At 30.4% G+C, this 132,011-nt stretch overlaps 5 protein-coding genes across 8 annotated transcripts; 1 reads left to right on the forward strand and 4 right to left on the reverse strand.

Annotated features, from left to right (window-relative positions):
* Positions 1-21,437: 21,437 nt before the first annotated feature.
* LOC111039615 (centaurin-gamma-1A-like) lies at positions 21,438-49,279 on the reverse strand. The gene is made up of 2 exons (XM_022323198.1): positions 48,693-49,279; positions 21,438-22,229 (listed from the first exon to the last, which is right to left on the reverse strand). Exons 1-2 carry the CDS (start codon positions 48,877-48,879, stop codon positions 22,096-22,098), a joined length of 321 nt encoding a protein of 106 aa, XP_022178890.1. The 5' UTR covers positions 48,880-49,279; the 3' UTR covers positions 21,438-22,095.
* Positions 49,280-53,427: 4,148 nt separating this feature from the next.
* On the reverse strand, positions 53,428-79,672 carry LOC111039613. The gene is made up of 6 exons (XM_022323197.1): positions 79,193-79,672; positions 61,336-61,497; positions 60,814-60,984; positions 58,259-58,477; positions 57,870-58,045; positions 53,428-55,661 (listed from the first exon to the last, which is right to left on the reverse strand). The coding sequence occupies exons 1-6, from the start codon at positions 79,293-79,295 to the stop codon at positions 55,440-55,442; spliced, it is 1,053 nt and encodes a 350-aa protein (XP_022178889.1). The 5' UTR covers positions 79,296-79,672; the 3' UTR covers positions 53,428-55,439.
* Positions 79,673-95,945: 16,273 nt separating this feature from the next.
* LOC111039611 (probable phosphoserine aminotransferase) lies at positions 95,946-103,229 on the reverse strand. Its single transcript, XM_022323194.1, has 9 exons — positions 102,816-103,229; positions 102,653-102,726; positions 100,847-100,974; positions 97,376-97,491; positions 97,152-97,313; positions 96,794-96,888; positions 96,508-96,677; positions 96,184-96,441; positions 95,946-96,099 (listed from the first exon to the last, which is right to left on the reverse strand). Exons 2-9 carry the CDS (start codon positions 102,716-102,718, stop codon positions 95,985-95,987), a joined length of 1,110 nt encoding a protein of 369 aa, XP_022178886.1. The 5' UTR covers positions 102,719-102,726; positions 102,816-103,229; the 3' UTR covers positions 95,946-95,984.
* Positions 103,230-106,268: 3,039 nt separating this feature from the next.
* Positions 106,269-114,413, reverse strand: LOC111039612 (probable phosphoserine aminotransferase). 2 transcript variants are annotated; one of them, XM_022323196.1, is made up of 3 exons: positions 114,164-114,413; positions 108,078-108,151; positions 106,269-106,430 (listed from the first exon to the last, which is right to left on the reverse strand). In XM_022323196.1, the coding sequence occupies exons 2-3, from the start codon at positions 108,141-108,143 to the stop codon at positions 106,299-106,301; spliced, it is 198 nt and encodes a 65-aa protein (XP_022178888.1). In that variant the 5' UTR covers positions 108,144-108,151; positions 114,164-114,413; the 3' UTR covers positions 106,269-106,298. The 2 variants fall into 2 exon arrangements, with proteins under 2 accessions (XP_022178888.1, XP_022178887.1); XM_022323195.1 differs by lacking the exon at positions 114,164-114,413 and adding an exon at positions 108,241-108,689 and having other exon boundaries at positions 106,270-106,430.
* A 7,145-nt stretch (positions 114,414-121,558) lies between these two features.
* Positions 121,559-128,752, forward strand: LOC111039610 (pyruvate kinase-like). Of its 3 annotated transcripts, none has more exons than XM_022323193.1 (10): positions 121,559-121,971; positions 124,813-124,930; positions 124,992-125,215; positions 125,280-125,466; positions 125,533-125,742; positions 125,814-125,995; positions 126,621-126,866; positions 126,934-127,156; positions 127,262-127,418; positions 128,676-128,752. In XM_022323193.1, the coding sequence occupies exons 2-10, from the start codon at positions 124,813-124,815 to the stop codon at positions 128,686-128,688; spliced, it is 1,560 nt and encodes a 519-aa protein (XP_022178885.1). In that variant the 5' UTR covers positions 121,559-121,971; the 3' UTR covers positions 128,689-128,752. The 3 variants fall into 3 exon arrangements, with proteins under 3 accessions (XP_022178885.1, XP_022178883.1, XP_022178884.1); XM_022323191.1 differs by lacking the exon at positions 121,559-121,971 and adding an exon at positions 122,174-122,564; XM_022323192.1 differs by lacking the exon at positions 121,559-121,971 and adding an exon at positions 123,458-123,493.
* The last annotated feature ends 3,259 nt before the right edge of the window (positions 128,753-132,011 follow it).

A 132,011-nucleotide genomic window follows, 5' to 3' on the forward strand; every position in this document is an offset into this window, starting at 1 on the left:
ACTCAGTTGATTATACACGTGTATTATAATACACGTCGATCACACGTATGCATATAGATAGTATAAATAACAACGAAAAAATATTATATTATATAAATTGATGGATATAAAACTAAAATACAAAATACGTATGAAAAGCGATGACCAAGAAAAAAAGCAAAAACATTGCTTTTTCATACTGCACAGATTTAAAACCATTTTCCTAAAATCACGCTGGGTGTAATGAACCTACTATTTACGTAGGTAGGTAACCTTACGGTTACAGGTAAGTGTCTATAAACATATTGTATTAGGTATAGCTGTAGATCGAATATTATAATTATAATTTTAATTGTTATTCGTAGATTATTCAATTATTAGTTAGGTACCAGATTTCCGTTTCTCAGCGATTACCAACGATTTAGACCTCTTCACCCGGAGCGACCGGCGTTTGAGTGATCTCAGAAACGACTCGTGCACTCTGAGCACCGTGCCCCGGCTCGAAGGCGGTCCCATTTCGGTCTTGGGTTCCGACGACGACGGTGTCGTGGTCACCCATTTCGTAGCGGCACTTAACATCGTCACAGCGACACGTGATGCGTGCCAAGCGCACGATTGCGATTTTAAACTGTACACAGAACAGAAGACCAGACTCGTGTAATAATTCGGCGATAAATGTGTAAGAAATAAATAAATAAAATATGTTTAAACTCTAACGTCACTAAGGTTCGGAAACTTTTTGGCGGCGACAACCACGAATACGTCGCAAACGACGACGACGACGACGACGACGACGACGACGACAACGAACAGTGAACAGCGAACAACGAACAGCGAACGTCTGTCGTGGCGACGCGAACACGACGGAGTGTGGCGGGAGCGAGTCAGACCGCTGTCATGTGGCCGCGAGTAGGGTCACGGATTCTCTTACGGTGCGCGCGCGTTTGTTTACCGGGCGGCGCGCGGCGGCGGCGATACCAGGCAACAGATGTTCCGATCGGAGTAGAGGCGCATGCGTGGCCGTCGCGTATATCGTTGCCGGTTTTCGAGAGAAAAACGGAAGGAAGAATGATGGACACGCGTGCGTGCGTGCGCAACACTTTTGCACAAAAGCCTCTTTATATTCTGTTTTAGACAAAATAAAAATATATTTTAATTTAATTGAGTAATGAACCCTGGGAAAAAGAAAAAAAAATCCCCCGACACTTTTGTCGTTAACGATATACGCGGGACCCAAACACCGAAACATACGGAGGAAAAAATGACGCGATTCTTTTCATTAAAAGGCACTAAATCAACCCCTATTTTTATCAAACCAAATGCGAAATCCCCTCTGAGCGGTCCAAAAACGAAATGAAAAAAATGTCGCGGAAGTCGGTCGCAACGTGTTTACCTACCTATACCTATATATACATGCATTTCGGAACTGGACTCGTGCATGGAATATAACAATATAATCTCACCGATTGTGTACATATTACATAATATATTATATATAGATGCCATGGATTTTTTGAGGGACTTGTTTTAAAAAAAAAATGCTCACAATTCGCACGCACTACTATCCAAAACACTCGCCGTATGACGTTTTTTACAACAACAAAACCCTAAGACAAGGAAACTAATATTTTCCACCGCCGCTGTGATTATTATTATTAAATCAGTCGTTTTTAGCAGCATATTGAACGCGTATTTATGTCGGTTATTTCTCTATTATTCATCGCATAATAAAATATATATACAGGCGTTGTGTGGGGACTGGGGACGTCTCTCTGTGCCACATGATTACCAGCCTATATTCGTACAATACAACACAATATTGAATATACCTAGATATAAGCGTTTACTTTCTAAACATTTGGACGAGAACCGTCGAATATATTATAATATTCACTAGAGTACCAGACATAATACACGTCACGATCGGCTTCAAACAAATTACAATAATAGCTAATAAGGATTAAAAGTTTGATTCGCACACTATATTATATGATATTGTTGTCATCGACAAACGAAAAAAATACCCTATGCAGAGTTAAATTTAAAAATTTTGAACAAAAATATAATAATAACAACCAATAAACTGATATGTCGTAAACTGCAGAACCGTGTGAGTATATAATATATTGATGGTAAAAGTAGGTGCCTCATAATATACAATATACCTGTATTTGCACTTACCTGTTTAGTTAGGTTATATGCATGGTCGAAATAAATTACGAGTTTATTATATTATTAATTCACTGTATTATTTTTTTTCTATGGTAAAATAGAAGTGATCAACCTGTAAAAATAATAATATGACGAAATAATGATCATGTACTATTGGTACAAATTCGGACACGACCTCAAGAATACATAAACATTTTTAAAACATAATTCCATTAATATATTTCATATACCTACAATCGTCTACGAAATACACGTACCTACTTATGTTATTGATTAACGATGTTGACGCATAGTGTACTCCTATAGGGGCATGTAGATTTACAACCATTCCGATACGAGGTGGAACACGATACTTATTTGATTTAACGAAATAACAATAAAAAAAAAAAAAACATAACGAAACGGATACAACCTTGTTATATATCAACGGGAGATCGTGTGGATCAAGATAATAAATGAATACTCAATAACTAAAAAATTTGATTTGAAAAATATTGTAACAAACTGATCTGCACGAGTATAAATCTGGATCAGAATCTTTTGCAATACTATTCCTATACTCTGTTAGACCAAGAGCCAAGAATATCTATACATAATGTATTTATATGTATACCTATAATCAGTACGTGGGGCTTACACTTTTTTATAATTACCTGACATTAAGGGTTTTTTAAAGTAATTTTGATTTTTTTTTTCAGTCATCGACATGACGATGGAATCACTCGAGATTTAAGAGGAAATGGTAGAGGTTGACGATGCTACACTCCTCTACCAATCTCAACTCTATCTGCAATTTTATAATGAATAATTTATTATCGGCTCAATATTCTGCAGTAAAACAAAATCCCCTAATCGCAATACGCACAATAATATATGGTTATGCGGTAAATGCATTAAAGCACCGACTTGTGTGATCGGTGATCAATATAAAATAATATTTTCAATCACAGTTTTATTACAACGCACAACGTATTTTAAACATCAAACACACTTTAACATTATCGCATCGATGACGATGATGACACGTGAGGCAATATTCACTCGTATGGTGGAAGTATTAGCCCGCAAAGTTTGCAGGTCACCGCGCATTCGAGTATTTACCATGCACATTCATATAAATGTTGTAAATAAGCGTATATATAGACAGGTCAACAATGCTCTCGCATGTGATAATAATAACAGAAAAGACTGATTTGCTCTCCGTGGGCCGAGCGGCATTTATTCAATTTATTTTTACATTTTTTTTTGTACCTACACATTTTGTCGGTTGAACTGGAAAAAACCACGGGTCCAGCGGCTATACTCGGACCCCGATACAATAATACTGTATTTGTATAATATAATATACAATATAACGCAGAGACGTAAATCAAAAAGATAGACAATCCTATACAGAGGCCGCACAATATAATAAAATATTATATTTTATACGGGAATTTGACACGGCGGGCACGTCGTTTCGATTCGGACAGATGTTATTTAAAACGAGAAAAACTCCTCTGTAGCCCGCGGTGGTGCACGCGACAACATAATAATAATAATATATAAATATTACATAACGCAGTGCATCAACGGTCGCGAAAAAGTGTTAAGCGCGAATATATATGATATATTAGCTGATTCCGTGCGCTTTGTTGCCCGTTTAAAAAGCTAACTCTATATATAATATGAGATTCGATAGTGATAATGCGATCAGTATATGAGTACTATTTATATAAATTATATGTTTTATTTTTATTTTGATTGCGGACACGCCGATGATGAGCGGCTATAAGTGCAACTTGGCCACCCTGGTAGGCAATGTGCGAAAATTCAATTGTATGCATACTTATACCTGACCTGCCCGATGAACCACTGCAGGCAACCGATAAGCAAAAAAAAAAATACCAATTTCTATTAAATATATTTAATTCGTAAATCTTTAAGTCCCTGTTTGAACAACTCTCCGGACCTATCGGGTTCAATTTTGAATCTAAACCATCCAGTGCGTTACCCAAACGCATACAAAAAAATTCATTCAAATCGGTCCAGCCGTTTAGGAGGAGTTCAGTGACACACGGACGTACAGTAGAATTATACACATAAAGATACATGGAGTACGCGGTGTGTACCTACGTATATATATGGTATATCCCGTAATATAATTATTACGCATAATTTACGACACACACACACGCGCGCGCGGTGTAAATATTACGAGGAAAAACCACCCACAAAAAAATAAAAGCGGCCACGTACTGCACAATATACCTACGTGACGTTATGCAAATTCGAAAAGGTCGCCATAAAAATCGACTGAACAGAGGCCTCCTCGCCGGTGCATTTTTTATTTATTCACGTCGTATGTGCGTGTGGCGATCGACAAGGTTACATCATATATACATATATATATATATATACGTGTGGCATATCATAAATGTTTACGACCGGCGAAAGTAATTAGCGGGAATCGCCCTCCACCACCAACCCTCTCGCCCACCCACACCCCCCTCGACGACATTGGTGCGGCTACCTCGTACGTTGTTATTGTGATACACGCATCACGAGCTCTACAAAATATTATAACGCTAATATTATCGGCCTTTGGACACAATATCGAACGAAAGGTGCCAATGTCTAGTTCCTTTTCATAGTGTTCTGCAGCGGATTACAACATTATCGCAATAAAATTATAATAAATTGTGTCCGTAAACGCCACGGGAATAATGCGGCGAGTCCGGTGTGTACATCTATATGTATAACAATTATTAATACAATTATAAGAACAATTCTACTTATTGCCGTGTACAAACTTACGATCCAACAGTGCATTATATACTACGTAAGTCAGTTCGAATGGCGTGTTGATAATGTAACGTTGTTAAGATTGAGTTAGGTTAGTGTATTATAGACCAGCCGAACGAGGGTCGATTCAGTTTGTTTTAACGATTTTATTTCATTTTATATTTTCGCAAAAAAAGAACGAATACACGTACGACATTTTCGAATTGTTTCCACGCGCGCATTTTGTCTAATACGATTCAAATTACAATGAGGACGATCGTTGTAGCCACTTATAATAAAATCTTAAAAAAAAAAATGATCGTTATAGGTTGCAGACAAACACACAAACAAATGCATGCACTCAATAGTTATATAGGTACGCTACAGACATTGTGTCATGAATCGATAAATGTATTTATAATGGAAACATCAAACAATGAACCACAGGAATTTTTACGAGGTAGCTAAATAAATGAAAAACATTTATCTCTGTCTCGCATACATTAAAAGTTCCGCAGAGTAAAATCCAGAATGTACAATTATGCATATATGATGTTACGCAGGATAGTTATATAGTATCAAGTATTTGTCGAACGCATGTCCGTATCAAACTATTATTTATACTAAGATATAAACTATTATTATATTATCCTATTATTGCGGGTTTTAATATAAGCTATATTATTATTTTAATGTGTAGGTATCATAATATTCCGTTGTACAGCGACGTCGGCAGTCGACGGTTTTCCTACGCGACGCGTTTCACGAGAGGCGTATAATACAGTTACTATACCTACTCTCGAGGTAATTTTTTAAGAGATTTGACTCGAGGAGCGCATACATTACAATATTATGTTTATGTATATTGTTCTCACATTGTGTAGATATTCTAGGAAAAAAAATATACAAAAATCATTATAATAATAATAATAATACAATACAATAACGCGTGTGCCCTTCGATATAATAATGAATATATATAGGTAGGTCATAAGACGGCGGCGGTGGTGGCGAACTGTCGGCCGTGTTGACGTGAACGACGTGCGCACCGAGGGTTGGCTTGTGGAGAGAGGAGAGAGGAGTGACGCTCGCTCACCTCTACAAGTGTCATTGGTTTTACCATTTTTGGATACGGAGACAGCAAACGGAAGACCCGTCACAACTGTCAGTTTTGAGAGCCCATAGATAATAATAATATATATAACCTATATAACATATTTTTCATTGTATACGCCACGACACAGAACCGGAGAGACCCGGCGAGGGCAACGCGGTCGTGTTTTGACTCTTTTGTTGTCCTATTGTAGTTGTATACATTTATTCATGTATATGTATAGAGAGGAAAGACCTTGAGAGATACGAGAAACAGACGAAACCACGACTATAGGGCAATCCAAAGCATGCCCTCTGTTTTTACCTCCTCCGAAAGAAACAATCTTCATCCGTATACATTATGGGGATGCTATCTCCACTTGGATCCGATAAATCATTCGAAATTGGTTCGAAATTCGCGACGGACCCGCGCGCGAAAACAGGACGCGCGCTTCTACCCGACCGACAACAGTCTATACTCTATACCACTATCAGCTGCCGCTCCATATATAACATATATACAGTAGGTATACACCCAGAAAAAAATTCTATAAAATATGTCTTTTATACATTATATATATTTAAATGATTGAGCATGGACTATAATAATACCGAATAGCCAACATACATACACGGTGCACGCAAAGCGACTTAAAATGGTGATCCGAAACACGAAACACTGGAAACGCCATTTACTGCCCTTAAAAAACCTTCTACCACATGTAGCTATATATATATATTTACAGCTATTAATAAATATAACGTATGAAACGTTATGTCATAAAGTGGACCCCGTATTTCCAACATGTTATTTTCCCAAAATGGTTTGATTATTATGTAACGGTTTGATGAGTATAACAGAGACAACGTTTGTACAATACTTTTTAGTATATTTATACTCTCAATGTTCCAATACGTAGTTTGACACCAACTGTACCAGCTTATATTTTATATGGCGAGAGAAATGTAGCGAAAAGTATACCGGCACGACCCTGTAATCAAAAGGGAGTATTCTGGTTTGCCGCCCCGAAATCCTGACACAATAATAATATAATATACTGACATGCTCTTACACGCTCACACACGCACACACACACACGCACACACACACACGCACACACACACACACACACTCATACAATATTTGTTGTATATTTTATAAAGGTATACTGATAATCCGGACGGACCTCCCGCACGAGGAGCATCGGCAGCGAGGTGGGGTGGAGTGGGTTGCGACCCGTGCCGTCGCAGCGTGAGGGGGTGGATGAGGAATATTATACGCCTTCGGCCGTTCTTTTATCCATTCGATTATATAACGTATTGTATAATATACGACGCGCGTGTGCGTGTATTATATTATAAAATATGTTGTATGTACCGACGGGGTTACGAGGAGATGAAAGGAACATATATAGAATATAGAAAAAAAAAGGGGTTCGAAGAGTATCAATACAATTTGTACTAATTCGGCGACGTCGTCGTCGTCGTCGTAGTCGTCACTGTATAATATATTACTGCACATATTATACAGTTAGTCGGGTGCCGTGTTTTACAACAACAATATGCGATACGGTACAGCTGTTTCGCGCATTCCAACTGTCACCAGTCGCGAAGGAGGCCATAAATATAACAACAAAAAAACAATACAAACGGGGGCCGCGGTCAATATCATAGTATAATAATATAATAATATACAATATTATATTATATTATAAAAACGTACACAGCCGTACGCGCAATAAACACGCGCCGCGTCGGGGTCCGGTGGATTTGGAGCAATCGTTGCACGAAATTTATGCAAAAGATCGTTATTAATAAGTCACAGTTGTTGTTGACCGTAGCGCCACGAGCAGTAATTCGAGATTCTGTAAGCTACTTGGGCACTTGGGCACTGCACGTGTACAGCGTAAAATATGTGACATAATACGAGTTTTCTCAGATATTAATGTAAAAGAGCCTCGCTCATTGATCGCTTTTTTTTCCGCCGGTAATTATCAGCTCAAGTCGAAATCAAAATATTTCCAAACGATCTTAGCGCGTCGCTTCCGCGGTAGTGAATTGCAGAAGATTTACAAACACCTTATATGCAAGGGTGGTTGATTTATGCCGAGTTTTAAAGGTTCAATTTATTTCGTTAAACGTTTAAATTCCGAGTAGGAATACTATACGTCAGGAGAGGAAGAGCGGGAATAATGTGTATTGTGAAGGTACACGACGACAAAAACGATGGACACCTATATAGACATCATAAAACGAAGCGGCTATACGTTATCGCGTGGTCAAACACCAGATGGTAACGTGTGATAGTTGCAATTACTATAATATAATATGTAACATGTAATAATATTCTCTTACATATATTACGGAGTCTCGGGTTTTGCGGTATATATGAAACGGTTAAAACCACGTTCCAAGGAGTTGCGCACGCGTCACTTTTTTAATTGCTTCACTTTTCGTATACTTGCGGCACATAATATCATACGCGCGAATGCGTATATGAAAATATATACAACGACACGGCTCTCGCACGTTGCCACAGTTACAGTCTGAGGTAATGCTGCAATTATGCTAAACAATCTTGGCGAAAAAAAAAATAATAATGATGATGGTACCTACCTATATATTTATATCATAACGGCGCCAAACGGCCGAAACGTCGACGCACAACATATAAATTACCATTTACTACACGCGCGTGCGGTCACTCGGGTTATTGAATTCCCTGGGGCAGATGAACAACGCGAGACGAAACCGATTAGAAACCACAATTTATGTACAGCTGAATTACGGAGACGAGCCCGTACTCGATCGAACCCCCCCGAATTAGAGGGAACCGGCACCCAATCAGAATTACTACGATAATATATATGTATATATTGATTATTATTGTTCGTCGAGCGTTTGTAAGATATAGAAATTCAATCTAGCCGAGGCAACTTATACCGGGACGAGCCTCGACGACTAGGCAGTGGGAAACGATAACGACTTTCAAAGCGCTATCGAGAAAAAACGATACAAAAAAAAGTTCTGTTCAAAAAGTACGCCATTCAAAAGACTAATCCGATGACAATAATATAGTTTGTCCGCATGACCGCATACACATTACACAGCGAGTTAAACCGTACGTTTCGTACGAATACAACGATATAGGTGCCGTCAACGTATGATACGCGAGCACAATTCTAATATTCCAGTGTTGTGATGCCAGCACGCATAGCCACACGTGTCGAGAGCGAAAATATATTTGACACATTCCTAAACATAAACGTACAAACGCATACGTAATATATACATTCGTCGAACGCTCATTCTGTATATTCATATAAGTATAATATTGTATTGTATTACAATACCGCCGGCTAAACCGAAACACCGGGTCCACGACTGAAAATTATTAACTACAGATAGGTGTAATATTATGTACAGATATATATATATATATAGTTAACGGTTTTCTTTTCTCTCGACACATACGTACTATATAATATCAGACACCATGATATGGGTTCATACTATTATAGTAGGTACTATCAGAAATGATAAATAAAAAGTAGTATGGTTGTTCGAATTTCGTCTTCGCCTGACGGATCCTAAATACTTACACGATTCGAATATACGATCACATATTTTAGAGCTATAAATGTATTGAATTTACAGGGCAGTAAAAATGGTTCAATATTCAGCTTTTTTTTCTGTAGAAAAGTGAATCTAGTTGATACTCTGAACGGTTATGAGTAAAAAATACCCAGAAGTTTTCAAAAGCAAAAAAAAAGTTAAGATTTTTTAGGTTCCGCGTCAGATGGGCTTCTTTGAATATATTATACTATTATTATAATATACACTTTGAGAAACTATACCGAGAAAAACCAAAAATGACCTTTACAAAGTACCACTCAATCATGATATAAGTTTTCCTATGATGTATACACGAAACTTTGCTCGGAATCAAATACGCATATATATATATATATATATGATAAGAGATACGGGTCACCGGGTGCAGCTTTCCCGTTTTCCTACACACGCTAATGGGAAAACACAAGGGTCTCCCGCCCTACAATATACATATATGTGATAATTGTATAACCAAGTGATATAACTCAGTAAAAAAAAAACATCCTTGTATTCCAAATGCATGCAGTCGCATGTACTAGACGTATATCCGTGCGATATATGTAGAGCGTATCGTTCAGACTTTGGCAGTGAGCCCGAATCTCCCAGTTGCACACACTACTATTATAACACGTATTATATTAAATTATATGCACGCGACAATGATATACCCATAGAATATAGACCACGGTTCGTATAGATACGAAAACTTTTAATAAGTTAATTTTATTGCATATAATATAGGTAAGAGGTGACTATATAAGTCGTGGAAGATTTCAAAGTTAATCACTCTCTTGTCAACATTTTTGATGATACATAAAGTAGATAAGTCGCAATTTTAATTTTGTTAAAAGTATAAAACGTGTATATGGCTCAATATCAATATTAGTTATAAATAATAAAATAAAAAATGATGTGGATCAAACCTCAAAGGCAAAACATTTTCAGTAGTTCATTATTGACCAAATTGAATACATAATATGACATTATGAGCACTACCACCATGCCATCTATTACCAAGTATACGAAGTTCACAGTACACTGCTGGAGACTTTATTTGTATATTATATAGGTATTAGGTATATATTGAGTGATATCCCCGTACAAACATCGGATATTGAAACTGTTGGTGAGACAATCACGTCTTATAAGCAAACTAGGAATCTTATCGGTCACCCGCCGGTAGGTTCAGTGAAGACGCGGGAGTGTACTGTATTCATAGTAAAGATGAATGGAAGAATAACATTCGTTACACAAAATTTGAAAGCATTTACTGTGACAAATGAAAATTCCTAATGCACATAGTTAAATTATCATTACCTAACGTGAGTAACAATAAATCTACAACTGTTATCCACACAGATAATTATATTATCATTGAATACCAACGGCCTGTTAACGTTTAATCGGACATGCGCAGGTAATCTTAAATCGATACGGCACACGAGAACTGATCGTTAACAACAGTAAGAAAAACCAAATACAAGAATTCAATGAACATGCACGGGGTACGTAAAAGGCTTAGAAGAGAAAAAAGAAAAGTGAAAAAGTGAAGAAATGAACAACAGCGACGTGTCCGAGGTATACTGCTGATTGAAAAACCCGCAAAGGCTACGTGGGTCATCGGTGAAAACAAACTGATAGAGCAGAAACTATTTGTTGACACATTGACACAGAGACTATTTGTTTAAGGCACGGTTACATTAGGATGACGGCGTATACATAGGTCACTTATCTGTGCCCAACAAGAACCTATAATTAATTATTATTATTAGTTTTACAAAAGTTCTGCTGTCAGGGCTCGTCTAGACTGTATAAACTCTTATATAAATTTAAAAAACAATGGAGTTTTGGTGATTGAAAAAAAAACAATAAAAATCGCCGAGATTGTCGATAACGTTTCACGAAGATAGAAGGTTCAAATATATTTTAACAAACAGGATAAAACCGAAATAAAATGTAGTGGGTTCACAGACAATCGCCGATAAGCGTTAAATATAACTGCAAAATCAATAATTACTATGACCACTCTGTAAAATATAACCTCGTTTATTATAAATGCACGTAGGTACTGTGTATAATAAAGTGTAACTACGACTGGAACAAATTAATATTCAAATATGAGTGAACACGTATTTTTTCGGGGTTTTCGGCGTCGTTCTTATAGCTAATAGGTCGAGCTCGGGAAAGTTATACAAACCGTAGTAATCATTTGTTATATTAGTACCTAATAATTTGCTGCGGAAAAAATCACGTAAAGCCGGATAGTTTTTTGGCGTGGGCTAAACGAAAACGCACGCGTGCCTACGTCACGAGGTCTCGCAGTTGCCTATATTTAGGCTATAACTCTATATAAGTATTAATAATTGAGCCGTCCGCCGACACGCGTGATAAACACCGACAACCGATAAACATTAATGTAATAATCGCGCACGATAAATATGGACTACGATATTTTAAATACGATTCCTACGACCGGGCGACCTCATTCTAAATACATGTGTACAGACAAAATGCATGCAAATGGTCGTCGACAAACCGATGGCTGTATCGAGAGTTCGAATACCTATACAATACGCACCTACGCGCTAAGTATAATCGATAATTATTGATAAAATTATTCGAATGCACTTATAGCGTCATCGCAGAAATACTGCACGTATTATTATACCTATTGTGTTGTCCGGTCGGTGATTCATAAACGCCGTCCGACCCAAATCTAGCAGATTCGGTTAACGACACCGTTTGGCGGTAAAAAAGAAACACCTCTACCCCAAGACAGTACGGCCATCGTTATATTATAATTATTTTTTTACAGACCGCCTGGCACGTCGAAGATCGACCGATATTTCAAATTTAATCGTCTCGAACGCAAAAAAAGTACTTTTATATATTGGGTTTATAATGAAATATATATAATAGCGGCCATTGTACTCGAATAATCGACGATGGAACATTTTTCAGCCGTAGCAGGAGCACATAAAAGTATGTTCTACAATAATGTCGTGAAGTATCAATAATACCTACATAAATAAATTAAGACGCTTCGTGAAACGTAATGAAATTAAATATACATTCAAATATTAACTATAATCACAATAAGGTAGGAAGTTGTACGTACTTACTTAAAACAATAAACCGTAAGAACGTTTCGATAACAGTTCATCAATAACAATTGCAACAATGTGACGTTTCTTCTGTAAGCCACGCCCCAATAGTGATTTTCCTACACGTAATATACTACATAAAATGTTGACGTTTCTTCCACGATCTGACCGAGTAGCTAAGTATTAGAACCAACCGGACATCCGACATTTCCAAGCACTTATACATTTAGGGCACCTCATAGCTATATGGTAGGTATACATAATACATCCGGAAGTGTATTAAGCAAAAAAAAACAAGTACCTAATATATACACGGTTTTTTACGATCTTTTGGATTTTCCGGAATGCGTCCGAGTTCGGGTTTGACGTTTCGCAGTCGTCAAACACCTTTAATGCGATATCAGACGTTTATTATATTCTCTTATGTGTCAAGTCCTACACCGTCGCCGCCGCTAACACTGCTGTTGCTGGTGGTTTTAATTCGCGTTTGGCAAATGCCGTACAATACGGCGTGAAATTTACGGAGAAAATTATTTTTAGCATTAGCGGAAATCGAAAGTTCAGAACAGCGGGCCGACTTAAAAATAAAAGATTCTGGAAAACGTAACATCAGCGTCTGAGTCACAGTCAGCAACGCATGTATAATAATGATCGTCGGCGAGCCACAACAATAAAAAAAACACGGTTTTATTTTCAACATGGCTCTGCCACTGCGTCATGGAATTATTATATAGATGTTGAATACGATATATCACACACGCATGTATCGTATATACCTACACGCCCGTTGATTTTAATCACGGTAAATCTCATATTATGCATACAGTCATGAAAAAAGTTGGCGTAATTGTATGTATGTGAGCTCTGTTTCAAAGCGTATCTTTTGAGATAAACACAAATTGTTTTCGTAATAATTATTATTCTTTAAAGTATTTGCTACAGTATTTAAAATCATTAAAATAAAAACAATATTTTTTTTTTGTGACATTTACATTTTTGATTACATATTTTAAAGTAAAATATTTTACTCAAAATCAAATTTCAAATAAATAGTTACATAATTTAAGTTAGAACAGAATAGTGCCTCTCCGCAACTTCACTTCACACATCATCTATATTCTATACTTGAGAACCTATAAAGTTTAGATGCTTATAATTAGGTTGCCATTTCGTCGTCCGCCTTTGGAAACCACAACCTGTTAGTCATCCTGAACTTTGACCACGCCCTGTACCAATACATTCGTAATATCTGTGGTCATCGGTTTATTTCGTACAACAATTCAGAAAAGCTCACCGCGGCGCCTTTACAAGAGGATCTGGTACATACATTATTATAAATAATTCGATGAGCTAACACAAAGCAATATAAACGAATGACTCACTGCGTGCAGTATAGGACATGAGATAAAACCGTCAAGCGGCGAAGTTCTGCCGATGGGACTTAATTATTTGAACTATGGCCAGAAAAATAAGTCATCGGACGCGATGCGACTCACGAGATATTATATAATAAATGTATGTCATAAAATATTACATACATTACTAACCAGTTGGGAATGAGAAAAACTTTAAAAAAATGCTTTTATAAAAGCTCGATTAATTTGTCCCCAGTTAATTTTTTTTTATTTAAACGCTCTATTTATTTGAGTTTTTTTACAAACTAAATCTTATAGTAAAAGTGATAATTTTATATTGTAGTACAAGAAATCCTATATCAGTTAGTGTCACGAACAATACATAATGTACTCGTAAATACAAATATTACGATAATCATAATAATATGCAACGTGAAAAATAATTGCGAACATTATTGTTTTGTTTTTGTTTGTTAAATAAACGTCTGTTTCAAAAGTATATATATATATTAATGCGATGAAACGATGTAATGAATATGCTGCGAACGCGACAGTTTAAGGAGATAAATGTTAAAACACGAGAAGAATTTTAATTTTATAATATATTATTCATGATTAAATTGCAGAACGAAAAACAAACCCCACTGCAGTGGTTAACACCGCGTAAATATATACAAATATGTACCTATTACCTACACATCTATGCACAAGCAGTCATTTTAAAAATTTCCAAAAAACACAACTATTTTAACCGAACCTACATTTTATTAATTTCATATTCAAAAGTAAAATATTTTTCTGAAAATATTGACTAATAAACATTACATATTGCAACAATAGTTTTTTATGTTTAATTATGATTGTATTTAATAGCTACATCGCTACATTATGCTTAACCTATATTGAATGCGAAAGGGCATTGTACAGCACAATCCAATGTAAACTTCAAGCATTTTAATATTTGACATTTTATCACGATATTGTCGTAATAATATTTCCTCTCCAAAAATAAGTGTACATAGTCAGTCGGTCGACACTATAATGTATATATATCAGACATTTAGATTATGATCATGATGATTATAATAGTTATTTTGAATAAGTTTTGTACTAGAATCAACCATAGGTTGACCTACGTGTCAAACGCAACGTCACGTGTTATATTATAATAATGTACTATATATATATCACAGTTTTCAATATATCGAGATTCTCCCCCGAGCACGACAACAAATCAATCGACCTAAAGGTGGACTTTCTGTATACATACATAATATCCGACAAAAAATCCATATACATCGGGGAATGGCAATGTGGTGGCAGTCGGACGCCCGAATTGGAAGCGATAAGACGTATTTTCTGGACCGAAAACAACGCGTTTCCGATGGTCGGCTAGCGTAGGTACAATGTACGCATAATAATATACGATTCGTAAATCACCCATCGCAGGTTTTTATTTATTATTCAGCTGCGTCGAGGGGCACACACGTTAATACGAGTATAATACATATATACTCGCCGCCGTTCGCCGAAAACTATTTTTCTACCGAAAAACATATATATATATAAAGTATAACAATAACAATAATACATATACACTGGGTTATGTATTCGATAAATGAGGGAGGAAAATATGTTGTACCGATGATGATTATATATTATAGGCACACACACGCGAGTGCGCACGTTTCTCGAAAGTGTTTTTGTTTTTATAATACACACAGATTTAAAAGTTTGATGGCGAATTGAAAAACGACGACCCTCGCACACACGCATAATGTATACGAGACTTGAACGGATTTATATAGTTATATTATATATATATTTATATAACGTGCCCAGTAAAATAATAAACACACCAGACAGGATCGACGAAGCAATATATTATGGTTTCAAACTCAAACACCGGTAGATGATGTAAAAAGTATCATTATTAGTATACACTATCGTATAAAACACATTGTACCCATAGCTATATTACTCGTGAACACTGTAGTAAATATTTGTAACAAACTCGCAATTATTGGATTCTTATAATACACAGCGTCGTGTTGTTTTACATCGGTTATACTGCAGTGACGAGGTGGGGGCGATCTCCGATCGGATGTAGTTTCAGCATTGAACAGGGCTTAATAATGAGGTGGTTTCCGGACAAGGCATTGGTAGAACATTAAGGACCCGAAAAACCTGCAATAACGCCATGTTCAGGATATAATAGCGATATGCACATACATTATTCGTCTTAAAACACAATTATATTATTAACCACATAATAATATATGATAATAAACAGTAAACATTTCCATAAAATATCTACTACCTATCTATATCATACACTTCACGTAACAGGTAAAGTTTTTGAGACTGAAGATGAGCCTTACAATAGTCGAGTGTTAATTTCTTTTAATACATTAGTCTTATCTATCGCAGACCGTAGGTGTATGCATAAGTGTATCCCCATATTCGCGCAAGATAGGGATAGTCAGAAAATAATAAAAAAATAAAATTTAATTTTAACTACGAACCTCTTGTAGGAATAGAATAATTTCATAGGACGATATAAACGATTTATTGCATACACGGAATGATTACACAACCAACGTGCGTAAGCAACACAAAAGTTTTTTTTTTAAAGTTTTTGTTATTTTAAACACAACACTAAGGCAGATTTAAGAAGAAAAGACATATATATATATATAACTAAGCGAGAATAAAGAGAAATGTGTTTTGTCACGATGCCAAGAAAAGATAATTAATCAATTCATTCAATTCGTTTAAACCCAAGCAACTTTTAGAAAATTAAAAATGTCCAAATGTTATTCAGCAGTTGTTCCTTTAAATAGCGATGACATCTACGGGGGATCTTCACTTAAGCGTTTACGGAAATGCTGTTCGAGAGAATTTAAATCTTGACAGATCATCAGCGTATATGGCAACGGAATGGTGGTGGGTGTTCGATCTAAATCTTCACAGCTGCCACTAAAGAGTATTATTTTTGTAGGGAAAAACTTTTTTTTCTGTTAATAAAAACTATTTTAGTTTGTTTTTTTTTTTAATGAGAAGATAATTACCGACACAATTATATCGTTGGTTGAAATAATTTAACGAAAGGAATGCTTTTCAACAATGTTATGTTAACGATAAGTACTGTTTGAAGTTAATAAACCACTCGGTGAATGTAATACAATACCTGTTGCGTATATTATCATGGATACCACATAATTATAGATAAGAACTATTGTTAATATTTATTAAATTATCTCATATGGCATATTTCTGTAATGTACTTTTATAGAATTGTGCATACTTAAAATAACATTTTAAATACATTATTCAGTATTTTTTTCTCTCGAAAATTGATTTGGTAAACATATTTTTTTATAACATGCAACGATTGAAAGTTCATCGGAAGTCACGTTATTTCTTTTCAAATAGTTTCTTACATTGCATATGTATAGAAGTTTCGTGTTTTACTCAGCATATCCCCTCCTACCCGAATCGCGAACATTAATTTGGTATTCAAATCGCACACGAGTTTCTACATAAATATAACGTAGTGCTCACCCTCATAGTCCTTTTCCAGAAGAAAAAAAGTTCACCCCTCCTCACATCTAATGGGATCTGTCCTAAACCCAAATTTATTATTACACAAAGGTTTCTCTTTCATAATATATATGTATACTATTATACACCCATATTCGAGAAAAGACTGCGGAAAAAAAACCGACAGCGCGTAAACGTAAAACTGTTGTAATAACTATAAGACTGCGTGTCGCAGTTTAGACTTTAAGAGCCGCATCGAACATTGTAAAACACATTTTGTTTTTCCTTTCGAATTATACGGCAATACAACACCCCTAAAATTGTATATAATCTACAGAAATGACAATATTCTTATACCAATACACCGGTCCATGATGCGAACGTCAAGAAATGTGGCCATTTGTATATTTACGACATATGTATACATATGTATACATACTCGTACATAATTACAATAGGTATACACCATACATACATGCGACTTGCCGAATTTTTTGTGCGTACATAATATATAAACAAAATGTGTTGTCCGCCAAAAATCATCGACGAAGTGGAACCAGAAAAATACTAATTTTATACTCGATTCTATACGATGGAAAATAAGAGTTCTACGTATGGTATATTGACATACTGTGAAGTGTTGTATTATTATTTCAAATCCGAACGAAACTATCATCATCGTATATGAAACATATTTTCTTGGTAGTCTATCTCGAGTTACAACCGAATACCTATGTTACATAACGTTCTACATTCAAATCGGTCCGAATGAAGTTAATAAATATAGAAATTATATATTATGTTGGTTTTAATGCATAAATTGAACTGTATATTGGACGCAAAAGTATACAATACTTTGGTACATTATTATAATTAGGCGTATGCCGTATACCTTAAATATACCATACGGTATGCCCGTCAACCCTAATTTTCAATTTTTAACGCCCAGTCGTGTGTTATGAACAAGATAATATTATGTTGAATCGATTCGGATACAACACGAATTTCATTTTATAAATATTATTGTACGTTGTTCCTCGTGATGTTAGTACTCGGGAACTATCGTACAACCCTTTCAGATGAATGGTAATGTACATACGCAAATATAATGTATGACTGACAGACGCATAAGCCGTTACAAATATATGTAATTTTTAAATTTAAATTAGACTAATACGTTTGAAATTACCTGAATGTGTAATAGCCCGGAAAGTTATAATCACAAAAATGACAGCACAATAGCACGCAGCTGTCTATATACCTCAACAACCCTTTGGATGCTTTACGCGTGCAGAGGTCGATCGGCGTACATATTTGTATGTACATATTTAATAATGCGTACCTGCGAGTATCGAACGCGACTTAACCCTTAGGGCTTAATACCACCTCATGGACGGGGAAGCGTAAAAATTATTTCGATTTATTGAATTAGTGCTTGGTACATAGATGATCCCATTGTCTTTTATTATTATCATTATTAATCCACAAAGTCGAATTTTTTATAAAGAAGAGCCCTTTCTTACGCCGGGGCTCGTATTTCTGACGAGACGCTTAAAAAACTCTGCATATTTATATGCGTATAAAATATAAATACAAAATAAAATATATACCTACATACCTATATGCATTGTAAATCATCTATAATCTATACATATGTATATATTGTATGCATATAACGGATAGGTACTTATACTTACATCATGTTTCAATGTCAAAAGCGATAAACTATAATATTATATTTCATTGAACTAATTCCTTGCGGAAGACGAGCCACTCCGATGTATCGTGTAATTTGCAAGCAACATTTATTTCATGTGAAATTGTATCGGCCGGAAAAAAAATCCTCGGAGAAAATCGGGGTGATTCGCGATCATGATATGTTAATCGTACATAAAAGTAACTTAATACCATTGGAGAATAAAACGATGAGAGTAATAAAAAAACGAAAATCGAGATCTTGAGATCAGATATATTGACGTTCGATTTTTACCGGATATTTGTACGCGCACAAATACTTACTACCTAATATATAAGTGTATATACGGTCTAACCCTATAAGCATTGGTAAAGTTTGTAGTAGGTAGTGCACCAACATTTCGAGGGGAGTGTTTCTCATGCCACTCCACTCCAGTAAACTTTGAATGCCTTTAATAAATAGTTAGTTGCACAAAATGTTCACAAAAATATTACAAAAGGGACTACCTACAAAAACAAACACCATTACGTTTATAATAAGAATATTGTAAAACGTTCGAAAAATGTCATTTCACTTACGAAAATAAATACGAACAACGATTCCGCGACGGTTACCGAAAATAACAGTGGAGGTACGTGAATTCTGGTTTGCCCGTAATTTCCGCAGATAGCAAACATATGCAGTTTCCTACTCGAACTCGCCCTGCGTGTATATAATAAAGCTATATAGTAAAGTAATTTGTAATTCGCATTGTACCGTACATCAAAAGAGTTGTGTTCGGGGCCCGGAAAACGATCTGATTTTCGACGTGTATACCTATTTGTATGATTATGTTTATAGAGACCGATTTCCAACGTCGAAGAACGCCAATAACAATATGTATATATATATAAGCAGGCGCGCCAAAAAGAATAATAATAATCGGGCGGAGAAAAAGCTAAAGGAAAAAGGGCGACACACAATGGTGGACAGCTATATATATATATATATATATATATAGCATATACATTATACAATATACATATATACATATATAATATAATAGTGGTACGGCGTGCGTGGTACGAACATATGTGGGGCAAGTCCTTTTCACTGTCGGCGGGGTACACGCGCACACACACACACACACACACACAAACACATACGCACGCCCGACATCATCGCATGTATATACGCGTGTGTGTGTTACCCTATTCATATATATATATATATATATATACGCTTACCTACACAATCGCGGTATTGTGAGTTAGGTTTTTTTTCTTTTTTTCAATTTTCGAGGAGTCGAAATAATAATAATATATATAAGAAAGGGGGCGCCTCTGAAAAATATTCCGGGACGCGCGTTCCGCAAGGTGAAAAACGGCCGTTGGGACTTCTCGCGCCGTGATGAGACGATTTACAGCCGGGTACATGTTATATCATATATATGCATACAGGGTATACCATTCAGAATTCGCCAAGCATGCTCACCCCCATTATTTCCTTTCATAATACATTATGTAATTCAAATTCTGATTTTTGGAGTTTTAGAGTATACCTACTGTAGGGCCACATTTTCGAAAACCTCGATTAAGGTAATTCTATAACGAAATAAACTTTTTTTAAAAAATAAAATTCGCACTTCTTTCCCAAAAATATTTTTGATCAGATATACATATTATTTGAAAATTTTGATAAATCTAAATTGAAATTAAAATAATGAGTAGTTTTTAATTTATAAGTATTTTAATTGTTTGTGTTGAGGATATGTTGGAGGTCATAATAATGGATTTGGAAGTTATGGGGGCCAAGATATAGCAATTTTTATTAATTTTTCAACATTTTAAAATGCGTACAAGTTGTCGGAGTACCTATAATAATTTCCAGATTTACAGCCATTATATACATAGATTTTATATATATTTTGTTAATCCATTTTTAAGTACTATACATACATATTAATAACTCGGAAACAACTCATTTGAATTTTGATTTATAATATTTAGATACAACAATATTTCAAAAACATATGAAAAACTTATGTTTTTATCACCACCAGTAACTTTTTAAATAGTAAAAACTAAATAATTAAATAAGGTCTTTAAAAATATATACTTATAAATCCCAAAAACAATTATTTGAATAAATTCATTATCGGAAAGGAAAAATGGAAGGTAAGAGTGCTTGGTAAATCACACTGTGTTTAACACCGCACATACGGAGAAGCGTGTTTATAAGGGAACAATTCAAGAATATTATTGTTATACTTGTGTATAAGAGGTAAACGTTTTCTATATATATTCGTCACGGACATCCCTGAAGACAACTGCTTAAACTCGTATATGTATAAATATGTCATATATTTAGGTAGCTACCATATATGCATCCGGATTGAGTATAGCTATATATATTGTGTTTTCACAGAATTCTCCCTTTCCCGTATTACTGTGGACCGTTTCGAATTCAACGAACACGCGTATTATACAAGCTATAGGTTAGGGCAATGTCGCTCTTCCAGCAAAGGTGTATGTGAATTTTCATTACAGTCATGTAGGTATATACTTATGCACCATAATATTATATACTTATGAATATTATCTCGCAATTGGATAATTAGGTCATTCAGATAATACGTCTTCGCGAAGTGCATATGATGACAGAAGTATGCTAGAAGTATACTATATTGTGGCTCGATAGATGTATTGCAGATCCACTCGTTTTATTATTACCTATATAATGTGACACTGTGACACGGAGACGTTGTTGCATACAAATTATGAATAATTCTCTTCAATCAGACTGAATGTGAACGATAAATTGACTTACAAGTGTAATAAACTTCAGCAAAGACTGCAGATGCCGCAGAAGAGGCTTTTTTCTGGTATACTTGTAAATCTAAAAATCTCATGTTGATCCCCCGAGGCGTTTCTGAAAAAAAGTTTTATGCCATCATGCATCATAGTTGCTGTCACAGATCCTTACTCTACACAGATGAATAATCGTGTTAAATATAATAATAACAAATAAATGTAACGTTAAAGTCTTGTAATATTTATAAGTATTTCAAACTGTATGGAAACATTTCATTGTGGCGGCTATTCGAAACAGAGTGAAAAATCGATCTTTCTGACGTAAAACATAATTTTTTTTGCCATAAATTGAGTTTTTATTATAATTTATAATAATAATAGGTATATGCACCAACCGTCACGATCGATATTATTATAAGGCGTTAAGACGTACACCGATCAAGAGGATTGATGACGGATATTGTAGAATATATCAACACACGCAAGGGTATATAAAATAATAAACCAGATTTTTCGAAATATTTACGATATCAAAAAATCATTGATTATGATAATAATTATTGTTATTATATTATATAGTATACATAGAAATACATATAAAAACATTACACCCAATCGTTTATGGCTTGCTGCGTATAAGTACAACACAATGTTTCCCTATAGTTGTTTTCGTGTAAACTACTTTTGACACATATTTGCCACACTTCATAAACATTACATTTTCTGTTAAATATTGTTGTATTACCAACATAATATATAGACACCTAACATATACACGACGCCACAATTATATATGTTCAAATGCAATAATTTAAATTTCACAAACACGTGCAAATATGCTGCAGTGCTGCCAAAACATATAACGATGAATCCCATAAACAGAAGTTATAAGTAGCCGAACACACATATATTACGTACACTCGAGGCAAATAAATTTATAATCTTAAAATCTAACCGTCTGCTGTCACTTGAGGGGTATAATAGGTATATGCAATAACCTGGTATACAAATGTTCATGATCCTCCCCATATTATTGAGCTATTACTGCACAGCGAAACATCACGCCTGGGGCCCCAGCAGAAAATAAGGGGAAATGAGTAAAGCGCTCGCGCCAAACTTTTCGGGACGACAGATGGAAAGCGGTACGCACGCGCCACACGTGTGAAAAATCTTCCGGTGAACTTTTTCAATAAGTTCAGAGGACGGCAAACATCATAAATTACTCGGAAACGATTTCTCTCTCTCTCCTCTCTAACCAACAGTCTTCACGACGCATATACATATATCAAGGGTGGCCGACACAGTCGATCCTTAAAAATCGATACGACATAATGTACTATGTGCTGTAAAAATACTTGAAAACCTTGTTATATATCCAACTGGACCCCCCTCGATGAACAGCTTTTGCGTTTTTCGATCTGGTTAGTAGACGCATTGTATATTTTACACAACGGAAGATAAATTCAATCTTAAGCCAACACCATCCCAATAAAAGACCAATGCAATACGAGACATCCATTATAATTTAAAATATTTTACGCAGTCTCATTTGTTTGGTATATCTAAATGGAAATAGCAAACATTTGTTTCAACACGAGTACAATTGTGTCACATTGGACTTTTTTTTAAAGGTCACGTACAGCTCAAAGTTAACAATAATATGAAATAGCTTGTCTTAAAAGTGCAAGGTTAGGTTAGTGTGTGAGGAGATGGAGAGAGATAAACGAATATTTATTATTTTTAATTTTGGCAAAAGCGATGATTGTAGGTAACTGTTGGTAGTGTTTTGCGGTTTTTCAATAAGACAAATTCTTGTGTTGTAGTAAAACCACACCATATAATTAACAGCTTTAGGTTAGGTACAAATTGTGGCGAAGCCATAAAATAAGGACGATGTTTATGTTTGCAATAGCATGTCTTTTATTGTATACAATATACATAGGGCAGAAAAACTCATTTTCTGTTTATCCAATCTACAATTTTACTCTAGATAATAATGCGTATACCTGCTTCGATACCAGCGGCAGTTATAACTTATAACTCTCAAGTTATTTTGATGTAAATTCGAATATCTAATCAGTATTTTAATAATACTCGTATAATTAGCGATATCAATTTGTATCAACATGTCGTATAAAATGGTAGTATAATACATGCATAATACATGCTGTATATAACTGTGTACATATATATACATACATATATATATACATATATACAGGGTAATTTGTTCAGCATGCTCTTCCCATTTTTATGTTTGAATTATGCACTATTCAAATTATAATTTTTAGTATTTTTAAGCGTATATTTAAAAACTTTATTTTCGAATACTCAGATCTTTTACAGCATTTAAGGTGTATCTTATGGAAATACCAACTTTGGTTTTCCAAATGAAAACATATTTTAATAAAAATCCTTTAATTCAAATAAAATTAATGATGACATTGACATTATAATAAATAAATACTTATAATGTATTTATATTCTTCTTTTTTTTTTTTTTAATGCTATATATTTATATTCTTCTTATATTATTTTATATGACTTAAGTCTTGCTGCCTCATATACTGTAGGTATATTATTATATAATATTATTAGGTCTAATTAAGAATGTAATACGGATATACCCGTTGACTTTAATACGGATAATAACGCTTATGCGAGCATAAGAATTAATCCAGTAAAAACGATTTTTTCATTCTAATTGCCACTTTCCCGGCCGCGGCAGCTTGTTATATTATATTATATTATATATTATGTACGTTTACATTGATAGTAATAACACACATACAAACACAAATGCAGGGATTACAACGACGGACATGTCGGGGGGGCGGCTACCGTTGAAAATCGTACGTTTCAATAATAGCACCCCGCTGAGGTACGGGGGGCACAAGCCCTCTTTTTTCGTCGATACGCACTTGTCAATCCTCATTATTATATATTATTTAATACGAAAGCGTAATAATATGCACATGCGATAATCTGGTTCTGGTACACATATCATTATGATGTATAATAATAATATAAACCTCCTGCACCGGTAGATAATAATACAACACATTTTTTTGCACATCATCCGATTTAATAGGATTTTTCGACAACGTACTATAATAAGGCGAAAAATTTACATTCGCAGCGTGGTGCATTTATATATTATCCGCTACCTATATATACATTATATTACAAACACTATTATAGTGACCACCTTGTCTGCACCGTTAGCTGATATGTTATACTTCGGAAAAATATAATAAACTATTATACACAAATGTCATAGGTACACAGTTGCTATGATAATATACGTAAGGCGAAAGTGCAATAACAATAATAAAGACATGGAGGAGGAAAATGAAAAATGAATGGTAACGTTCGATGACTGTGCCGATGATAATTAAGTATGTTGCGCACGTTATTCGGTATTTCAAAGAGGGCAATAATAATATATAAGGTACCTATAGGAATAACGCCGTGATACGACCGACCGGGTCGGGGAAAGGTCTTTTATGGATGCAAAACTAAGCCCAAAAGAATAAAAAAAAAACACTACCACAAAGGACTTTGTAATTAAACATTCGGAGTCGAGACGCTTCCCCTTTGGTTTGAAAATAAAAAACGGGGTCGCGGAGCATTGTGCGCCAGCGGAGAATAATATAAAAGACAATATACGGCGACGGTGGCATAAGAAAGGGGGACCAGAATCTGTCTGTGGACATGGGCTTGTGCCCCGACGTTGGGGGTAGGTTAGTGCTGCCGATTTTGAAATACCAGTTTACAGTTGCCCAACGATTTTAACGACTCTGCGGGGTTATACTGTTACCAACCCGTGCGGATTACACGTTTCTGGACAATTAAACCGTGTTTGTATACTGTATGGGTAATTCAATTTTGTCTCGCATTCAGATAGTTGTAATGCCTAGCACATAGCTGAAGGTAATTTTTGCACTAAATTACAATTATTGAGCGACTGAAAATCAAACACGGATAGTCCCTACTATATCCACTTAAAACACACAAGCTAGTTGATTTAATTTGTATAAGGGCTAATCGGTCATATTTATGGAGGTTGCTGTCAAACGATGGTTTGAAAAAAAATTGTCTTCGCTAAAAACAGAGAAATAAAAAACTGAAGCCCATTGCCGAGACTTCAATTGAAATGAAAATATTATCAATTCTAAACTTTCTACTTCCATATAGACATCAAACTCGCCACACCAACATACGGCGTACAGATACGAGTAGGTCCTGGAAAAGATAGGATGAGCTATATAATATAGTATATATTATGTACAAATAATTCGATCAAACCGACCTTTTCATTACTTTCGTAGTATCATTATGGATGTAATAACATATATTTGAATTATATTATATGCATATACATAATCGGCAGCCAAAAACGCGAGCCGATTGAAATATAGACATTATTTGAATACACTGCGGAAAACATTTAATCCATAATGGGAACCCGAGAGTTTGTATAATAGGTACGTTCATCGGTGAGGACAATCAGATCCAGCCGTATATACGACTATAATATAGCATAGGAATATTACATTATATTACATAGTATACATAGTTAAAAAGAAGTTATGACGACCCAACAAACTATTTGACAATATTAATTTATGCGTTTCGCGTAGTATAATGTATATATTATGCACTGTGTGCATATTATAATAACAGTCTGAAGAAACGCGTCGGAGAAAAAACTTTTATCCGGGTGTGTTGAATACAATTAAATTATTTAGCATATTATTCAAGAAATGTTATTCTAACGGGGAAAATAAGAAACTCTCGCGGTTAAATAATCAATTTATACGGATGGTTATAACAACAGTTTGAACAAATCGGAAAAGTTTCGGAACGCGTGCCAAACACGACGAATTCGATTACCTAAAAAATAATTACTCTATAAACATAGCACCGTGATAATATCGACTTTCGCTTTCTAATTGCAGTGTTTGTATATGAGAAAACAATGTGGCCCTCTCAGCTCCGTGTATACACGACTACAGCCATACAATTATTATAAACGTGAAGCTGGTACGATTGTTTGTACAAGTATACAACGCACTTTGAACAAACACGAAATAAACTTTTATAATTTAGTAGGCGTTATAGATTAAATATTTATGAATCATTCATTTATTCGAAGCAGATCGGCTGGATGTATAAGTTTTAAAAAATGTAACATAATAATATACACTAATACGTGTGCGATAATAGAGAGCAATAGTACATAATAACATGAGCTTACTTAAACTGGTTTTGGTTTAGGTACCTATAAAGTTTAAACAAGTATTACGAACTAGTCACATGAATATTACACAATTTTAACAGCAATCGGTGCGAATTATAACACTTGCCTAGCAATCCTTCGTCTAGGTATAGTCGACAGCATTATAACAACAAATAATAATTTTATTATGCCCACTTGAAATGCTACATTTAGGGTTCGTTTAAAAATTAAATAGTTTTTGTTATGACAAAATAAAAATATCATTAGTAAAATTCGAAAAACTTTTCGGTCTAATTAATTGAACACACCCGTCGCAGATACAGTCACGCCATCTGCTATATTATTATTATAGTTTCTCGAACAGCGACGGTAAGCGCGATCTACCGGTTTTCAACAGATTTCTCTTTTCCGGTCGTTGAAGATAATACACATAATTCGACGCAGGACAATATAGGTCCTTATACCATCAATGGTACTATCTTTCACATTACAGTGAACTCAATGACGAGATACATTCGAAATCTATAATACAGCTAACTTATCCTAACTTATTTTTAACAACTGGACACCCCGTTTACAGTTTTAGACATAATACGCCACCGCAGTAGAATAGTTGTGAAAGGGAATTATGATAGTGATAGAACTCATCAGAGCTTTTAAATTCCAAGCAGAGGGATGAACGCATCGTTACAATTTGTGTAACCTAACCTAACCCTAAAATTTTGAATTTTGAGGATGGGTTATGAAATTCTGATTAATTCAAAAACAAATGAAGTATAATAACTGTAGATACTTTAATTTTCAAAAATTGTTTATTTAATAATTTTCTATAGGAGCATTGGATGATTTTCAAAATATTTTGAGCTATTTATAGACATTTAAAATTTTCAAAATGTTTAAGTTTTGTTTTCTATAAATAAGGGTAACAAATTTTTCGTTGTGTCAAAAAACTTGAAAATGTACTACAAAGTTCCTCAACAGTTGTTTTAATAATTAAGGTTATAGTTATATGATTCTGATATAATTTAGCCAAATTTCAAGTTCATACATTTTGTCGTTTTTGAGCAATAGTGATGAGTGAGTGGTATTCGACTCACCACCGAATATTGAAATTTAACAGGCATAACTTAATATAATGTTCATATTATAATTTATCTTACCTGTAAAACTCTTAATATGTTCTAAGAATAATATTTTAGCAATTAAACTTCTAAAGCTTATTTTTCTTTTATTATTATTATTATTATTCATAGTACAGCTAGGTATTATACTTGTATATAATATAACTAGGTACCAAGATTATGAAATTACAAAAAAAAAAAATATTAAATATAACCATTTATAATTATTACAACTTACAAGACATGTATAAATATGAATTTTTTCTGTCGGTACGCACTAGGTAGATGCTAAATAAGCATAACATAATATCATATTTCATGAGCGCTTTCGTTCTCCATTGCAAAACAAATTTTCGAAATATTTAGGGCACATTCCATTTCAAGAGTATAAAATTAATTTGAAAAATGGCAATTTTGATTTTGTCTCAAGAAACATTACACGTTTCTGGCGATAGTATATTATATGCCATTCGAATATATATATGTACATTATTATTCTTTAGTATTTACTATTTAGTATATATTACACTAATACATGTAATATTTTTGTAAACATATTCACATTACTCGCAATTATATTATACCTACCACTAAGGTACTCAGATATAAAATATGAACAAAAAACCTATACGTTCGGAGAGTTAATTTTGTGTATGTATTCTAGACTAGTCGTAAACAAGATTAAATCGTAGTCACGGACCTCACTCATACACACCCAAGTGAATTTCATTTAAACGAATTTTCGGATTAAAATATTATTTACATTTTTACTTTTTAAACTGTAATAGCTGTAGTGTGAATTGTAAGACAACACAACAGCTAGTACGCAGTAAATGACATATAGTGTTTGCGGAACCGGTGTCTTTTAACAAAATGGTTGAATAAAAATACTTATCTGTTACAGATCTGAAGATAATAATTTTCAACATCTGAGTTTGTTGAAATTGAAAACGTTAAATACGTGTTGACATGGCATGATCATCCAGCATGAATAACTTAAAATTCGAATATCAATGATTTTATAGTTTTTGTAATTAAAATGTGGATCATTTTCATAAAAACAAATTTCGTTACTCATAGAAAAAAACTTAGAAACTTTTTAAATATGTATTTAATAAGAATATTAACTTTTCAGTAAGACACATTTCTGTTTTTTGTGTTTTACACAAAAATATGTTAATTAGTACGTATATATACGTAAGTATATACTTATATATAAGTAAATGCCAAAAATAAAGAAAATAAACATGACGAGTGGCCAAGAATGTATAGCATAGGTCATACAGAGGTACAAAAAAGGTTAAAAAAGTTACTACTGGTTGTACTATTTAACGATTACATAATATGTGCGAACATTTTGGAATTTATAATAAATAATAATCGTAGAAAATCAAATTTAAAAGAATGCAAATTTTTTTTATGAAATATTCTAAGTTCATCAACCCAACTAAAAAGACTTGAACAGAAACTAGACTATTAACAACCCAATACATTTAAAATAGTTGTAGCAAAAAGATATAGACATGCATAAGCATTTTAGGTAGGTACAAACATATAATTTATGCATGTATATAATAAATAATGGTAATAAATAATAATAATTCTAAAGTGAACTGAAATATTTATACATATTTAATATATGTTTCTGCTGAGTTGTATTTATGTTTTAAAAAATGTGTAATATTATATGTATGAAAAATATTACACAAGAAGATCAATATTTTAAAAAGTATTACCACTTTATTTATTTGTGGAAAGTTTAAGTAACTTTGACATTGCATTCGTTTATTTTTTATTTTACTATTTTCTGTAAGTAAGACGAGGTACACACACTTTTTATTTTAATTTTTATATAGCAACTACATTTTTTAATTCATAATTTTAAGTACAGACATTTTAAGAAACTTAAAATTTTATTTATTAGGTAAGTACCTATACTGTGGTAAAATTATCAAATACTGAAAAAATGGTTTTTTATAAGCATTTGCAGCTTAAATAAGTGCAGGAGTAATGAATCCCAGTATAGCGAAAAAATAATGAGTGTTCTCTGTAGTTCAAAGAATCACTCTGTACAATATGTTCTAATATTATTACCAGAATAAATTCAAATTAAATTTTTTTTTCCAGTATTTTAAATTTATCTTTGCAATTTAAAAACAAATACCACAAGAATAATTAAACGCATGAACAATATTTCTGAACTTATCATTTTAAATTTCACAAACGTGTACAACAATAATTAGTTCATACTTTGATAGAAATATAAGTATACAGTATTCGGTGGAAAAACTACTTGAACACGTTTATTAAAATAAAAATGTATAACGAAGAACGCACAAAATAAATATAAAATAAATAATGAAATATTATTTTCTATTTAAATATAAAACTCTTGTCCACGGATCATTATTTTGTTTAATTTAAAAAATACAGTCATGTTCAAGAGGGCACTTCTATTATTTTAACAAAAAGTAACGTTTATTTTATTAATTATAATATCTAGGTAAGCATAATTTGAAACTTGAGCCACGAATATTTATTTTAGAATCAGCCTAGATAATTTACCGAAGAATTGCATAAGACTATTAACTTTTTTAAATCAAGTCAGTAGTTTTATTCGTTACTACGTTAATATTATACTCAAAATTATAATTAACCGTTACATAATTATAAAAACATTATTGATAAATATTGTACCATTAATAATAAAAGTAACTATTGATTTTTGTATGAATAAAAAATACAAATAAATTGTCAATTTTATAGTGCGTACCTACAACTATGAGGTACAAAATATACTGCAGGATAAAATCGTTTATCATTAGTAATTGTTGTAAATCGAAAAAAAATCAATTAAATAAAAAAAATTAATCCATAATCTTAAATGTGAAAATAAATCAAGCCAAACAAGGATGAAAAAAAAAAGTTAAAAAATCAGTTGAATAAGATGAAAATAGCTTAAAAAAATAAACGGCGGAGTATATGCAACTAAATACACTTTTCTGTGTGATTATGACAGTATACTGTATAGTCGTCCCCGACAGATAGGCATTCAAGCCAATATCGTTATAATATCATATAAAATGACGAAACAGAACAATCTTTTTAGTTACTTTATAAAAACTCATATATTTTTACCATTAAAATGCCATAAAAGTAATTTTCAACCATGTTTAAAATATTTCAATCGTACCTAGAAAAAATACACATAAGTTGTTATCGATAAAACTATAATATAGGTTAATTTTTTTGTGATCTAATCAATGCATAATATTTTATTGAAAGATGAAATATACCAAAGTTAACATAAAAGGTAAACACTAATACGTATACATATTATAATATAATTATATCAAAATAAAAATTATAAATATATGATACCGTAGAAGTATACACTATACATGAATTAACAGAATTTTTCAAAATTATATCATACAAAATAATAATTTGTACAAGGGCTTCGAATTAAAAAGGTAAACATTAAGTACGATAATATTTAAAACTGAATTCTCTGTCGACCATTAATTAGTTTGAGATTAATTGAGTGTTTAATTTGTATACGTTATGTAGAAGATAATTTAATAATTACAAAAACATTTATGGGCACCACTGTGGGAATTCGTTTGATTGTATTATTACAACTTATAAGTACCTCCACTAAACGCTATTTATTTTAGTTTATAATTATTTTAAACGCTGAATAATTTTTTACGAGATAATAATGCGAGTACGGCTTGTATTTATTCATAAACACTTCAACTGCACTGAATCGGACAACATTTTTATTTTTGTAATTTATTTGCTGCATACAAAATTGTAATAACTGACAGAAAAAATAGACAATATATTATACATTATATCATAATAAAGTCATAATAATGGGAAGATTTACATATTAAAATGTTTAAGTAAAACTACAACAAAATTCAGCACCAAATACCAGTCTACAATAATAGAAACCAACTGACATAGCATACAAATTAATCATATTAAATAACAAAAAAGTATTTACTTCAAGTATTATTTAACGATTAATAATTTGTACGTATGCAATTAGTAATTAACTAAACTCTTTAAAAACTTTTTTTGTTCAATGCATAACAATTTTGGAAGAGTAATTGTTATTATATAGATGGTGCTCCGATCAATGGCAACTGCTGCAGATCTACACAAACCGCACTAAGATAAACGGAAAAAACGAATAAGTCGAATACGTCGGAGACGTCTGCGGCAAAATCTAATGTCAATAGGTATGGAGATGATACTAAGAGAGCGGCGATCGATGAGAAATGTTATAGATGATACAATTGAGGTGCACAATATTGCACGAAGAACGGTGTGTGAACTGAAGGTTAAGCTCTGAACAACATAATTCAACAAATACTATATACGGTAGTCATACAGAACAATTAGTAGTGAAAAAGCGGATAACCGCGATTTTTGATTGGACGACACGCGATGGATGGAGGAAACTGGTCATCAGCACGATTGTGATACAGACACATAGTGTGGTACCTTAACTCTGATAATAACTTTTTAAACAAAATAAATTGGGCATATTTAAGTTAAAATAAACTACAGTAAACTACTAACAATAATAGGTATAACAATAGTATATTATGTACTAACGAAATTATACGACATTACCTTTACCGAGATCTTAATAAATATTTAGTGAAAATGTCAAGCTTCTACAATTATTTTATTTTGAATTAGGTACAACATAGAAAAAATTAAGTTTTGTTGTTACCTGTTGACTGCTGTATTTGAAATGTTTCATGAAATTTGTTTTGTGTAAATACTTAAAGTTGGAGAGCCTTATTTATTTATGTATATATATATAAATATATCATTATTTTATGTACAGATGATAATATATTCTATATAATATCGTGTACATGGTTCAACATATTATTAAATATAGAAACGATACAAGCCATTAGTCGGGATAAAAAAGTAAAAACAAATACCCTTATCCATACAGCATAAATGTATATGGCTGTCGTAACCTCGAGGTCCAACCGAATTGGTTCAATACTACGCATGTTATGTATTTAAAACCAGTGAGTTCCAACCAAAACAGCCTGCTTAAAACAGCTATGATATAGGTCTGAAAAACGATAAAATAATATTTAAATATCGCATGAACATTATACATACGATAACCACACAATCGATGATATTCACTAAATCTGAGAACTATAGTAACGTGACAATTATGAACAATACAACTAACACGTATTCAAATCGTACACAAGACATAGTAAAAACATGTACAAATTGTTAAATAATACAAGAAATATTATGTGCGTTGGCATAGTTGGTACTTATAAATAACGTCGTATACGTTTGGAACCGTTTATAGCGTACGGGCTTTTTCTCTCAAGCTCTTCACGAGTATGAACCAAAGCAAAACGTCCTTCTTCATAACGAATAACGATATATCATCAAACTGCACTGGCCGCAAAATCACAATTAGAAAAATGAATCGAAAACTATGTATCGATCGTGAAAGAAAGTCGTGGAGAAAAACGGTGGTGTATCGTATTTTCTCCGCCCACCGATTGTTGATTCACCTATTATATTATGTTATATTATATTATATTATCTTATCGCCGTTTTCGTCGGCGGTGATAGCTGTAGTTTCAACAGCATTGGGTGAAAGTCGGGACCACTGCAGTACACAAGAACGTAAAATTCATAGCCTACACGTAATATATATACAAGCACTGTTATTATTATTATCACATTATGTGCAGAGGTTTTTTGTTTTGTTTTGTATGAATTCAGTATTGTTGTTAATACGGGCGTGACTAATCTGTCAAGGTATATAAGTGCGGTGGCGGGGAAGAAAGGATATTATAGATATTATATAGATATATTGCTGTCTCTTCTGCTGCGGAGACACGCGGGAGAACGACGACCAACTATCATCACGACCAAATGCTGCTGCGGAGGAAGAGACGAATAGAGAAAAGGAGGGGGTGGCTGAAATGGGCTGCATATTATTGCGTCGCGTATATTATATACGCTTCGCTATATACCGCCACCGCCACCATGATACAGGTATATATGTATAGATAATACAATATTATATATATATATATATATATCATTCCGCGGTTCGTTGGCCACGACAGAGGTATTATATACATGTAGATAGTGGTGCAGGAGAGGGCCTATATCGGAGAGATTCGGAAACGTTCTAGATCAATGTCGATGGAATAACACAATAATAACGACAATATAATAGACTTCACGATCGCGGTAGTTTTCGACGAGGATAAGGTGAAACGAACAATTTTATAAAATAATATTGCTTTTTGCTGCTCTGGGTACAGTGTGAATCCTTTTTACCGAATAATGTTTAAAGATCGTTCTCGAATCGCACATCCCGGTGATAACTATACGCATTCCTATTAGGCAGCAGGATATAAAAGCAAGACGCGTATGAATATTTCGTTTATTTGCATGTTTTTCTTACCAGAAGTATACATTCACTAGGTCGTCCCGGTTTGACACTTCACAATATTCAAATATTGCCGGCGCCGATGCCGCCGAGCCACCGTCGTCCTTTCAATTATTAATAAATTTCTATATTCGAATCGGAATGCTATGCATACATTATTATTAGCAGCGAACAAATTACTATTCAACATCGCAGACACAATATACACACGACACACATATTATAATATTATGATCCCATTTAAATGGCACAATCGATTGTCGACCCAAATTTATCAACTGGGTTACTGCAATGCGCGCGGGTTTATTTTTGTTTGACTGACATAATCGATCGGAAATAAATTATTTAAACCGTACAACTGTACAAGTTTCGTAACACGTAATGATTGCTGTTCCGTATTTACAAAGCTCCATAGACTATTATTACAGGTTAAATCGTAACTGCATAACGAAACTTAAATATTTTACATTATTTTCTTTGTGACAACAACCTATATGAAGGATTTATATATTACATAAGTACACTTAGGTACTAAATTTGTATTTCATTAGTATAGTTGAACTTTTATTTCAAACCAATTAAAGGTACATTTGTGTTACAAACGATTTTGTATGATGCATTCATTTCATTGACGAATTAAATGACATTCGAATATTCGATGCAATTGAGTCGACATTAACAATAACAAGATACCTAAATGATAAATACGTTCAAACTAGAAATTGTATATAAAACTATGTACCTAATACTGAAAGAGAAAACATGAAGAGTAAGATCTTTAGATAGGTACCTACTACAGGCTACTACTACCTAGGTAATTTTACTCTTTGCGAGAGAAACTATGCGCGCCAAGACACAGAATAACAAACAAAACTTATCGTAAACAATTATTCATTTTAACCGTTTAATTTGCGATGATGAACCTGTGTTTGGCTGTTAAATAAAAAACATATTTTTATAGTAGTTTATAATGTATTAAATGAGTCGAACATGCAATTTGAATTTAAAAAGTATTATGTCATACATTGTCGTGTCTAGCAATGAGATACATAAGATTATGGGAAGATTATTGATTACAAATACATGTATATAAGTAGGTATAAAACATATATATATGTGTATAAAAATAAAATGGAAAAATTAATTATATTATAATACCTAATAACTAATAAGTACTGTATGCAGTAGTGCTATAAACAAGATGTACACTGTACAGGATGTACGCGGTGTAGGTACTACACATACACTTTTTCCACATATTTTTTTTAAATCTGATATGAAATTTATCACTGGATACTAATTTATTTATTTTATGTTTACTTAATAATCATACACAAAATTACTTACTTGTATCTTTATTGAGATTCTAACTTAAAATTATTGAGTAAGCTTTTTTTCATAGAAATATTATGGTGCAATTATTTTTTGTATACAAAAAATATTTAAAAATTAAAATATAAGTATGCATAAGATACTCTTTATAGATTTATAAACTTTCGATATAAATAAGTTTATTATTATTAAATATTTTTATATTATTAATCGTATTAATTAACAATAAAAATAAGTAGCTTTTATCAATAAAATAAGTCTAATAGAATAATAAATTGTAAGCATTTAATAAAGAAAAAAATAGTAGGAAGAACTTCTATGTACAGTACATGTAAGCGCAACCCTGTATATTTGTCATTTTGCTAAGTCAACAGTTTGGAAAAGGTCAGACGATAAATCCCCATTTGACGCATACGTCACTGTCTCAGGGTTCCAATCGTTCTATTTTTTTATATATGAATAACGCATATGGTGGGCGTATCATAGCAAAGGAGTTGACTCGACAATAATTACGTGTCAAGGTCTATTATATTTTTATTTTTTGTGTCTTCCGTATTTGTCACGTGAAATTATAATAATCATCAAATGCTAAGATAAATCATACGCGTATTTTAAAAAAAACACTACAAAAGCGCTCTGCAACCCATTGAAATTCAAAGATCATATTGTTATAAAAGATCTATACACAACTAACTCACTATAAGTGATTTTAAATTGTATATGGTGTTTAATAACTCTGTAAATAACGTCTTATAATATAGGTACACTTAACTGAAATACACGCCTACTGAAATAAGCGACTTCCTACGCGGGTATACACATCCGGTTTTTTATGTAGACAATCGTGTGTGAAGTATAAAAGTCATAGAAAATGCAAATACCAGCCAGCAAAGTATAAAAAAACAAAATAAAAGATTTATAATTGTGCATTATACATTATACCTATACATGGTACACATCTACCAGCTTTCTGCATGCACGTAAATAAGTGCATTTTTTTTTTTTGGAAGGGAGGGGGGGGGGGGAATTAACATAAGTTCATAATCATAAATTTATTTTTTCATAAATACGGTCTTTGAGGGTGATTGCTCCAACCATCCCACTTAATTACGTGCCTCGCTTCCCGTCTAAAGTTTGAAACATACATCACTTTTTGATTACATACATAAGTACATATAACTATTTAAGAATACTTTAATACTTAGATAGTGGAAACAGTAATTCAACTTTTAAAACAATATTAAAAGTACCTAATTGTAGATACATATTGGCTATACTTGTCAAAAATTACTAAGAAACGAAAAAACAATAATTGTATTTGTGGGTAGAGTACGCCAAAAATAAAAAATAGAAATGTTTATAGTTTTGTATCTGTTTATTACAAAGTTATAACTTAAAAAATATTAAATAGGAAAAAAATTGACGGAGATAACCGCAGTAAAACACTCAAACACCATGTATCTACGTACGCCTAAATACATGCGCATACTTTCGATAGTTGACTATATCAACAAAACAATCTATTTACTGCACATAAATATATTATGATTCACAATATATTATACTCGATATTATACATACCTAATTACTACCTATACATGTTGCTGTTTGATGAGTATAATATATGATAAATTGATAGATAAAAAATAATTCGGTACACGTATTATTATAATACGCCGTAGCTAAGTTTATTTTTCATCATCAATATGCACAGCGGACACGGACAATAATTTAGATTATATGAGACAAATATCAAGTACCTACACCAGTTAACTTCTATGGTTATAAGCCAATTCAAATAGTTAAATTGTAACTATTGTACCCAGTGCAACATAAATATATCTTAAATCAGAAGCTAAATAACCGAGAACCTGCTAAATTGTATCGATGTATAGGTCATAGATAAAGTAACATTGTAAATACATAACTAATATGGAAGTAATTTCCTACAATTTCCATATCACGAATAGATATAGCTTATAAGATTAGGTCCTAATTCTAAGGGCATATTTGTCATTTTATGCAGAAATGAAAGTATGTGTAGATAATAAATTAAAAGAGTTTAGTTAGATTATTTCTATATACTGTGCAACAACGGATTGCAATAAATTATGAAGAAAACAATCATACAAAAACTATATAAACTATATACTTACACAAAACTATACATTTTTGTTCACGCAGAAGAATCCTTTTAAAATATTTAATTTGACAACGTCAGTTTAGATTTGTGTGTTTCACTCCTTTACTGTTAATCATTGTGCCACGACACGTGAAAAGATACAAATACATGGAAAGGGTACCTAACAGTGGGTTGCCCAGAAAATTATAATGTGGGGGATGTTAAAAGTAATAATACATTTAAATGAATTGCGGGGTTAATACCAAAGACACAAATATGTGAATTTATGGAGCAAATGAGGGATAAAACCCCTAACCACCCCCAGGGGCCGACACCGGAACCTATTATATGCTCTGTAATTTTTATCGAAATTATTTGACATACCAAACTTTTTCTGCTGGATGTGGGGCAGATTTTTAGCTGTTATTTTTAAGGCACGATAATTCAGTAATAATGTTAATAAGATAAAAAAAACAATAAAGTAGCTACAAACAACTATACATTTTTTTTTAAATCCATACATCGGTAATGTTGACAAAATATTTTAAATAGTGTACTTAGAATCCTAATCCTTGTCCATATAGTTAGGCTAAAACGAAAAATAAGATGTTATGAGTCATTAAATACATTTAATCTGCTTTGCGGCATATCAGCATATACATTTTTAACAATAATGCATACCTAGGTAACAAATAGATTTCCATATAATAAAAAAAAATTCGCTAAATATTATGGAAATTATTCTGGGACTAAAATATGTTCATAATTTTTTGCATATAATCATATGGTTTTAAAAGTACTTGTATAATATTATGTTATGACAATAATTTGACGGAAAAAAAATATAATTTATAAACAATTTCAATCAGCCGTTACGAAGTCTAAATGCATAGAAATGTATAATAAAAACCGGAATATAAATCTATACACTTTATGGGATGGATTGTGAGACAGTTTATAGAAAAAAAACGAATACTCCGTTAAACCTTATTGTACAAGACAAATTGGGTACATAATTCCAATAATTCCATCGAAACATTAGGGACTGAAAACATACAAATATGTTTATCGAATAAAAAAAATGGTATATAATTGGAAAAGCGACTGAATGACAGATACGATTTGGGGATACTAAACTAATGTGGCTAATATTATTATATAAGTTATATATAATAATATAATTTCATTATTGCCATTCTGTTTACTGCCGTAATAATACACACGGCCGTTTTGGATACAATATGATTGCATACGATTTCACATTCCGGATACCCGATTCTAATAAATACCACCCATAATAATCATTTACAATATACATATAATAATAATAAATATTCACGGGAATCAACGAAAGTACTCTTTATATTATAATAATATTACATATATTATATTAGGCGACATGAGTGCATAATACATACACATTGCACGTCATATTAAATATTTTGCGATATGTTTCCTCTACGTATGAATATTGTCTGGAGTAATAAATTCTATAAAAGTATTACAAGGTCACTATTTTAATAACAAAAAACAAGCCACTAATACACATCGATGATAAAATATTAGAACGCGTATATTACTCATCATATATGTACACAATTAAATATACGTTTCTGTAAATATATATATAATTATGAAATATATGTTACAATGCTGATAAATATAAAGGTATTTTAATTATTCATAATTTATATTTATAGACACAATTAAAAACGTTTAAGAATAAAAAACAAAATTAAAAAAATTTTATCTTACTTAAAGTTCAAATTTTGACAAAATTCTCGAAATTGAATAGATATTCGAAAGTAAATATTAACGATTTATCCTCGACCAATTTTTTTTATTCAGAAAATATTGTTCGTAAGCTATTGAAATATTCTACTGTAACTTAGATTATCTCTTTCTATGCTAAATGTTATTTTCAAAGTATTTAGACTGCCTTATTTTAAGCAATATATTATAGGTATTTGAATATTATTTTGTTAAGTTATTAAAATGTTAAGACTTGGTAAAAAGACTGAAAATTTGATGTAAGGTATTGAGATTCCAGATACGTTGTTCTTGAAGCCATTCAAGAAAATTGAAAATTCATAGGTAAGTACAATTTTTTCTTAGTGGTGTTGTAAGTCCAAATGTTGACAGCAATTTGTCAATATAAAGAAAATAAGCAAATTATGTTGAAACTAAAAATGTATAAAAATATAAAATGTTCAATTTGTATAGTTTGAAAATACAAGGTATATTAATATCGAAAATTCAACGGTAATTCAAAATATTATTCGTAGAGACTTGAAACTTCTACGCATAGCATGTAGGTACCCATGCATACATGTTGTTGTATAAAATAGAATTTATGAAAAAATTACATCGCTTGTTCTGCAGAGCAGACAATATAGTTAAGATTTACCAATGATGAACGAAGGATTTCAATATATGTCATTGTTTACAATTACATAATAGGTATTATAAAAAATAGATACGAGTATGACCATGGGTACGAGTGTACGACACAGTATGGACCAAGAAACAACGCACCCGCGGGAGAGCGATTTCAGAGGCAGTTTGTTGAACACGCGGAGACTGCGACAGTGCGACACTGTATTTTCTTCGCGGGTCATTGGACGGAGCTACGTCGGACTAGATGATATCGCGGAAAACACATTACGTACACTGTACAATGTACAGATGTTGCATACACTACACTCTGTTCAGTCGTCAGTGATGATGTGATATTCTGTGATAATAATAATAGTAATGTACAATATAATGTCACCCAAATAATGTCTTAATTATAGACTATGGTTCGCTATCGAAAACATTATAATTAAAACAAACTAAAAACTAATAATTGCATAACATTAACATGATGATAAAATAAAATAAAATGTTTTAAAAAATATTCATTTTAACATTTTTTTGATGGTAAGGTAATAATATGGTATAAAAATTAATTTCATAAATAAAATATTAGGTTTATAGTTTATAGTCTTATACCTAATACCTGCACCCGATTGGTGGTGAAGTAGTCTTTCAATTTTATAAATAAGTAGGTACATCAGATACAATTTTAAATCTCTGTTCAACACTTTTTTAACGATTTTCGATCAGTTAATGAATTTTTTTTCTAAATACCTAACACACTATTGGTTATATATTTATTTATAATCATACCAATAGGTTTTAAAAATATATTTATCGAGGTATTATCGTACATGCACTAAAAATAGTCAAATTAAATAATATTATGCACTAAAAACGTTTAATCATATGCTGTTTAATATTTATCATGAAATTAATTTAAAACTACATAGCAAATACCGATAGACCTAATAATAAGCCAAAAAAACAAGTGAATAGGTACATTCAATATCGAGCTCTAATTACAATATACAATATATATATATATATATATATCATTATCTACGTGCGGGTGTGCAGCACATGTACTACATACAATGACTACACCCAAGTGGGTTTCTAATTTTCCACTCGCAATCATTATTTTTCGTACACGGCGATCTAATATTACGTTATTACGTACATAAAATATTAGATATTGTATACCTATTTATTTCAACCGGTCGTAAACTCGTAACGGTAAAGCAGGCTGCAGACGGATGCGCTAGCGACGACGAAATTTTCAGCCACTGCGGTCGCTACGTATAGGTACACAATATTGTGCACGCGCGCGAGGCCGCCAACAACTGCACAGTTACACATTTTTTTAACACTTTATATAGGAGGTACCTCCTAGCTCCTATAAAACCATTGTTGCTCAAACACGTCGTCTATGTGTGTGTGCGTTGTTATTTCTACACAATGTACATCACGAGTACCTCACCAAAAATGGACGAGTACTTAACAAATAACAAAATTTATAATGAATAATGATAGACATAAAAAGACGACGCAGTGCAATATACTAATATCCAATATTTAAATACCCGCAGCAGGTGTCACTTTCGGGAAGTGAAAAAAGGGGCCCCGCATAGTGCAACATAAAGCCCATATTTTCAAAAACAATTAACTCCCACGGAAACTGCACGTGCAATGTGCATCGACTACGCTTTTATATTATAGTATCATACTATAATGTATTAATAATTAATAATATTATACTAATATAGCCTTTCAATTTTCTAGAGGTTCGCTATACCTTGGTCATTTTTGCCATTTTCTCGTATAAAAATGTTAATTTATTAAACATTATCCCGGTATTTAAGTCACCGAACCGAATTAATTAATAAAACAACTATTATTATATGTTAATTATATTAAAGATATTATAATATACTTATTGAATATACTACCGTGCATCGCAGGTAATTTTTTCCCATTAAGGCCCCAAAAACAAAATGAAAATATTTTGTAAACTCAGTTGAATAAAAAATAATCGCATTCGTGTTATTCTAAATTCTAAATTAAACTTCGAGATAGAGAATTATTTCATTACATACCTTCGACGCTAAACCATTACTGGTATATAGGTACACATTATATTCATTAACAAAAAAAGCTCTACTTAAAGGTGTAGGTAATTTACTTGTTATTTTATTTAATACTTAGTATATGTTATAGTATGCTGATATAATAATAAAATAATTTTAAAACAAAACAAAAAATCCAATGTGAGCAACGATAAAATCTATTGAATATTTTATTTTTACTTTAACATAAATAGTTAAGAATTCATAAAGTACCATCAATATAATATAATAAGTAATTATCAATACGCTAGATGAATATAAAGATGGCCTACGCAATAATATTATACCTACTGCAGTAATAAATCATCCAATATACACACGTTAAGCGGTACCCACGCCTCACATATTAAACATGATCAAGTAAGCATTATGTAAACAATGCTGAAAATGTTGTCGAAAATCAAAACTTTGATTCTATAATATTCAACTAAGATAATCACGCTGCAATGGTTACAAAGCTGTTAAACTACGGTTTAGCGTTATTATTATCACACCTTGGAACGGCACTCAGGGTGTTATAATAAATTCATATTAATTAAAACATTCATACATATATAGTATATACCAGATACCTACATATTATACATTTTATGACTCATTTTTTAATAGGAAACAATCTAATAGTTTTTAATATTATGTTAATATATTACACTTAAAACGTAAAATACATAAATAAACCAACAAATTAATTAAGTAGTTATGAAAACACACCAAGTAATTATGCTTATTATTTTTTTATTGAATGTATTTTTAATTTATTAATATTTCTTATCCACACAAACTAAACACGTAACCATAATTATTATTTTAAGACGATACAAAATGTATTTCCAAGGAGTATAATATTTTATTAATATTGTTCTTCAGTATTATTTTAGCCTAGGTATTGTTTAAACCTAAAATTGTAACTAAACGAACTTGTATAGCTTACAATCTTAAAACTAAACACCCTTCTTTAATTTATTTAGTTTTTTCAATCATAATTTAAAAGTAGGAAGGTACATTATTATTTTGTATACCTATTTGGAGAGAATAATATTGAATAAAAACTAAAGAACTTTTAGAGATAAAATATAAGCGATAAATATATAGGTACATAATACATAGGTACATTTTATTATTGTGGTCATAAATTAGAAGAATACTTTAAAACAAAAACCAAAAACATATAATACACTTTATTAATATGCTATTAATGGTTTTCTTTATTTCATATAGTTACTAAGTTGCATAATAGTTAGTAATAAAACTAATTCATAAATCGTAAATGTGTTTTAATAATTTCATTTCATTAGACCCGAGAGGAGTGGGTGAATGGGTGTGTATAATGTTATGGACAGGAAACAATAATAATTTGAAATGAAAAAGATGGCTTACAGTATTGTCATTTATATTTAATATACATACATATAAAGATTATTACGATGAGCACGTTATTGATCATTAAACAAATACAATGCAGTTGTGTCCTGTCAATAGCTCTGTCTGATCACATCAATATGTTTTTTTTTTGTACACTAACAATGTAATAAGTACACTAATATATCAACACTTAAAATAGCTAGAACGAATTTTTAATGAAATAGCTTGATAAGAGTTCTTATTGCTAAGCATAATTTAGTTTCATTTTTTTAAATGTTTTTTCAACAACATAATAATATGATGGTATCTATAATATAATATTTCAAGTATATTTAATTACAATCGTTCATCAGATCATAATAATATGTTTCAAACTGTTACATTATATAAGTTAACAAAACAATAGTGTTGCATACTTGTACCTATACTTAGTACCCACCTATATTGCACACAAAGTAGCAAACTAAGGTAAATCTAAAATTTTAACAATATTATATTCTTATAAAATCTTTGGTAATTAAAATTCTAAAAACAAGTTTTAAATCTCTTATTTAATACCTTATGATTATTAATAAATAGTAATAAAATGTTTACTACCTACAATGAAATAATATAGGTAATATTGTAATTGTTTAAGCTTATTAATGAAGCTTGCTATATAGATATTTAGTACTAATTAGTACGCAACATTTCGTCACTTCGACAATACGGTTTTATGTCCTATTAAAATATTAGTAATTTCTAACGAATTATCTTTACAGGCATGATCTAATCTTACTTCTAAAAAATTGTAAAAATAAAATCGAAACACCATTATTATCCCCAATATTAATAGAAATTAATGTTGAGTATTATTGTAATTGAATTAACTTAAAATCAACAATTAACAAGTTTTTTCTTAAAAAAGAACTTGGGAAGTCACTCGCTGTATTGAAGGTGTTAGGTAGATCACTGTAATCTTTATAATATAATGGACGTGTTCAATTTGAATCATTGCACACGAAAAACCACTCTGAGTAGACTGTCAGTCGTCCTTATTTTAAGAGTTTATAGTATGTGTCTAAAATTATATTTATATTGTTATTAGCATTTAGTAATACTGTAGGTCTAACTAAATTGTTGGCAAAAACAAATCGCATATATTTTATAATATTAGATACCTACTATCTGTTAGTAGCGTATAAGTTCATACCGACTTATAACAGTGTAAATAAACATTCCTAAAAGTTTGTGCTATCAATAATCAATTTTTTAACATTTTGTTTACTGTTTAGTAAATATTAATATTATACTATTATAATTAATTATTATAATATCATAACATATCTATTATCGGTATAAAAAAACGTATTAACTTTTAAATAACATGTTTATGTGAATAGATCCGTGGTATCTTAAATATTTTGACAATGCCATTGTGTAGGTACTGGTATAGATAATAAATAATAATAATAATATACATACTGGCAAAACGTTTCAAATTCTTAAGAATAATATTTTTTGAATTTCTACAGAATAACCGAAAATACCGCACATTTCGACACCCCAAAGCACCATTGTACAAACTTAAACCCACAAGATCCAATATTCTATCAGAAACCACTATCAAAGCCTGATATAAAGTATCGACAAAAATACTTTAAAACTCATCAGTCATCATTATAAAACCCTCGGTAAAACCAATACATTCATCGGATAAATATAGGTATATTGTATACTTTTTTATTAATATATTTTTATTTGTATATTATTTTGATTCCATTTTATATTAATAACTTTTTTAATTGTATTTCTATTATTTTAACAACTATTAACAGTTTTCACTAACATTTAAGAATGCATTTTTTTTTTATAAAAAAATATGTATAGGTATGTACCAAAAATATTTAAAAGGCATAATAAGATCTAAAATTAAAACTGTGTTTCTTATAGAAATAAGCTGTTTTAGCATATGCGATTGCAAGTTTGCCAATTATCAATGGATGTAATCCAAAAATATAGTAATACTCGAACTGTAAGTTTGAAATCATTATTTTTGTTATTAATAGGTAGGCACACATTTACACTTACATCCATGAACCTACTAGAAAATGTATTTTTGTTTTATTTTAAGCTTACAAATAGCCTAAAAGATACCAAAAAGGTATTATATTATACTCGGGTATATAATTAATAAAAACATTACAATAATCGATACCCTAACTTATCCAGCATCTCACGGTAAACATAGAAATTACAATAACATTTAAAAATATTAATTCAACCATCAGTTTAGAAATAATTCAAATATTAAATTTAAAAATCATCTGATTACGGAAGTTTGTTTTACTTCTAAGGATAGATGGTATACTAAATATCCGTACACCTATAAAATACGAGTATGTAAACCTATACGATATATTGCAAAACAAAAAGAAAAAAATCAATCGTTCTGAAATCAAACCCATCCATAACCCGACTTAAAGCCTTTCTGAAACAGAAATAATAAATAATGTTGTGGACTGTGAGACCGTACCTATTATAGAAAATATATCAAAAATAAAAATGCCGAATACCACAAAAAGGTCTTCGTAAAATCGTAACCGTAGTGACCTTTATAATGGAAATGTTCACAGTTCACCATAACTCATAAGAAAAATTTTCTCAACAAAAGCTGACCTTTACCTAAATCTCAGTTTATAAGATCCGATTGAAAACCCGCACAAAATGTTTAAAGTCTCCACACGGACACGTCACTATTCATGTTTAGATTCAGACTTCCAGTGGAGGCGACGACCTGCAGATAACGCTTTAGGGCACAGTGTACCTACGTGCGTAATTTGTTGAGAATCCAAACACGGAGGATGAACAACTAACTGGTTTTCTGACTACTTTTTTCAAGGGGCGGGGAAAGACATTGAAAATTCACAAAATTAGGTCAATTGGTCGCGCATCATAATATTATAATACGGCGGAAGTATCATTTTATATTTATTAACTATCTTAATTGTCTTATTTTTTCATGGCCATCTGTCATTATCAGTATATATCGCATTCGTAAATCGGTTAATTTTGTGTGTTTCTTTTTAATCATATTATTTTTTTTAACACTTCCGACTCGTGGATAATAGTGGGTTACACACTCACACACGAAGACGGAGGATTTACTTAAGAATTTAAATTTAAAATATCCAGTCCAATGAACTATTTGTATATTTTATGCATATTTAATATGATTTTTAGGTACTAAAATATACCCCAAAATTGAGTGGTTCATTAAGAATTTGGAAACATTATATTTTACTCCAAATGTTCTTAATCTTAATGTTGAATTATTTTTTTTTTATTATTGAGTAATTTATTTTGAAACATTTATAAAAATATATTATTTTTATTTAAATATTACAAACAGTTGTAAGATTAGCCGCAAACATATGTGAAATATATGTTAATTTAACCAAAATTGTATCAGAAATAAAATACCCATTGGTGTAAATTGGACCTACTTACAAATCAAGCATTTGAATTACTTTTGTTTTTTTTATCAAATATCATTATATTAAGCTTTCAAAAATAAGCTAATAATCTGAAAAGAATACATACATCTATGAAATATGTATCCATTTATAGTCTACTTTGTAGTTCTACTATTTGACATATAAGGAGAGAATAAAGATACAGATAAAAATATAAAAAGATGACAATAAGACACAATTATTATCACTATCATATTTTGACCTTTGACATACTTAAATGGACACAATTAATATTATAACTATCCTAATGAATTCTTTACTGTCTCTCGTTTCATATGTCTGATAGTTTAAATATATGTATATATTGTAACAATGTTAATGGACTCTTATTAAAGTGTTATTACATTTTGTATCTAACTGTCAAAATGGTTAATTGCCATGGTATATTATATTCCATTATTATAAAGCAATATTGCCCAGATTATCTAGTAAAATTAAACGGATAACCTGATAACAAGTAAACTGTGATGTGTATAGACAGTTCAGGCTGCCTACACATTTTGACGACTAAGTATAAGTCATGTAGATGACATTAATGAATGACTTATTGTCATTAGTACATTTCTAAATAACAAATTAAAACTTATTAAAACCTGTTGAAAGTGCATGAGTAGTAACTATTGGATAGAAAGTATGTTGTAGAATAAAGGCTTCAATGCTAGAGAATGCCAACATGGCTATACAAGTCATGATGTAGTCATGGAACTTGAAACCATTACCTACAACTGGTTGTCTAATGGTAGTACTTAAACGACACAATGTGCAGCTATAAAGATCTCCCAGATCTTATGATGAGGAATGGTCATAAGTGTGGATTATACCATTCGGATAGTTATTTAAAACAGGTGATAGCAACGTCATACTCCCTACAAGTTGCATAGACTGCAATACCGTTGGAACAGAGAATGAAGAATTGATAAAATCGACTAACCTTCGATGCATACGACGTGGTCCCTGACTTGTTGGGCGACTATTGGATCAGGTATGAGCTCGATGAGATCATAAATCGCGTAGATGGACGGGTGAACGCTCTCAAACCGCTGAATTTCCTTGCAGATGGCCAGCGAATTATTGGAGAACGGTGAGTGACTATGGTAGTACGATGGACGGCCGTTCATTTTTCTGGTCACGTCGCGCACATCACTCTCATTAGAACTAGAAACGGACGGACGGGCGGACGAATCGGCAAGCAACGGAATCACTTTGAGCACTTCGAAAAGAGGTAACTAAAATATCGACAAGCAGAAACGGTAGATTGCTGCTGTGACAGACGCGGATCTCGTTACCGTCGCCGAGAGAGTTTAGCGGGCGGTAGCGGGCGACAAAAGCGATAATAATGTGTATTACTAATATTTAGAAAAAAATTAAAGGTCGAAAAGCGAAACCACCGCCGATGACTGCCGTTCTCGACGTGCGATGGTATCACACCAACTCAGAAGCCAACGGATTGTAATCAAACGCGCGTACAAATAAACAAAACGCTATCTCGGACGAACGTGTTGTTATCCGTGTTTACCATTTTCGTGTTCCTTCCTCTGCCCCCTCTTCAACAAAAATGTACATCGAATCACGCGCACGCGCAAACAATTGCCGTCACCGAGTCCGGTCCGCCGTAGCCGACACAGACAGATGTCGCTCTAATCGTTCCGAGCAGTTACCCGCGCTGTTTTAAATCTCCTCGCAAATGGCTAATTCATCATTTTCCATTCCCATTGTTTCATCATAACTCCTTCTCATATTTTAAAGTCGTAAATCATCTTTTTTTCATTTTATTAAAAAATTAATTTTACTTTATTAGTATTACGGAAAGATAATTTAAATTCGACAAAAATGTATTTTAATAGTATATTTAATATTATATTTATTTTATTTTATACAACTGTTAGAGCAAGGTTGGACCTATCCCTAAAATATGTACAGGGAAATTCTATTTTTAGCCAACCCCTCTTTTTTGACCATCTACTATACTATAATTTTTTCTGGTTTTTCATCAATTTCAGACATAAATTCCTTAAAAAAACGATTGAAATAAATTTTCTTTCATCAAGATTATCACCTCGGACTCCCAGTTCAATATATAGTTGGCGGGAGTACAGCCCCTTTGTTGCTACGGCAAACCAGAAAAATTACCAATTTCCCGGTTGGCTAGTTCAACTCTGAGTTTGAGTCAATACCACCTTACCGTAGAACGGTATAAGTAACTTTGAAGTATAGATAGGCAATACGTTCCTGGAAGCAATGCACAAGCAGTCCCCGGAGTGTCGTAGGTTCAAAACTGAAAAAAAAATAAAATAGGCAATACCTTAAAATTAATCGAACATTTCATCGTGTATGTATAAAATATAATAATACACGTCAAAATGTCAAGTCTCCACGAGGCCACGAATAATATTTATGAATTAAAACCAAATCACTAGAATTGTTATTCTTCATTTAAAGATCTGCAGAATAAAATTTATAGCTTAATTTTATCTCACGTCATACGGCATGTTTATGTGTATAAGTGAACGGAAAATATTTATACGATTAATAATTTTTTCCCAGCCTTGTTATTATGATTTCGGTCTATAAGATTGAATATTATAAGGTTAAATAAATATTTTAAGTGAAATTGTAGCTCCACCCTCCCGCTCCCCAACTTTGTTCTGGATTTTTATTCTGTATGGTTGGACAAGCGTTGGATCAAAATAAATCACACACGAAATCCAAAAATTTCAAAAGCAAACAAATAATTTAACCCCTGAAGTTTGCAGCGCTTAGGCTAAACAATTGACACCTAAGTCCCAGGGTTACTCGGTATGACTTATTCAAAAAAACTCTTTTTGATCTCGAGTTCGATATTACAAATCATTGCAATTATCTCGTCCATCCTTTCGATTGTATCGTTGAAATTTTTATGCAACCGGAACAATAATAGTAATACTCATTTTTTTTTCTTTATTGACCACGAATAAAAATTTGGCTTCAGTGATGACTGGGCCACTAGCATTACATAATATGTCATTTAAAATATTAGCCCTATTATAGAGTTTAAATTTTTTAATAATACGATGATTGAAAAAAACTCATAATATTTTAACTAGTTTTATGTAAGTAGGAACCTACCTAATTTGATATTTTATAATTATTAAAAAATAATTGTTAAAATTATATAAGTAGTTATTACAATATTAATAATTACCTAATGTAACCTAACAAATAAAATGTGGCCCATTTACCGACCATCCAAATGTAACTGATAATCTTTTTTGTTACTTTTTGTGTGCAACCAGTTTTTTAAAAAAAAAAGAAAATATTTTAAACTTTATATACGAATTATAATCTTGTTCTTGTTCACGTTAAGGATGTTAGGAATTTATAAGTTGTAACTGATGTTTACTTTGTATTTTACCTATGTTATCCTTATGAGAAATGCTTAAAAATTAATTTGTTTAAAAAATTATTTGTGCTTATTTCTAAGTATAGGTAGTCAATTATTAATATGTTTATGTTTTTGGGAGCATAAAGTGTAAGTGCATATTTCAAGTCGCGAACTCTTTAGATAATATACTAAAAATCAGACAGCGGCAATATTACCCGAAAAGCCGAGTTCCATACTCCCATTCTATCATTTGAAAAGGAGCTGTTTAAATGCAAAGATTGAATAATGAATACGATTTGATGTTTCAACATTGTAATAATTATAATAATAATAATATAACACACAATAATCATATAACGACACGAGTTTTTACAATAAGAAAACCGTGTCGAATATAATAATAATATGATCGTTACACGATATAATAATATGTATTCCCATAAACATTCATAATGTTAAAAATGCATAATAATATCAAAGGTTAAATAATAATACACAATTTATAATTTACTTAAGAGTTAAGACTTTCCGCCGCACCACCAAACTGCAGCGAGTATTATATTATCATATTAATATATTATATAATATAATATAATAATAATTATATCGTAACGTTTAAAACACCCTTCGAACACACATTATTTAAATACGTAAAAAAAAGGAATCATCAAACTCGCTTATAAAGTCATTAACACGCTATATTATAATAGGTTTATTCGCTTATAGTATAATATTATAATATCATAATGTTCTACACTGCTACGGTTCCGAATCCGGCGCAAATGTCACGCACGACAACCCTATATGTTATATTATATTCCCCAGGGACGAAAAAATAATAAAAATAAACGATGAAATAGAGTGGATGGGTGAGTGGTGAAATAGTAAATTCGATGATATGATGCAGCGGAATAAAATGATCATTTACACGCTAATAGGTAGGTAGTTTGGTTTGGATTCTACACACGTCCGAACGAATCACGAAAACCAAAATCAAAATGAGAATATTGTCAGGGGCACTGTAATAATATAAATAATAATAATTATGGAATAAGTTGGCGACCGGGTGTCGATTTGTTTTTTAATACAGCTGTAACTTCTATTAATCTTGAATTTTTTTCTTTGCACTGTTTTATTTAATTGCACAGTTGTATTACTAAAAATACAGTTTTATATGTATGGAAAAAAAATACCAAGACCCAACTTAACTCGAAATATACGGCACCGGAGTAAGCGGGATTTCGGTTCGATGAAGCACCGAATTGTCGGGAATTTTATCAACGATACATTTTATTTAGCTTCGTTATGACCTTAAATATTAGTTCAGACGTGTGTTTAATACCGTTTCTGTCTCATGACCTTTTAAATTTAACATTTTAAGAATATACTTGTATAATGTATTTTTCAAAAATAATAAATATTATATAAAATAAAATCGTTATCACTAAAAATTAAATTATAATAATATAGATTATAGATACCAACCATCTATATAATTTATATTATTATAATGCGAGTATTGTATATAACATATAAATAGGTATTCGATGTAAGCTGTAACTGATATTATACATAGACCTATTTAACAGGTCTATGATATTATATAATATTATTTTATTAATTAATTTTTATAATATAAAATATTAACTCGAGTCCTAAATATAAATATATAATACATCCACAATAATAATGCTTTATTATATAATATAACGTTGAATAAACAAACTTGTTGTTTTCACAAATCTACGAACAATAATTATTATATTGTAATCTAAATGTCTATACCTTACCGTTCTTGTATTACAAAGGATTATATTTTTGTGTCGGAATCGCTATTGTTATCCTTAAACACAATATTATATTACGTTAATAATTCAAAACATATTTTATATATTATATAGGTAGGTAATAGTAGTGTAGTACACGATTATTATACATTTATATAATTCTATTAATATACGATAGTACTAATAATCAACACATAAATAAATCACACGCCTTTATGTAAGTATTATAATATAATAAAACATTGAAAATTAAAACAAAAAAAAATCCATTGAAAACTTAAATCTAAGTACAATTTATAAACCATATTCAATAGTAATATGATAAATATTGTATTTCTTAAGTACCTAAATAACACATTTGATATACATTTTTTGGTATTAAACAATAAATATAATAAACTCATGTCATACAAACTGCAGCCTTCGGAATTAAATTTCAATTTTTTTTCTGTCCTTAATATTGAGTAATCGTTTGTGAATTTGGTTGATTATTATTATTATGCTATCTATGCAATCTATACAAAGTGAATAAGCATACAATATTCAGCCATTCGCTTCATATGATAAATATAATATTAATTCTAATGGGTTATTGTCTTAATCAATCATTTATGCATCGTTCGTAACGACGCGATGCCTAATAAATATAATATATGACTCGTAATACCACACAAAATGGTAGTATGAATCTATGATACACACAAATAGAATCAATATCAATTTATATTTTATGTTTTAACAGCCCAACTTTAATTTACATTATATTATATTATACCCCTATGTATCATCATTATAATATTATATAAAGTCTTGAAATGTGTATTTGAACTGAAATCATCATAATCGAATTAGAAAATATAATTTTTTTTGTTTGCTTTCACTGACACTTTAATCCGAAATCGCAGTTTCGACGAATGAATAAATTATAATACATAAGTTATAATCTAGTATACATATAATGCCTGTGATGGTTTTTAAAAATCGTTCAACATTGCCACTCGGGTTATTTTTCAATATCGTAAAACGAAATTCTATATTATTCAACAATTATACTAGTGTAGGTAATATTATATTCCAATAATTTTCCTATAATTCCTATTTATAGTTTGTGCTCACACGATTTCTTTCACACTAAATTATTTCATGTTAACTATTAATTAAAATATCAATTATTTATCTTACTTTCTCTCTCTCTATATATATATATATATATATATATGTACATAAATATATATATAGGTAGTATATAGCCATACAGGTAATATAACAGAATAATAACATTAATACATTCATTGATTAATAATAATGCTAATAGTCTCAACATCAACGCAGACACGCACACGATACGCGTTATTCGTATAATATAATAATTATAGGTAGGTAACAATAATCAGAGTTATTATTTTATCATTATTATTAATATCAGCAACACAGTATGTATAAAATACATACCATGCGTTCAAACATATATTGTTTACATGTACAAAACACTTATCTAGAAATTATATAAAAATATTGTTCCCCGTGTGAGGAATATCGTGGAAGTATGAGTTTTGAAAAATTTGAGTATATACGACCCGGCACGGCCATCGCGGTCGATCGCCGCAGGGGATTATTCAAATGGATGACAGTAACACACACGCGCGCACACACACAAGTAAGTGCATCTCATTACTCGCTGCATGACTTGTTTGTGATCTGCTAAATGCGTCACGTCCTTAGGCCAGGGTACGTCTACGGCATACACAATGTATTTGGAACATATATGACTTGGTATTTAAATATATTGTAATTCAATTAAAAATTAAAATCGTCGAATACTCCATATTATACACACTATATATCCAATATTGTATAGGTACACAGTGCCGCTATCGAGTGGCGTTTGACGAGAGACGATAAAAAATCGGTCGGCGAAGTCAGCAGGTACATCGTACATGTATACATAAAATATATAAACAAGACCACCCCTGCGTCACTTTTTCATCACCGATCTGAACGCCATAATCGAATATATAGGTACACATTTTAATTATTAAAAAATGCGAGCATGCGGATTATCGAAGACCAACACAATAGTTGTATATTCGTTGTAACTTGTAATATATGTGCGCATAATACTCGTTATTGTTATGTTTAAAGATTTAAAAATTGTTTTCAGGGGTGCACCCAGGCATGGTACAATCGAGTGGGGCCTTTCGACCAAACCTATCATCTGTATCCATATCGGCTACGCAAAATAAATCTCGGGCAGTGCGAACACCCTCCCATAACTCTACCCCTGCCCCGACCGTTACGACAAGACGTGACGACAAGCCTTTGGCTGACTAACGGTCTCTCCGCGAGCAAAACACATTATATTTTATTACATTATTATAATAGAGAATTTACATCACTTCACCATATTATGCAGACACGCGTATTTAGATCATTGAATTACACAATATACATGGTACGATAATAACATTATTACACATAGTATCGCTCAATAAACATTTCTTATCATACTCGCACGCGCTGCCTAGACGTTTCATCGTGTCCCCTGTGCGTTACTTCCTTCCGGACGTTGTAGAAGCTGTTCCGACGCATCGACTGTGGCCGCCGCGGGTTCCGGACAATTTCCGCTACCTCCACTGCTAATCGTCGCAGCCGAATGATGGACCAGAGCTCTGTGTTCGATGCGGCTTACCGACGACGCTTTCGACTTGTCCTTAGAGTTCAACGTGGTCTGGCTGTTCCTGGAACATTCGTCCTGCAAGGCACGACAAAATGATATCAATAACATATAAAATTAAATATCACATCGTATAGCTGCATAATATGCATATCGATCCGTGAAAATTGGTATTAATAACTATATTATGTTAATTAATTGTATATATGTGTAATAGTAAATAGATGTCATATAAACTCTCAAAGTTATTAATTAACACATTTGATCGGAAAGTAAATTGGAGGTTCAACACAGATTTGATGCGAAATGTCTACGGATTTTGAATTTAATAATGTTCAGTCGTACAGTGCATGTTTAAGCGGATTTTGCAGGGTTTATAAATAAATAATTAATGACTAATATTTTTTACCTTGATGTGGCTTAAAATATTCAACATTTTGGTCTTTGGTCTATTTTAAAAACTTTTTACGTAAAAACAAACTTAATAAAAAAATTTAGATTTCTTTAATTTTTTTTGGTTTTCTCCGTGGTGGATTATAGTAGGTACCTAATAAACTTAAAGAGTTTTAAACAATTTATAATCATAATTTATTTATTTTTTAAAGTTGTAGGTATATGATTACGTATATCACTGCATATACCTAATATATATTTTTTTACAACCCATATTCGATTGAATACTTCAACTTTTGTAAGTGCACATTTTAAAGTTTTACTTTTTTAGCGCTTTAAGTCTTGAAACTTGACTAAGTCCCTCCAAAAATTTCACATGTGCACATGAAGCTATCATCTTGGTATAAAATATTAATATCCTGTAAGGCTTCAACCACCCAACCCCTCTACAACTCATAGTTTTTTCTGGCTAGCTACACCAACGGCACTATTGGCACTGCTGTTTTTTCATCTCAATATAGGTACATAATACATATGATTGGAAATCGTTATTTGACCCATATAAGTATTTTTTTAAGACCTGACAAATGTCTGTGGGCCATCGATAACAATAATATAATATGTTGTATAGATAGACTTATAACGGATTTAACATAAAAACATTGAATGAGCGTTTACATAAGCGCATGACATTTCTCAAATTGTCTCAAAAGTCAAAATTGTTGATGATATATTGTATTATTATGCCACTTTAAACAGTTTAACTATAAACATTATTATTTATTTAATTATTTCGCATTTGAACTATAATAATACGTACATTCAAATGTGTGAAGTTCGATTCAACAAATTATTATAATTACCCGCAGTCCACAGATCTAGAATTGGCCGGCACTTATTGTTCGGAGGGCTTAATAAATTGTATTGATTGTATTATAATACAAATTTGATCAAATTAAATGTAAAAGTTTAAAAACTTAAATAATTATGTTAATTTTGTACCCTAGCTGTAATTAAATTACAAACAGTTTTTATCGTTAATTAACCAAACCGCAACCTCAAGGTTCAATAAAATATGCAAAATACGTGATCTTAAAATAAATTCAAACCTTTGGGAATAATTAAATTTATGCCGAAAAAGTATTTAAGTCAAAACTATACTATAATTACAATTACTGTTTATGTAAAAGTTTAAATGTTTCAATATGGCAATATTTAAAATTACATTTTACAATACATACATGTAAATAGCACGAAGGCCATACTTATAACAATGAAAATGTAATAATTTATGTTTATGTACAACTTCCTTTTACCATCGTAATATATTATAATATAATATGTAACCTTGAATTTCAGTTATAGGCTAGGCGACAATTCATTTTTACGGCATTTACTTCAAAAGCAGAATAAAATAAAAATAAATATTCAGGACCCATACTGGCTGTAGATACTACACAGCACCTAAATATAAAACGTAATTCCTGACTATAGTGAATAAACCTTTGGTCCAGACGAATCATATATAACACAAATTCGTTCAACATCATATTTTAGGGGATTTTAAGATGTTATAGGTAGAGGTACTCTTCGACTCCACGCATATACACATGACGTGCGGCGTTATCCCGATACAATGAAAACCTGCTGTGCAATGTTTAAATAAAACGAATCGTGGTCAGAGTGAAAGGTATAATTTATTACGTTTTGAATTTGTTACGAAAAAGAAGACGTTAATAAGATGAATCGGAATTGTATAGAATATGTAGAAGAATACGACGAAGACAGCTGGAGTTTGAACAATAATAATACCGCGAATTTCATTTCGGATCGGACTTTTCGAGATGTACGTGTAAGTGTGAGTGTACAGGGAATGTTTTTTTTTTTATTTACTTTAGAACTATTTTGTATTAGTTGTTCGGTCGAACAATGACTAGGTGGAGTGCCTTTTGCTTCTCTGTTCTTTGTCGAATGCCTTCTCTGCTGGTCCCTTTGATACCATTTCAAGTTGTATGTTTTCACTGAAGATGTGCTGTGCACAGCTGGATCGCTGCCGGTGCGGCCGTAACCTATATATATCAAAAGAAAAATTGACAATTTGTCATCAATTGATGACTTAAGCATCGCGGCCCTCGGGGTGCTTATATAGTGATCGGCCTGCGTCTGCAGATGCATGCATATAATATGTTATGTGGACGCCGCGATACAATGTAATATAATAATATGTAGCGCATTGTGTACATATTATAATTATGCGCTGCTTGTATATTATGTTTAGGTACCCAATTTTTTCGCCCTTTTTGCCCTGCCCGGCGAGGCCGTTGGTGACTCCGACGTGGACGGCCGGCAAGAGATCAATATGAAAGCAGCTGCCCTGGCAGCTCCTACCCTGCTGGTCTCATCGTCTTTGGCATCCGACTGACCGGCACTGCTTTCGTCTTCTTGTTGGCCGTTGGCCGCCGCAGAGTCTGACGTCCCGTAATGTTTGCTCGAAGACGCCTCTGCAAACAAGCGACAAGATTTAAATGTCTCGGGAAAATATGTTTGCGACTCCTGCGAGACGGGCAAATGGAATCCACCACACATTCATCACACGACGTATACGCATTCATATATAGTTAAGAAATGTTAAGACCTGAATTATACACAGAACATTCATCATTTATTTTTTCTATCTTGAAATCTAGAGTGGTTGTGTGAGGTGTAGGAGCGCTATAAAAAGTTTTTACGCGCTAGCCGGACAAAACTGCTGCAGATGAATGCTGTCACTGCAGGGTTTTCACTATTATGTGACTGTGTATAGTTGACATAATGAAGTACTTCAGGAAAGCGTAGCAACTGCAATATCAAAAGTATTCATAATAATAGCTAATAATTATATTACGTCCAAACTTTCAATCGTATTAAAAGACTAGATAATTAAATTTCAGATGTTTCGAGTAGTTTAACAGTTCACAGCTAACTATATCTGCTGTAACGTTTTTGACATCGTAAACGAAAGGCATATAATGTCAAAAACTTTACGAAAATTAATGAAAAGCAAAATGAACTAAGCAATTTTCAAATATTATATCTCATATTAAATTTATATAAAACAAGGTAAAAACTGCATTATCTAACGACAATTGCAAAGAAATGTGTTAAATAATAACATTATTTTTTTACTGTGGTTTCAATTGTGATTATTTATCAATATATCTTTGAAAAATAGAATAAATGCACAGTAAGAACAATGCCATTTATTTATAAAAAAAAAAATTATTTTTACATTGGTCCGGATTATGTTGAAAATTCCAAGTACCCGTTATCATAACTATGAGGCCTATAATAGATAGTGGGGCATGTGGAATAACCTTGAAAATGAGAATCGAGATAAAATTATTGAATTGTGAGTTGTTGTATAATAACGAGTAATCACTCCAATAATTTTTGTTGTACTTCAGTACTTGTATCACACTACTCAATATTCATACTGACATCTTACATCCAAACAATATACATGTAACTGTATATAAGTGAATCGAGAGTATTAATTAAAATATATACCTACTATGATATGTTTAGTTTTAAAACGCTCAAATAAGATATTAAAAAAATGCTACTAAAATATTATAATATACCATAATACTGTTCTTCATTTCCTGAAAATCTCTAGATTAGAAGAAATTAGTATAATGTACCTAATACTACCTATCTATCGTTAAAGCCGATTACATATTTGACATATTTGATATATTTTATGTTAATATGTATTATGCATTAACGGTTTGCAGCTGTACATTATTATTTATACAAAAATGTAATTGTATATAAGTTTTCCATGAAATGTTATTCGATAGACGGTTCGATATGAGTGAGTGTACGGCTAGTAGAGGTACCCATACCGAGCAGGTACCTATATAGAGACATATTATGTGTAGACAACAATACAACAACGCAACGGTTGGCGTGATGAATGGAAACTCATAGAAACGAAATAATAATCTATGAGGGAAAAAAACGCTGTTTACCTATTTTACCCGCGAAACGAATAAATTCAGGTCTACGAAACGGTGGTGACGAAGTGGGAAAAAATAAATAACAGCCGAGAGAACAGAGCTGATCGTACATCACTGTCTCCACCCCCGCCCTTTTTCATCGCAGCGACCCCGACCCCCATTGTACCTCCCCGACCGTTTACAATTACTCGCCCCCGACACAACGGCGTGCGACGGCGGCGATATAGAGTAGTCGTACAGGCAGGGCACAACGCACACACACGCACATAAAATATATTGAGTATATATGTGTGTGCGTGTGTGTACCACTATAAATAGTGGCGATTGCTGGTCGTTGGCCGATGATGATCGTTGCCACTACGTGAGAGGGTTGTAAAGACGCGTCGGAATGGTACAGCTCATGAATTAATTCACGCAGGTAGACGCACGTATAATACCTACGCCAATCCGTGTAAATAAATACATACGCATCTCTATGAACACACATTATACAACCCATATATACTACCCACCTATAATACAGAGTGATCAGCAGTGTAAGTACGCGTGGGCTGTTGTAGGGGAGGGGAAGACGTCACGGCCCACCCTGTATGCTGCAGTACGTATTTCGTATTATATACACTGTATATATGTATACACACGAGAGGTAAGCGGGAAAACCAGGTGGTCTCTTCCCGACCGAGTGCTCCCCTCCCCTGAGTCTTACCCGCCCTCTCGGCGGGGGAGGAACATCGACCACCCCCCTCCCACATCGTCGACCGACGCGCGCGCGCACACATACACACAAATACACACACACACACACCCGTCACGCCAAAAATCGATAGGAGGCGACCTACTAGTTTGACGTGAGCACAGCAGCTTGTTCGGATATAAGTTGGTGGTCGGGAAATGCCGGGGTCTGGAGGCCGTGGACAGGCGCAGCCCGAAACAGATGAGCGCCGAGAACACTAGCAGGCCGACCACGACGCCGAGCAGAGACGAACCGCCAGCTTTGCCGTCCGAATCGTCTGTAGGATGACAACAACAAACACAAACCATAATAATAAATAATAATAATATATTATACACTCGTATACGAAAATATATCATACGATTATATTATAATACGCCTACGATACGTCGTACTTCACTTACTCACTGACTTATGTCCTGCACTACATTAAAATGCGTGCTCGCACGTGGCTCATATATTTTATAATATACATATATACCGACGTACCTTTTAAACATAAATCATTTTCGGTATTCGTCTTCCATACTAGTATCAGGTATATTACATTATGACCATACGAAATAGACTTTACGTAGGTGTATATAATATTTTATAATAATACACTGTACATAAATAAAACACGCACCTTGGGCGCAAAAACTGCTCCTTGCGTTGGTAGGCCTGGAAACGGTAACGATGTGGTAGCCCTGTTTGCACTTGCATATTGCGTTGTGGTCCACCTGTGCGCACACCGCGTGCTTGTCGTGCAACTGACACGTGTCGTCTTGGAAACACTGTTCTCCCAACCCTACAATCACACAGATGGAACTAAATTAAAGTATCTATTCCCGTATTATACGTATATAGAGACAGCAATTTTGAATTTTCCATAACTAAGTTAATTTAATATCGAATATCTTTCTCGGTTTTATGTTATATTGTACAGATAATATTTATTACCTAATATATTTGAATTTCCCGCCCAAAATAAAGTCTTATGTAACTGTTGACCTAAAACCTATTCCTTTGTACGAGAATCAATTGACAGCTGAACGCCTACTGTATAACATATAAAACGTGAATATATATTTAACGCAATATCTATTTTGATTGAAAAAATAATACATGTGTATAAATGTACACGACAAAAATAAATTTAGGTAGGTAGTATACTAGTATGTACCCACTATTTGGTACACACTATAATTATGCGATGACTGGCGATAGTACGACCTAATAATTGCATTTTTATATCGCAATTTAAAATGCATTGTTCATTGTACATCATAACTGCGTTAGAAAGAATCATTGTTTTGTAACGTCCTGAAAATTGAAATCATGTTGATCAATTTTAAAGTATCGAAATTTAAATTTAGGCTAAAATAAGATAGTCATTATTTAAATATATTAAGTATTTCCCCGTTGAACTGTATCACCTTAAATGTTATTATAAATTCAATTTTACTTTTCAATAAATGTAATTTATATTTATGTACGAACTAAATTTACAAAATATTAGAGAATTTTAATAAATTATATATTTTTTCAATTAATGTAGGTACATAGGGAACGTTTGCTCTAAATTCAAACACAAAGCAAAGTAATATAAGACTTAATTCAGTCATAAAATGAATAAATAATAATTTTATAATCAAATTAAAAAAAAATAATTTTCTTTGAATGCCTAACTAATTTGTTCTTGAAACTTGTAAACACATGTTAGATTTTACTACCAACAAAATAATTGCTCCAATATCTCATTTAGATATTTACGTATAGATATCTCTATGTTTATGTATATAAAAAAAATCGATATTATTTTAAGCAGGCTATAGTAGTTTAAAATGTTCTCTAATACCTACATCTTAAAAGATATTTAATAGAAATGAATCAAAAAAAATTAAATAAATTATAATAATAAAATTGCACAGCTTTATTAATTGAAGTAATAATATTAAGAAATATCAAAAAACAATTAATACTATTCATGTTATTAAAACTTTTACCGATTATTATTTTTGTGAAATGTAGTTACTAATAATATAAAAGAATCTTTTTTGTCATTATATTAGTTTATTTATGTAATATTTTATTTTATTTCGTATTTCTAGTGTAAGTTAATAATTTTCTGAATCTAACACAAGTCTTTCTCATAGAATAAAGTAGATAAATATTTTTTTTATTATTTCGCATGTATTTTATTTATTGTTTAATAAATGGTTATTAATTGAAAAAAAGGATAATATACGAAATAAAAAAGAAATTATATTTTAACATTTATAATTATTTATTTTAATCCATTGAAACCCTCGAATTTTTTTGCTTATTTATGGGCATATTTATCATTATTCATTACAATTAATATTATACCTTTACTTTGTTTTACAACCAGTAAAAACGTGTTGGAATGTACCTACTAAATTGATCAGTTAAACCTAATTTTTTTATATGTTTTATCATTATAATTGTAAACTCAAAAAAATAAAATATAATATTTAAAAGAGTTAAAATTATAAGTATTACTTATATAAAATATAAAAATTAATAAATGAATGAATGAATAAAGTTATAAATATTTACAACAACATATACTGGTTACGCTGTACCTAATTTCTAACTACATATGTATACTGTATGTTAAAGATTCTGAGCAGAGTAATGAATTTATTTGTTTATTGTTTAACAGCATTCATTTTCAAAGCTAATATGATTATCAAATCTTCAGTAGTGATCTCAGTTTACATTGTTTTAAATTTTCACACAAAAACAGTTCAAAAACAAAATTTAAAACCTTAAACTTCAGTTAAGTTGTAGTCAATGTTTAGTTTTAAGCAATTTTACAAATTGGTGATTCACCAAACAGTATTTTAGACTTTAAAATGTATTAATGAAAAATTAATACAAATACAACACGTAGTAGGTATAATATTATGTAATCACGTATCAAAGTAATTAGCATAAAATGCAAATTATGAATTTGTTTAACATTAGAGACCTAACCGAACATGGCTTATAATAATATAATGTTATATGAATATATTACAATTTACAATACAAATAAACGATAGATGATAATGTTAATTGTTAGTCGTAACTCGTAATAGCTAAATAATATTGTTTATATTGTTATTGTACACGCACGCGTATCAAAATTGCCTATTCAATGCGCCGTTGTACAGCTATTATTATGTATAGTTAAAAACAGCCATAGTAGTTACAGCCATTTAAATTATTGTTTAAAGAGTTAGGAATCAATTAAAATGTACACTTCACTATAATATATATAGTTACGATAAATATATAGTAATAACGATGAAATATGTTTACTGTACCAAATTACAAGACACATGAGTTGCAATAAGCGAATGTCAATGTTCAAAACAATAAAATCTAATATTATTCAATCATCGGGCGATTTGTTTTATATTAAATTCCTGTTTTTGGAAAGATAATAATATCGTTCGTAAAAGGAAAAATGAATCATCTATTTGATATTACTACGTTTAGGCTGCCACGCGTGTTTATTGAAACTGTGCAAAACCCTATGTATGTATATGTATATGGTGTATAAATATTATGTTCATATGCGTACCCTGTGACGTACACAGATTAAACAGTTGCGTCAGTTGGTGCCCGTTGGCTTTTGCACATCGATTTTCTATATATTTTATTTTCATATCCCCTCGTTCTCGACTTACACTCACACAAATGTTGTACATTAACGTTCCCAAACTCAGGTTACATTGATTGCTCACGAATACTGTTCTGCAAGGGTGGATATTCGGTCTTTGTAATAAAAATAAATGCCAAAAGGAACAACACTCACCCACACTCACACATTTATTAATTTATAAAAATGTATACGGGACGAAGCGGAGGCCAGTTGATTTTTAATATTGTATTTCATTATTTCTCTGATTGATAGGACAATAAATTATTGTTCACACAATAGAATATAATATACACTGCTTTATTTTAAAAACATTTTTACTATCATTAAACAGTAATTTTCACGATAAATGTTTTTTTACTCGGTTAGTTAATTTTATTACATTTTAAAGTTATAAGTATTAACATTTTTAGTTGAACAATGTGACATATATTAGTTCTTCATAATGGTGGTATATTCATCTAAGCTTTAAATAGTAGGTACTTAATTTTAATCAAAGACAACTTTACTGGTTTGAAATTTTAGAAAATAGAATCGGATCGTGAAATTATAAATTAATGTTATTATTTAAAAAAGTAAAAAATTACAAATTTTCAATGATTTATTCAAATAAGATATGTAAAAAAATGTAGAAAAAGATTGTTAAGTGCACTCAATATGGGTACCTATATTATATCTATAACACTTTTCTCTCGGTCTTAAATGTAAATGTCGCAAATACATAAATTCTAGCGAAAAACTTTGCCTACTCTCTCATATAGTCACGTAAATATGTGGAAAATGTAGTTCGAAACATTTTGTAACAAAAACAGCGGGGTAGTAATATTCTAGTAATTACGTTTTATCATTTAAATGGCGGAAAATCGTTTACCAGCATAATAATGATTATAACACTGTTAAAGTTTTCTATAGGTACACAGCAATAATGTATATGGACTATAAAATATCAACATATGTATACCAACGTATAATTATGTGCGTGACGTGACATGCAGTTTAACGTACATTTTATCGATCATTGAGTATTTGATATTATTGAGCACGAGAAACTTATGTTCAAATAACATAGCTTACAGGTTCCTGATGAAAAACTTAAACATAACATAAATGTATAAAATATATACTACGCTCATATATATTTAGTGTTGTAATAGCTTATGAATAAATAATAATTTTAAACGGATTAATTCATAATTTGTAATAGTTTAATAAGTATTAGGTAGGTACCTATAAAGTGGTGTAGTTAATTTAAATTTAAAACAGAATACTTAATTAATAATAATAACTATACTACTTCAGGTAAAGTTGATGGATATATTAGGTAGTAGGTACACAAACCATACAACCAAAACACTACATTTCTATAAAATATTTAGAGAAACTATAATAGACCTTTATTTACTTATAAAAATGAAAACTTATAAATTATAAGATGTAACTACTAAACAACTAAACGATTTTTTCAAAAATATTTGTTGGTATGAATCAAATCATCTATTTTTTAAAATTTTTTTTTGACTTACTATTGTTTTAAATAAAAATGATCACGAAAAGAAAACAATTTTTCAAGAAGTCAATATATTTTATTGTAGTTTTGCTCATACTTCGTACCAATCAAAATAATATTAATAATGTTAGAATCAAACTAATAACAATATCGATTTAAATTAAAAATATACCTTACTAACTATTAATTACTATATTTTGTAAATTTTGTTTGTATTTGTGAAAATAAGCCCCAATTATTTATTAATCTACCAAGTAATTCAACTCAAAAAAGATTTTCAATTAGTTATTTGATAAAAATGTATCTAAATAATTCTATCCAGCGAGAGAACAGCACGACGAAAAACGGTCCTTACTCTGTGCATCGCCATTCCCCACGTGATACCCTGACATAGTGGAGCAGGTCTCTATCGCAGGGTGTAGAGTGGCGATGAGCAGAATCGACATTTTTTCTCGAAATCATATTAACCATCATAATATTATATATTATCAAATGTACAATGATTATTAAATGTATTTCTATATTACTGATTTGGTCAAGAGGGTGGTCAACAATCTCGACTCGACAACTATTTAAAGTAAATGCTTAAATATGGTTATGTACCAATAAGTATATTTTGTTCGCTGTTATAAGTTTTTCCGAAGTTCATATTATGGAATAATAATATTTTATCATAATATTATGTTCCATCTTCCATGATGCATATCTAAACACAAGTATCAAATTTTACTTGTGTACTATCTCAGTTTGCACTCAACTTTGTCGCATATATACGCCATAAAATGCTTCCTCCGATGTCGGATACCATCAACTGTATGATTTACGTTGTGATTTGCTGCAAGTACACTGTCCTGAATATCATACTATTACACAGCAGAAGTTAAGTAGGACGTAGGTACATAGGTACGTTATTCATTCAGTTATTTATATAATATAGTATATTATATGACATTTACATTTTCGTGATATGACTCTCCAGCCTTCGTAATATAAAGTGTTATCTCGTTTAAAAGGTACGTTTCCCATTAACAAAACATGTTTCGTTCAGTTACGAATAAATCCAAATATATTTAAAGCGCCTTAATCATAATTACTTGAAACGACTGCAGTAAGAGGAGGCGTGAATAATAAATAGGAAATACTATTTTTTTTTTGAACCTTGACTTAGCAAAATGTTTCAAAGATGTAATCGAACGGTTTAAATAAAAAATAATCGACCTGTAAGAGATAATTTGGATTATTTCAAACACTAATAATTTATTATACGTCAATATTTTGACCGTAGGTATTTCGTCCCATTAGACAGCGCTTACTGTTTATTACATATCACATTTTTCTTTTGCGAGATTTTACCAGTTTAAACCAAAACTCATGTGTGTAGTACTTACCTATTATATTCAGATATTAATTATAGTAAATTATAAAATAGATTAATATTAATTAGTATAATTTTCAATTCATTGTAGTCTTCATATCTTCCAAACATATTCTTATAGCCTATTAAATCCTAAGTACATAAAGTTTAATAACACAAACTAATCGTTTGTATATCATTTCGTTTATATATTTCATAGTTTTCAAAAAAATGATCTGCTTAACAATTTAATTTATGAATTTTTGGTTCTCATTTGTTAGGGCCATTCGGAGGGTGATTTCTCAGTTCACCGACAATCAGTCTTCACTTCATATTAATAAAATCGACAAAATGTATTATTTATATAAATTCAAAAATACCGTAAATAATAATAATAATAAATATAATGTAATTGTAATATAATAATTTGATTATGTTTTTTGGACATAACAACTATATTTAAATTGTTTAATAATACACGACCGCCACAAATATCTACGAATTTATACTGCATATATTAGTACTCGTTGTTTCCACGTTTTCGGTCTATTCCGTGAATACGATAACGTTTATTGTTCATTTCAAGTAAATCCTAATTTTTTTCCGACTTAACTTTAAACAATTCCATAACGGACTTAAAGGCAGCAAAAATAAAAGGCATACGTTGTATGTGTATGTTGTATACTTGTACGTACCTTGATGTTATGTGTATGTGTAGGTATAATATTTATTTAATAATAATATGTTCTTTGCGATACCTAATGCTCAAATCCACGCAGGAAAATATTACTACAAGCTAAAATCACAAATTTTATTTGAAAACTGCCGTAAATTTTTCAGTTATTTCATTAATATTATACTATAAATAGATACCTACTACCTGTGTCAATTATTGTCTCGAGATAGCTATCTCTTGTTAAACAAGGTTCACAAAGTATGTCGACAGTGTTGTAATAATATTCCAAGAAGAACTTAAACCATATCTTAAAATATTGACCGTCATTGATGGCGAATTGAGCATTTTTCTAAAACCATTAAAAACTGTGTTCTTGGTTGAAAAATCTAATGTTGGCGAACTGGGTTAAACCGTTCTAAGGGGTATTCCGACTCCTCATGGGGTACAACGGAATCATTTTGCACACAAGTCGCATTTTCCGTTTTAGAAAAATGTCTAGGGCCTCCTAAACATTTTTAAACGAGTCAGATAATAATATTTACCTAAATATCATGATTGAAATTATAATTAAAACTATTCAGCGATACCGCTTTAACCTTAACATTTATAAAATCTGTTACTTTATGAAATATCAACAATACAATTTTATTTCGTCTTTGTATAATATCTTTTAATTTTATTATATTTTATTATATACATATAGTCATTCGTTTATTACTTTGAATGTCCAATATTTTAGTTATTACCTACTTATTAACTGTCAAGTGTGATACAGGTAATATTGTTTTCAGTGTTATTTTTTAATTTTACCAATATTATTAAATTGAATGATCTTTGTTGATGATTTTTCGTTAGTTTTTGTTAGATGTCAAGAACAATACTGGGAAATAATTCCTACTTTTCACTCCCCAAATGGTACTAGATGAAGATTCTAGGCAGTAGAATGTGGGTAGAATGAGGGCAACTACCCTCAATGTTGAAAATTGAATCAAATTCAATGCAGCTCTTAGATGTCACACCAGACTCCGAAATTCTTGTTAGTTTATATAAGAAATCTTAGTAGATACCTAACTAAAAATATGACATTTCGGCTTTAAGTATACCTGCTTAAAATTATAAAAATTAAAATATAAATAATTAAAACAAAGCGGTATTAAGGTGCAAGGGGGATGCATTATTGTTAAACCATCCCTTACATATAATATGTATATAGTATATATGTTTCATGTATTAATTCTGGTTTGGATGTATTATTATTAGAATTCAATTTTATCCTTATATAAACTATAAAGTATATATACATGATATATACACATAAATTAGTACACATATAATATAAACACATAAACTGCTTAGTCATCCGTGTATTTCGGCCGATATAATGCTAAATGTATTCATTGTTTGAACAATAACAGTCGATTTACAAACATTTATTTCGTGGGCATCGTTACATGTTAACAATTACAATTTATGCATGACCTAAAATGGTCAAGCTATATTAACAGAGGCTTATTGGTTAAACTAATCATAAATTAGGTATATTAATACCTACTTCAATACTTTTGTTATTAATCAGTAATGTAATTATTGAAATAATTACAGCTTATATTTGTATAGCTAAAGTATAATTTATAATAACGTTTTTAAACGGTCAACGGGTGGTCAAATATAATAATCATTATAATGTCAAATTTCAAATATTGAAAAAACCTTAATGATGCAAAATAGATTCTTCGAAATGAATGTATAATTTAGTCTTGTTAATCTACTATAGGTACTTATCATTTAATTTATTAAATATCAATACAATTGATCATTATATACTATTTTGTTTTGTTTTATATTTTGTAACAAACCAACATAACGTGCGATGTATGTAATTCTGATGCAGTAATATAACATGTAACAAGGGAGGAATGAGAAATAATTTTACTGATATGTCATGATGGTAAACTAAAAATTGTTGAAAACAACCAACAGAAAATTTTGCGTACATTAGAACCATTCAAATAAGTTTCCAGGGTGCTATTATGTAGTTTGTATCAATTTTATGGATTCGTTAATAAAATTATTACATATGGTCCAATCGTTTTTTTATGGGTCACAAAAAAACCGGATCTTGAGGCGTGCGCAGGGGCCTTGTTTTCCAGAAATAACAAAGATAAATACAAATCATAATGATACTTGGTACACGCTGGTAGTGACGATAAACGAAATGAAAAATATATAGGTATCACTTACGTATATGCAATAATTTTAAATACAATGAAGATAAATTGGTAGCTGCAATAAAGTTGCTAGAGAAACATGAAGTGATAACAAACAAATTGAAGTTAACCTGGGCGATAAAATGCTTCACGTTTGGCTTTAGCGTTAAAAAGATTTTGATATACAAAGAATTTTTGAAAAATTTCGTAACATATTAAAGAAGTTTACAGTAATACCTGTCACAAGCTGTACATCTGAGCGATCATTTTATAAATTAACTAAACTGAAGTGCAAACTAAGAAGTATTATGCTTCAAGAAAGATTAAAGAACTTAATGTTAACTTAACTACAGAACAAGAAATGGCTATAAATTTAAATCTTGAAGTCAAAAATTCTAACCAACGCAGAATGGTGTTGTGACCAATTATAATTTGTATTAAATTTATTTTGTCGTTTTTTATTTATATAGACTATGTTTTTGTTTATTTGTACAACTTATGTGATCCTATGTATTACTCAAACCATATTTGTATTTTTTTTACCAGAATTGTAGATTCACTGGATACTTCAATAATTCCACTAAAGGTGACTGTAATAATCAATGATCATTGTCAGGCATTATCTAGACACATTTTTCATATATCTCATCTAAATAACTAATAAATGATTCATCTATTATCTTGTCGAGATAATAAAAGCGATAATTTTTTTAAATTGTCTAGATGTTAGAGATAACTATTTTTGTACAATATTTATTGATACAATCTCACTGCACTGAGATGACATGAACCACGAAAATAATTTGGCACTGTGATTAGCTGATTTTTACTGTTAGTAGACGGTATAAAACAATATTACCATATGACCATACTCTGATAACATCTGTTAGTTGTCATAGTATACTTATTTGATTTTCGTTAAATTCTCATATATTTCTCTATTAATCTATTCCATTAGTTCATTATATTCTCTTAATAACAGACGGTATTTTTTAATGAAGTAGATAAGAAAAAAATAGTATTGATATTGACTTCCGTTATGGAAGATTTATATTCGATGGATATTTCTATCCACTGTAAAAGTTACAAGTTACAACTCTTAACAGACAATTAATTTAAACTTAGTTTTGTACAAGAGTTTGTAGGCTATTTTATCAATTATTAATACCTATTCAAAATTTTCCTGAAGTTCAACATTTTAAAAAGCCAAAGTTTTTATTTGAGGTTCTTTAAAAGTTTGCACTTGACAAAATCAGTATTTCTACATTCATTTTAAAAAGATATATTAAAAACCATACTTTCGCTGGGTTAAAGCAGTTTTTACTTCCATAACTTCAGTTTTTAATTAAATTCAAAAAACTGTAATTTTAAAGTTTGATAAAATAATTTATAAAAAAAAGTGATTTCTTAACTCTATCGTCGTTCATTTTTATGATTTTGAACCTTTTAAAATGTATAAGAAGTGGAAATTTTCTGCAATAATTAGCTATTATTTACAATAGTAATCATTGAAACAGCAAAACAATATAACTTAGAATCACTAATTGTTTCATTAAGAACTTTCCTGAAAAGATTACAAAAACGTTGAAATCGTAAGAATAACAAAATTTAAAGCTTTCATTAATTATTGTAATTTCTTATTATAAAAACATCAACGTATAATACAGAAAGCATAACAAGTATTTCAATTAACAAAAGTATTCATTGAGAAATATATAAATTTAATTCAATTTCCCCTTTGTATCATTCCCTATAGTCTATATTGGATGCCTGTTGGTATTATTGTATTAATGTAAAGAATGAAAATATAAATGTCCTCTTATTTATCATACTATTATATTCGTAGTAGTATTTGTTCTACATTGTTTTAATATAGTATAACAGCGGCTATCAACTAATGGTACACGGGAAAATCACAGGTATGATGTGCAAAAATAATTTGAATAATTATTATTATTTAACATTATGTGTTAAGATAAGTAGCTAAATAAAAATGTCTACGATAGTCGATAATAACTTGCTTGATTATATAAATAATAGCGGTGCGCGTTTTTTCTAGTGGTACTTGAACATTTTTAAAATTTCTAGATGGTATTGTGATAAAAAAAAAATTGAGAACTGCTGGTGTAGAGGGACAACAACCACTTTATTTAAATGATATGTATGTTTTAATTAGGACTACAGACTGTTGAGCAGCGGTTCTCAAACTTTTTTCCTTGTACCACCCATGTGTATTATTAATCTGTCGCGTACCACTTATGTCTGTTTCCATGTTCAAATGCAATTAGAAATATTCATTTATTTACTCTCCGTTCTACCACTTTGTGGCCCTTTTGCGTACCTTCAAGAAGTCTTCCGCGTACCATAGTTTGAGAATTACTGCCGTAGAGGCATCATTTCTAAATAAGTATATTATTAGTACCGACATCAAGAAACCTAAACACTCAATGAAGAGATATGCTCAGTGACGTAACTGAGGGGTCAAAGATGCTGCGTTTTGGTGCTCACGAAAACTTGGAGCCCTTGTGCAATACTCTTGCTGAAGTAAATTTAACTCGGGAAAATAAGATAATGAAAAATAATTAACTTTTTTCGAGTTAAATTTGTTTTCATCTATATTTCGTAGTAGTTCTAGTGTGCACATTGTTAAAGATGTATCAAATATTTTTTGTATTTAATAATAATCTTATGTAGATTGTAGGTACAATAATTAGAATAATAAAATATAAGTAAATTTTTAATTTTATCAGACAAAAATGTTTTACATGTGTTGTTAGGTGTTTTAAAATACATGAAATAAGCCGTTTTACGGTAAAATCATAAAAACAATTTTCGTGGCTCATTTTTAATATTTCTCGAGATGGGGTGCTGGTTCAATGTGTTACATCACTGAATATAACTAATAAAAGCTGTATAAGCAATGTATCAACTTAACTTATATGTATACAACCTATACAACTAACTCATATTTTGTCGTGTAAAACTAATTAATTTATTAAAATACTTCTTATTAATTATAATTTAAAAAAAATTAAATATAATTTGTATTGATATAGAAATTCTATTTAATAAGAAGTCATCGTTGTTTGAGATTAATTAAAACATTTAAAATCATTAAAATTTTAAAAAAACAGGCTGTCAAAAATAATATTAAAGACTGTGAAAACGCGTAATCTTCTATGAAATGTCTACTGAATTTTAATTAACTATTCGAAAAAAACGGTATATATGCGTCTATAATAATTACATTTATTTCATTTATTTGTATTCATTCATTTGGGTTTACCGCGGATTACTCTCTTCTTAATTAATCTTTTGTTCATACACTAACACTATGAATCGCTCTTCACCCATGTATACATATACAAGCCATGTACCCACTTATCCCAATAATAAATCTTATTACTTTTCCCGATACCTACAATTAATAGGTTTATGAAGTAGGTACACATAGTTTTTACTGTTCTTTGATATTTCTTTTTGAATTCTCGTTTGTACATTCATACATTCAATTTAATTTGATGTTTAAGGAATAAGAAACTTGTTTGGTTTTTTTCTAATACTGTAAAAATATTTTAGTTTATATTTTTACACAATATATGCGAATAGGTGCTGGAAAAGTAGACTTTAAAATAACATATTGTATTGATCATACATTTTCAAATTAATAATAATTTAATTTGTTTTTAAATATAAGTATATACCGCGGTATTATTGTAAAACGTATAAAACATTTTTCAAGTATTCCAATAACACAGATATATTACAATATTTTATTTAAAATTTAAAACGCAAATTCTACTAAAACTACAAACGAACAATTTTAATTATATTATACAATTCATATAATATATTTCAGAATAATCCATAAAGCTCAATGTGTTGCCCAAATTATTTTTATAAATACTTCAAATTCAAAATGCACTATTATACTCGTCAAAATAAATATAGGTTAGGTAGGTTATTATTAAATAATATTTATATTAAATCATAAATAATAATTTTAAAAAATGACCGAATTTTAAATGGAACCGTAACAAATCTTAAAATAAGACTGTAAGAGTAGAGGATTTTCAACTTTTACAATTTAAGGAGTATAAAAATGTAATAGTCTGTAAATTTCAGTGTAGGTAATACATATTTTTCTTAACTATATTTCCTCTAAATGTATAGGTTTACAATCTGATCAACTGAACTAATATTCAATCATAATTTTCGACAGTAAATACGTTGTAAAGATAAACTATCCAACATGATAATAAAAAACTGAATAGTTAAGGGACCTGAGTTGTTTATTAACAATTTGTTGTTTAGATTCTTGTACATACACATGTTACACATACATAAGGTTTAGAGGGTAAGTCTATGTAAAGTTTGAGTAAATTCAATTCAGAATATTGTGTTTGCTTTTTGTAAACAATGCAGATATGTTGCTCTTATGTGCTTTTGTGATACTATAATATATATTATTTGGTTTAGGAATTTAACAAATATTAAACTACAATATTAATAATACAAGACCTGCTCGATTTTACATTACTAATATTTTACTCATATTACCATAATTACTATAGTTACTGAATTAACCAGTGGTGTAGCCAGGTTTATGAAGGGGGAGGAGTTAAGTATAAATTAAACTATTTTTTTTAAGTTTTCGTGTATAAATAATGTAATACAAATAATACATTTATTAGGGTGGGAAAGCAATATTGAGGTGTGGGGTTAAACACCTAGGCCCCCTTGCCTAAGCAACCGGAACTAAACATTCGTTTTTTTTAAATGTAAGTCAAAGTTTTTTTTTTAAAAGGCAAAAAATATTGTCTTATGAATTGTAGATGATATTATTAAAATATATAAACGAAAAATAAGACAGATGCGAGGTATTATAAAGAACTGCATACACACAGTGATTTACGACTAACATGCGGAGTAAAAAGTATGATATTTGCCAAACACTGAAATACTTAGGAAAAATATATATTCTGGAATACAGAAAGAGTCTGATGTACGAGTTTAATAACTACCTAAACATGTTAGATATATATTATTATATATTATATATTTGTTGAATTTTAAATCCAAGGTAATCCTAAGCGTATAACAGCTTAAAAAATATTTGTGTTTGCAAAATATTTCCATAGAAATTAAATGTATGCCTAAAGCAAAGCTCTTTTTTTAGAAAAACGATGCGCCTCTGAAGACTAAAATTTGTTTTTTTTATTTTGTTATCATGGGACGTTTTCATAATTGTCACCAATAGCAGAGTTTTTTTTTAATTTTACGTTATTAATCTATTATACAATGTACGATGTAGTACTCGTTATAATTTAATTTCGAATTGGTTCCTATAATATTGAAGATGACGTATTGGTATTATATACGTTGTCTTATACATCGGTAGTACATTTAACTCAATATTTAAGCATTTGAGACACAGTTAACTTTGAGCATGTCTGTATAATATTATATGTTTGAAGAAAATAATTTTTTGTGAATTGATTTAAGGATCAACCATCGTTTCTATGTTTTATTTCAAAATTCAAAATCATTAATTTAACTGAAGACCTCCAACTTTCTTACTGATCCAGCAGACATAGACAATGTTTGTAAAATATGTATCTGTATCAACACCAAATATTAAGAATACAATTACCACTTATTAACTGTAAAACATTTATAATTAGATACACATAAACAAATTCAAAAGACAAATAGGTTTTTTAAGATTATAACCGAAACACTCGCAGTTAACTAATTAAAACATTTTTTCAACTTAATAGCAAACAAGTTAAAAAGAATATATTATACTCAAATTTCAAGAACATATGTCATATTGTTGTATTAAACGTAAGTACCATCAACATGAATATCATATAACACAACCTTTTATCTTTTACCTAGTACGGTTTTTTTTTGTTTCATATTAATAAAATAATCCATTCTGTGAAATGCTGTATGGTACCTAAATTGAAATATATCAACTTCACATTAAAAAACATGGTATGGCATAAAATTAAATACAACAGGTGGCCATAAATTGTTATGTTTGCAAAAGTCAAGAGAATACTCATACATTTTAAAATATCAAATAACAACACGTAACGGGATATCATCAATTCATCAATGGATGTTTTCTCTGCTCAAGCTACCCAATGTTACCTATAACTTATAAGAAAGCTCCCAAATACTCTTTGTAAAAATTAATTTACAGATTGCATTTAACTTAGTAAAAACAAAACAAAAAAAAGTATAAATACAATCAACAATTATTTCGCAACATTTAAAATGAAAAATATGTATTATTTTGTAATGAAAGTACTCGTATATTATTTTGTTACATAAAATTTAATTACATTTGATCATGATATTAAATTTATTTGTGATTAAAAAACATATTTTAAAAACTATTTCAATGGGGATTAAAAATAATGTGATTAAAAAGGCTTAAGGTACATTAAAATATAATGACATTCACTTTAAAAAATTCAATTTAATTCAATTTTTATATATATCCATTTCCACAGTAAATTATTAACAAGTGAATATTCTTAAATTACATAAGGTAATGTAGTTACAATACTAAAAAAATTATTTTGATCAATATTTAATATGGATAAAAAAAAAGAGTGGATTTTAAAATGTTACATCGACCAATAAACCAAACAACTTGCTTAATTTAAAGTATCATTAAAAAATCAGGTCTTTTTATTTCAGAAGACAGGTATGAGATAAACCTAAGTTTCTTCTGTGCATCTAGTCGAGCATATAGGCATTCCTTTGATATCAGTAATATAAACATTATTATAATATATTTATAATAGTATTAGTTATTACTTATTAGTAACAAAAACATTAAAAATTGTTTAACATAAAAGCGGGTCATCCGGTCATCTGTAATATGTATTGTTTATGTTGGAAGGTGCATATACAGCGGTTAATTCATTTTTGATGGGTTTATATGATGACCAATGGCCATACATAAATGATTACCCTTCAAGGGTAATTTGGTCATTGCGAGAGTGTACGAGTGGTGTGCTCAACCATGTGAAATGTCATTTGTTTATGTCCATGTTCGTGGGTTTAGTTTTTGACAAATTGTATCCAGCATTGTTACAAGAGTAGTGCAAGACCATGATTTCAGTCTAAATTAGGCTATTCACAAAAATACAACAGCAAGCCCATTACCCAATACCATCGTGCAATAAATTACTTAGAATTACATGCCTTACAGGATAACGTAACATTCAACAACCGACAATATATTTTAGTCATACTAAGTATATAAGTATATAAATATACAATATACTAAAAATTCAAAAATCATAAATTTATATTTTGGTTTAACTATAATAATTACGAACACCAATTTTTCAGACCAATAAAATCAACATAAATAAATATTTGATGTTGGCATAAATATATTATGTTCATAATTTACACTCTAGCCATAATCCTAAAGTTTTTCCAAAGCTGACAATCATTAATTTATGCATCTTTTGTCCAAGACAAAATGATGTATGCTAAGTGAATATTTAGAAAGAAGCTATATATAATAGTATCATAATTATCAACAAAAATAAAACGAGAACTTTTTTAAATTACGATATTCCTATTTTCTGGCTGATATATCTATAATACGTCTAAGATAACCGATCGAGGATCAATTGTAATATTCAATATAATCACTTTAGTCCATAAATTATAATGTTAATCTACATAATATATAAATTAAATAAAAAATAAAAATGTATACCTACCCACTTAAAACTTAATATTTATGTGTCCGTAACAAAAATTAAATATTTAGAAATATTAATCCACTATCATGCATCTACTTTGGGTATATAATAATTTATTGCCATGATCAACAGTCGTAAATAATATATATTATATGACCAGCACTAAAGGATTATATAAATTAAGTATAAACTAAAGTAGTTATCGGTAGGTAACTATTGATCTTACTTAAGCAAACATCCGGATACGGTTCGTCACCGAGCGGTGAACTTAAGTATACTTCATTACTAAGTATAATATAATAATGAGGTATAAATTAAATTTGTTGATTTTTCACCGGAAATTATTTAACAGCGATTAGATTGTTTTTAAATAAGAGGAAATTTGATAGGTTTATCAAAATGTAATATAATATATTCAGTATACAATAACGCAAAGCATCGAGTTTGAGATGTAAAAATAAAAAAAAATCTTTTCCCTTTATTTCAATCATCAAAATCATGTTAGTATAATACGGGTTAATTCAAAAGTCTTCACCCGATTTCAAAAATTCAAATTCGTTTAAAAATTTACTCATATTTGCATTACAATTAAAATAAACTAATTTTTACTTATTTTATAGCAATGGCTTTTAGATTTTCACATTGCTTTTGAATTATACCTACTCATCTACAGAAGAACGTAGTAAAAGTCGTGGACTAATGTAACTTTTTCAGGACTGTATCCTTTGTACTTTACTTAATTCGCTTAGTCTTAGAGATTATTATCCATCAAAAACTATATTATGAACAATATTAATATACTTCTGGTTATAAAATTCAAAAATTCGTTATCATTTGCTAAGATTAATATATTTTAAAGTTCACTGCATTAGAAAGAAAAATAGATACTAGATATTTGTGTGCCAATAAACAGGAAAATAAATAATATAGGTAGTTTAAACTGAAAGAAGATTTTCTCCAAGCGGAACATTTCATTTAGGAAACGATGAGTGGGTATTCTGTAACCAAATGGATCATCCCACAATAATATGCATGGCATAAACTCGTACAGGTAGATCTGTTGGGTTAACGGAGGGTAGGGTGGACCGATCAGAGTTTACATATATACGTACTATAATATAGTATAATATAGTATAATATATAACACGCGCAGTGTGCGTCATTGACCCGCGGACCTGGGAGCTTAAAAGCTGTGAGGGGGGGGAGGGGGGGTTCGAGTCGGTCGAACGCTGCAGCGGAGGTGATTGGGTTGGTGGCACGTTGGCGTGAGCCTGCGGGGAGGTCTGACGGACGATCCTCGCCGGGACAAGCGAGGCGGACGGGACGGGACATGACGGACGGAAGTGCTACCTGTTTGTGCAGTGTCGTTGTTCGCGGTGTTGACGCGTTGATCGGCCAGCGCGCACGCGCACAACAAACACATCCATCGGATCCGTCTGGCGGCCAACTGCATCTCATGTCGTCGGCTCGTCGTGGTGATTGCCGCGGCTGCGACGTCCGCTTCGTCGGCGGGATGTCGTACAGGCACGGACGACTCGATATAAATATACGATACCCAGGTATATGGTCTGAGTGCGAGTTATCAAACGACGGAAATGAAGGCAGCCAGTCGGCGGTCTGGCCGTCGGTTCGTCGACCTGCAGCAGACACGACCCGATGACCGGATATCTTAATGCAGTGGAGAAGGCGCTGACCGGCGAATTATTACTTAAACAATAGCGTGACAACAATGAAGGATTGATAAAGATCAAGACGGAACTCTGCTGCAGACGGTGTGTGGCTTGCGGACAGCGCCGGAGACGTGTCGGCGAAGGACTGCTGCCGTCGGTGGCGGCGGTGTGCCGCGGAAAAGCGCGCGCACGGCTGATTCGCTGGCCGAGTGGATGCGCTTCGGAATTTCGCACCGACACCGCCGACGCTCAACCCGCTGTCCCGTCGCGACCGCCGCGTGTACATCGTCCCGCTACCCGCCGTCGTCGATGGCGATAAAACGCGAGCGCGGCAGCCAAAAATATAATAATTCAATAATAATCCGATAACGTTTCGTCGTGGCACATAACGATAACGTTTCACAGCAGCTGCATAACTGCGTAATAATAATATCATATCAGTGCTGCACCAATTGTGGGGCGACAAGACGGGGAAAACCTCATCTGACCATCAGACGGTTGGCGGACGAGGGAGGAGACTTCTTAAAATACGCCTCTATATACATGGTGGGAATCAGGTTCAGCTGTGTAATGGTGCCATCTTAATTATACACGGTTATGATTGAGTGTACTTGAAAATCATAGTTTTTTGTGGAAACCGCGACGTCCCCAAAATAAGAAAGTCGAAATTCTCTTTTAACAACTGTGTGTGGACTCGGATTTCCTTGTACCTACGTTTGTATAGTTTTCAAAATTGAAATCTAGTCGTGGAATTTTAATTTTAAATCATTATTTTTATGGTTTGGTGGGAAATGTTGACGGCTTTTGCAGTTTCATCAAAACTGGAATTTATGAAAATGGAGTGTAGTTCTCTCTCACCGGGAACGTCGAATTATGTATCTTCCCACGCACTTAAACATCTGCAGCTTTGAAGGTCTTATAAGAACATTCTGTTAAATTATTATACCGGGCGGTTAATATTATCCACGAAAAAAATTCTCTGCAAAATAATATTATCCATACTTTGGTACTTACTACTACTTACTTTATCTTAAAAAGTGTTGCAACACACGGTACAAAAAACTATATTAAAATATGACGTACAACAACTACAAATTTCATATTTTTTTAAATAATAATATTTATTCACATAAAATATGACCAATGTTTACAATGATATGTTTTAATACGGTAATTCTAATACGGTCGAACTTGCAGGTTAACTCGAACTTTTATAACTCGAAATCATCGATATCTCTAACTTTTAACTTAACTTCGAGTGAACCAAGTCCGGCTGTATTTTTAAATAGTGTATCGAAAAATTCTTAAAAGGAGTAAGGATATGTCAACATCTATATTTCATGGAGCTCAATTGTGCTGCATTTTTTTGCGTGTAAAGTGGAAGGCGAGCGCTATCGTATTGCACCCATACACAGGCGCGGTTAAGTAATTAATGATAGATTAATTTTTTAAATCGGGATAGTGAAATATAGAATTATTAGTATGCTGTTCATACAACTTAAACTTTAATTTTTTTTCCGTCGGTCCCATCAAGTTTTTTTCATTTATTACGCCACTGCACGCTACATATGTATAATATTATAAATCGATATTTTATGATGCACCGAACAACGGAACAAATGTCTTCGAAAATCATCAAATCGTAATTACTGATTTTTGCTGCTGTGCCTACGAATTGAACACGACATTTCGTGGTACAACAAATGTAATATATGACATAATACTACTGCACTGCGTCTGAAGCTCTGCACCTATTGCGATCGCGCTGATTCACTAACCATTGTTAACTCTATTACTCCTTTACACATGACGTGTCGACTAAACGTTGTTGTACTATTAATTGTACTGCCGTCGTATAAAATAAAGAAAATATTGTTCAACTCCTAACTGCTAATTTTAAAAATCTTTGCGGACTGTTTTCCCGCTAAACGGCCTGATTTTAAAAGCTTTATGCTGAATATGCCGAAAACTGTGAATTCAGAAGTAAACATGACTAGAAATAAACAGTATAATATAGTTGAAAAATATTGCTGAAATTATATTATACACGATATGGTCAATGTGGCCCAATGTGGCCTAGTTAGGTATATTATTGTGTTGCACTTACACTCATATGCACTCGGGCACTCCCTATGTACACGTTATACAGAGTATCCGCCAAGCATGGTCATTAATCAACCCCATTTGTCCTTAAATGTTATAGTTTATAGTCAAATTCTATATTTTAAAAACTTTTAAGTATACCTATATAAGAAGTAAGAACTATATCTTTAAATAGATATTTTGATTTTTTACATAATTTATGAAATCCCCAATGGCAATTCAAAAAATGAGAACCAACAATTTTTACTGTAAATTGTCAAAGAGATTGTTGGTTTTTTTTTAAAATTAATGCACCTGGAAAAAAATCGAATAAGTTAAAATATTAAAATGAATAATTACTAGGTATACCAAGGATAATAGTCCGAAAAACCGAATACGGAAAAATCGGGGTTTCCATGCTTAGTGAATCAACCTATATAGGTTAATCCCTCGCAAAAATTCAAAATAGCATGATATATAAATTCAATATTCCAGATCGTGGACTGTTTCAATAAAAGTTCATAAATATAAATAGTTTTTCAGGTTTATTTTTCTGTTTAAAATAAAATAATACACATACAATCATATTCAAATCCAAAGAATCCGTAATAACGTATAGAAAAACAATCGATTTCCTCAAAAATATATACATTTTTTTATATTAAACTGGGGTTAATATACTGAGTAGTAAGTATACCTGCCTAGTCTTATTCACCATCTCATAAAATGTGTACAATTTGTGAACATAGTAAAAATAAATATTACTGAAAGGTTAGGAATCAGTTGTATGATAATAATTATTACAATTTTAAACCTATTGGTAGGTTAATAGTTATGAAGAAGTACATGCCCCTACTAATACTTAAATATATTGAAATATTTTAGACAAACTGTTATACATTTTCAAAAAATTAAAAATTGCTTATTTATACGAAAAATTGATTTATGCATATTATATATCATCAACTTATTATTAACATATTACCTATAGCCTATAGTAAATTTAAAAGAATTACCGAAATGAAAAAAATATCGATACAAAAACATTTTGTGCATACAAAATACACTCCAACATAATTTGTACACGTTTATGTTCATATTACTATCCCAAAGCAAAAAAATAATTTTAATTAATTAATTTACATTTTATATCTTATTTATACTCTTCATCAGACACTGAGAATATTAAATACAAATAAATAAACTAAAACTAAATACTTATATTCGTATTGTCACACTTCATAAATTAAAAAAAAAATTCGAATCAAATATTGTACTTAAATATTATTAAACTATTTTCAAAATACTGAGATTAAAAATAATGAATTTAATTAAAGAGAATTCTTAGACTATAATAGACTTTTTCAGATTTAATTATATGCAATTGCGTATATTTCAATTAAATATACCTATGTATTTTTAATTTGAATACAATGGTAAATGGTAAGAACATATTTAAAGTCAAAATATTAAAGAACCTAAACTCGTAATTAAAATTGTGTATCATCACTATTATTACTTTTTTCGGTTATAAATATAAAATGATCCTAATATATATGTGATATTAATATATTATACTAATTTATAAGTATGTAACGGAAATGTTGACAATAATTTCTAATAACCTTAGGATTAATGCTTTAGTTGCATTTTGTCAACATTTATGTAATTGAATTATCAAGCAATGTTGTCGTGATAGAATTGTAATGCTGCATATATTTATTTCCATCGCCATTGATTATGTATTACAATAATATATTATAATCAACGTTATCACGTGTATTTTATTGTTTTTTATTTAAAATGCAAATATCAACAACTCAATGTCGATACTTATTGTAGTAGATAAATATAAAATATGCTCTTCACAGTAAGATTTCCCACCCAGGTCTGATTTTCTAACAAGAGTATACAGTAAACACCCACGAAGAGTTGCACTTAAACAAAAAAATATACATCGAGGGTCGCATCCTATCCGCTGCAGGCTGATTTCCCAATCAGGTATGTCGGTTCAACTTGTACAGGAGATAACTATTAGATAAATTCAGCTTTAAACTTTAAACTTTACTCTTTTTGACATACACAAAAAAAAATAAAAATAAGATTTTCTCTGGAGTGCCAAGTAATAAGTGTGTTACCAACTTAACAAAATATATTTTCTCTAAGACTTTTAAATTGATACTCGCAAATAGGTACCAGCAATATGTGTACCCTAACCCAGACTAAGAGTAGGTACTCGCGATCCTGACGAAACGAATTTCTTTTCCGTCAAGGTGCTAAAAGACTAAAGGACTAAAGGAGCTAAAGTAATAATCATAACATAGGTCACAACGGGTGGGCCAACTTCACAGTTTCAAAAGTCCATATACAAGTTTATATCAAACGAGGGACTTGCGAATTTTCAAAAAGGAGCTTACAAATACTTGCTAATCATTAGATTTCGTTTGATACCGATATCGAAGTTTTGGGTCTAAATAAATGGGCTACGTTAAGTTGGCCCAACTCTTACATTTTTTATTTCAGTGCAAAAGTTTGGACTAGCAGACTCTAAAAATAGACTTGTAAATACTTAGAAATAATTTGCAAAATAATGCCATAGATTTAAAAAAAATTACAGTACTTAGGTAGGGTGGGCCAACATCACGAACATTACAAAATAATACTATAGGTATAGGTACTCACTAATGATAATTTCCTCCTACATTTATACTGTTAGAAAATTGTATCATTGCCTAATACATACATGTTGTCTACCCTAGGTGTTATCAACATTTCCGGTAACGCATGAACATACATACATATTATAAAATATATATAATTCGGTTTAATAATAATTAGCTACATATTTCATTGTGTCATTTTCAAATTGAGTTCGTATATGAATATTAAATGGAAATTTAAATTTAATATAAATTGTCTGCTAAATTTTCCAGAACTCTGATGAAATTCTGCAGCTGTAGTAGTGTAGTCCCTATAGTATATTATGATGATGTCAGTGCCTACTTGTACGGTTAATAAGGTAATGAACATTTCAAAACAATTGATTTTCCGTTAGTATGTATTTGTAAACATCAAACTTCCGGTATACCACTGGTAATATTTGCACGATGAACGTACTTGTATAGTAATATATTTATGTACCTATGTAAATTATTTATTATGATATATTTTATTATCAGAAATAAAATATAATTCACTGACATTTATTTAAATATACAAGAGTAGTATAAAACACATAATATTATGTATATAGTATTAATATATGAACATAAATAGTGCACTTATGATATTCAAAAATTATTTAATTAGACTAATATACATATATTTTATATGTTCAAATATAGTTAGTTACCTACCAATTTATTTAAGTATTCTACAGTCTATAGATATTATTTGATGTGCATTTTACAAATATGCTTATGCAATGTAATAACATCATTAAAGGTATAATAACATTTGGTATCAACTCGTCGAACGATTGTTATATAAAAGTGCTCAACATATATTTTACAGCAGAAGTGTACACGTCAAAGGAATTTAAGTATTTACTACCTGGCCTTCTTCCTTTCATGTTTACTATACTAAAAATGATTGACATTTTAATTATGTGAGTAGGTAGTATTTCAATTATTTTCAATTTGATCCTCTTCCTCAGAAAAATACAGCGTAGGTTACGTATGTTTGTATTTATTTACATTGTACAATATAATATGATTAGCATAATATATAATATATACTAGTGAATAAACAGTAAACAGTAAACACTTATACCTTTCATGATAAAAAGCTTGTAATATTTTAGTGTTTTTTTTTTTTACCAATATTTATTCATTATTTTTTCCATTTACTTTGAAATGTTCATACATTTAAATTCACTTGCGAACATTGGCATAAGTAAGCACTAAAGAACACAAAAAAGGTCCCACGGTAAAGTTGAACACCTCATTGATCATTTGCTTATGTAAAAACACATTTTTGTCATAGTATATATATGGGACCTGCGAACTTGGAAAAATAGCTGATTTATTAAAAACGTTAACTACACCAATAATTTCTGTAAAAAAAAACCATTTTTTCAATCTAAGAAATTTTACTTAAATCTGTTTTATCGATACAATATAATATACACAACTCGGTAAGATGATTATGTTGTTATATATATAGTACATATTGTACATTGCACTTGAGTACCTAGTATTGATTATGAGATCTTTATTTTATTTTATTTTATTTTAAATATATGGTTGGAATATAATGGTTATAGGGCATAATGAAACTATTATAAGACCACATATTGACTAAACTTGTAAAACAAATTGCGAAAACTAAAATAATTCCAATAACCCCGTGAAATATAAGTACAGATTGACAATGTAAATTATATTTATTTGGATTATGATTTTTGCCAAGAATTATGGTCAAAAGTTAATAAATTAAATAAACTGACAACAGCCCAAGGACAACGAATATAGAGTCAAAAACTTTTACATGCATTTCAATAATCAGTTTTACCCAAGTCACTCACTAAATTAATCAAATAATAACCGAACATCAAGTCAATGCTGATTTTAAAATTAATGTAAATTAAATTTTTCCAAACAAAGAAAATACTCGTAAAAGATAAATAGTTACTAAAGTTTTAAAAACCATATAAAAAATCAAATTTATCCTCTTTGATAACAAATTTGAAGAAATTGACGTTTTAACTTTTTTATGCAAGTACGTACTCAGTACTACCTATCATAGAAAAAATAAATATCATATTTTAATGAATTAATCTTAAGGTTTTTTTTTTTTTTTGTAACCAAGATATCTGTAAATAATGGGTAATTAATTACATAAAGATACTCAAAATTAAGAAGCTCACACAACATTTTCCAGCCCACGCCCTACCTGTCTATGCCATCAGAATATGAATAGACAGAAAGGCCTAAACCTTGTGAAAAGTGGAGATACATGTTGAATGAGTATAAATTTTAATGATCGATGATTAGTACCTATGTGATTCATTTAATATTATCTCTCTATTGGTTCTTAAAATTTAACATTTATTGATATAAAATGCTGTGATACAGGTTATGTACATCCTATATAACTTATTAGGGCAGATATCTTTGATGTAACGTTTCTATTGTTCGCAAAATTGTGGCCAAAGGTGTTTTATTTCACAAACAAGTTTTGTCTTTTAACCAAACTGCGGATGCAAAGTGGTTGTAGTCAAAATAATAATGTAGGGTTTTTGTTTGTTCATTAATCGGGTAGGTATTTAATAGTGGGTTTATACGAATTAGTATAATTTTAACATCTATACACTATACTGAATTATAACTAGATGGCATTACGCAAACTAACTGCGTCCACCGTAGGAATAAAGAAACGTATTTCGAACACCGACGAGGGAACAGATCGTATCGGAAAACTCGACGAACGGCGCCTGTACAAAATTATATTATAATGGTTATTAAACCGTATTCACGACACGGAAAAAACGAATTTAGTTAAACGACCATAGATGTTTGCGATAAAGACGTATAATGCCATTAGTGGGCTCGGACGCTTTTCACGCCGACGGCCGCTAAGGCCAGAGACAATAATATTATTAAATAATAGATACCTGCAAGTGAGGTATAACGTCCGTGTAACGAACACTTTATAAAACGGAAAATAACCATAGTCCTGTATAGTATTTCAGTTTCTCTACATAACAAAAACTCCTTTATAGCGGAAAAACAGTTAAAAACAGTTGGTCCCGAGCGATTCAGTTATTAGGAGGGTTTTGATGTACATATATAGTAGGCGGGAAAAGGACTAAGTCAATATTGTTCGTGCTCAGTTCTCTGATACCCAATTGTTCAGCAGAAAAAACCGTTTTTAATGGTTTTTCTTTAAAAAAAAAATACCCAATTTGCAGACAAATGTGTGGCATTTGACATATAAATATATAATGTATAAGTAATAATAAACAATAATGTACAATCGTAATTTCTGGTCTTATATTTTATCACGAGTGACTATCATTGGCGTAACTAGGGTGGCTAGGGGGCTTAGCCCCTCTAAATGTGTAATATGTATATTGTATTTAGCCCCCTGTAGTATATATTGTACTCAATTTATTATTTACATTTTGTTTTTAATAATGAATTTATTCTTTCATTTTATTGCTTATTTTTAATTTTGATTTTAGAGGACAGTTGCGCTTACTTGGTGCAGGTGGTGTGGGGCTCCCAAAGTTATTTTGAACATTAGATTTCTAGGACTCTACTCCCTGTAATTATTAAATCCTAGTTACGCCTATGGTACCTATACGCATACCTATACAGCTTCACAAGTTAATAAAAATAATTATCTAGTAAGTTGAGCATATACTAAAAGTTCTAAGACATGCTGAAGAAATCGAAAAATTGGTTTATTATGACCTACTTTTATTATAGTTTCAATAGATACAGGCAACTAATCGACTTTTATATTTTCAATTATTTAGTGACCATCGTCCATCTTTAACTTTGAAATTAACACTAACTTTTAGTTTTAAAGTGTATAAATAATAAATTCAATATTTCTGTAATGCACTGCTGTATCATGAATTCGTGATATTGTATAACATGATCAATTCATTGAAATGAAATATGAATAATTGATAAATTAAAATGTGCAGTTTAGTTTTGTTGTATTCAAGTCTTATAACAAACAATAGTTTCCAAGATCAAGAGGGAAATACAAATGTTAGTGTTTTAATAACTTAAAAGCTGTTACTTTTTAAGTAAAAATATATCAAATATTAAAGTAGTAAGTTTCTGTTTTAGAACAGATTATTGATTATTATGATTTGGTTTGTCTTGATGTACAAAATTGTAGTTGTCTTTCCCACATATTATTTTATTTCAAACTATTTAAAATTGAATATTATTTATCAAACATACATTTAATAATACATTTTTAAATTTAAACCCAAACACTTTCGTTAATGAGCCTATAACTTTTACATTCATAATACATCGGTTTATTGATATTATACAATCTAAATTTGTTTTATGATAAGTATACATTTAAAATATACAATTATCAAGCAATGTGTATTGAAATTTATACTGATACGTACTTAAAATAAGTAAGCTGTTTGTCATAATATTTAAAAATTAATAAACGGGCAGCCGTTCAGATTACGAATGTGTCATGAAATTGTAAATTATAACTTTACAACATATAAGCAAATTATAATCAAAACTTGGTAATTACATTTTCAGTGTAACGAGTCTTTTCTAATAAATTGTTTATTTACGAGCACCATAATAATTCCAGTCGGATGAAACGCAGTGTCGGTTTCCAGAGAATTACCCCGAGTGCGGTGCATCAAGATAAAATGCACATCAGTCACAACTCACAAGCAAGTACTTAATGTGCATGTAGTATATTCACAGGTTTCTCCTGCTAAGACACCCGTGCACCACCGTTGTTTATAATTTATTGTATGGTTTTATACCTACACGTCATATAATATAGTGTGTGATCTAAATAAAACCGAGATAAAGTAATTTCGGGGCCCTTAAGTGAGTCCTTAAATCCAAATAAAAATATCTTGAATGGTCTTTACAATCATGTTTAAGTATTCCATAAATCAAAACTTGAATTAATGCGTATTAATTCAAACTTAAAAATGGATTGAATATACTTCACTATCACTCTGCGGTGACACACAAAGACTAGGTATATAATTGTGAACATAATTTTATTATATGGCCGAGGCATATTTGGGTTTGTAATTTGTTAGAACTTACAACAAATATCTTGTTGAAAATCGTTTTGTTATTAATCTCGAAATTTGTCGAGAATTTACATATTTTGTAAATGTACCAGCTATATGGGCGGGGGAAGATGGATGGTAGTAATTACAAACATATTTTTAATATGTAAGCTTTGTTTAAAAATAAATAACTTCCCACCCCATAAAGTCCGACTAAATCGCCCATTGACTGTTCATTTCTTTCCTTTTCTAATTTTTTTTTTCATATATATTTATCGTCCATACTAGTATACTGCCATACATGCTATGTGTGCTACTATAAATTATAGAATATGATATATATATATATATTATATTTATTATTTATACGTACAGAGACCGACGACCAGCGAACAATTTATGTTCCTCTTAATTCTTGACAAAAACGTTCCTCTATATGCCTTTAAGATTACCGCATTATAATAATGTACAGAAAATATGTGCCATTATTACACCAAGGCAGTAATTATGTCGAGATAGTAAACGACTTGGCATACTTGAGAGCTATCAAAGAAACTGCGAATACATTTTTTTAAATTTATAAAACGAGTTCAGACAGTATTAATTCTAATAGAGCATTATTGATGCATCTGAGTCTCGATCAGAGACAGGACTATTAATCACAAGGTGATTCGCCATAAACTGTTAACAAATAGGAACATTAAAAATGATAGGGAGACACAAGGTGGGCTATTTTTGGTGGACAATTATTTGATATTTTAAAATGTTGTAAATTTCAGGGGCTTTTTTACTATATTTTTACTTTCAGGGCATTTGTTTCCTATAGATTCGTGGTGATGATTCGTGACAGTAAATTATATACGTTTGATTGTTTCCAACATAATTTGCAACGAGTGAGACAATTGCGTAACGAGTTTATTATATAATGTTCGGTCCCGTTTGTGAGTAGTGAAACAGAGGTCGGAAGCAATATTATTGTACATCGGCTGGCACCCTATTTACGCTAAAAAAAATAAATTTTCACGTGCTGCTACGTTTGAAAATTCCTTCAAATTGTATCAGATATAAGTCAAGTGTAATAATGATAATATTAGAGCTTAATAATGGCCGATTCGTGTCAACGTGCGTCGTATGTCGAGTATAATATATCTTCGATGCATTTAGATATAAAATCCAGAAAAACGATAAAATGATAGATAACCGTTGATTTCCGTTGAATTCGTCGATATTTTATACGGATAATGCATGAGCGCGTGACACATTTGCACAATATTACTCGACCATCTTACAATCTGTTATCAGTTAAATTTTATAAAAATGCCCTATAACCTCTATATTTCTAAATTTAAGTTAGTGCAGTCAACGCATTTTTTCAATAATAATAAAAACAGTACTTATAAATCTAAATTAACTATATTAAAGTTTAATGATAAATTAATTGTACTTGGCCTCTCATAGGTTAGGTTAGACTACATCGTAACCAGTAAATGTAAGTCGCGTCCAGATGAAAAGGTCCTGGCCACGAATTACAACTACAGAGTGAAACCTCGGTATCTTGAACCCTGGTATCTAGCAGTTTTTGCAGTATTTGGAAATTTTTTTCAGTTCCGATTCACTGTGTATTTCAAATTACCTCCGTAACTCAAAGTTTCGATATCGAATTCTTTTTCGGTTCTTTATTGAGACCGCTGCAATACTGTATAATAATATACACCTTCGTAATACTTCTAATACTTGTACAGTAAAATATCCTTATAACGGACTTGCTGTAAGGCGCACACCTCCTTACAATGAAAAATAACAACAGTCCTGTACAACCTGAATCCCTTATTTTTTTAGTCTCCCTGTAACGGATAATTCAGTCGCTAGTTGTTAACGAGCGATTCCCTTGTAATGAGGTTTTACTACTGTACACAGTATTATAATTCTATATGTATACAACTGCAGTATTATGGCATATCAGTTGTGTGGGCGTATTTATGTACTTCTAATGTATTAATGATTTCCATTTCACATTTATTCATATGTAGGTATATCATGCAACCATGGGGCTCATAAAATATATAATATAGGTAGTTTCAGCTGACCGCAAACATGGTATGTGGGTGACAACCACGGTATTGTTGTACCTACGACGTTTCTATACACAACTAAGAATAATAATTTCCTTCGGGTCATTCGGCGAAGGTATGTATTGTGCAAAATCCTCGTATCCTTCTAGGTATATGCGCCATAAATTATTATTTATTAAATTGTGTGTACATTGTACACCACGTTGAGTAACCTTACTGTACGAAAACTATGCAATGATAATGTATGTTTACAGGAGACGTTTGTTGTTAAAAATTTAACCAGTATACCACATATTATCGTATATTATTGTATTCATGTTGCTATTACTTATTAGCATAATCATTAAATTATAATATAATGCATAAAATCAATGACAGCATTAGTAATTAATTTGTACATAAATTAATAAGGTAGTTTTGACTCTCTTTTTCAGAAAATAAATCGCATAGGTGTAAAGTATAAAAGTACACATTTCATTTACCTAATATTACTATAGCTGCAGTTGTATGTCAAATGTCAATAACGGTGTGGTTCGTTCTGTAAGCAATTGTATAAATAGTTGAAAATTAATGTAAATATTTACTATTTTTATTATCTAAAAACAATATTTTTCATTTAATAACATTTTTTTTTTTTGATTTTGAACTTTGTGAAGAACATCATGCAATTCTATTTTTGAGATTTTTAGGTTCCTGTAAAAACAACATACGAGGAACCTTCAAACCTCGTATTTAATCATCAAAATTAGCTATTGCAATTAAAAATGCTGTAAAATATAAGAACATTTTCAAATAAAAAAAATTTGAAAATGTTTGTGATTTCGATGAGTTGTATCAACATTTTAACTATTAATACTTCTTGAAAGATTGATCAGTGTTTGGTCAATAAGGTGCGTATAATATAAATCATAGATAATATATAAACGCGGTGATTTTTGTAGCGTTTAAAAACGATTCAGATTACAGGAGTGAAGCGCGTCCTACACTAGCAGAAACAAATCGTTTGACATTTGTATAGGTATGTTAGGTAAAATCATGTTCTAATGAGCGATTTCATTTTAGTGTACAAATGTGCGCCATTGTACTCAAAAGCTTTTCGTCTATATTATCACATTAGATTGGTAGACAGATTTAGTACCTACCAGATTAGAGGTTAGCCACTGCAATCACTATAACCATTCATATTTTTAAATATTTTAACAGTAGGTAGCATAATAATTGATAAACATTTGACCACTGTAACCACACGACGACGTTGAATAGATTTAACTTTATGGTAGAACCTGGTAAAGATAACCACAGCGTTCAGCTAATAAGTACAATGGGGTTGTAACTTTTAACACAACTTGTTCAATTATGAACAAGACGTAACGACACGACAGAGTGTACCTAAAAGCCTAAAGGCACTTTAAATGTGAACAAGAAAAGATGTTATTTCGCGTGAAGATGATGACGTTATACATCAGGAAGAAAAAATTGTGAGCACATAAAGGCTCGAGTTTCGTGAGGGTGGCCTTATTATTATTTATTGTTATTATATTATTATTGCGTACTTGCGAGTGAGATATAATCACTGTATTCTAGAGAGAGCTGAGTGCTTGTACAACAGGTTGCAAAAACCCATTTTAGAAAAACGGTTTTGGGGTGAAGAAATGTATACACAAATACCTATTATGTATACCTACCTAAACACCTAATGTTGCAAAGCGACGACGCGAAGTAACAAAAAGCGCCGTTTAGGCGACGGAGAAACTACGTCAACAGAATATTTAATTTTTGTTTCACTTCCGCCGGAATACGGTGTGTTTTCTGTATCGTAATAATTGATTTAAACCGCGAGTAACAACGTTTCCGCCCGGAAGTCGATCGGTGCGTCGGCGAGTATTGGCGCAGTATTATTGCCGCGCGCAAGCTTCGTATTTTTTTTATTTATTATTGGCAGTACGATTTCATTTTTCAACAATTTCATTCTACAAATAATAAATAACCATCGCTTCGCTTAGTCTCCTATCGTCCAATTGAATATTCGCGATTGATTAACCATTTATGTACCAAGTGCCGTGCACATCGATTATACAGAGATCTCACACAGTTTCTTTTTCTCCTTTTAACCACGGTTACCTTAATCGCATAGCCATTTTGTATACATTTACCAAATATTATGTCACAATTGTATACATCATATTATCACTATGTATTTTAAGAAAATGTATGTAAGACCTACATTGCAGGTACTAAATGTGCAGTCTATAATTTTGAATACCTACTATAATATATTTATTATCGTCTGTCAAATGTGATGGATTAGGTTTTAAATATACCACTGTGAAATATATGTTACATATTTATAACAAAAACATATTTTTATTTTTATTTAATCGTATTCAACGATATTTTATTTATGATGGGATACTGTAGTTGTTTGATTGACTCGATGTTATTTGAATACAGACGAATGAAAGTATGAATAAACTAATATGTTTCAAAAATCTAATCATTTTTTATAAGTTCATCTATGTCATTTTCAATTCTTCTCCACTTATTAAGTCTTTACAAATTTCGATGATTTACATTTATTTAAAATGTAATAACAATATTCACATCGCTATAAGGTGTGAAGAAGTTAACGATTTTACATCAATTTAGAATCTATATTCTATATGTAATAATTATTGTATTGTACACACTTATGCAGTAATTATATTAGCTATAATATTTACAGTGATTGTATATATTGCTCAGTTTTTAGCTGAATTTGTCTGTATAATTTTATCCGTGACACACCAAAATAATATAGCACATTATACTATATAATGCTCACTTTATGTAAAATATAGATCTTATATAAGTATAAATGATTAGGTCAGAGGAATATAATGTTTATCCACATGATTTAATACTTTAAATATACTTAGATATTATACAAAGATTTTTCTAATAATACAAAATTGGAAAACGATAAGTAAAGCAAATGGTTAGGTATGTCGTATGTAATATGTATAATACATAATATATTAGTATTATTATGTACATACTATGGTGATCACTGATCACGAATAAATGAAAAAAAAACCTAATATTATACTCGTATAATATAATATATCAATATATAGGTATATTATATACGATATTGTACGTTATTGATAGCCTCGAATCGCGATTGTCGTAAAATATTGGTCCTGCAACGAAATATTTCTACAAAAACCTAAGTTCTACTATGCTTTACTGGGGTCCTAACGGAAAAAATTTCATTGGATTACGCGTATAGTGAAGACCACTGTCTTCTCATTTTTGTTTGTATGCCTAAATAAATAGTTTCAAGGTATTGTTGTGTACTTTGTAGATAAATCATCTATATACTAAAGACCATTCAATTGAAATTTCTCCAGACTTTTTTTTTACTGAAGTAATAAAATGGGTACACTTTTCGATGATGTTTGAACTGTCGAAATAATAAAAATACACACTGTACATAAAATGTTCTTTCAATCTATTGTTTGGAATCCAATTTTATGTTATCAGGGCGAACTAAAAATAAAATATTATATATTAGGTAAGTTTGAACGCTAAATATTATTATTTGTAATTGAATGATTATAATTGTTAAACATTTGTTTTAAACTTCTGCAGATTATATGAAGGTATATTAGTTTTAATGAGTTTAAATTCTAAAAAGAAGACTTTTTAAAGAATGAAACTTAAACTATAGAAATGTACGCTCAATTTAACATAACAATAAAAATGTTAGTACTATTAAAATTAATAATTTGTTTAGATTTATTATACGTGATCTGTACAGAGTACATTTTAAATGTGACCAGTGGCCACTCAATAGATTTTTAATACAAATTAATACTAAGCTTTTGAAAAGAAGTAGACTCAAAACACAACGGAAAAAATATAAAAAAATCAATGATGACCATCATTTTTATAGCTCTAATAATTAAAAAGACAACGTTCGATGTTATAGTGTTAGAGTTTAAGACTGAGACTCAAATGGCAAGCACTGATCAATAATATGATTATCTGTGTTTTTGCGCGTGTCCTCAAGTTTCAAGGTTTCAGGGTTTCAAGTAAGTCTATAAATTCATTATTTTAGTCCCACGTTGGCCTCCTGTTGAAAATCGTGTTTTTGAGAGAACTGAACGCTAATTTATTCCGCTATCTGGGCGCTACCCGTCCGTGACATTGATTTATCCGTTCGACCTCCTCGGTAATAATAAAATATCCTATTTCGCTAAAAGCTCTCTTTTTCTCACTCCCACTTCTTCATTGTTTGTCTCTCTCGCTTAGAAAACTGTTTATTTGTTTGTTTGTCAATGAAAAGCAAATCAAAAAGGTATACAATATATATACCAGATTTGTTTTGTACTGTCGAAGTACTAAAACTCAATCTCGTGGTATACAATTACTTCAAAACAAACTAACTTTTGACGATCAGATTTCCAAAATAGAAATACTGTTTTCATATTTTCTGTTTGAAGGAACTGTAATTTCTCATTCCCTTGCAGATGTCAACAAAACAAACAAAACAAAAACAAAGAATATATAATATGTATTGAATAGTTTAATTCTTTTTAAACTGAATATTGCGGATTTCGTTCCTGGAACTTAGTCATAAAGTCAACTAGAATTTTTACTTCGTCTAAAGTCATGGCATTATACATGGCTGCTCGAACACCTCCCACTAATCTGTAAACAAACAAATAATTAAAGAGTTGCTTATAATCTCATGTGAAACAATATGAAAATACAAATACAATATTATATGAATACCTGTGCCCTTTAAGCTGTAGAAATCCTAAGTCTTGTGCTTCTTTTAGAAACTGCTTATCAGCCTCAGCTCCTGCACTAAGGCAGAATGGCACGGTTATGCGGCTTCTAGAGTCCTTAGCCACCGGACATGAATAAAAGCCTCGAGAGTTCTCAATGACTTTGTATAAAAGATCGCTTTTTGCCTTTGAATTAGCTTCCATAGCAACAAGTCCTCCTTGCTTTTTCACCCATTGTAATACAAGTGAAAAAATATAAACTCTATTCGAATTGTTAAAATTATAAAAAATACTTTCATTTAAACATGCTTTAAATTAACAAACTCACATTAATGTTGGAGGTGTGTTAAGCAAAGAATTTTCTTGAGTGAACAATGTGTAGTCGAAAACTTGTGGGCAAAGCGGGCTTGGTTTTCCTAGAAGGTCCTCGCGTATAATAATTGCAGTTATACCCGCGGGACCGAGGTTTTTCTGCGCACAAGCTATCACCACACCAAACTTTAAGTGAAATGACAAAATTAATAGGATTACGTGTCTTCAATCGAAAAGGTGATACATCATCATTGAAAAAAATAAGTCTGTCGTATTCGATTACATATATCGAAGTAATTTACCTTGGTCACGTCAAATACCTTCGTCATAATGTTGGATGACATGTCACATACCAATGGTACACCATTTGTCTCGGGAATGAAGGGAAATTCAACTCCTGTGGAATTTTAAAATAAAACAATATTTATTTCAGACGTTATTTCTTAAAATTAAAGTTGAAAAAAATTAACATATAATTTCAATAAAATATGTTCCTGTATGTACCTTTATATTTCGTTAAGCTAATTATAGATGTATTTCAAATGTGCGTTAATTTGAATAATGCACAGTTTAAATAAGTAACTTGTTATTAATCTATCATACATCAATAACTAAAAATTTATAATTTAATATACTACAAAATAAATAATAAATCTTTACCGTTCACGGTTTCATTATCACAATAATACACATATGCAGCTTCTGGGTCTAGATTCCATGTAGATTGATCTGGAATACCATTAAATTTCTCCGGTTTTGGAAACACATGATTTACGTTTAAGTATTTAGATGCTTCTTTAGCAGCTTTAGAGGACCAAACGCCTGTCGAAAAAATATCAGAGGTTATAAACATATATTCATTAAATTTAAATTAAGTCAATAACCTGTCAAAATGTAGTCAGCTTTTGAACCTCTGTGCAATAAGTTCAATGCTACTGAAGCAAAAGCACCGGTGCCTCCTCCTTGCATCAATAATATTTTATAGTTTTTTGGGATGTCACTGTAATATTAAATTTCATATTTGTATAAATGATATGTAAAATTGATAATATGAGATTAGGTTATAACAATTCAGTATAAATATTTAATAATAAATTAAAACATCATTTTGGTAATATTTAAAAAATGTTTATATTGCTCCCAGAGAATTACAGTGCACACAATTAAACGTTCATTAAAAATATTCAACATAGTTAATAATTAACTTTCCCATCCTTCTTGTGGCATTGGAAGGAGGTAAGTCATCGTGACCAAATTTAACATAAATTAATTTTTCATGACGATGAATGAAATCAAAGAGATCAGCATAAAAAAAATTGTTCTCTCCTATAAGTAAGAATCGCCCTAAATTAGTTATATAATAATATATTCCATAATATTTTGCAAAAATAATGTAAGAAAAAATAATCGTTGTCGCAAAATGTTTAATTAAGTTATTTATAAATAATAAAATATGCTTTGTTGGTATTGTAAGTCACTTAAATTAGTGTATAAGATATATTTTTATTTATCTCATAATTATTAAGAAACTTATAATTAAAAAAGTAGTAAAGCTAATTTTAACTGCAGGTCAATTTCATTTTATGTTCAAAACATAGTTATATAGTTTAACTTAAATTTCATATTTTTCAAAAATATGATATTTCTAATAAAAAATAAGTAGAACAACTTTAATAAAACGTATTTACTGATTAATAATTATTTTCTTATTTATTTAAAGACTAAATATCACAGATGAATAATATAAAAAAATTAATATTATTTTTAGGAATGTGCATATGATTTGAATTTTGAGTGATAAAAAAAGAATCAATCAATTGGATATCAACTGTAAGTATTTTTGAAATTTTCGAATTTCTTAAAATTTGCAAATTTTCTCAAACACGAGAATATTCATATAAGTTATTTTATTATACAATAAGTACCTACTGTGGTTTAAAAACCTTTTTATTTGAATAATGTAAGTATGCACTAACATAAATTAATTTTATGTACATAAAAATATTTTCTTCATAAAAAATTAGTAACAACGTTATTATACAATGCATACCTAATGAAATATGTAAATTAGATTTGGAAAATTTATTACAGATATATTTATTTTTATATTGTCAAGAAGCGGAGCTACGTTAATGTATTACAATCATGTTTATTTTTTTATTTCTGACAACACTTTTTGGAACAAAACAAATGCTTTAAAATCTTCAACATCAAGGGTGATTTCTGTTGGTACTTTTGAAGAAAAAAATTAGACAATTATAACCTGGGAAGTATTCCCAATAGGTATTTTTTTTTATAAATGAGAAAAATATCAAAAAATAGGGAATGTTAATTATGTATGGAACATCATTAGTATGTGACATCTAGCAAAAACAATGTTGTTAAATAAATAACAATTTAAAAATATTGAAAATAAACAATCAGCATTCATTCTTTGATAGACATTCAAGTTCGAATTATTAGAGATTTACCAAATTATTTTGTTAGCTCATTTTAGCTCAATTCGTCCCTCAGATTTTAAAATATATTATTATTGATTTGTCGGAGTTTCAATGATTCAAACTAAATATAGTGAAACTATTACGAAAAAAGTCTGAACCTAATTTTGCAAATTTTTTAGTCACAATTAGAATTATAGTAACGGATGAAATATTTAAATCTCTAAAAGACTTAAGTTTAGTTTTTATGATAGAATTATTACAAAATAACCTAAATCAATTTCGTGGACAACAGAAGTGTCCGTAATTTAATCATCTGTTCTTTTACAATTGTTCGACTGTATTGTATTTAAATGTTATTGAACGTTTAAAAAATAGTGTTCCTAACAGTATCATACATATGACCAGTTCTTAATTCATATGCATATATCTGTGTGAACTTTTTGTACAAAAAATATTGGTAGATTGTAACTTGTAGTTATATAATTGTAATAATCTCTATTAAAACGATAGGTGTACATTTTTTAATACCAAGATAACAATTTTTAAGCCATCAGTATAGGTGTTAATTATATTAAACATATAGATATATAATATGTATTTGGTATAATACTGTCACAATTTTTTTTAACGAACAGTGCATAATGCATTTGTATATATAGCTCACTGTATTAGTATTAATTCATCACTTTTATTTGTTTAGATAAATTTAGCATCATTTTAAATCATGCAATACTTAAATAAAAACTATTACATTATCTTTTTAATACCTATATCACTCAATAATATAGCATCACTCAGAATTTTTATTTTTAAACTAAATAATCAGTAAAAAAGCGGACCTGTGGGTAACGCTTTTCTGTAAATTAGATAGAAATCACTTTAATGAATAATGAATATGTTAAATTTGAATTCAATGACATCAAATCATTGTATATAGGTACAAAAAACGATTTCATTCGAATAAGACTCAAGATGGGCTTATAAGTTTATTTTATGATATTATTGTGATTAAAGTGATGTATTTTACTATTAGGTACTTCAGTATATAAAATAAATTTTCTTGAAAAAATTGCATTTGAAAATCTCATTCTGTGTATAAAATATAAAAATATACAATTAAAGTGTCATGTCTCCGAAAATAATATTTTTAAATTACAACAAAATAACTAATATCGTTATTCTTAGTTTAAATACATAATTTCGTTAAAATTTTATATTTAAATGTTTACAAGAAAAACTGTGCTTATATATTTTTTAGATTTTTTGGTTACAGTATAATCTATTTATGAGAATCATTGTTCAAAATAATTGTCAATCATTAGCTATAAAAATTGAACATTTTATACATTTTTAACTGCAAATTTATTTGTATATTTTCGAGATTTTTGTGAATTTTGTTAAAATTTGAACTTTATAGCTGCATATAAAAAAAATCGAACCTATATATCTTTTATATTTTTTCAACTGATATTATGAAAATGTATAAGGTACCTTGTATTAAATCGTTATGAATTTTCAAATAGTTCAACCCTCCAAAAAAATTTTATTTTAAAGAAAAAACACTGGAAATTGAAAATGGCTATAAGACATAGCTCAAAACGTTTCAAAATATTTATGTACACAAATTTGGTGAACATTTAGCTACAATTAATAGTTTTTGAATTACAACAAAATAAGAAAATAGAACATCAGAATGTTTTCATTTACGGAAAATCTCCGTTTTTCCTTTTTTTATTTTTCGCTGACGCTTTTGAAAGATATTGGAACTTTTACCTCTATTTTTTTTTAATACTCTAATAAACAAAAATAAATTATGGTTCCCTTTCTCATAACCTGCACGCGGTACGAAACTATGAAATTTATAATAAAAATAACAAATAAAGTAATAATTAATAACATCGTGTTTATATTTACAGTAGTTCTCTGTACAACTCAATAGCTCGGTTGTTGATGGCCGTGTACTCAGATGACCGGTGACTGAGTTCCATAACGCTGATGCCGCAACCACAATCCAAGAGTTCATCTCTGACCTGTTCCAGAACCTAAATACGGAAATAAAAATACATCTATTGTACAACGGCCTTCCCTACTGACGGATGGGGTGCGTAGCTGCTCACGTGAGAAAATATGCTATTGTACGGGGACACAGGGCGATTGATTTATCTTTAATTACAAAACAACAATGGTCGTGGCTTCTAATTTTTTTAAATCATCGAGTATATGTACTATAATTAGATTGTTAATTCTATAAGATATAGAAAAATGTAGTTAAGTTTCAAGTAGAAACTTAATTTAATTTGCTTTAATTTGTAAAAGTTACAGGTTAAATAAAAAAAGGTGGTTAAGTGGATCCACTTTGCTGTACAGTAGGTGCCGAGTATGTCAATGTAATGGATGTGAATACGAATGATATAAAATCATTTTTAAATGAAAAACGATGATGGTTTGTCAATATAATAAACCGTAAACTATGTATAACATGATATTACTAATTACTGCTATTGAAGTGATTCTTTTACTATTAGTAATACAGTATTAAGGTTGAATTAATTTTTTGCCGAAAATATTACAAATAAAAATGTCACTGTGTGTATAAAATATAATAATAAACTTTAAAAATTTTAATTACCCGCTAATAATATTTTTCAATTACAACAAAATAATTAAAATTGTTATTCTTTGCTTAACTGTGTTTGTATATATTTTTTAAACGTTTAATGAGGAACCTTGTTTTTAATTTTAAATAAAACTATTAAAACTAAACAATTTATAATCTTAAGCTTCAAAATAATTTGCATTTTTGCGATTTTAATAAATATTGTAAAAAGTTGAACTTTAAATGCTAATAAACCTCCTACCCATAGCATCTTTAGTATTTTTGAATTTATATACAAACTTATGAGAAACCTTGTATAAAATTTCTAAGCTGTTCGACAGAGGGAAATTTTTTTATTGATAACTATTAATTATAGAACAAAAACTAAAAAAATGTCTATTAATAACTTAAAAAGAATTAAAACATTAATTATACCATGTATAGAAAAAGTTATTATAATTATAAGAAAAAACTTTCAAGTATTTACGATTACCCATTTGTGTTTTGATTTCAACAAAATAAGAAAATCGTTCCATGAGAAATAGTCTACGTGTATAAAAATTCATTTTGAAAAATATTGAATTTCAAACGTTCATAAAAAATTAATTTCGGTTAATATTTTTTTTTTTAAGGAGGAAAACTAATAAGAAATCGTTTGTTACATTTTCAAATCTTCGATATAAAAAGAAAATTGTTGAAACTCAAAATAATTTGAAAATGTTTGTCATTATGAAGATAAAAATGTACTATGAATTTACCTACACTCAACTTATGTTATAAATTACACTAATTACAATTTATGAGAAACCTTGAATTAAATGTTTAAGTTTTTTTGACAACTTTAAGCATTTTGATTTTAAATGAGAGGAGTTTCACAGATACCCAAGCAAGCTGACAAACATTTGAAAAAGTAAAAAATTAAAAATTGTACAATAAAAAGTAGTAAAATAATTTTTTTTTTCTAAAACGTTATGCTCTAATGATTTCAAATTTCAAGTTATAAATAAATAAATAAATTGTTTTCATAACGCTTAAGGTTACCAAAAAAATTACTGTTTCGTGACTGGAGTTTCGCCCCTTAACAAAACATGCGTTTTTTTGTGAGGTATTTAATGATAGTCTACCTGTTTGGGGATCTTTGCCGGTCCAGCCCCGAAGTTGATCACTTGCTTCAACGAAGACTGCGTCATATTTCGTCCTATAATAAAGTACACAATATGTATGACTGTACAGTTCGGTACACTGACATTTCCAATAGACTGCAGTGAGTAAGATGCAGAGTGTTACCTGATATTATAAAATTATTCGCAAGAGAGAAGACAAACGTAGACGCGAAAGAGCGGCAATATTGGTTGAGTCAACGAAATACGATTCACGAAGATAATATTATATTATTGTTATAATAAAATATATCTACGGTCGTGATGCAGTTCGACGAGCGCGTGGCTGTAGTGACACCGACTGAATGAACGGCCGGTCGAACTAACCTAACCGAACCGGTTGAAAAATATAACCGTCCGTTGAGTGTGTTTGTGTGTATGTGTGTGTGTTGGATCTGCTGAGTCGTCACAATATACGCTATATTATTATAATAACCCAGACTTGTTTCCCGGAGGAGGAGGATAAATAAATTGGTTTTTTTTTTATATAGGTACTGTTGTTCCACCACTACTACCACTATAATGTACATCACATAATATAGGCGTCACCACTACACGTTGATCAGTTTTCGTCGATAGTTTTTCGACAATTATTTGCCCCAGGGATTAACCACATCGCGCGATCGACAGCAAATAATCTATGCTACGCGTATTGCGAGATAACGCGTATTGTCGTAGACCCACTACAACAAGTCTATATACGCACACACGTGACGAATATAAAATAGTATAATAATTACAGTCGTAGTATTTAAGTAATAATTCAATAATTGTAATAATTCGACTGAGTATTTAAACGCGGCGGAGATATGAAATTATAATTCATCGTGGGATGACGAAACCATTTAAGCAAAAATGATAATTATTACATTAATGAAATAATTAATGTCATACAAAAATCGTAATCGATTCGTGGAAAATAAGACCTCTTAACACGTGATAATCTCAGTCGGATCATATAATTAAGACTGTTATGTCAATTGGGACTATACTGTCTATTGAAATAACGTTTAAGAAATAATTATAAGATAATTCAGAGAACACTTCCTTCGCGCCTCATAAAACGTTTAAATGACGTTTAATAAAATATGTGTAAATATATAACAGATAGCAGCGGCTATCTCGAACCTCGTCAGAAAGTCCGATTTGAAAATAGTTAGACAAAACTACTGTATAACATGAAATATAATTATGAACTTGAACCATCGATAATGACCTAGTACCTTTATTGCAAGACGCTTGGTGAAAGCCTATATTTTCATAGATCATTAATCTTTGAGTTGAATGTGGTAATTATTAAATATGGTATAGAAATGTCCATTCTGAGATAGGTAAGGCCTCAAATTCCATCTTAAGTTAAAACTTACTATGATTTATTGTATTTTATTAAGTTTAATAAATAATAAATATATTATTCAACGTTACAAACAGTGTAGAAGATTAATACTAAATTATGCGATGGTGATAGTAGGAGTACTTACTAGTTACTACTACTATCACCACCCACTAGTAGTAAAAAAAAAGGTGAAATACAAAGTACAGTACGTAATGTTATATATTTGTTTTTCCTTTCATTGCCATTAAAACATAATATTAAGTGCGTTGATGACAAATTACATTGACAAGCCATTGACGTAGGTATACATAATATTATATGCGTTCACTTGTTTGTATTAAAATCTAATGAAATGAATAAATGAGGCAAATAAAATGATAACAGCTAATTTATAGTATTTCTAAAAACGAATCAAACTACACAAAAATATACATGGTGGGTTAGGTAATTTCCAAAAAAGTTAAATGTATTATCTTTTATCCAGGTACACGAAAATATTATCATTTTAGCAATTTATTAATTATTATTCATGCGTTTTATATTGGACTCATTACTCGAGAATCGATAAATGTTGAGAAACCCCGATCATACAGTTTAAAAAAAAATGCTTAGAACTAATTAGCCAATTAAGTAGTTTATTTTTTGGGGAGGAATTCATTGAATGGGTAAAACATGTATAACCCATAATAATAAAAGGTAAAAATATATGAAAATTAAAAAAAAAAACATTTATTCGGCTGGAAATGTACCAGAATTAAAAAATTTCTTAGGAATGAAAAGGTCGCCACGCGTAAATAGGCAATACACAAATACAGCCTGGCGCTGATAACCTACTATACATGCCTAGTGCGGTGACGCAGTATATCATTCACAAACGTTTATAAAATTACCTAATTTGTGTTTCATCTTCGGGTAAATTCCGAGTGAAGTTTTACTTGATGTTTAATATTTACATATAGATTATAGATTCAGGGTACATTCAGAATTAAATCCATGTATAACATTTTACCCCAGTCGACTACGTTTGTGTTCTGGAATCAGCGTATCTAAGTTTAGGTCACTTGAATCACTATTCAAACTTTATTTGGCGCCACTCGATAGAAATTTCCTTTCTGTGTTAAGAACCACCAAAAATGTGTGAAAAAACGGAAGAGCTATATGAAATGAAAAATAATTGAATACCTCTGATATATTATATCATTAAGAATGTATTTATTATTTTATTTTAGATTCTGAGCTGAGTGATGAATACATTGATTTTACAATAATCTGTATTCTTTTTTATGTTAACGTTATTCTCATTTAATTTTCCGTCGGAATCTGTCGTCACGATTTTACGTCTTACGGATTTGTTTGCAAAATTAGGAATTATATTAAATTTGGTAAAAACCTTGTTAGCACTTCAAAGTTACTTTTTTAAGGTGAACATTTATAAAAAAAAAACAATTTCAAGAACAGGACTTTAGTGGTTTAGTGTAAATATCCTTAAGGCTTTAAAATACCCGAAAAAATGAAAAAAATAACCTTATAATATTGAAAAAAACTTCTTATTTCTATTCAAATGTACACGAAAAGTATATATACTATACTACTAGATTTGGAAAACAATAAAATGTGCTGCTCTAATTAAAAGATTTATTATAAAAAGTATTGAGAACGATTTTTTTTGCCCTATAGCAATGTGGCCATAATAAATATATTCCGGTAAAAAATAAAATACCTATCCGCCTATACTTAATTATTTACAATATATTAGTATGTTAGTATGGTAATATTTTAACTCTTCCAAAAACAAATTTTCTGGAACTTCTTAATATTGGTTCACACTTTTGCAGTCATACAGTAAAAACACCCCATTACCAGTTACCGCGGTACACAACGATATGACATACATCATTATGTTATGTATTTGATACAGATTACAGAATACCTATATNAAATGGCTATAAGACATAGCTCAAAACGTTTCAAAATATTTATGTACACAAATTTGGTGAACATTTAGCTACAATTAATAGTTTTTGAATTACAACAAAATAAGAAAATAGAACATCAGAATGTTTTCATTTACGGAAAATCTCCGTTTTTCCTTTTTTTATTTTTCGCTGACGCTTTTGAAAGATATTGGAACTTTTACCTCTATTTTTTTTTAATACTCTAATAAACAAAAATAAATTATGGTTCCCTTTCTCATAACCTGCACGCGGTACGAAACTATGAAATTTATAATAAAAATAACTAATAAAGTAATAATTAATAACATCGTGTTTATATTTACAGTAGTTCTCTGTACAACTCAATAGCTCGGTTGTTGATGGCCGTGTACTCAGATGACCGGTGACTGAGTTCCATAACGCTGATGCCGCAACCACAATCCAAGAGTTCATCTCTGACCTGTTCCAGAACCTAAATACGGAAATAAAAATACATCTATTGTACAACGGCCTTCCCTACTGACGGATGGGGTGCGTAGCTGCTCACGTGAGAAAATATGCTATTGTACGGGGACACAGGGCGATTGATTTATCTTTAATTACAAAACAACAATGGTCGTGGCTTCTAATTTTTTTAAATCATCGAGTATATGTACTATAATTAGATTGTTAATTCTATAAGATATAGAAAAATGTAGTTAAGTTTCAAGTAGAAACTTAATTTAATTTGCTTTAATTTGTAAAAGTTACAGGTTAAATAAAAAAAGGTGGTTAAGTGGATCCACTTTGCTGTACAGTAGGTGCCGAGTATGTCAATGTAATGGATGTGTATACGAATGATATAAAATCATTTTTAAATGAAAAACGATGATGGTTTGTCAATATAATAAACCGTAAACTATGTATAACATGATATTACTAATTACTGCTATTGAAGTGATTCTTTTACTATTAGTAATACAGTATTAAGGTTGAATTAATTTTTGCCGAAAATATTACAAATAAAAATGTCACTGTGTGTATAAAATATAATAATAAACTTTAAAAATTTTAATTACCCGCTAATAATATTTTTCAATTACAACAAAATAATTAAAATTGTTATTCTTTGCTTAACTGTGTTTGTATATATTTTTTAAACGTTTAATGAGGAACCTTGTTTTTAATTTTAAATAAAACTATTAAAACTAAACATTTTATAATCTTAAGCTTCAAAATAATTTGCATTTTTGCGATTTTAATAAATTTTGTAAAAAGTTGAACTTTAAATGCTAATAAACCTCCTACCCATAGCATTATGATAAACCTTGTATAAAATTTCTAAGCTGTTCGACAGAGGGAAATTTTTTTATTGATAACTATTAATTATAGAACAAAAACTAAAAAAATGTCTATTAATAACTTAAAAAGAATTAAAACATTAATTATACCATGTATAGAAAAAGTTATTATAATTATAAGAAAAAACTTTCAAGTATTTACGATTACCCATTTGTGTTTTGATTTCAACAAAATAAGAAAATCGTTCCATGAGAAATAGTCTACGTGTATAAAAATTCATTTTGAAAAATATTGAATTTCAAACGTTCATAAAAAATTAATTTCGGTTAATATTTTTTTTTTTAAGGAGGAAAACTAATAAGAAATCGTTTGTTACATTTTCAAATCTTCGATATAAAAAGAAAATTGTTGAAACTCAAAATAATTTGAAAATGTTTGTCATTATGAAGATAAAAATGTACTATGAATTTACCTACACTCAACTTATGTTATAAATTACACTAATTACAATTTATGAGAAACCTTGAATTAAATGTTTAAGTTTTTTTGACAACTTTAAGCATTTTGATTTTAAATGAGAGGAGTTTCACAGATACCCAAGCAAGCTGACAAACATTTGAAAAAGTAAAAAATTAAAAATTGTACAATAAAAAGTAGTAAAATAATTTTTTTTTTCTAAAACGTTATGCTCTAATGATTTCAAATTTCAAGTTATAAATAAATAAATAAATTGTTTTCATAACGCTTAAGGTTACCAAAAAAATTACTGTTTCGTGACTGGAGTTTCGCCCCTTAACAAAACATGCGTTTTTTTGTGAGGTATTTAATGATAGTCTACCTGTTTGGGGATCTTTGCCGGTCCAGCCCCGAAGTTGATCACTTGCTTCAACGAAGACTGCGTCATATTTCGTCCTATAATAAAGTACACAATATGTATGACTGTACAGTTCGGTACACTGACATTTCCAATAGACTGCAGTGAGTAAGATGCAGAGTGTTACCTGATATTATAAAATTATTCGCAAGAGAGAAGACAAACGTAGACGCGAAAGAGCGGCAATATTGGTTGAGTCAACGAAATACGATTCACGAAGATAATATTATATTATTGTTATAATAAAATATATCTACGGTCGTGATGCAGTTCGACGAGCGCGTGGCTGTAGTGACACCGACTGAATGAACGGCCGGTCGAACTAACCTAACCGAACCGGTTGAAAAATATAACCGTCCGTTGAGTGTGTTTGTGTGTATGTGTGTGTGTTGGATCTGCTGAGTCGTCACAATATACGCTATATTATTATAATAACCCAGACTTGTTTCCCGGAGGAGGAGGATAAATAAATTGGTTTTTTTTTTATATAGGTACTGTTGTTCCACCACTACTACCACTATAATGTACATCACATAATATAGGCGTCACCACTACACGTTGATCAGTTTTCGTCGATAGTTTTTCGACAATTATTTGCCCCAGGGATTAACCACATCGCGCGATCGACAGCAAATAATCTATGCTACGCGTATTGCGAGATAACGCGTATTGTCGTAGACCCACTACAACAAGTCTATATACGCACACACGTGACGAATATAAAATAGTATAATAATTACAGTCGTAGTATTTAAGTAATAATTCAATAATTGTAATAATTCGACTGAGTATTTAAACGCGGCGGAGATATGAAATTATAATTCATCGTGGGATGACGAAACCATTTAAGCAAAAATGATAATTATTACATTAATGAAATAATTAATGTCATACAAAAATCGTAATCGATTCGTGGAAAATAAGACCTCTTAACACGTGATAATCTCAGTCGGATCATATAATTAAGACTGTTATGTCAATTGGGACTATACTGTCTATTGAAATAACGTTTAAGAAATAATTATAAGATAATTCAGAGAACACTTCCTTCGCGCCTCATAAAACGTTTAAATGACGTTTAATAAAATATGTGTAAATATATAACAGATAGCAGCGGCTATCTCGAACCTCGTCAGAAAGTCCGATTTGAAAATAGTTAGACAAAACTACTGTATAACATGAAATATAATTATGAACTTGAACCATCGATAATGACCTAGTACCTTTATTGCAAGACGCTTGGTGAAAGCCTATATTTTCATAGATCATTAATCTTTGAGTTGAATGTGGTAATTATTAAATATGGTATAGAAATGTCCATTCTGAGATAGGTAAGGCCTCAAATTCCATCTTAAGTTAAAACTTACTATGATTTATTGTATTTTATTAAGTTTAATAAATAATAAATATATTATTCAACGTTACAAACAGTGTAGAAGATTAATACTAAATTATGCGATGGTGATAGTAGGAGTACTTACTAGTTACTACTACTATCACCACCCACTAGTAGTAAAAAAAAAGGTGAAATACAAAGTACAGTACGTAATGTTATATATTTGTTTTTCCTTTCATTGCCATTAAAACATAATATTAAGTGCGTTGATGACAAATTACATTGACAAGCCATTGACGTAGGTATACATAATATTATATGCGTTCACTTGTTTGTATTAAAATCTAATGAAATGAATAAATGAGGCAAATAAAATGATAACAGCTAATTTATAGTATTTCTAAAAACGAATCAAACTACACAAAAATATACATGGTGGGTTAGGTAATTTCCAAAAAAGTTAAATGTATTATCTTTTATCCAGGTACACGAAAATATTATCATTTTAGCAATTTATTAATTATTATTCATGCGTTTTATATTGGACTCATTACTCGAGAATCGATAAATGTTGAGAAACCCCGATCATACAGTTTAAAAAAAAATGCTTAGAACTAATTAGCCAATTAAGTAGTTTATTTTTTGGGGAGGAATTCATTGAATGGGTAAAACATGTATAACCCATAATAATAAAAGGTAAAAATATATGAAAATTAAAAAAAAAAACATTTATTCGGCTGGAAATGTACCAGAATTAAAAAATTTCTTAGGAATGAAAAGGTCGCCACGCGTAAATAGGCAATACACAAATACAGCCTGGCGCTGATAACCTACTATACATGCCTAGTGCGGTGACGCAGTATATCATTCACAAACGTTTATAAAATTACCTAATTTGTGTTTCATCTTCGGGTAAATTCCGAGTGAAGTTTTACTTGATGTTTAATATTTACATATAGATTATAGATTCAGGGTACATTCAGAATTAAATCCATGTATAACATTTTACCCCAGTCGACTACGTTTGTGTTCTGGAATCAGCGTATCTAAGTTTAGGTCACTTGAATCACTATTCAAACTTTATTTGGCGCCACTCGATAGAAATTTCCTTTCTGTGTTAAGAACCACCAAAAATGTGTGAAAAAACGGAAGAGCTATATGAAATGAAAAATAATTGAATACCTCTGATATATTATATCATTAAGAATGTATTTATTATTTTATTTTAGATTCTGAGCTGAGTGATGAATACATTGATTTTACAATAATCTGTATTCTTTTTTATGTTAACGTTATTCTCATTTAATTTTCCGTCGGAATCTGTCGTCACGATTTTACGTCTTACGGATTTGTTTGCAAAATTAGGAATTATATTAAATTTGGTAAAAACCTTGTTAGCACTTCAAAGTTACTTTTTTAAGGTGAACATTTATAAAAAAAAAACAATTTCAAGAACAGGACTTTAGTGGTTTAGTGTAAATATCCTTAAGGCTTTAAAATACCCGAAAAAATGAAAAAAATAACCTTATAATATTGAAAAAAACTTCTTATTTCTATTCAAATGTACACGAAACGTATATACTATACTACTAGATTTGGAAAACAATAAAATGTGCTGCTCTAATTAAAAGATTTATTATAAAAAGTATTGAGAACGATTTTTTTTTGCCCTATAGCAATGTGGCCATAATAAATATATTCCGGTAAAAAATAAAATACCTATCCGCCTATACTTAATTATTTACAATATATTAGTATGTTAGTATGGTAATATTTTAACTCTTCCAAAAACAAATTTTCTGGAACTTCTTAATATTGGTTCACACTTTTGCAGTCATACAGTAAAAACACCCCATTACCAGTTACCGCGGTACACAACGATATGACATACATCATTATGTTATGTATTTGATACAGATTACAGAATACCTATATAATACTTACATAATATTAAAATTGTTAGGCTATGAAATTTGAAGAACTTTGGCAGTAATCAATAAATAATCTAAGCTATTAACAATTAAACAATTATTAAATAATAATATTGAACTAATCCATTACCTACCTAAACATGATTAATTTAATTTGCAATTATGGACGATTTTTGTATTTTTAAATAATAGTATATTTTTTATCACAAAAAATAATTATACTTATATAATAATAATAAATAATAATAATATATATATTACTAGCTTAAGATGTACGGGTAAAGGTATAAAATGAAGGAAAAAACTAGCATTACTTTTGACTGAGGTAGAACCTCGTATCGAAAAGCAAGAGTATACTTAATATAAAAATTACAAAAATGAAATGTTGACGAGAGAAATATAAATTGATTAAATATTAAAAGTAGGTTACAAAAATAATAAATAAACAAACATTACATGTTTAATTTTAATTTTGACTTAGTTTTGTTTTTTAAAAAAATAATGAGAATATTCAGAATAGTATAAAATAAAAATAAAACAGATATGTATCTTAAAAATATAGAAAAATCAGTTTTTCAGCATAAGTTTAAAATAAAGGTAGTTATTACAATTTAATATATTATTAGGAATCACGTCCAGAGACTTTAAACCAACTTATAAGTACGTGTTTGCAGATTTTTTTGTTATTTATAAAAGGTATTTCGAAAAATAGTATAGCTTATTATTTAAGATAAAAAAATATAATTTTTAGTAAGGGCAGATTGGGTTAAGTAACTATAGATAATGGACTACTGTCGGTCTATATACTGCAGTTTAGAATAACAATTAAGTCCCCCTCCCCCAACCAAATTGATTAACCGTTATTATTACCGTTCGACGTTTATAATTTATAATTTAAGATCAGATTCTTCCTAACTTAAAGGTTCATGTCTTGTAGTTCTTCAGCACCTATTTAGACTATCGATAAATATAATATATGAGTATCTGCTCAATATTTGTGTAATTTAAGTATTTTTTCGAAATAACTTTGAAAACTTATGCTTGAAACAGCTTCGTATACGTTTGATAAAAAAACGCCTTTTAATAAGATCATTAACATTTTATCTCTGATTTTAAATTGAAACAAATATTTTACAACCTAAAAATAATATTTGCGGATTATTCTATTGTAATTCTTTGCAATAGATAAAATACAAATTGAAGTTATCAAAACATATGATTAATAATATCATCTAAAATATTTTAAAAAGAAAAACATATTTGTGTATATTATTATACAATATTATAATCTTACTCAAATATTATTTGTTAATTTTATGCATAGAATCAAAAAGTAAAATTGTAGCAACATCTAACATAATTATTATAATATTATATATGATTATTGGTTATGCGTATGCATAGGTAATGGTAACTGGTAAGAATAGTACCTACATCCTGGTAGCTGGGTGAAATAAAACAGTTGTGCAATATGCAGAAAAACAACTGATTTACAATATACCAATATATACGTATGTATTGACTTAAATCCCCCTGTATAAATATTTATATTAGGTAGATCTATATTTTTTAGTTTCTTCTCAATCAAGCTACACTGCTTTTAATTTTCAAAATCGAATCATGGACCACCGGGTAACTTCCCAGTATCCAGATACCCTGCAGTGAGCTATCCCAGCCCAGACTATAGGTATACACATTTAGACATTTGGTAATCATTTTCTTTCTGTGAATAGAATAATAAATATCTGGAAATCCCTCCGAAAGGTTTTCAGTTTTTAATATATTATATTGTTACTAAACTTTTTGAATATATCCCTCTTAGTACATAGAATTGATTTTATTTCTTATACTTTTGTTCATGCATAATACATAGTATACCTTCTACTATGCTATTTAATATTATACGTTATCGATGTATCAATTTTGAATATATTACAAAAACACATACTGTGTATTTGCGTGAGAATTGTTTATGCAATTTAACTAAAATAAAATAGGTATATTTTAGACGTGATATGATTTTAAATATAATTCGGTACCTCTACATATGAGATTTTGCAATTTTGGGAGTATAGGAAATTTATGATTTTAGTTTCGAGGATTGCTCATTAGTATACAAATATACATTTTATTACGTAACTGAGTGTAATTAAATATAACTGTGTTTCTTTTTGCAAAAATAACGGGTTCAGACATTTAAAAACATGTTATCGCGTTTCTTATTGGAAAAAAAACGATAACAAAGGTCATTTCAATTATTGTCAATGTACAGTGAAAACTTTACAAGTTCAAGACACAGATAACTCTACCTACTCGTACTTAATTATGTAGATTTATTTTACATTATGTTGATAGTTTGCTTAAAAGAAATTCTCATCAGTGTAGTACCTATATAAATATAATATTTTTACAAACAACAGCAGGTTATACTATACATTATTTAATATGATAATATGCTTTGATTAAAAATTGAAAAATCTAAGCCTTTAATGTTTTAATAAATTTGAATTAATCATTTGAGGACAACTACTTCCAGAAAACAGCATTTTTTATAATTTATAATATAGACATAAAAGCCAAACAAGAATTGTTTGAATATAATTTAACTATTTAACAAACCTACGAGGAAATATGATGCATTACTTGAAAATTGAAATGAAAATTATTTTAGCTAAAATTCGTGTACTGCAAATTGTTAAGTATCGTTTAACGGCGGTAAGCATATACCTAATAAATAATAATAATGTACCTAATCAGTAAGCATACATGAATACAGTACTTACATCATACATCATACGCAACGCCTGCAATGGTAATTTTTCAAGAATTATTTTCTTATATAACAACGTGTTGACATAATGGCATCTGTCATCTTATCTTATATGTTAACATCGTAGTCGATATCATTAACAAAACTGTCGTATATAAAATATAAGTAATCATCTCCCACAGGGATAGTGTAGACAAATGGTTATGCATGGCTCGGTCGTCGGTGAATATGACAAACTGCCGGAAAGATGTTGTTCGGATTACGTGAAAGCTTCCAACAGATTGCAATTTGTCGAGTCCCCCTGACGAATACCTTTACTCTTGGATTTTCAACCCTAAATATTTAAAATAATATAAATGTTAGGTGTGTGTAGAACAAAGCATTTTCCCAGTAGCAGCAGCTTTTTATTACTAGTAGGTACTTTTTTTAACTGCCACAATTTATATACAGTATTTACAGTACTTTAAATTAACTAAAACTAGTTAACAGAACAATGAATGAAATTTAATTTTAAAAGTAACAACAAGATATGGTTTTGTAAGAATTAAGAATGGTTATAGTTACACTAAAGTATTGAAAAATAAAATTATTTACATTGTGTCAAACTCGTGTTTTCTTTTCATCTAAAAGTTTCAATCGCAAATATAATCATATTAACCATCTTAAATGTAAAAAAAAATATTTATATTTGTTTACTACATTATTATTATACCTGTAAATGTATAGAATGCGATGTATATATTTTATCTAACATCGTTTCCAATATTGAATATTTGTATCTAGTAATAATAAGTTTAATTTAAAAATTATTATTTTTCAAACTATACATACCTCCACATCATAATATTATCATAAGTCGTAAACTCATAACCTCAGAGTTTGAGCATGACGAAGTCAACAAAAGGCAAAAATAAATAAATATGAGATAGGTAATAGTGCGTATATCTCATATCAATAAGACGATATAATTGTATCTAATAAAGTTTATAGACATAGCTGTTATTATCTTCACATTTTCTCTCATGATTCTTCGTATCAAACATTTGAATTTTTCATGTACAGCTTTAATTAATATTGTATTTTGGAAATAATGAAAAATCGATATAACACTCAATTGAATATAATTATAATTATTATTAAATATATAATTACCTAATATTACTGTTATAAAATAATATAAAAATTAAAAGGATTGGTATAATATTGCATTTATCAAACCAATATTTATATCTAAGTATTATTTATATGTATGATTAGGCTATGAGCCCAATTGTACAACACAATTTGTAATAATGAATATGAATATTATAACAATAAATAGGTAAACGCCAAACAATACGGCGATTATAAACAAATAAAAATAAAACAAAAAATTAAGCAAAGGTAAAAACAGTAATAAGTAATAACAGATGAAGTACTAAAAAAAAATAAATAAATTAAATAAAATAAAACTTTCTAAGAGAAGCATAGGTGCTCGTTACAAATGCGCATCATACGATGGATTGGATTATTTCTACCATATATTATATTATAATATTATATTATATACGATATACCTATCATATTAAACTGTTATTTTATTACTGCACTTGAGCCATTCGGGCGCTAATTCAATAAAATAAATATACCTAGTAACTAGAATCTAATATTTAATATTTTAATACCTCATAGACTAAAAAACTTTGTCGTTAAAGCCTTGATAAATTATTTTTAAAAAAACTATTTAGAATTGTAATATTATTTCTAACAGAGAAAAAACAAATTAAGAAAATATTTCTTATTATTAAAACTGTAGTAGGTACAGTTTAAACATTATTTTTCCTTATTAAAATAAATATATTAATGGGAAGTTTTTTATGGATACATACAATTTATTGTAAATTTGTTATTTATGAAGTACTGTAAAACGGTGTGAGGTTGGACTGTTATTATTGGTCTTGACAAGTTTCTACATTTTGGTGGGTGGGTTATAGCTCGTAGGTGTATTAACTTCAAACTTATATATTATACCGAACTTCCTTAACTTTTCGCTGGAATATTTACTATTTAGGTGGTACTGACGGTTAACTGATATTATATGTGATTTATATTTTATAGAATGAATATAAATTATTTTAATGGTACTGGCCTTAAATGTGAGGCCAACATATTTTGAGCGTCTATCTTCTATATGTACCTACATAATATACAGTCTTGGGTAGTATTCCGAGTACAGTATTCTGAATAACTATTAAGAATATTTTTTTAAGAATTTTATCCAAGTCTGATAATTATAAGTGTAGAGGAAACTAAATAAAAAAAAAAAATTGAATATTTGAGTATTTCAGGTCAAATATAAAGTTAACATAAGAAAATCTATAAAATAATAACATTAATTTAATGCTTGAATTAATAATGAGCTCAAAGCAATGACATGATATATTACAGTATAACACAAATATTTTTTTAAGTTTAGAAAACATTACAAGCTATAATATATTTAGTAAATATATGAGTGCATTGTAGGTACTAGTGTACAGTACTACAGTGTACTACTACACTTATATATTATAATGATCACAAAAATGAAACGACGAAAGCATTAATAATAAATTATTGATACTCCCGATTACTCCGACCTCATTAGTAAACACGACGCAACAAATATAATTTGAAAGATAACATATAATATCACACCTAATGTATTTATAGATTATACAAGTTTTGGCATCACATCGATATACGTCGTTTCATATTTAATACGTTATGATAAAAATATGTAATATATCATAATTTGAGTCCGTTCTTTACCTAGGCATAAATCGTGAAATCAACATTTATTCTCATTTGAATTACGAACTAAAATAAGCGCTGCTGCAGTGAAGAAATACTAACGCAGTTTAAGTTGTTTTCCGCCATTTACTGTTTTCATAAAATGTTACATAAGTGAATACGTGAATTAGAATTTTGAGGTGTCAAAAATAAAATGTTTCCGTTTTATAAATCGATAGTTAGAATAATACCCCCTTATATATGTACGCCGGGCATCTGGGCCAACTATAAAAGGGAGACAATTAAAAACACATCCACCGCCACGGCAGATGCATGTTTTTATATTGTAATCATGGTTATAAGTTAGGTAATCATCGAGTCATGGTTGGAAACTGAACACAAATATTTAAATACACATTATTCGAAATCGGTCACGTAAATTCAATAAAATTCATGAAAAGGTTCAAAAAGTTCAATGGTGTTATACAATATTAATAATGTGACGAATAATACCCGCGTTAAATATTATACATTTATAATACCGGAGTGCATATTTGTTTCTTCAGCTATAATACCTAGTACCTATATTATAGCCTATACTATGCGTGTTCAAACTTTGAAAATTCTATTTATCCAATATTGTCAAAAAACTAAAGCATTTATTTTTATTTTCTCCGTCGTTATTTTATACAGGTTTTCTACAATTTTAAGCGTTATACTTACGCCTTGAGTGAGATTAATTTCTTTACAACTTCAAGTGGCCTTTCAGTATCGTACTATCAGCAACAGTATAGGCACCTATAGTTTATTGGTATAGACAGTATATTCTATATAGCCTATATAGGTACCTACTCGAGATTATATATTTATACATGAAAGTACAAAATATTATGTTCAATGTTGTACCATCGCATTGATCACTGACTGACTTTTAAAGTAATAATAACTAACGACAAGATGGTCTCTATTCCTATTGTAGGACTTAAATAAATTGCATATTATAAGATGAGTTCTCTATGACTCTAGTTCTCAAACGCCTATTTTCGTTTTCGTGTATCTTAATGTAGAATTTATAAGTAAATAAATGTTTATAATTAATATTATAGTCTGTAGATATTTTATATATAAGTTCAAAAAATGACTATAGAAATTTTCCAGATAACCTTAATAATTCCAAGTTAAAAATTGCATATACCTAACTAAAAGTTTAAAGGTACCTTAGTAATTTAATATTAGCCTGAAAATATACTGTGAAAGCTTATTACTTCAGAATAATACCATAATTTAACAAATCTTTAAAAAATGTCCATGTCTACTATATGGCTGTTTAAAACAATTTAATAGAATTACAATAATTTATTATGTATATAATTGTAATCTTTTTTAATAATTTAAAATACTGTGAAAGTTAATCATTATGTTCTAGCGCTCTGAGTAGTTATAACTTTATATCTAATATTAACTACTTAAATAAAAATAAAATATTATATTATATTATATAATATTTAATTTAATTTAGTTAAAAAAAAATATTTAATCATTATTTCAATGTATGCTCATGAGTACTTACCTATTGTCTACTTACATATATTTAATATGAATAGTGAAATAGTCATGAATACAGATTAAACCTAAGTATTTATTATTAAAAGTAGGTAAATACGTATACATAATTGTTACACAATTATTAAGTCAATTTAATTTAATCCTATCTATCTATACATTATACGTATACTTCCTACCTACATTGTAGCTATAGTGTTATACACTTTTAGGTATACATACTTCAAATTTAAATTGTTTTAAGAATACCAAACTATTTTTTTTATTTTTTATAATTTTTCATATTTAAATATATTTTAAACTGCAGTCAATCCTGCAAACAATTTTCTTCGCCTGTTCTTTAGAGTTACCTTTATTATAACCAATATTAGCTATTTTTATCTTTCTTATAATTAAAAACTCACAAAATCGTTGCGTAATATTTATATTATAATTTATGATATAAACCTAATCAAATGAAAACAATTATTTAATATTTTATTAGATTAGTGTAATTATTTAGAACCTTTGAAGAAGTTATTCCCACTCTTCAGCTTTTTTATACATCTTTTATTTTAAGATACGTTAGACACTTAAACCATACATTATTTGACCATCACTCATATTTTATTGAAGATAAATTAATTATTAAAATAAAACAAGTTTATTTATTTAATATGGGTACAATAAAGGCTGGAGGGAAATGGGAGGTCGTGACGCCCCGTCATCGTCAAGCTACCTATGTCAATATTTTAACAAATGATTTAATTAAATAATTACCAACCTAATGAACTGTCATTGAAAATTAACAATCTTTAGATTAAATATAAAGGTATTAACATCCAAACAAACATAGCTTATATAAATACATAACACATAAATTAGCGACTATCGAGAAAACTCTCTCTTTAGTCTTAGGTAGTTTTAAAATTAAATACCAAGTTCCTGCTCGCTCTGCTGTATACCTAGAAGGTTTTAAATTTTTATTTTAATCAGTTTTAATAAGAGATGGAAAATTCAAAATAATAACGTTGTTGTTGCAATAAATAATAATATGAATGTTATTAATTGTATTCATTTTTTTTTGTATATACTAAATGGTTCTATTGGTCGGGCAGATGAGTTAACAGCATGCACAAAATTGTCTCGCTTATGGCCTCGAATTTTATCTTAAAACAATTAATATGAGAGTTATTATTTATACACCTATCTAGGTATACCTGATAAATGATAATATACTGCTCGTATAATTACAAGCGAGTCTCAGAGGGCCACTATTAGGCACTGGTAACGCCGGGCGGAATGGAAATAATATCATATAATCGAATGTGTCCTGATTGACTGATCGACGTTGAGAATTGAAATGTTCATGGTACCTTTGTATCACCATGTAAGTGTGCATTAATTTTTTCCAAAATTCATAAAGGTGTGCATGCAGGCACACAAGTATTTTGAGATTCACGATAATCGATGAAAATCGTTTTTTTTTTTGTTTATAAATAGTTGTTATAATATTGGTTACCTACAGATTATTATAGAAATAATAGAAAATATTTAAGTTTTGAACACCATTACACCCAATATTAAATAAGGAATTGAACAAAGTTTGAATCATTTATTGAAATGTACCGGTCACCGGGTCAGCTAGTAAATTATAATCATGTACCTAACTTTTACAGTCGACTTTAGATACCTATGATCGACTCGTGCGACGGCACAGCTAGGACGTCAAAATCCAGATTTTAGATATTTAAATTTTCCGATTTTATATAATTTAAAAAAAAAATGAAAATGTGGTACAAACTTCAAATACAAATAAAATTTGTTATAAAGAATATTTTAAAGAGTTTATTATTATATACATTTAGTACAACTTCTCGTGATTATTTTGATATCAAAACCATGTTTCTACGATCAACAAGGCCTGAGTACTATTGGAAAAACAAAATCATGTTTTACGGTCGATTTTTTTCTACTGTGACGGCCTCTTAAGGCGAGACTCGCGAGAGGCATCTAAATTTTAATTTGAGAGCAAGCGGCGAATGTTAGAATAATTCTTGCATTAGGTGCTGGAAAAGCTAACTAAAGCCAGCCCGGTGTAAGCTAAAACATATTTTGTTGAAATCCATTCAATTATTTTTTTCCGTGCACTACTAGATACAGTTCAATATTATTAGGTTCAAGTGTAAAACAAGTAACAACAACAACTGTTGAGTGCCGGCTGGGTAGTTATTGGCATTTGGCCGTATTGTGACTATTGGCTTTACTACATTACTGACTTGTAGGAAAGCTTTATTTTATAAAATACACACCTTGATTGTAGGTTTAAGGTTAGAACCATAGATTGGTATAAGGTTGGCGGTATTTAAACCGATACACGATACATGTATTGCGGCATTACTCGGGAAGTCGTTATTGAGGTTTGTAAACGGTGGACATGCCCAATGACATTGTAATAATAACCCTATGATGCACCTATGGGCTACCTATGACCATTGAAACAGAATTTAAGCAGTAACCGGGATGTAAACCGTGTACCGAAAAACTCTATATTAGTATAATAAAACAACTTGTACAATAAAACATATGCTAACTATATTAATTGGATAATGAATATTAATGTACAGTTGTTGTACCTCTGTCCTTCGGTACCTACTGGAAATGACTGCAGAATAAAGTAGATGGTATCTAATTTTAAATAACAATTTTATTTAAGGCCGTGTACTAAATACTGGCAGCCGATGGGCATTAGATTATGGGTGAGTAAAGGGTAAAGTACTAAAGTGTCGTTGTGTAAGAGAATCACGAACAAAGATGATTTCATGAAGATGAAAAGCACGATTTAAGATACTTTAATCTTATTATCTTGACGAGAAGTCAAAAATATCGTTATCACTTATCAGTAGCATGTTATCAACAGCAGCTGCAGCTGATGGGCATAAAAACACATACAATATGAACGTACAGTCGGTATTTAGTATTTACTACTTTGTCGATTGTATTTTTACACAATCGCGGTAATAACAACACTACCAACAAGAGCTGCACTTTAAACGTCTTGAAACGATAGCAATAATTTTAATATATTTATTAATTTATTAATAGTTAATTGTGTTGTTTCACCGACGTCTCACCTTCATTGGGCCGGGTTAATTAGATAACTTATCTGTGTTGTTCCCGTTCACATCCTATACCCCGCCACCAAAGCCCAGCAAAGACTATTATTATATACAGAAAAAAGCCGGTCACGTTTACAAAAATATCGCTGGAAACATCGAAAACGGAAAAAGAAAAACGTTACCACATTCACTCAGTCAGCGGCGCTCCGCTACACACGGTCGATTCTAACTTGTCGGGATTACTTTTGCTGGACGCTCCTCTGGTTCACCCGCTACCCAATCGATCGAAATCGTTTTCGTAGAACATAATAATACTAACGTACTTTTATTATTATTTTCAATCGCCGGTGTACCTGTGTGTGTGTTCAGTTCCGTATCCCATCAAACGTCCTTAATAATCGAAACCAATGTGAGTATCAGATTAGACTTATTATATAATATTTTATATTACAGGTGATACACTTATACCTAATTAATACAACATAATTTATATTTTATACTCACCGCTCGTATCGCCTTGCTGCTGTCAAGTGGGCATTCTGCGTTTAATATTATGTACAGTACATCCGTGCCATCGTGGTGGTATATTGGTGTCACTCCATGACATTGCGGTAACCTTGGGACCGGCTTTTAGTTTTTCCACCCATTTAATGTATTGTAATATTTTTCGCGGATGCTGAATAGTAAATCGGTACTCATATATTCGTCACTGGCCATAGATTCAACGTGCACAGTGGCCACAGTGTACACTCAATCGAGTATCGACATTCACGCGTTTCACACATCGTTTTCAATCATTTTTTTTTTCGTCTCGTGTACTTATTTTTTCTCTTCCCTCGCGGTCTAATCCGTGTTTAAATGCACCGTGTGTCGACAGTCGTCTTGCGTTTTGTGACAGACAGCTGTGCAAAAACGTCTCGAGCTGCAAGGGCCTCATCATCGGCCTACAGATTTGGTTGCTACCCAAAACGCATGCAATCCAACTACGTTGCACCATTCGAGGTGTATAATCCTGAATAAACTGTTTGATTCATAGAAAAAAAATCGGTGTATCACTACTGATCCTGCCTATGCTGCACTCAGTATTGTATCTATTATGATTGATTAAAAATATGCTACGAAGAGCGCTGCTGCGTATTTTTCATGATTTTTTTTCACCTTTGGCTTATTGTTGTATATATTATTTTTTTTGTTTTTACACTTAAGTACAAACCTACTCAAAATATGACTGTAGACTAGTAGATGCCTACTAGATACACATAGGTACCAAATATAAATATAGTGAAATATCCATATATCAGTGTTGTAGGCAACAAAAATTTTGTATTATATAGGTACCTCGTGCAATTCATTCAAGAAGAATTAAATTGGGTTCTCATAAATATTTTGTTAAATGGAAGTTTCACGTTATAATATTTTACTCACTAAATAAAGAACATCAATTACAAATATTAAAACTAATTAATTTCTATAAGAGTACCTACTTAATACCTCATAAAAATAAAGTTTTAATAGAGACCTTCAGTAGGTTTTGGTACTTTAATAACAGTTCTGACGTATAAAAATGTATTTTACTGAGAAAAATATTAAATATAAAAACATATTGCCTACCTATTTTAATGTTTCAAATTATATTAAGCTTTGAACTCAAATAATACCTATACCTATTATAATCTAATGAATTAATTAGGTTTTGACCTTGAATTCTAAGATTGTGCCTACCCATTAATTAATGATAATCAAGCTTGATCCTAGAAATATAAGCTATACCTAGCTTATCTCTACAACTATTTATTAAAATAACTTTAAATTAAATTAACTCATTTTATGTTCTTACCTACAAATTATTTATTGGTTTCGTGTGGTATTTGGGAATTCTTTAACTATTTCTGTAGAATATTCGAAGTAAGATGTACATTACTTGTAATGAGGTATAACAAACTAAAATTAAAAAATGTATTTTACTCGGTATTTTGCCTATTTTGTATTTTTTTAGGTTAAACACAAATTTTAACAATTGAATTGTTATTTTTAGCATATGTGTTACCTATGCATTTTTATGTTTCATTTTAAGTAAATCAATTTTTTATTGTTAACATTAATTAGGTATTTTTACTTTTAAGAGTACAACATTTACATATAGTACAAGTCATAGCATAGTGTTTTATTTATTTTGTAAACTTTATAAAATTAAAGTAGGCAAATTATATGGTTACACAACCTTAACAATAAAACTCTAAATTTAAAGACATTATTAATGCTAATTGGAATACGAAATGTATTTAGTTTTAAAAAAATTCTTTAAAGCATTTAATAATATGGAAAAATTATATCGGCATGTTGGAAACAAAGAGAAATCTAGGTACCAATAAGTGGTAGAAAATAACTGATAGTACCTTTAATTTAAATATTAAAAAATATTACAATTTGTGCCGCAAGTTAAATAAAATAAAATGTGTAATATTTATTTATTAATAAAATATAAAAAGTGCTCATATTTTAATTTAATAATAATGCCTTTGGTAACTTACTTTAAATTATTTTAGAATATCATTTTCAAAATTGCCAGATTGTGTATTGTAATATAATATTATATTGTAATTGATGATCTCTCAACTATGCAATTCATCAAATACAAATTTGTCTTAGTTGATACAATAACCTTATAGGTAGTTTCAATAAGTTATGGCAAAGAACAGAATATATAATTTTAGCTAAGTATGAAAAATATTTAATTCAAGTATAAACTAATGAAATCCTTTTTCAGTATTCTCTGCTTATTAAACTATAAACTAATCCTGATTACTAGGTCTAACTACCTAGGTATTTAGCTATAAAATATAAACTGTCTGATGTCTGAACACGTACAATGTATGCCAAAATTCTAATGACAGACCACGTGTCTTATTTTGGCATAGCTACAATTGTATTTTTTTATTTTACCAATTGTGCTAGCTAAAATACCATTTGCAAATAATCTGGCCTTGTGCTTGACATTTCTGCAATTAGACTTGATTGTTATACTATGTTCATTCAATTATATCTTATTGTTAGTCGTAATGCTATTCTGTTTAAAAGCCATAGATTAAAATTATGTAATTTTTTGATGAACAAAAGTTCTTTACATACTAGTTACAATAAGTTAACTTGGCCAGTTTTCAGTGATCAACCTTACAGAGTCTGTTCAAATTATTCAGTTAACTTGAAATTTAGTAACTAATATATTCTATTAAAAATTGTTTTATTATAGATGGCTACCTCACAGCTATTACATGATAACACTACTACTCACTTGGATTATATGAGCACCTTAGACATTGATGTTGAAGCACAATTTGTTCGTCTGTCTGGTATCATTTGTACTATTGGTAAGTTTTATTACTTCAAAGGTAGCATTAAAATATATTAAATGAATTTTGTATCTTGTAGGACCTGCTTCGGTTGCTGTGGAAACACTTGAGGAAATGATTGACTCTGGCATGAATGTTGGTCGCTTGAACTTTTCTCATGGTTCACATGAATATCATGCAAACACAATTAAGAACTTAAGACAAGCTGCTGAAAATTATGGCAAGAAGATTGGTGTTTACAGCCCATTGGCTATTGCTCTAGATACCAAGGGACCTGAAATAAGAACTGGCTTGTTGGAAGGCGTGAGTTAACTTAATTTTAAAATACATTTTTATATTATTCTATTTTTGTCTGATTAAATTGTAGGGTGGCTCAGCTGAAGTTGAATTGAAGAAAGGTGAACAAATCAGTTTATCTACTGACAAGGCTTTTGAAAACAGTGGTAATGCCACTAAAGTGTATGTTGACTATCCTAACATAACCAAAGTGGTGAAACCAGGCAATCGAGTTTATGTTGATGATGGTCTTATTTCTTTGATTGTCAAAGAAATTGGTAAAATGATAAAAACCAATAATAAATTATATTTCAAATATAACCATGATAATTTAATTTTTTTAGGTAGCAATTTTATTGTGTGTACCATTGAAAATGGCGGTTCATTAGGCAGTCGTAAAGGTGTTAACTTGCCTGGTGTACCAGTAGATCTACCAGCAGTATCTGAAAAGGACAAAAGCGATTTGAAATTTGGTGTTGAACAAGGTGTAGATATGATTTTTGCATCATTCATTAGAGAAGCTGCTGCTATTAAAGAAATTAGAGAAATCTTAGGTAATTATCCTCAACAATAAATAATTCTAATAATTAAATCAATGTAAATTAATTTAATTTTAATTATATAGGAGAAAAAGGTAAAAATATACTGATTATTTCAAAAATTGAAAACCACCAAGGCATGAAAAATTTGCAAGAAATCATTGAAGCTTCCGATGGTATTATGGTGGCCCGTGGTGATTTGGGTATTGAAATCCCACCAGAAAAAGTGTTTTTGGCACAAAAAGCTATGATTGCACGTTGTAACAAGGTAATTAACTAACAAAAATTGGCGTAGTTACTTATAAGTTTTAGATAAAATTGCCATTCATCCCAGTAAATAGACTCACTGGTTTTCGATTCTATGTTCCGGCATCCCAAAAACAGGTTTGAGATGCCTATAGGTTTCAGTAAAAATTAAAAATTTAAATTCAGTCATTTCAAAGAGTAATAATTATTAATTATAATTAATAAATAAGATAAAATGAATAAGTGTTATAATATTTTTTTATTAAATGTTAATTTTATAAACCTATTAAATAATTGTTACAATGTATTGCAACTTATATTGTATTAAATGATGTGTCAGTTTTTAAATAAATAGTAAATAATATGTTTCACTAATATTTTTCATGTAATTTTGGCAACCCTAATAATAAAAAAATTGAAAATTTGCCTGTGCTTAAAAAAACTTTTTAAAATTATTTTATTAAACTATACATTTTGAAATGTATTATTTTCACATCACTATTAAAAATAAATATTTAAATTATTAATTCTTCAAATACTGATACCTATTTAGAATTAAATACTTATTATATTATATTTATAAATTTAGTTTTTGAAGTTGAAATACTAACACTTTAATCACATATATATTCTTGGAATATTTATAGGCTGGCAAACCAGCTATTTGTGCTAATCAAATGTTGGAATCTATGATTAAGAAACCTCGTGCTACCAGAGCAGAATCATCTGATGTGGCAAATGCCATCCTTGATGGAGCTGACTGTGTTATGTTATCTGGAGAAACAGCTAAAGGAGAATACCCATTGGAGTGTGTACGTACTATGGCCACCATCTGTAAAGAAGCTGAGACAGCTGTTTGGCAGAAACAACTGTTTGCTGACCTATCTTCTGCTGTGAGTTAATTACTAGAAAAAAATTTTAATGTCCATTTTATAATTGTACATTTTCAAATTGTTTAAGGTTAACGTGCCTTTGGATGCTTCACATACAACTGCTATTGCTGCTGTAGATGCAGCTAATAAAAGCAAAGCTGCTGCCATTGTTGTGCTTACAACATCTGGCCATTCTGCACATCTCATTTCCAAATATCGCCCACGTAGTCCTATCATAGCACTGACCAGAAATGTCCAAGTTGCTCGCCAATGTCACATTTATCGTGGTATCCTACCTTTGTTTTATAATGGTGAGTACATAGGTCTATGATTAGTGATAACGAATTAATTTCAATAATTTAAATTGATATATAATGTTATTATCATGCATTGTTTACAAAATTGTATTATTTCAGAACAACCGTTAAGCGATTGGTTGAAGGATGTGGACACCCGTGTAGTGCACGCTATTAAGTTCGGTAAGGCCCGCGGTTTCATTAAGACTGGAGATCCAGTGGTAGTTGTTACCGGATGGAAGAAAGGTTCTGGATACACCAACACTTTACGCATTGTGTATGTACCTGAACAAGAAGATTTTTGTTTTACGTCTTCATAATTTATACATATATTATTAAATTAAACGATGGGCACTAGGTTTTAATATTCAAAGAGATAATTAGACTAAACTATAAAAACTATTAGTTACAAACAAATGTATTCCATGATTATTTATTGGTTATAACGTTATGTTAATAAGTTCTGTTGTTTATATGGTGTCTTTCACAGGAAGGATTTTAATTTTACTACATTTTTTGGTTTTATTGCAGTTAAAAAATGCTTGAAAGTATACTAAGCCCAAGTTCATTTAAAATTATGAATAGATTGAGTAATTGTGTGTATACTTATTTAAAATTAAGACACAACACTAATTATGACTAAATATGAATTTCCATCCCTTAATTTCATTATTAACTAGAATTTTTAAATATTAACTACAATTTGCTTGCTTTTTTATTTTCTATCGGTTATTTATTCAAACTTAATACTTTCATTTTCTGTACCTAGTCATGATTTATATAAAATGTGTTCAATCACTTGAAAGTCAAAATACAATTGTAATGTGCTTATGTTATCATTAAAACTAGTTAATCATATATTTGCTTTTGGCTGATGTTCATTTCAGGAAATGCTATGGGTCTTTTAAATAAATACTATGCAAAAATGTATTTTTGTGCGACATTATAACGCTTTTGTAATTAACTTTATTGTGCTTATTATAAATCGTTCTACAGGTACAAAGCTTTTTTAATCAATATCATATTGAGTCTGCTGATTGATTAATTAATTATTTATAATTAACTTATTATTTGCCTTAAGTAATTTTACAGGTAAATGTTATGTATTGAATATCAGCTTTTAAGAACATCTGATCTCTTGGTTTTTGAGTAAGAATATGTTTTAGTGAACCATTTTGCAATGTGAATTAAAAAATTATGCTAACCTTAAACCCTACATAGAATAATACATTTTTCCATATTATGACTATATGATATATTGTGTGTATAAATATTTAAAAACATTTTTGTTTTTTATTTTATAGTACCCTTGTAGACAAATTTCTTTTAGATGATAATATTGCAATATAGCTTTTCGCTTTAAATATATGATATATATCTTGTTTTAATTGTTTATACTTTTAAACATTATATTAAAGCTTTGGAGTTTAAAAACTACTAACATTATTTGAGGAAGTACTCTACTAAAAAGGCATCATACATATAAATGTTATAATTTAGTGACGTTAAGAACTTATTGTTTTTTTGTTTTCAGTAACGTGGAATGAGGTTCTCCAAAATTGGCTAGTATACCGCAATAAAAAAAAAAAAAAAAAAAAACCGTTTTTTAAAGAAACATCATTCCGTGTTATGTTTAGAAGATCCCAAAATTTGTCTAATCATGACCAGTGCAATATATTCTAACACAAATACCATAATGTACCCACTCTATTCTATTGTATACGATTTTTTTTTTCTAAAACCCCAATTTTAGGAATGTGAATATATGATTGTATTGTTTTTATAATAATTAATAACATGGATACATCAAACAACAAAACCTGTCTTTATTTATTTGTTCCCACTTATACTACTTTTGAGTATTAACCACTTGGTGTCTACTCTCTTGAAAGAGTCACTATCCTACTATAATAGTTCTATAACCTATTGTATACTTTAGTATACTAACAACTTAAGCAGCAAGCTGTAGCAGTGAACCGATCATACAACTATGTACTTACTGAAAGAAATTTGTTGTAACTAACATCACTGTCACTGACCAGACTTCCACTTGTTTATCAAGGTATGAGAATTATTAGTTAAAACAAAGATTAAATATCCTATAATATATTAAAACTATGATCAACCTTATAAAACTTACAAGTGGCAGTGGTATAATGCTGATGGTAAAGACAAATGACCATAAACTTTGATATAGATATACCTTTTTTTTTTTTGTTAAATCGCAGCGCTACAGGGGGGCACTTCATCCTAGGATAGTCCTTCCCCCTGCATCCGCATCATTTATTTATATAAACCATTTACAAACATACCATTTACAAACATACTGAAACTTAAAACTAAGGAGTTGCCTTTACAATGATAGAGGGCTCTACCCCTCTTACTTCCACCTTCGGTGCACATATTATACGACTTAACTACCTTACTCCTGCAGCTCTCGCTATTTTTTGAACCTGCCTCTCCTCTTCCTCCTTCGTCGAGAGCACCATTCCCGCGTACGCCTTAACCGCATTCCAGTGGTCCGTCTTCTCTAGCATTTTCGACACCACCGTATCTGGTTCCAGCGCTGCACCAATTCTCACCTCCAACTCTCTTCTGTGTCTCCACCATCTGTCACACCTAAACAGCGTGTGTTCAGCGTTATCCACCGGTGATCCGCAGTCTACGCACGCTGGGTCTTCCCGTTTTTTGTATTTGTGGAGATAATATCCAAAGCATCCATGACCCGTCAGCATTTGGGTCAGATGAAAATCAGTCTCGCCAAAGTTCCTCTCGGTCCACTGTCTAACATCGCCAATGAGTCGCTTCGTCCACAGGCCCGTCTTGGTTGCTTCCCACTGCGACTGCCATTTCCTATATGTTAGGTCTGTCAACGCCCGTTTCTCTAACATAGCCCCTTCCTTCAATGTTTTGGCTTTCAATTGCTGCTCTAGCACTTTGAGGTGTACTGGTATCATGCCAGCAACAACTAAGATGGCATTCGCTGATACCGTACGGTATGCCATGGCTACTCTTAATGCGATTCTCCTTTGAGGTCTCACTAACGTTTGGACGTTTGTTTCGAAGACGAGTGCATCTGCCCAGACCGGGGCTGCGTAGAGCAGTTGATTTTGCACTGCCAGCGCGACGACTTTCCTCCTCCGTTGTCTGGCTCCTCCCATGTTGGGAAGAATTTTCATCAGGGACTCGGCTGTGGCTCCTGCTCTAATTGCCACCGTCTCTATATGGTGTTTGAAGCCCAACTTCCTGGATAGTTGCACACCGAGGTATTTGAGGTTTCCACTCGGTTCCACGGGTACCCCGTTCACCGAAAAGACTGGCACTTCATAGCCTCTCTTTCTAGTGAGCATCACTGCTTCTGTCTTGCCGGCTGAAAGGGTTAATCCCTTATAGATATACCTACCATATACAGTATACACATATATTGTGTAATGGACAATGAAGTAGTATCCAAATTGGATCTGTCTTGATAGATCTGTGAACCAACATCCACAGTATTGGTATCAAAATTTTATCAGTAGCAGAACATTTTTTTTCTTCACTGCACTGAACTTGAAATAACTTATAAATGTAACAACCAATATTATTTTCATTTACATTACCAAAATTAAATGTTCCAGAAATTACTTTCACGACAAGTGAAGATGTAGGGTATATTTAGACATAGTTATGTTTCAACTGAATCAACATTAATCCACATACCTTTAGTACAATAATACCTACATAATACATACATTAAATGTTAAATTACTACATTAAATATACTTATTGTCAGTATGATAGTAAAAATAAGAATTGAAGCAGCTGTGAAAAATAGATACTAATATGGTTATAATAACTAGAGACTGAAATTATTAGATATTATAATATGCGTTTTCATATTCATACCTATGAGTGTATGCACAACTCTCAAATCATACTAATTTCATAGTCCAAATTGTATTTCTCATATCTTGTGCATATTTGAAGTGTTAAGGCTAATTTGGTTATTACAGCATAGTTGTATTGTTAATATATTTTCTACAGCTATCCGAAAACAGTTTTAGTGAGACTTGAAGTTACTATGTAATTAAAGGTTTATCATTAAGTTCCACACTGTTACTTACGTCTACTATCTATGATTACAATATACAGAAGAAATGTCCATGTAACATACACAGAGCCCAGTCCTATTTTTAATTTTTCTGTAGCTAGGAATAACGGTGAGCCTGTTAATGATAATTTTTAATTGATTTAAGTTAGGTTGATAGAAAGCCTTGGTCATATTATAGTATATTAATTTATGCAGTAATAAGCAGGTAGGTACCTAACAAGTAACAAGTTGTTAAATAGTAGGTATATATAAACATAATATGAAAGTTTAAGATTTAACACAATTAATAATAACATACCTAGGTAATAAATGATAATAGAACAATATGATGGTTTACAACATCTTATAGGTACCCCGTTGTGTCCTTATGTCCGTAAATAAGTAACCAGCTCATTTCATAATTCCAAATAATTGTTAAAATTAATTTTTCCATTTTACAAATTGGTATTCATAAATCATAATTCAAAACAAATAAATTTAGAGTAGGTACACAATACTAGTCTTATTAATATAAAATACGTCTTCACAGTTGTTGAAATAAATAATTTAATAACGGTTCTATACATATATCGAAGGAAATTCACGCTAAATGTTAACCAGCATTAAAAATATCACAATATGAATATTTACTATTTAATAAAGATTCTTATATCAGCTAATGTTAAAAAGTAGGTACACAATTTTGTATGGTATTTTAGTTCATTAATCATTGCGTTGTATAATAATAGGTATTAAATTCACGTCTCTTAGAAACCAGAAATTTAGCAAGCTCGCGAA

Source organism: Myzus persicae, unplaced genomic scaffold, assembly GCF_001856785.1.
Source record: "Myzus persicae strain clone G006 unplaced genomic scaffold, MPER_G0061.0, whole genome shotgun sequence".
NCBI lineage: Eukaryota > Metazoa > Arthropoda > Insecta > Hemiptera > Aphididae > Myzus > Myzus persicae.

What these genes read in the sequence shown, in the direction of transcription:
- LOC111039615 (XM_022323198.1), bottom strand. Translation starts at nt 48,879, where the DNA reads ATGAACGGCCGTCCATCGTACTACCATAGTCACTCACCGTTCTCCAAT. An exon ending in CCACGTCGTATGCATCGAAG is followed by an intron (nt 22,230 to 48,692) that starts GTTAGTCGATTT and finishes ACTTTTTTTCAG; the next exon opens with AAACGCCTCGGGGGATCAAC.
- LOC111039613 (XM_022323197.1), bottom strand. Translation starts at nt 79,295, where the DNA reads ATGCAGTTGGCCGCCAGACGGATCCGATGGATGTGTTTGTTGTGCGCG. An exon ending in CAACGACACTGCACAAACAG is followed by an intron (nt 61,498 to 79,192) that starts GTAGCACTTCCG and finishes GTGTGATTGTAG; the next exon opens with GGTTGGGAGAACAGTGTTTC. An exon ending in TAATACAAAATAGTTCTAAA is followed by an intron (nt 55,662 to 57,869) that starts GTAAATAAAAAA and finishes CGTGCCTTGCAG; the next exon opens with GACGAATGTTCCAGGAACAG.
- LOC111039611 (XM_022323194.1), bottom strand. Translation starts at nt 102,718, where the DNA reads ATGACGCAGTCTTCGTTGAAGCAAGTGATCAACTTCGGGGCTGGACCG. An exon ending in CGGCAAAGATCCCCAAACAG is followed by an intron (nt 100,975 to 102,652) that starts GTAGACTATCAT and finishes TTCCGTATTTAG; the next exon opens with GTTCTGGAACAGGTCAGAGA. An exon ending in AACACACCTCCAACATTAAT is followed by an intron (nt 96,442 to 96,507) that starts GTGAGTTTGTTA and finishes CAATTCGAATAG; the next exon opens with AGTTTATATTTTTTCACTTG.
- LOC111039612 (XM_022323196.1), bottom strand. Translation starts at nt 108,143, where the DNA reads ATGACGCAGTCTTCGTTGAAGCAAGTGATCAACTTCGGGGCTGGACCG. An exon ending in CGGCAAAGATCCCCAAACAG is followed by an intron (nt 106,431 to 108,077) that starts GTAGACTATCAT and finishes TTCCGTATTTAG; the next exon opens with GTTCTGGAACAGGTCAGAGA.
- LOC111039610 (XM_022323191.1), top strand. Translation starts at nt 122,421, where the DNA reads ATGCACCGTGTGTCGACAGTCGTCTTGCGTTTTGTGACAGACAGCTGT. An exon ending in ACTACGTTGCACCATTCGAG is followed by an intron (nt 122,565 to 124,812) that starts GTGTATAATCCT and finishes GTTTTATTATAG; the next exon opens with ATGGCTACCTCACAGCTATT. An exon ending in TGATTGCACGTTGTAACAAG is followed by an intron (nt 125,996 to 126,620) that starts GTAATTAACTAA and finishes GAATATTTATAG; the next exon opens with GCTGGCAAACCAGCTATTTG.